Here is a 143,057-nt window from a genome sequence, read left to right as displayed (position 1 = left end):
TACTTAGTATGACTTGTGTAGACACATTTATATTTTCACATTAGTCATCAATATCTCCCAATCTGCCAATTTATCAAACCTCAAAGACTTTTGTTCTCTCTGTCTACCACAGGTGGAGCCAGGGCCTAGATAGATGATCAACTCACCACACAAGCCTGGAATACAGATTTGTGGCCATACAAAGAGGGAACATTGAGTACAACATGGAATAAAACATCCAGGTAATAATATCTTTATAATATCAATCTAAGCAGTTTTTTTGGTAATGTATTAGAAGTCCGTTTTTTTTTTTTACCTTTATTTAACTAGGCAAGTCAGTCATGAACAAATTTTTATTTACAAAGACGGTCTCCCGGGGAACAGCAGGTTAACTGCCTTGTTCAGGGACAAAACGACAGATTTTTACCTTGTCAGCTCGGGATTCGATCCAGCAACCTTTCGGTTACTGGCCCAAAGCTCTAAACACTAGGTTACCTGCCATTTTATGATGGGTACTAATTTTGAATTGTACAATATCAGCAATCAACCAATTCACACAGACAGTCCATTCACCATTGTCTATGTCATCATGAATTACATTGATGTAAAATTGATGTAAAAACATTTATCCTGCCAGGCTCCATATGGTTCACATGACACCCACCAAACATCCCAATTAAACATTTACCTAATTCAATCTCAGTTGAACAACTGTCTAATTTTATCAGTGTAGCAACATTACAGTACACATGCTGTACATCCACTGCTGACATCATGATGTCATGGGGTCAAACGCATCAACTGTGAGCTCCCTCAATGCATTAGACAAAGAGATTAGACAGAGCCAAGAAAGCAGTATGCAACTTTTGTCAAAGTAACACAAAGTAAATGTAGTACCTGCACCATCAAAGTGGTGAGGTTGACTTCAGTATTTAAATCACGTAAGATAAGTTCATTAGCTCTATTCATTACCAATTAAATATAACATCTTAAAAAAATGTAAGCCAAAATATAATTCCACCATCTTTAGATGACACTACTGATTCTGTATGAGGAAATATGAGTTGGTTGTGACAGGGGCAAGGGAGGAGAAAGGGGAACGGTTACATGCTGGGATGGGCTCGTGGGGGGGTAGGTGTGAGATTATTCAAATCAGAGACAAAATAAAAACCTCCAAGCTTGGACAACAACGCCCTCCATTGGCCAACCGGAGCATATTTCCCTCCATACTGACACCCTCCATGTAAGCCCAGTGACCACATAGAGATGACCTCTACATACATATTTGACCTCCTGCTTGTCTCCTCTCTGCTTGGATGGAGACTCCTGGATGCTGACCAGACTGTTGGAGTAGGGTCGCCCAGGAACGAGAGAGACCCTCTTTTCTGTGGATGAATAAAAGTCATTCCATGAGACACAAGAGGTAAATAATGGACCTCTGAAACAATCAGTTTTTTAAAAGTTTTTTTTTTACAAACTGAGCTTTGATTAAATGCCACATTTGGCCCCTGCTGTGTGTTGGTCTCTTAAGCCCAGGTCCCAGTGATGTGGCAGGGTATCAGTGTGGTGAGTGGGGCCATGGTTCCCCCAGACCACAGGAGGTTGGTGGCACATTCATTTGTATTTATTTTTTATTTAACCTTTATTTAACTAGGCAAGTCAGTTAAGAACAAATTCTTATTTACAATGACGGCCTAGGTACAGTGGGTTAGCTGCCTTGTTCAGGGGCAGAACGACAGATTTTTATCTTGTCAGCTAGCAACCTTTTGGTTACTGGGCCAACGTGCTAACCACTAGGCTACCTTCCGCCCTAATGGTAATGGCTGGAGTGGAATGGTATCAAATACATCAAACACATGTTTTCCATGCATTTATGCCATTCCCTTTGCTCTGTTCCGGCCATTATTATGAGCCATCCTCCCCTCAGCAGCCTTCACTGCCCCAGGCCCAGCGGTGATCAGCAAGGCCCAGCAGAGCTCCATCTGCTCTGGGTAACACCAGTGGCCCCTACCAGGGAGAGCAAGGGGTGGGGGTCACGGATGAGTAACTATGACAAGGTTGAGAGAGTCCTGGTCTGACATTACAGTACACCACCTCCTCTCTGCACTTCATCCTTCATCACCCCTCTCCCAGCAGTAGAGACCCCCTGCCCACCAGTACATGCACTTGAGTCCCACTCCGGGCACAGACTCCCCACTGAGTGACAGCAACAGGCCAGCAATGGCCACACACACACACTTACACACACACACAAACAAGCACGCATTACATGCACTCACGTGCACACACACACACACACACACATGCATGTACACACATGCACATTTACTTTGAAGAGAGGCATTCACTGTACAGTCTCCAGCCAGACGTGAGAAACAACACTAGTTTCCTTCCAGGGCTGCTGCTGTTTCTAATGCTCCATCAATCTAATGTTCCAAAGGGCAACTCTCTTAATGTTCCCCATCACAATGACAAAGGAAGATGTTACTAGAGGCATTTATTCTTCAATACGAACTCATACACAAAAACACACCATCTGCATGTATATCAATAAACAATTAAACATTTTATAAAATCGGCAAATCTGTGCAAAATGACAAAGTATTCATTATTAGACCTTTGGTAACGGTGACACTAAATAGGTTTTCTAAATTTAAGATGGATATAAATAACAAGCTCATCTATTTTAATATAATCATAAGATAAACGTAAGATAAAATAGTGCATATGTGGAGTCTGCAGAATGTGTCACTATGAAGCACACAAAATTATTGATTTGCATATAAACATACAGTAAAAAAACACACTAACCTTTGAGATGGTGGATACCTGCTCTATGGCAGGTAGTAGGCCAGAGAATGCCCTTTGGGTCTCCAGGGCTTGTTTCCACCAGCTGCCCAGCTTACAGTGACCCAGCCTATCCTCTGGGGTGCATCTGAAGCATGCTGCCTCCTCCTTGTGCAAGGCCTTCTCCCCTCCAGGTAACCTGTCTCTGGGGCTGAGGAGGTGCTGAGCTGGGGGATTGCGGCTGGAGTTCCTGCGGGACAGAGGGACTCCAGGGACCTGTAGCTGTCTGGAGCGTACAGACCTCCGACGGGGGATGAGCAGAGAGGAGTCCTGGAGAGAGAAGGGCCGGATATTCCTCCCAGAGCCCCCACTGTCCAGTTCCCCCTCCAGGGTAGAGCCTCTCTCTGTACTTGGGCCACTGGGCCCTGCACTTCCCAGCTCCTCCAGAGAACAAAAGGTCTGGTGGAGCTCAGAGAGCAGGTCCTGGGTGGTCTCAGTGAGGGCACAGGATGTCAGGATCTCTGGTTGCTCCACTGCATCCTGGGAGTCCTGACAGAAACATTCTATTGCTTCCTCAAGCTGTGGAGGGTCAGACACCCTCTCAACAAACACAGAAACCCAGCTGGCCAATACTGTAGGTGGTCTGCATAGTATGTACAGTATGTATGTAATTGGACAGTAGCGGTCTGTCACCTGTAAGGGCTCCAGCTCCAAGGAGCAGAGAGATGAAGCAACAGCAGCCCCAGAGAAGGGGGAGGTCTGGGGGAGGAGGTTCTCTGATTTGTCCCCTCCAGGAATGACGCTCCACACCTCAGTCACATGAATGATTTCCTCAGTCACTTCCTTGTAGTAGTCAATGTAATCTGGATGATCATGAACAAAAGTAATTTAGTTAAAGGGCCAACTATTTAAATATCTCTCAGTTAAGTCATACAGCAGATATAGTGAAAACACAGCCACAACACTGAGAGTGTAGTAACATTTGAAACACACCATAGTCAGGTGTCAGGAAGTTGTGACTCTCCACTTAGATCGCAGAAACAGAGGGCACTGATTGGTTGTCCTCATTACTATACAACTGAGGATGGAGGTTTAGTCTACGCAGACTATGTCTGACAAACAAATGATCACATAAAGAACACGTCCTTATCTTACTGTACTTTATAACACAATGCTGGCCACAGAAAATAGTGCAACATTGGACTAATCAGTCTGTTGAAATTATAAAGTAAACATAGCCATTGTGTAAATGTAAGGATTGAGAGGGGTCACCTTCTGTCTAATGTTACATCTACAGGGGGAACTGCCTCCTCTTCCACAATTACGAGGTTGTCTCCTGGTATCACAGGTCATGATCTCCTCTACTCCCCCCAATGGAAACACACACTTTCAACAACTCAGAAAACCAGAAAATGTTATGTTGGGGTAATATTCAACAACTCAGAAAACCAGAAAATGTTATGTTGGGGTAATATTCAACAACTCAGAAAACCAGAAAATGTTATGTTGGGGTAATATTCAACAACTCAGAAAACCAGAAAATGTTATGTTGGGGTAATATTCAACAACTCAGAAAACCAGAAAATGTTGGGGTAATATTCAACAACTCAGAAAACCAGAAAATGTTATGTTGGGGTAATATTCAACAACTCAGAAAACCAGAAAATGTTATGTTGGGGTAATATTCAACAACTCAGAAAACCAGAAAATGTTATTTTGGGGTAATATTCAACAACTTTATTTCAAAAAGAGTTGACAACTTAAATCTTGAGTATCATACAGCTCCAGTCAGTGCATCTGAACTCACACTCAGTGGAGAATGCCATTACAACTCTCCTTCCGTGGCCTCCAACTGCTCTTAAACGCAAGTAAAACTAAATGCATGCTACTCTGGATGGCTCTGACTTAGAATACGTGGATAACTACAAATACCTAGGTGTCTGGTTAGACTGTAAACTCTCCTTCCAGACTCACAGTAAGCATCTCTAATCCAAAATTAAATCTAGAATTGGCTTCCTATATCGCAACAAAGCATCCTTCACTCATGCTGCTAAACATACCCTCGTAAAACTGACCATCCTACCGATCCTCGACTTCGGCGATGTCATCTATAAAATAGCTTCCAACACTCTACTCAACAAATGCAGTCTATCACAGTGCCATCCGCTTTGTCACCAAAGCCCCAGACACAACCCACCATTGCGACCTGTACGCTCTTGTTGGTTGGCCCTCGCTTCATACTCGTCGCCAAACCCACTGGCTACAGGTTATCTACAAGTCTCTGCTAGGTAAAGCCCCGCCTTATCTCAGCTCACTGGTCACCATAGCAGCACCCACTCGTAGCATGCGCTCCAGCAGGTATATCTCACTGGTCACCCCCAAAGCCAATTCCTACTTTGGTTGTCTTTCCTTCCAGTTCTCTGCTGCCAATGACTGGAACGAACTGCAAAAATCTCTGAAGCTGGAGACTCATATCTCCCTCACTAGCTTTAAGCACCAGCTGTCAGAGCAGCTCACAGATCACTGCACCTGTATATAGCCCATCTGTAAACAGCCCATCTATCTACCTACCTCATCCCCATACAGTATTTATCTTGCTCCTTTGCACCCCAGCATCTCTACTTGCACATTCATCTTCTGCACATCTACCATTCCAATGTTTAATTTCTATATTGTAATTACTTCGCCACCATGGCCAATTTATTGCCTTAACTCCCTTATCTTACCTCATTTGCACTCACTGTATATAGACTTTTTGTTTTCTTTTGTTCTACTGTATTATTGACTGTATGTTTTGTTTATTCTATGTGTAACTCTGTGTTGTTGTATGTGTTGAATTGCTATGCTTTATCTTGGCCAGGTCGCAGTTGCTAATGAGACCTGGTTCTCAACTAGCCTACCTGGTTAAATAAAGGTGAAAAAAATAAACATTCCTGGTGTCTTTACTCAGGCTGTTGAATGAGACAGGGTCTGTGGCGCCCTCTAGTGTCAGGGCAGCCTGGGTGGAGTATGTCTGCTGGGAGGGATGGGCTGTCATCCTGCCTGCTGTGACACCATCCTCCAGGGAGGAGATCTGCTGCAGCATCACTGTGCTTAATAAGGGATGCCCCATCTCAGCGGGAGCAGAGAGGAGGCAGCGCTGAAAGAGAACATAGATTCAGAGCTCTCCTTGGATGGGGATTGTGCCGGAGTCCAGTGTTTCTCCTGCATTGAGACAAAGAAATTCATTATTTTAATAACCATCAAAATATAGCCATCAAAATATAGTGGTATAACCATCATTGCCCAAGTATTATACCGCAGCACGCTCACTCTCATACAGAGCCACAGTAGTAAAGTACCTCAGCTATAAGAGGCGGATCGTCATTAGGTGGCTCTGTGTCTCCCTGCTCTCCCAGCCTGTCAGTCATCATATCCACTGGAGAGGGGCTAGGGAGGAGGTACCTCAGGGCCTGGGTGGTCAGACTCAGCTTCCGACAGCTCCTTTTCCTCTCTTGTTGGTAGGCCATGCCGCCTCCACACAGTGATATTGGGTATAGCTTTATAACAACATTTGCAGGGTCATGTTTTATTATTATAATAATTTTTTTAATTCACCTTGATTTAACCAGGTAGGCTAGTTGGAAAAAGTTCTCATTTACAACTGCGAACTGGTCAAGATAAAGCAAATCAGTGCAACACAAACAACAACACAGACTTACACATGGAATAAACAAACATACCGTCGATAATACAGTAGAAAAAAGTACATATACAGTGTGTGCAAATGAGGTAAAATACGGGAGGTAAGACAATCAAATAGGCCATAGTGGCGAGGTAAATACGATATAGCAATTAAACCCTGGAGTGATAGATGTGCAGAAGATGAATGTGCAAGTAAAGATACTGGGGTGCAAAGGAGCAAAAATAAATAAATAAATACCGTATGGGGATGAGGTAGTTGGATGGGCTATTTACAGGTCCAATGATCTGTGAGCTGCTCTGACAGCTGATGCTTGATGTTAGTGAGGGAGATAAGAGTCTCCAGCTTCAGCGATTTTTGCAGTTCGTTCCAGTCGTTGGCAGCAGAGAACTGGAAGGAAAGGCGGCCAAAGGAAGAATTGGCTTTGGGGGTGACCAGTGAAATATACCTGCTGGAGTGCATGTTGCGGGTGGGAAATGCTATGGTAACCAGTGAACTGAGATAAGGCGGGGCTTTACCTAGCAAAAACTTGTAGATGACCTGGAGCCAGTGGGTTTGGCGATGAATATGAAGCGAGGGCCAGCCAACGAGAGCGTACAGGTCGCAGTGGTGGGTAGTATATGGGGCTTTGGTGACAAAATGGAAGGCACTGTGATAGACTGCATCCAATTTTCTGAGTAGAGTGTTGGAGGCTATTTTGTAAATGACATCGCCGAAGTCGAAGATCGGTAGGATGGTCAGTTTTACGAGGGTATGTTTGGCAGCATGAGTGAAGGATGCTTTGTTGCGAAATAGGAAGCCGATTCTAGATTTAATTTTGGATTGGAGATGCTTGGTGTGAGTCTGGAAGGAGAGTTTACAGTCTAACCAGACACCTAGGTATTTTGTAGTCCACATATTCTATGTCAGAACCGTTCAGGTTAGTGATGCTGGACGGGCGGGCAGGTCCGAGCAGCGATCGGTTGAAGAGCATGCATTTAGTTTTACTTGCATTTAAGAGCAGTTGGAGGACACAGAAGGAGAGTTGTATGGCATTGAAGCTCGTCTGGAGGTTAGTTAGCACAGCGTCCAAAGAAGGGCCAGAAGTATACAGAATGGTGTCGTCTGCGTAGAGGTGGATCAGAGAATCACCAGCAGCAAGAGCGACATCATTGATGTATACAGAGAAGAGAGTCGGCCCGAGAACCCTGTGGCACCCCCATAGAGACTGCCAGAGGTCCGGACAACAGGCCCTCCGATTTGACACACTGAATTCTGTCTGAGAAGTAGTTGGTGAAGTCATTCACCAGTTGGTTGGTGAAGTTGGTGAAGTCATTTGAGAAACCAAGGCTGTTGAATCTGCCGACAAGAATGTGTTGATTGACAGAGTCGAAAGCCTTGGCCAGGTCGATGAATATGGCTGCACAGTATCATCTCTTATCGATGGCAGTTATGATATTGTTTAGGACCTTGAGCATGGCTGAGGTGCACGCATGACCAGCTCGGAAGCCAGATTGCATAGCGGAGAAGGTACGGTTGGATTCGAAATGGTCGGTGATATGTTTGTTAACTTGGCTTTCGAAGACCTTAGAAAGGTAGGGTAGGATAGATATAGGTCTGTAGCAGTTTGGGTCTAGAGTGTCTCCCCCTTTGAAGAGGGGGATGACCGCAGCAACTTTCCAATCTTTGGGGATCTCAGACAATACGAAAGAGAGGTTGAACAGGCTAGTAATAAGGGTTGCAACAATTTCGGCAGATAATTTTAGAAAGAGACGGTCCAGATTGTCTAGCCCGGCTGATTTGTAGGGGTCCAGATTTTGCAGCTCTTTCAGAACATCAGCTATCTGGATTTGGGTGAAGGAGAAATGGGGGAAACTTGGGTGAGTTGCTGTGGGGGGTGCAGGGCAGTGACCGGGGTAGGAGTAGCCAGGTGGAAAGCATGGCCAGCCGTAGAAAAATGCTTATTGAAATTCTCAATTATCGTGGATTTATTGGTGGTGACTGTGTTTTCTAGCCTCAATGCAGTGGACAGCTGGGAGGAGGTGCTCTTATTCTCCATGGACTTTGCAGTGTCCCAGGACTTCTTTGAGTTTGTGCTACAGGATACAAATTTATGTTAGCATTTGCTTTCCTAACTGCCTGTGTATATTGGTTCCTAACTTCCCTGAAAAGTTGCATATCACGGGGGCTATTTGATGCTAATACAGTACACCACCAGTTGTTTTTGTGCTGGTTCAGTCAGGTCTGGACTGAACCAAGGGTTATATCTATTCCTGGTTATATCTATTCTACATTTTTGAATGGGGCATGCTTATTTAAGATGGTGAGGAAGGCACTTTTAAAGAATACCCAGGCAGCCTCTACTGATTGGATGAGGTCAATATCCTTCCAGGATACCTGGGCCAGGTCGATTAGAAAGGCCTGCTCGCTGAAGTGTTTTAGGGAGCGTTTGACAGTGATGAGGGGTAGTGGTTTGACCGCAGACTCATTACGAATGCAGGCAATGAGGCAGTGATCACTGAGATCCTGGTTGAAGACACCAGTGGTGTATTTAGAGTGCAAGTTGGTTAGGATAATATCTATGAGGGTGCCCATGTTTACGGGTTTGGGGTTGTACCTGGTAAGTTCATTGATAATTTGTGTGAGATTGAGGGCATCAAGCTTAGATTGTAGGATGGCCGGGGTGTTAAGCATGTCCCAGGTAAGGTCACCTAGCAGCCTGAGCTCTGAAGATAGATGGGGGGCAATCAATTCACATATGGTGTCCAGGGCACAGCTGGGGGCAGAGGGTGGTCTATAGCAAGTGGCAACAGTGAGAGACTTGTTTCTGGAAAGGTGGATTTTTAGAAATAGAAGCTCGAATTGTTTGGGCACAGACCTGGATAGTATGACAGAACTCTGTAAGCCATCAAAATATAGTGGTATAGTTAGTGTGACGACCCTCCCACTCTGTCTGCCGTATTCTCTCTTTGTTCTTGTTTCCTTATTAGGATGCCGGTGGGCGGAGTTGGGAGGGTCGTCAGCAACATGGGAAACACCTGGGCCAGGTGTGTCCCAGGATAAATAGACCTCTTCCACATTCATGGAGGAGACTCTCTCCATGCAGACACCTTTATAGATTGTATTGTGGTTCTTGGTGGCCTTTTGTTTGTTTGCTTTGGCACCTTTCAACACCCTGCATTATCACATTCATGCATGCAAAACACTCACTTACACTACTGATTACACACCATTGTATATTATACTTAGTTATTTATTTAATAAATATATATTTTGTTACTCCTTATCTCCACGTTGTCTCCCTTTTGTTACGGGCTTTGAGCCGGTTTGTGACATTAGGGATGGAAATTTAAGGGGTTTTGGTGGTCTTCCTAAGCCAGGATTCAGACACGGCTAGAACATCCGGGTTGGCAGAGTGTGCTAAGGCAGTGAATAAAACAAACTTGTGGCGGAGGCTTCTAATGTTAACATACATGAAAGCAAGGCTTTTACGGTTACAGAAGTCAACAAAGAGAGCGCCTGGGGAACGGGAGTGGAGCTAGGCACTGCTGGGCCTGGATTAACCTCTACATCACCAGAGGAACAGAGGAGGAGGAGGATAAGGGTACGGCTAAAGGCTATAAGAACTGGTTGTCTAGTACGTTCAGAACAGAGAGTAAAAGGAGCAGGTTTCTGGGCGCGATAGAATAGATTCAAGGCATAATGTATAGTTATTGACTGTACCTCACTGTAGGCTGGAGTTGTCTGAGTTCAATCATAAATTCCCTGAGTCTGATCCAATCCTCTGGAGAGAGAGTGTTGCTGTTCTGAGACTGATACTGCAGGGCAGAGAACGGACGAATAGGAACCCCTGCAATTCCCAACATTTCAATGACTTTCAGAATACATGATAGTGATGATATTTCTGAAATCAGTATCAGTCACAATCACTGATCTGTACCTGGCTCTTTCACTGCCATAGGGATCCCTGTGGTCCACCAACGCTGAGGAAGCCCCTCTATTCCACACTGACTCTCAGTCTCTTCCGACTGATTAGTACAGTGGCCTACATCCTAATAAAGATAGTTTTTCAATAGAAAATGACTGACATAAACACACTGCATGTACTGTATATGCCTATATGTATTTACATCTGTTATACAGTGCCTTGCGAAAGTATTCGGCCCCCTTGAACTTTGCGACCTTTTGCCACATTTCAGGCTTCAAACATAAAGATATAAAACTGTATTTTTTTGTGAAGAATCAACAACAAGTGGGACACAATCATGAAGTGGAACGACATTTATTGGATATTTCAAACTTTTTTAACAAATCAAAAACTGAAAAATTGTGCGTGCAAAATTATTCAGCCCCTTTACTTTCAGTGCAGCAAACTCTCTCCAGAAGTTCAGTGAGGATCTCTGAATGATCCAATGTTGACCTAAATGACTAATTTTTAATGATGATAAATACAATCCACCTGTGTGTAATCAAGTATGCATCCTTACCAGGGTACTTGGGCAGGAGTCCGATGATGCCCCACCACTGTACTGACCGACCCAGCCAGATGTGTTGCTTCAGAGCTCTGCGTTCCCGATTCCAGCAGTCCTGCCTCACTGCTGAGGAGCCACAGTCGACCCTGCAGACCACACATGGGATCACCAAACCTATACACACACGGAGGAGAGACAGCCACCAATTAATCAGAAAACAGCTCTCTTTGTAGTGTCCCCATATTGTTACACCCATCTGCAAAGCTGTCATCAAGGCAAAGGGTAGCTACTTTGAAGAATCTCCAATATAAAATATATTTTGATTTGTTCCACACTTTTTTGGTTACTACATGATTCGATGTGTGTTATTTCATAGTTTTGATGGCTTCACTATTATTCTACATTGTAGAAAATAGTCAAAATAAAGAAAAACTCTTGAATGAGTAGGTGTGTCCAAACTTTGGACTGGTACTGTACATTTATACATCACTTTACAGAAAGGAAGACCAACGTTATGGATATGGCTTTAAGAACGTAGTTAACTTGCAGTGCCGTAAAGCCTAGAGGGCTACTATTCATGCCTATGATATCCACCATCAGATCTAAGTACAGCAGACACAGCGAAGTAATAGCCCATTTTACCACATAACTAATATGTGATCAGAAGCTGTAGTCTCTAGCACTTACCTGCCACAGTATCCGTGCTCCCCTTCCACTCAGGGATCAGACCATCCCTCTCCCTGTGGATGTGCTGACTTGACTAACGTGTGTCCACAGTAGAACTCTCCTCTTACACAAGCTCCTTTGGGCCATGATAATCAAGTAATCTCAATCTCACTCGAGATCGCATTGGCTGATTGGCTGCGTGGATGTGTATGGACGTGTGCGTGAGAGACAGAGAGAGTGACAGGAATAGGAGAGCGTGTGTGTGAGGGGAGGAGTAGGTGAAAATGCTTTGTTGCAAATGCAATTACACCATGAGGATAAAGGAGATTGTATTAAGGTATTTGGAGCTTTTGATTGTCAGTGTTAAGCGATTCTTGGCCCATTTCCTTTCCCCTCTGAAGCGTACATAGTGTCACCAAAGCACTGACTAGTGGGTAGCAGAAATGTTGTTACCTGATCACATTAAGGCATATTATCAAACAACCTGACACATGTTCAGTGTTTGCTTATGAGCTTAATATAGTCCTCTTTGATATTGTGGGAATAACACTTGTCATCACAAACTTATGTGTTGCCGTACTTGGCCTCAACCTGTTTCAGGGATGGAGTCTCACAGACCCAGAAGAGGGCTCACTGGACACAATACTAGAAGCACACACATACATACATACAGACATACACACCCCTGTAAACCCCTACTTTTCTTACCTTTGTTTCATCTCTGTCACTATATGAGTTCACAAGTGACCTTGTTTCCTTTGCTTCAGTGAAGCTTCCATTTAAAAGAAAGAATAGCAGAGCACAGTTTAGTGTAAATGGAATAGGCTATTCATACTTTAGTAATTTAGTCTTTGAGAAAAGAAATGTATTTGTCCATTCATTCAATATCAGCCCCTCTGTCAAACACACGCACACACGCACACACATACACACGCACACACATACACACGACCCTTGGCCAATAACTCTTTGTGGTGCTGCAGTCAGATTTGCAGGTGGCAGAAGGTACATCCAAATCCTACAGGCCTGATTAGAGGGGATTATTAGGAGGGTCAGGGGGCTTGGCCAGCGGACTCACTCTGATGCTGCTGCGGGCGGGTGTCTGTCTACTCCTTCTGTGCCACTACGGCTCGCCTCTCTCCAGGCCAAGTCTTAGGATGCCTGTCAGTGAAGAACAAAACAAACCCTTAAACAGAGATGGGAGCCAGATCAGACGGACACTGTGAATGCTGCTGAGATAAGGTAGGTCCCACTGAATGCTGCTGTTTAATGATTTTTTTTGTTCAATTTTATAGTCGATTCAATTTCTAGTTTATTCCATTCTATTTCTTCAGATTAATTTCTTAGCAAAGTATTGTGTTAATAGTGGGTTCAGCAGAGGTGACAGTCCAGAGGTGTGCATTATCCAATTTGGTAATTTTTTATATTTGTGTAACAGCTACTGTATGATAAAATGTTCCTGCAGTGATTCAGATATTCATGACTATGTTTGATCATACCGTGTGGTGCAGGGCTGCCAACACTTATAAACAGGAGACCCCTAGTCAAGAAATGTAATATAAATCACTGAGCTAAGCTGCTTATGTGAGGGTGTGCAGAAACCTTCCATCTACAACCCTGGCCCCTCCCTTTATCCATCCACAGCCCATTATGCCTCTTACTCCTTCCCCTATCCTCTCCCCCATCCAGCATCCTACCAGGACATTGGATAAAACTAAACAAACATATTTAAGATGGCCGTGCTGAAAGTGAAATTCACCAAGACCAACAGGGACAAGCTTGCCCAGGTGCTGTGGATCCTCAACTGGGTTTCCGTGGTGACGGGGTTGATTCTGTTTAGCCTGGGGCTCTTCCTAAAGGTGGAGATCAACAAGCGCTGGGAGCTTATGGCAGAAAGGGACCTCCACTACGTCCCCAACATGCTCATTGCCACAGGCCTCATCGCCTGTGGCATAAATTTCCTGGGCGGGAAGATCTGCTACGACTGTGCGGACACCACTAAGTTCCTGCGCTGGAAGCTGCTGATGCTGCCCTACGTCATCTGCACCTTCTTCTTCACCTTCTGCATCCTGGTGGGGGCACTCATGTGCTACGGCATGCGCGGGGAGCTAGAGGAGGCTCTGGACCTGGGTCTGCGGGACGCCATGCGCTATTATAAGGACACGGACACACCAGGCCGCTGCTTCCTGAAGCGCACTGTGGACCTGCTGCAGATTCAGTTCCAGTGCTGCGGCAACTTCGGCTTCAGAGACTGGTTCCAGATCCAGTGGATCAGCAACCGCTACCTGGACATGTCCTGCAGGGAGGTTGTGGCGTAAGTACAGACTAGAATAGTGATACCCTACCTGCCAGATCAGACACAGAGCTCAGCTCCGTGCCCATGTATACTATGACCTTAAGGTTCTTGAATTTGAGGCTCTAGATGCCCCAAGTGATGCCGTCTATCTCGGTCTCTCCCTTTTCCCCTCTCCCCGTCTCTAGCCGGCTGAGGAGCAACGTGGAAGGGAAATACCTGATGGACGGGGTTCCCTTCAGCTGCTGTAACATTAACTCACCACGGCCCTGCATCCAGCACCAGATCACCAACAGCTCAGCCCACTTCAACTATGAATACCAGACAGAGGAGCTCAACTTGTGGAAGAAGGGCTGCCGCCAGGCCCTGCTGGAGTACTACACACACATCATGCAGTCCATTGGCCTCACCGTCCTCATCATCTGGCTGTTTGAGGTAGGCATAGGTGTGTTCTTACAAACAGACTGATGTGGTTTGAATATAAGTAAAACATGGTGCCTGAGACTTACCTGACATACACCAAACCCATTATTTAGACTCAGCAAACCACTAATTATAAAGAACTCAATCTACATTGCAGTATTCTGTCTGACACCTTGTCCTTGCAGTTCAGGGCTTCTGGTCCACCTCCCATGCACGTTATCCTCCCTTAGAGTGATACATATAATTGTTCATTCACTTTGCATGCTCCCTAATCCCACACCAAATCTCTTTTGTGACATTGGCTCCGGGTTATCCATGCTCAGCTTTGTGTGTGGACTCACCCTTTGTCCTCTACTGGGTCACATGGAGCTGTCCCAAAATACACATCCCAAACCTACAGCTACTTCTGGGACCCACATATTTTACTCTGGTCCACTATAAATGATAAACAAAAGTTACAGTCATCAGTATATTACATGGTCTAGGGATTCCCTCAGTAATGTTTGTGTGTTGTTGTAGCTGTCGGTGCTGACGGGGGTGCGTTACCTCCAGACATCCCTGGAGAACGTGCTGAGACAGGGGGACCCAGACTCAGAGTCCGACGGCTGGCTCCTGGAGAACAGCTTTGTGGAGACAGCCAGATCCAACTTCAATATCATAAAGAGCTTGGGGAAGTGCAACCAGATTGACACAGCCAACAACGGCGACCCCAACATCGATGTCCCCTCCACAGCCTACTATGGACCAGACAACCTGCCCCCAAAACAGATTCCTGTGGCCAGTTGACACCTGCTCAGACACCTTATATAGCCCACTCCACAGAGCCCTCAAAAGGTGAGGGACCAGGCAATACACATCAAAAGTTTGTCTAAAGAACAGGAACTGCCTCGGGCAATAAAAGCTTGCCTGAAAGAAACATGGAATTGAGGCAGAATAGGACAACGTGGCAAACCGAGCAATGGTTGTAAAAGGGAGGACTGCCATTACAGGGGGATTGGGTGAGGTGATATGACAGTATGCAAATGTTTTTGCAAAATTGAGACAACCCATAGCAGATTGGTACAGAACACGATTATAATAGATAACATGGAAATGGATAGCAGAGATTGTTTAGCAAGAGCATATGAAACAGAATCAATGCGTCTTCGATTCTATGCCATCATCACCTTGTTACCTTTTCATATACCCATAATCAAATTCATTTAAAAAGGAGTGAAAGCCAAACTGTGTTATTCCGCCTTCAACTTGTGAACCCTTCATTGACAATCGCCTACAGAAATACCTTTAGGTCAAACATTTAATTATTTCAAGAGAGCCAGAGACTTGTTAACTGAAATAGCACAGACATAAAATAAAACAAAACAAACAGTCAGTCACTTCAAGTTCCTAACTACATTTAAATGTGCCTCAGCCTGAATGTAATGATAAGGACATTGGTCGAAATGAAAATATGCAGACCTTTTCCCACTAATTGGGACAAGCGTGTAGAAAAATATGGCAATTAAATGTGTGCCGAGTCTTGATAAAATACCCAGTTAGGCTTTTACAAATATTCACTCTAGTTTTCTACAGCTATAGACCAATGCAACTCAGCATGTCTTACTCATTATAACCAAGCCTTCAAGAAATGTTACAAATATGTCAACAGGGGAAGGATGCATGTGAGTTAGAGGGGTTTGTGGGATAGACATTGCCTACAGATGGAAATCCTAAAAGGGAAAGAGTAAATAAGCTTATAAATACAAAATCATTTTGGAACATATACAGTTACCAAGATTTTGCTGATAGTTGCTAGTTGGTTTTGTTCAGTACAAGATAAACAATGACTGGTAAGACACATTCTGTAGGAGAAATGTGAAGACCAAGCACACAAGTGTTGGCACACATTTTCCTACTGTACTCAAAAAATGAAACACCATGTCTTTATTTTCTTTCCATGACATGTGATGAACCTGTGCAGCAAGTCTGTATGCATAGTAGTGACAACCAAGATTGAGATTTCTAAGCAATAGCAGAATTGAGCTAAGGACCCCCACTGCCTCTGATTACCCCTAATCTGTGTCTGAATGGGATTTCACATTTACCACTCACCTCCAATCAATCAGCGGACACACACAGTCTATTACGGGCACAGAGCCAGAGCCACACCAGACTACTTAAGGCTCAGTTTCAACTACTGAGCACGACAGATACGACACTACCAATCAACACAATATGCGATCTTGGATGAGGTATGAAAGAGGCTGCCTTATTTCAGTCTTTAAGCAGAACTATATAGGTTCTGTGCCTGGTCCCTCACTGTGGAATGAAACAGTGAGAGGGAAGTCATATTAGCAAGTCTGATTTATTAGACAGCACAGGTGCTGAGCAACAATCAACAGTATTATAGCTGCTGCATAAATACTTACAACAGTCAAGCGCTGCCAGGAAGAGTAGTTATTAGAGCTTAGTAGTAAAGTGGGTATTATACATGTAGGTAATTCTTGCAGGAAACAGTTAAGGGCACTGCATAATAGGAAAATGGGAGTTGATATCATTGTGCAAGTCAATGACCTGACATATGACGTGATGGTGTTGATAAGATATAATTACTTTCAAGTTATATATATTTTTTGTGATCGACTCTCCTTTCAGACACTGAAGAGTAAGCATAAACTGATGAACAATCACAGCATTTCTGGTCTTATTCCCAGTCAGACACAGAGGGCACAATAACTCATCATCTAGACAATAGCGTCTTTATTCAGACAGCCTTGTTATCATACAATGTCAAGCAACGCAAATTAGGAAAAATAAAACCATACAATATATGCACAAAATGTAATTTTCCTGAAAAGTTTGATGTACAAATAAACTGTATTATTATAGCGATGAGTCTTTTTCATGTACCCTCCCATAAAATGTACATCCTTGTCTTAAACACACTAATGTAGTAGTAGTGATGTCCTCTTATTTACTTGTTAGATTAGTTATGTGTAAAGAAAGCATCTAATGACTGTATTAGGTTGGCAAAATAGGGAATTTCAGCCAAAATAAAAGTATTATGCACACCAAGGGCAAATGTTCAAAAGTACTCAGATTACAAGCACCACAGTAAAAAAGTGAAATTTCTCATGATATACTTTTGCATTTGACCAGTACAGACATTTCTTGTATATCTATACATACATTATCTTTTCATATAATTGAACCAGGATGATGGTGACTAACATGAAGAGGGAGTATGAGGTCTCTGTCACACACAAGAATACGAACTGGACATCCTTTAACACCTCAGGTCCTATCAAGGTCCAATGCAGACATTATCTCATTATATAATCATTTTGTGTAACAATGAATTACCTTTCTGTGATTGTTTCCAATTGAAATGGTCAAAAAGAAACAAAAATAGCTTATTTGCAAAGAGCAGTTTCTCAAGCAAGAATTGTATTAAGACTGTCTGGGATTAGTCTATGGGGAAGGGAATACTGAAAACTAGCCGTTATTGGCAGTGTTTTGGAACTCTCTTATTGGTCTATGAGCTAATATACCACCTGTTGATGTCACCAGGCAGGCCAAAACTCTATCCCACCAAAACAGGCTGAAATCTCCAGCTGCATTTTCAAACAACTCTTATATTAAAAGGGCATTAGCATTTTTACAACTTCACAGTTTTATTCCAACCTTCGTGAAAATGCATATAAACAAAGGAAAATCTATTTTTTGACTGCCCCTGGGCCTTTAAATAATATTGCAAAGTTACTATGGGTGTTATGTTCAACAGTAATGAAAACAGAGATGATAGTAGTGTTGTCAGAGAGTACAGTGTGTCACTCAAATAGAGGAGACTGAAAAGGAACACTGACCCTTGTTGGCCAGTCTTCCTCCGGGAATGTGTGAGCACAGTGGACCTCTGAACACAAGCAGTCTGCACCATGGCTGGGGAGCAGGTCTGGACCTCCTGCTCCTGACATAGGATGGAGGACAGCACCTCCCTCTCAGCCGGGGTGGAGCCCCGTTGGAGGCCCCACTACCACACACAACTCTCCTAGCTCCATGGCACAGCTACAGGACAGGGGGAAGAAACATGACAACACACTTATTCACTTTAAACCAACCAGCTAATACATACACTCTGTTCAAAAGTTTGTGGTCACTTAGAAATGTCCTTGTTTTTGAAAGAAAGCAAATATTTTGTCCATTAAAAGAACATCAAATTGATCAGAAATACAGTGTAAAAATCTAATCAAATGTATTTATATAGCCCTTCGTACATCAGCTGATATCTCAAAGTGCTGAACAGAAACCCAGCCTAAAACCCCAAACAGCAAGCAATGCAGGTGTAGAAGCACAGTGGCTAGGAAAAACTCCCTAGAAAGGCCAAAACCTAGGAAGAAACCTAGAGAGGAACCAGGCTATGTGGGGTGGCCAGTCCTCTTCTGGCTGTGCCGGGTGGAGATTATAACAGAACATGGCCAAGATGTTCAAATGTTCATAAATGACCAGCATGGTCCAATAATAATAAGGCAGAACAGTTGAAACTGGAGCAGCAGCACGGCCAGGTGGACTGGGGACAGCAAGGAGTCATCATGTCAAGTAGTCCTGAGGCATAGAGAGAATTAGAGAGAGCACACTTAAATTCACACAGGACACCGAATAGGACAGGAGAAGTACTCCAGATATAACAAACTGACCCTAGCCCCCTGGCACATAAACTACTGCAGCATAAATACTGGAGGCTGAGACAGGAAGGGTCAGTGTAGACATAGTCATTTACAACATTAACAATTGTAGCTGGAAACGGCAGATTTTTTAAAAATGGAACATCTACATAGGTGTACAGAGGCCCATTATCAGCAACCATCACTCCTGTGTTCCAATGGCACATTGTGTTAGCTAATCCAAGTTCATAATTTTAAAAAGGCAAATTGATCATTAGAAAACCCTTTTGCAATTATGTTAGCACTGCTGAAAACTGTTTTTATGATTAAAGAAGCAATAAAACTGGCCTTCTATAGACTAGTTTAGTATCTGGAGCATCAGCATTTGTGGGTTTGATTATTTATTTTAATTTCACCTATATTTAATCAGGTAGGCCAGTTGAGAACAAGTTCTCATTTACAACTCCGACCTGGCCAAGATAAAGCAAAGCAGTGCGACAAAAAAACAACAGCGTTACACATGGAATAAACAAAAGTACAGTCAATAACAATAGAAAAATCTACATAGAGTTTGTACAAATGGATTAAGGAGGTAAGGCAATAAATAGGCCATAGTAGCGAAGTAATTACAATTTAGCAAATTAACACTGGAGTAATAGATGTGAAGGTGATGATGTGCAAGTAGAAATACTGGTGTGCAAAAGAGCAAAAAAAGTAATTAAAAACAATATGGGGATGAGGCAGGTAGTTGGAAGGGCTATATACAGATGGGCTGTGTACAGCTGCAGCGATCAGTGAGCTGCTCAGACAGCTGATGCTTAAAGTTAGTGAGGGAGATATAGGTCTCCAACTTCAGCAATTTTTTCAATTCGTTCCAGTCATTGGCAGCAGAGAACTGGAAGGAAAGGCGGCCAAAGGAGGTGTTCGCTTTGGGGATGACCAGTGAGATATATTTGCTGGAGCGCGTGCTACGGGTGGGTGTTTGGGTGACCAGTGAGCTGAGATAAGGTGGAGCATTACCTAGCAAAGACTTATAGATGACCTGGAGCCAGTGGGTCTGGCGACGAATATGTAGCGAGGGCCAACCGACGAGAGCATACAGGTAGGTCGCAGCGGTGGGTAATATATGGGGTTTTGGTGACAAAGCAGATGGCACTGTGATAGCAAACAAAAAGGCTATTTTGTAAATGACACCCCCAAAGTCGAGGATCAGTAGGATGGTCAGTTTTACGAGGGTATACTTGGCAGCGTGAGTGAAGCTTAATATAATAGGAGTCTGGAAGGAGAGTTTACAGTCTAGCCAGACACAGAGGTATTTTTAGTTGTCCACATATTCTAAATCAGAACCGTCCAGAGTAGTGATGCTTGTCGGGCAGGTGGGTGTGGTCAGCGATCGGTTGAAGATCATGCATTTAGTTTTACTAGTGTTTAAGATCAGTTGGAGGCCATGAAAGGAGTGTTGTATGGCATTGAAGCTCGTTTGGTGGTTTGTTAACAGTGTCCAAAGAAGGGCTAGATGTGTACAGAAGGGTGTTGTCAATTTACCTAGTTAAAAGAAATTCATGTTAGCAGGCAATATTAACTAAATATGCAGGTTTAAAAATATATACTTGATTATTGATTTTAAGAAAGGCATTGATGTTTATGGTACACATTGGTGCAAGGACAGTGCTTTTTTCGCAAATGCGCTTGTTAAATCGTCACCCGTTTGGTAACAGACACACATTGATTATATGCAACACAGGACAAGCTAGATAAACTAGTAATATCAACCATGTGTAGTTAACTAGTGATTATGTTAAGATTGATTGGTTTTTATAAGATAAGTTTAATGCTAGCTAGCAACTTACGTTGGCTCCTTGCTGCACTCGCGTAACAGGTAGTCAGCCTGCCACGTAGTCTCCTCGTGAAGTGCAATGTAATCGACCATAATTGGTGTCTAAAAATGCCGATTACCGATTCTTATGAAAACTTGAAATCGGCCCAAATTAATCGGCCATTCCGATTAATCGGTCGACCCCTGTGGAAAAAACTAAGCAGAGCTCATGCCTTTCAAGCAACTTTTTCAAATCATTAGAGTCTCATCATGCAGCCTTACAATGCATTAAAAATCTAAACATATAGCCCAACGTTTGTAGAACTAAAATTACCTTAATACCTCTAAATTAAGCATATACAGTTGAAGTCGGAAGTTTACATAGATTTAGGTTGGAGTCATTAAAACTCATTTTTCAACCACTCCACAATTTTCTAGTTAACAAACTATAGTTTTGGCAAGTCAGTTAGGACATCTACTTTGTGCATGAAACAAGTAATTTTTCCAATAATTGTTTACAGACAGATTATTTCACTTATAATATCACAATTCCTGTGGGTCAGAAGTTTACATACACTAAGTTGACTGCCTTCAAACAGCTTGGAAAATTCCAGAAAATGATGTCATGGCTTTAGAAGCTTCTGATAGGCTAATTGACATAATTTCAGTCAATTGGGGGTGTACCTGTGGATGTATTTCAAGGCCTACCTTCAAACTCAGTGCCTCTTTGCTTGACATCAGGGTAAAATCAAAAGAAATCTGCCAAGACCTCAGAAAAAAAACATTGTAGACCTCCGCAAATCTGGTTCATCCTTGGGAGCAACTTCCAAAACGCCTGAAGGTACCACATTCATCAGTACAAACAATAGTACGCCAGTATAAACACCATGGGACCACGCAGCCGTCATACCGCTCAGGAAGGAGACGTGTTCTGTCTCCTAGAGATGAACCTACTTTGGTGCAAAAAGTGCAAATCAATCCCAGAACAGCAAAGGACCATGTGAAGATGCAGGAGGAAACAGGTACAAAAGTATCTATATCCACAGTAAAACGAGTCGTATATCGACATAACCTGAAAGGCCACTCAGCAAGGAAGAAGCCACTGCTCCAAAACTGCCATAAAAAGCCAGGCTACGGTTTGCAACTGCACATGGGTACAAAGAAATGTCCTCTGGTCTGATGAAACAAAAATAGAACTGTTTGACCATAATGACCATCGTTATGTTTGGAGGAAAAAGGGGGAGGCTTGCAAGCCGAAGAACAACATCCCAACTGTGAAGCACAACACGCATTATGTTGTGGGGGTGGTGCAATTCACAAAATAGATGGCATCATGAGGGAAAATTATGTGGATATATTGCAGCAACATCTCAAGACATCAGTCAGGAAGTTAAAAGCTTGGTCGCAAATGGCTCTTCATAAATGGACAATGACCCCAAGCATACTTCCAAAGTTGTGGCAAAATGGCTTAAGGACAACAAAGTCAAGTTATTGGAGTGGCCATCACAAAGCCCTGACCACAATCCTATAGAACATTTCTGAAATAGCATGTGCGAGCAAGGAGGCCTACAAACCTGACTCAGTTTCACCAGCTCTGTCAGGAGGAATGGGCCACAATTCACCCAACTTATTGTGGGAACCTTGTGGAAGGCTAACCAAAACATTTTACCCAAGTTAAAACAATTTAAAGGGAATGCTACCAAATACTTATTGAGTGTATGTAAACTTCTGACCCACTGGGAATGTGATGAAATAAATATAAGCTGAAATAAATAATTCTCTCCTATTATTCTGACATTTCACATTCTTAAAATAAAGTGGTGATCCTAACTGACCTAAAACAGGGAATTTTACTAGGATTAAATGTCAGGAATTGTGAAAAACTGAGTTTAAATGTATTTGGCTAAGGTGTATGTAAACTTCTGACTTCAACTGTAGGTACACACCACACAATACTGACTCTTTTCACCTAAGGCAGCATAAAAATATTTTACACACTGAGTGTACAAAACATTAAGGACACCATCCTAATATTGAAGTGCCTCAATTCATCGGGGCAAGGTGTCGACGGCCCATGTTGACTCCAAATGCTTCCCACAGTCATGTCAAGTTGGTTGGATGTCCTTTGGTTGGTGGACCATTCTTGATACACACAGGAAACTGTTGATCTTGAAAAACCCAGCAGCGTTGCCATTTTTGACACAAACCAGTGCGCTTGGCACCTATTTCCATACCCTGTTCAAAGGTACTTAAAATCATCCTCTGAATGGCACACACACACACAATCTGTGTCTCAATTGTCTCAAGGCTTAAAAATCCTCTCCTCCCCTTCATCTATACTGACTGAAATGGATTTAGCAAGTGATATCAATAAGGGATCAGTGTATTTCACGCTCACCAGGCATACACAAACACACCCCGGGAGACTCACACCAGCTAAGTTACATTGGTGCAGAAGCAAACCTCGACATGCACCCACAAAACAACACTCAAGATTCTCAATTGCTGTGTGACAACGTAGCTAACTAGCAACAAGAACATCTTCACTAGCTAGCTGTGTGAACACAATTCAATTACCAGACATACAACTATACATACAAAAGTATGTGGAAACCCCTTCAAATTTGTGGATTCGGCTATTTCAGCCAAACCAGTTGCTGACAGGTGTAGAAAATTGAGCACGTGGCCATGCATTCTCCATAGACAAACATTGACAGTAGAATGACCTTACTTTCAACATGGCACCGTCATAGGAAGCCACCTTTCCAACAAGTCAGTTCGTCATGTTTCGACCTTGCTAGAGTGGCCCCGGTCAACTCTAAGTGCTGCTATTTTGAAGTGGGAACATCTTGGAGCAACAACGGCTCAGCCACAAATTGATAGGCCACACAAGCTCACAGAATGGGACCGCCAAGTGCTGAAGCACGTAAAAATAATTTGTCCTCGGTTGCAACACTCACTACCGAGTTCCAAACCCTCTCTGGAAGCAATGTCAGCACAAGAACAGTTCATCAGGAGCTTCCTGAAATGGATTTCCATGGCCGAGCAACCGCACACAAGCCTAAGATTACCATGCGCAATGCTAAGTGTCGGCTGGACTGGTGTAAAGCTTGCAGCCATTGGACTCTGGAGCAGTGGAAATGCATTCTCTGGAGTGACGAATCACGCTTCACCATCTGGCTGATGGACGAATCTGGGTTTGGAGGATGCCAGGAGAACACTACCTGCCCGAATGCATAGTGTAAACTGTAAAGTTTGATGGAGGAGGAATAATGGTCTGGGGCTGTTTTTCATGGTTGGGGTTAGGCCCCTTAGTTCCAGTGAAGGGAAATCTTACATGTTACCGCATTCAAAGAAATTCTAGATCATTCTGTGCTTCCAACTTTTTGGCAACAGTTTGGGAAAGGCCTTTCCTGTTTCAGCATGATAATGCCCCCATGCACAAAGCAAGGTCCATACAGAAATGGTTTGTTGAGATTGGTGTGGAAGAACTTGACCTCAATCTAACACCTTTGGGATGAATTGGAACGCAGTGCCAAACTTCACTATAGCTCTTGTGGCTGAATGGAAGCACATCCCCGCAGCAATGTTCCAACATCTAGTGGAAAGGCTTCCCAAAAGAGTGGAGGCTGTTATAGCAGCAAAAGGGGGGCCAAATCCATATTAATGCCCATGATTTTGGAATTAGATGTTCCACAAGCCGGTGTCCACATACTTTTGGCCATGTAGTGTATCTTAACTACCTAGCTAATGTGATGCCCACCAAAATAGCTTTCTTGCAACATTAACTCACCTCATTCCCTACAAAAAAATTTGTCATCATTTGCATGCGATCATCATTCTCAAAGCTGCCGTTTACTTCTAAGATCACTTTAGCACCGCCCTAAAAACCCGATTCAAATTCGACACAAACCTTCAAATAGGTATGTAATGACACATTATATAAACTATTTATAGTGTTTTATTTACATTTTAGAGGCGATAAGGTGATAAATTGGACTGATTGAGTGAAGAAAACCAATTTTCCCTAACAAAATCTCTCCTCACTATCACGCATTAGTTTCGCTTCTCCACCCGCCATTTTTTATATTTTTTAACGGGGCTCATTGCCTGCACGAATTATGCAGAAACGGGCAGCGTTTAGGTCATGTAATTGATTCTGTTGGAAAGGGGGGAAATTGTGCTTTACCATGGTATTGACATTACAGTTGATCTGGAAGTATTACGTTTTGGGGGCACTAAAATAAGGGCAATTGTAAGGACCAAGGCGATGTACGAGTTTACGAAAGTTATTAACTAGCAAATGTTGCCAGCAGTTAGCTAGCGAGGGGTGCGTAGAGCGTCCACCAAGTAAAACATCTTTCAAATATCAAGTGAAACCATATCTTCGGTAAATTATAAAATTGAACGAGTCAATTAAATACGCGTGTAATCTATACAAATTACATTTAGCACATAACTATACCATACCTTACTGAGTTTTTAAAATGTTTATTGCCTACTGACATATTCGGTAAAACTGTTGTTGCCAGTGGGACGTCCTGGTTCTGGCGTTCTTTTTGCGACGGTTCTCGACCTAGCCATAAATACTTTTGAGGAGATATGAAATGCCCATGCGCCGTCAGTGGGTCGCGTTGTCCATTTTGGGCGATTCTGGGAGAGATTCTGGGAGAGCTCTCCTTCAAGGAGAGCTCATTTAATGAACAAGAAGTACAACATTACAAATATTCCCGAGATAATTAACGTGTTCGCTGTAATATCGTATAGCATTAGAATCGTGACATTACATAATTTCGAAGAAAATCGGCAAGTTTATCGCCTAATACCCTGACTTTGAGACGGGATTTCGTGACGCAGCATGACAACGTGAACGCGATTGAAAGACAGTCTGCTGAATGGGGCCTTATGTTTTACCAGTCATTGCCTTTCTCCAATATCTCTGACCTCGCCTCAAACTGTTGTATTAAAATAAATGCTAACTATATATAATACACAGGTGTTATGAATTCATCTGATTTTACACTAAGACGTGTCTTGTTATATATTCGTGTTATGTCTGTATCACAAAAATCGATCTAGCGTGTGTAAACAATAACAAACGAATACTGCGAGCTGATTGGCTGTTCCGTCCTGAACCCAGCATGGTCGAAGGCCAGAGTATGATGTTTCGCAGTAAATTTAAACATGGAGTCCATCTTTCATGAACAAGTAAGCTTGTTTGTTTTCTTTCTATTATTAAGTTCACACTGTGCAATCCGCTCTTTTTAAAGTAGCTTGCTAGCTAAATTGCACAAATGTACATCTGAAGTAGCTGGAGGGATTTGCCATATTACTAACTTTACCCAGCTTGCTATTGATAGCTAACCTAACTAGCTGATAAGTTATCTTTGTCCCAGTTTCCAACTTGTCTCAACTTTTCCTAGACCTGGCTAGCTAGTTAACATATTTCGTCAAATGTGAAGATCGTCTACTTTGAACTGGTAATAATGTGCGAATTGTTTGTACGTTAATTAGCCAGCTAAGTAGCTGCTGTTGACTCATTTCCTTGCAGTTCCTGGTACAGGTTTGATTTATGCATTCATTCCTATTTACAGCAAGAGGGCTCCCTGTGTGCTCAGCATTGCCTTAATTAACAACCTTCCGCAAGGCGAGTATTTTACCCCCGTTGACCTATCGTCCATTGCCCATCAAGTGGATGAGGAGGAAAGGATGAGGATGGCCGAGGGTGGTATAGGTAGTGAGGAGTACATAACGTTTTTACAGGTGAAGGAGGGTTCTTGGACTTATGATACATACAGCAGTTTATTAGTGGCTTTTAGAATGTGAGCTAATGCTCTTTATTTGTATGTGTTTGCAGCAACCATCTGGTAACATGGATGACAGTGGTTTCTTTTCTATACAAGTGAGTAACAAAGCCAACTATCATGCATTATAAGTTGAAATATATGAACAATTTATCTGATAATGAATGTATCCTGATCCTCATGGTAACATTATGTAAAAAGAAAGTCACAAACGTTTCCAGGCTGTATCACATCCGGCTGTGATTGGGAGTCCCATAGGGTAGCGCACAATTGACCCAGCGTCGTCCGGGTTTGGCCGGGGTAGGCCGTCATTGTAAATAAGAATTTGTTCTTAACTGACTTGCCTAGTTACATTTTAAAATTCTGCATACAGTGCCTTCGGGGTTACATGATGAATGCTTGAACCAGGGGTGTGGTGTTCAACGTTTAATTCAACGGAAACGGAACTGTACTGAATGACCAGTTGAAGAAAGGTGTGATTATGGTGGCCCAGAGGAAGATTGTGCATAGTGTTCTGCACAGGTTTTGTCATTTAAAATGATCTCACACCCATATTGGGCTCCCAAGTGGTGCAGCAGTCTAAGGCACTGCATCTCAGTGCAAGAGGTGACACTACAGTCCCTGGTTCGAATCCAGTCTGACTCACATCTGATCTGGCTGTGATTGGGAGGCCCATATTGCGGCACACAATTGGCCCAAAAATAGTTTGGGTTTGGCCATCATTGTAAATAACAATTTGTTCTTAACTGACTTGCCTAGTTAAATAAAGGTCAAATTTAAAAATATATATATATTATATATTGATCAAGCCACACCCATCAAATGGGAGCAAACGTACCACAAGGATTTTGAAGAACTGTGCACCGTTTTGGGGAAACGTGTAGTTCAGTAGAAACTGTCACTCAACATAGAAAACACTGAGCCGAACTAAACGCACCCCAAACAGTGGAATTAGTGCAACCAATGAACACATAATAATCATAATATTTGGGATTGAGGGATGAAAAAGTGGAATTATTCAAAATCAGCATATCAAGATTATCTCATGATAACACTATTCTGTGATTTCCCCATCAGGTTATTAGCAATGCGTTATCAGTGTGGGGTTTGGAGCTGACTCTCTTCATCAGTCGAGAGTACCAGAGGCTTATGATAAACCCAATGTAAAAACACACTGGATGTGATACAAATCTTCAAATTCCTACCTTGAAATTTTATTAATTTATTGGTTGGTTTATATCCTCTTGGCACATCAATTGAATTAATGTCCTCATGTTTCAGAAATGTAGTTGCATATAAATGCCTTTTCAAGGAGCATTGGTTTACAATACGAAAACTTGGGCAACAGGTATAAGTGATACTTGTGATAAAAATGAAAATAAATACACTTTTATCATTTATAATTGATTTCACTTCAGACATCTGGGACAGATGATATAGCCTCCTGATTTAACCCTATTTGGCAGTGGTTTAATCTGAATTCGTTATTGACTGGACCAGAGCTGATATCAGACACATACCTAGCCCTCTTCCTTGCACAGTTACAGCAAGAAGGTAAAACAACCTGACATGTGATTTTCCTTGTTTATATTCTTGTGCTGTTGATTTCTCAGATTTGCTAGTTGGTCAAAGAAGGCCTGTCTTCTTGTAGGGTATTCCATATTTGTGATCCGTGGAAATCTCCCAGGGTGTGACGCAGAGCAGATACTGGGGATCATGAAGGTGCAGCAGCAAGAGAGACCAAAGCTGATTGGAGAGAATGAGGCTCAGTCGAGTAGTGGCATGGGGTAAGAGAGAAAGAGTAGGCCTACAGAGAAAGAGTAGGCTCCAGATCACAAATTACCACCATTCCCCCATACTGTCAGATTTTGTAACATCTCAAACTTAAACATCTCAAGTAATTTGTATTTGCTAAGGGGAGAGAATTAACCCCCACAATTATTTAAACTCTGAGTAGCAGGTCATCAGGGCAGGGTAGTGTGCTGGAGACAGGCCCTGGTGTGGAAGAGGGGGTGGTGGAAGAGAATGAGGAGGAGCTGAGGAAGGCCCTGGCCCTGAGTACACAAACATGGAGGTGGAGGATGAAGAGGCTGACCTTCGCAGGGCCATACAGCTCAGCATGCAGGGTAAGGCTATATTGGGTAAGCAACAGTTACAAAATCACCCAGAATATCACACACAAAATAGATTCATGATACATTTCCTGATTTAGACCTGTATATATGAACAGACTGCTAACACAGTCATTATGCAATTTGCATCATGTATGACAATGTGATTTTAAAAAAGTATCTCCACACTAATATCTGTCATTTTGTCTTTGTCTGCCTAGGGCCAGTAATAAGCGATAAGTCAATGTCGAAAAGGGGGCTTGTTGCCAAGACAACATCGTCAGACCAGGCACCAGGGAGTATTGCAGGGGGAGCACCTCAGAGTGAGAAACTCTCAGCCGAGGAACTGCGAAGGAGGAGACAAGCCTACTTTGACAGGTGAGTGCTGTAACCTTTGGAATATTATTCTGTTTGTGTCTATGTGTGCATGGCTGTGTGTGTGTGGTTATAAAAAAGACCTAGACTAGGTCACGCTAACCTGTAAATCCACTCTGTTTACCACGTAGACAGTCCCAACAGCTGGCTCAGCCCACTTCACCTAAACAATCTACAGAAAGCACAGGTAAGGGGGAAATGAGTACATACAGTAATATTTGGAGTACTACCTTATGAATTGCGCTAATAGGTTGAGACTCAAACTCAAAGAGCAAATGCTACCTTCCCTCATCTTTTCCAGAATCCGGGAAGAGTGTCACAGAGGAGGATGCACAAGCCAAACGCAGACAGTAAGATGGAGGGAGGTCCAGCAGAAGCCTACGTTGACTACTAACTGCCTTGGCTGGTACCCTCATCACGGGGAAACCTCATCCCCTCGAACTCTTCCCATGAGCGAACATTATGGTCGGCCAGAAGGTTGACACGGCTCTCTTGGCTAGTTTGCTGACAGGTTGTAGAGAAGAAAATAACAACAATTTTAAAAAGCACTAGTCTCATCTAACACAAGTGACGCTGAGGCCGGGAAGAGGGACGATGCAGTTATTTGAAGCCAGTGATGGCCTTTCTACCACAGCGCCTTCTTTGTCTAACTATTGCAGGTTGGGGGGGTTTATTCCTACACATGTTATCTTCCTCTGGGAGGGGTCTTAATGGAGCCTACTGTGCCGAGGTGTGTGTGGTAGATGGGCACAATGGTGAGGTGTGTTACAGACAGGAAACCAGGAATTACCTAAGATAATCCTCTAGCCTTCAGTATTGGAGTGCAACATGGGACCACTGGTTTGATAAAGACCATCAGAGTCTCTTGTCTTCTTTCACTTGGGTCTTGTAAGAGGTCACCATTTCCCTAACAAAAACGAATAAATGATTGGTACCCAGTAGTGAGGTGAATTCATTATTAGCTGTATTAGTGCATCATGAAAAGATACATGTTATATAAACAGCATTATGTAGTGTGGGTTATTTTAAAGGGCTGACCTGATTTGCCACAGCTATTTTATTAGGCACCCAGGCCACCACCATGGTTCACAAACTGATTTGTTTTTTTGAAGTAGTGTAGATAAACACTTTTAGTAAAATGATCAATGTCGCTAACAATTATGGTGTTTACATGGAATTGTCCTGTTCGGATGTGCCAGTTCAAAGCATGTATTACACATGACCCCCCCCCCCCCCCCCCATTAAAATAGAACTACAGTACAGTAATATCCCATGTAACGTTTGAGATGTGCTCAAAGTTGACTTCTCTGCTAATTCCTTGATTTCAATCTATTCTTGAAATTGTTCTCGTATTTATTAGAGAACAACATTTTTACTACAGTTGTGATGTTTTTTATGATTGCATAATTTTCACTTCTTGACATTCTTCAATAGGCACTAAACAATCAAATGTTTGTTATACTCCACAACACCATGTTATTACATCATGCTCATTCCTTTGCTCTATCTAAAACTTTTCTTTCCAGGAATAAAATTATATTTGCTCCTACTGAAGTCTATGGAATCTTGCTTCATTGATCTATAACCATGGCAAATTGTTTAATCATTTCCACTTTTGAAAGTGGAGACTTTAGTTGTTAAATAAACCAAAATAACATACTTGACCAGTTTGAGTAACCCTAGCCCATAGTTAATAGATAACCCTAAAGGCACACTTGCACTTTGTCTCCCCAAATAGTAAATGGAGGGTTTTGACATATCTTGCTGATACCCAAGCTGAAAGGTAGGTCTGTTATTGAGCAGTATATAACTATTTGTAATAGTATATGTAGGTATATTAGATAAGATATACATTGTTGCTTTAATTGTCGAAATGTGACTCTTATTTGGGAGTTGTGATTTTGAAACCCCTAATTATCAAACAAATTTATTTTGAAATGACTCCATTGAACTTTTTTCTGCCTCAGTTTTCTTTGTGTATGAGTCCTGATACAATGCATTAGTTATTGATTCCAAACCTATCTCTTGCTATTTGCCCATAGTACTATTGCAGGTTGGATCAAATAAGTCACCAAAGAACTATGATGATGAAGGTGGGACTCCTTTTCCTCCTGACCTATGTCTGCACCTTCACCCCTGTCTACCAAACTCAAGAGCGGAGCACCAACATTACAGACCTGACCTACAAGAACATGGACTTTGCCATGAATCTCTACAGAAAGATTGCAGGTTACCATGATAAAAACATATTTTTCTCACCCCTGAGCATATCCACAGCTTTTGCCACCCTCTCCATGGCAGCGCAGGGTCCCACACGAGACCAGATAGTGAAGGGGCTCAACCTGGCCCACCTAGATCGGGAGAACCAGCCAGACATAATTCCAGAACTCTTCCAACACCTCCAAGGGAACATCACACAAGATGGATCATTGAAATTTGACCAGAGCACCGCCCTCTTCGTCCGCCTAACTTTTGAGGTAGAGAGAGACTATAGTGACCAGGTCAAGAAATTCTTCAACGCTGACATCAACAATGTTGACTTTGCAGATAGTAAAGCTAGCGTTGCCCTGATCAATGACTACATAACGAGAAAGACTGGTAACAAAGTCAAGGAGGTGGTCTCTAACTTGGATCCACTCACCCAACTCATGCTCATCAACACCATTTTCTTTCAGGGTGAGCAGCTATGTCATGCATTCTCTGATTTAAGCAGTTCCACCATATCATTTAAAAAACATAACATTTTACTGGTTAGTATGTTTAGTTTAGACTTGGGTCTACCATAATTGTATCCCATCAGTATATCTTATTTAAAGATATACTGATAAAATCTTATTTAAAGATATACTGATGGGATACAATTATGGTAGAGCCATGTTTTAATACATTTAATTTTCAAAGTTGAATTGCATTGCCTAAAATACCACAATAACACATTTTCTTCCCAATAAATATGCTTTGTCATATTTGGAATTTAGGTGAATGGCAAATGCCCTTCAACCCCAATCACACAGAAAATGGACGCTTCTTTATTGACAACTACAACATTGTCCAGGTGCCCATGATGTTTAGAATGGAGGATAAGTTCTACACAATGGATGACATTCCCCTGAAAGCCAAGGTGCTGAAGCTACCTTACCGGGAGGGCGTTTCAATGCTTATTCTGCTACCCAACAAAGGCCTGGATTATACCACAATAGATGACGAGATCACAACTAAGAGATTCCTCAGCTGGATCAAAAACCTGAAAAAAATGTAAATAGAAAAGTCAAGTGTATTTTGTGATGAAACATTGCAAAATTCTATTGGTTTTGTAAGTGGTGTTTTGTGTTTTATGAAAGTTGTCTGTTATTTCACAGGAAACTGGAAGTTCAACTGCCCAAGTTCAAGATGGAGCAATCTTACGCCATGCACAGCATCCTTCCAGATTTGGGCATATCCAGTATCTTCCATGACACCGCTAACCTCACTAGGTTGAGCAAAGACCCAGGCCTGAAGGTGTCAGAGGTCAGTTGAATTAACAGACCTTAACCAATTTCCATCTATATCAATTGAGAAATATATAATTAAATTACACACTGTGGATAAATAACAAATAACATATTATTGCAATGATAATTTGTTTGCAGGTGTTGCACAAGGCAGTGATTGAGGTGGATGAGAAAGGCACCACTGCAGCCGCTGCCACAGAAGGCACCATCACTGGATATGCCTTACCCTCTTCCTTCATCGTCAACCGACCATTCTTCTTTTTTATTTACCATGAGGCCACTAACAGCTTGTTGTTCATGGGCCGAGTGATTGACCCCACCAAAAACTGATTGTAAAGAGTACTATGTATTTGGTGTCTGGAGAGGTGTTGTACATGTTGAGTTTGAGTTTATTTTTATTTTTACAGGGACAGTGCACATTAATCAACATTTCAGTAAAAGTGCCGGTTTTAGCCAACCGGCTAATTTTCAACCGCAGTCCCTGGGCAGGTTATTAAAAACAATTACAATATAGACAATAGCAACATAGAACAAGCAAGACATAGCATACAGACAGAGCAACATAGGACAAGCAAGTAATATGTTCAGTTTGTATGTATTAAAAGGTGAACAGATATTCAACTGGTTTGGTGATCTTCCTAATATACAGACTGTAACCTGAACATTTCAACCCTGCCTGAGTCCTTCAATTAAAGGCATGTATCACATATTATCAAAGAAATTAAGCAAATATGACCAACGTTAGAGTCCAATTAATGTTACATTATAGAAAACCTTTTCATATGTAGTATGTCTGATCTGCATTGTCAATGTCTTCTCCATCACTTCAGACACACATTCCAGCAACACTGCTCTCTGCTCAAGCTGAAAGGTTACTAATAAAGTTTTTCAAACCACGTGATTACAAATGCCATGGCTGCGTCCTCGTGTCATATGTGAGTCCAATCAAGTCGTGTGATTTATCCTTATCGGAGGAAATTTCTGTGAACAGTCAAAGGTTGTTTATTTATTTTTTAATCTGTTTATGCAGCTATATTTCGTGAAACTGTATTGAATATTAATTCATTTGTGGTGCAGAGTGTTTCATGTGGACAGCTATAAAATAGCTAGCTGCCATGCTGATCTATCTAATATGTCAGACTGGCTAGCTAGGTTACACCTTTCAATTACTTATATAGTGAATACTTCCCTTTTTTATTATATTTGTTTTCATCAGCTATAGCGCATACCAGTTAGAATACAGCAATTCAAGGGGTTTTATCTACCAGTAGCTGCTAGTTACAACTGATGCGTTTGTTGTCATCATAGCTAGCTAGTTTGCTAATGGCTAGCTACTTCAGCTACACGCTTTGGTATAAGGACACTTTTTGCAACAATCTAGCCGGCACTTTGTACTGTACTAAGATCAAAATATCTAATTGGAATACACAGAATTATTCATTTTACTGTTGATCATGAATGTAGTCTTAATCATTAACTTTTTAACTTATCTATTCATAGAAAATGAAGCCCAACAGGAGCCAGATGAAAAATATGCGCCCTTTCTCTCGGCCGAAGTCAGCCAAACGGGGAATCCATGTGAAGGGCAGCTGGAAAGCAGTAGAACTGGACCCCAGTCTCTTCTCAGAAGAGGGCATGGGAGGACTGGTATGTTTTGAGGAGCTGACAGACTACCGCCTGATAGACTCTGCCAAGGAAGAAGCTAAAGCAGAAGCTAAAGCAGAAAAAGTTAAAAAGAAGAGAGAAGAAAGAAAAGAAAAGAAAAAAGCTAAGAAAAGAAAGGCTAGTGAGGGAGATAAGGATGGAGGGAAACAGGAGGAGGTATGTGAGGGAGGTAGTGACAAAAATGAAACGTCTGAAAAACCAGCTAGGAAGAAGAATAAAAAGAAAACAACCCAACAAAATGATCCAACCACACAGGATGTGGACAGTAAAGTGAAAAGTGAGGAGGTGAGGGACAAAGTCCAAAACCTTGAAAATGGTTCAGAGAACGTTGTGGTCAAGGAGGAAAAGGAAAAAGCCCCCGAAGAAACTGTCTCACAAGATGCTGTTACGTGTCCTGAGGATGCTCAGCCACAATCAAACAATACAATGACTGATGGCAAAAATAAGAAAAAGAGGAAAAAGAAAAGAAAGGTAGAAAAGCAGACGGTCCCAGAGTCACAGCTAGCGCAGGAGTCACAGACAGAGTTACCCCCTCAAGGCAAAATGTCTAAACTCTCCAAAAAGAAAGCAAAGAATTGGACCAATGCGGCGCGCTCTGGTTCTGACCAAAACTCAGATGTGACAGCGTGGAAGGATCTGTTTGTCCCTGACCAAGTGTTGAAGGCACTGAGCAGTCTAGGGTTCGGATCACCCACGGCCATTCAAGCTCTGGCATTGCCACCTGCTATCAGAGACCATATGGACATTGTTGGGGCCGCCGAGACGGGTAGTGGTAAGACGCTGTCTTTCGGCATCCCCATGATCCATCATATCCTGGAGTGGAAGAAGGGAGTAGATGAAAGTGAGAGGGTGACGGATGGCCAGACTGAGCCAGGAACACAGGTGGAAAGCTTGTACCTGCCGACTGTGGAAGAATCTGTAGAGACAAGTATTTCCATGGACACCAGCAACGAGGTCACTAAGCCAGCTCCAAAGACCAGGGCTGAGTGTGAAGAGGCCTGCACTGAGGAAACCACAGAGCAGGAAGATCCACAAGAGCAGGGTAGTGAAGATATAGCAGAGGAAGACAATGCTGCTGATGACAAAGAAATCATTGAGGAGGGTGACGAAAAAACAATTGAGGAGGAGGATGATGATGATGAAGAAATATATCAGGAGGACGAGGATGAGAGTGACTCTGAAAAGATGGGGTGCGTCAAAGTCATCGAGAATATGGAGTTTGACTTTGACAACACAGCAGAAGAAGATGATACTCTGAAAGTCAGTGAGAAACAGCCATTGTTAGGGTTGGTTCTGTGCCCTACCAGGGAGCTGGCTGTACAGGTGAAACATCACATTGATGCTGTGGCCAAGTTTACTGGTGAGTGCGAAAGGCAGTGAGAAACCACTGATTCATAAAAAAATGTGATAACCCTATTCATGAAGTAGGTGTGGGCTTTCAAGAATCTGATTTGAATGAGATTTCACAAAGTTATTTAAATGAATAGATTCAACTGATGTGTTCCTGTGTGCAGGTATAAAAACAGCAATTGTGGTCGGTGGAATGGCTCAGCAGAAACAGATCAGGATGCTGAAACGGAGACCTGAGATCATCATTGCTACTCCAGGACGCCTGTGGGAGATGATCAAAGAGAGGCATCCACATCTGGTCAACCTAAGGCAGCTAAGGTATATAAAATACAAAATGTCTAGTTTTATGACATTACATGTAGTCCGTACTTGGCAACTAAAAGGTGAATTACCTACACAGCACATACAAGTAAACAGTTAAGAGGTCAGGATGAAGCAGTTTGTTTTGGTAGCGTCAATGTAATCAGTAGTGTGTTTAAATAGTTGGTATAATGCATATTCAATGCAGATGTTTGTTCATATCTGGCCTGGAAAGTACATTTTTTTTGCCTCATACCAGTCATGATTTTAATTTAATTTTTCATAGGTGTCTAGTCATTGACGAAGCAGACCGCATGGTGGAAAGAGGTCATTTTGCTGAGCTGGAAAGTCTGCTGGAGATGCTGAACACTGTCCAGTTCAACCCAAAGAGGCAGACATTTGTGTTCTCCGCCACCCTGACCATGGCCCACAGCTTGCCCACCCGTGTCCTGCAGAAGAAGGGCAAGAAGGTGGACCAGCGAAGCAAGCTGGAGGTCCTTATGGAGAAAGTTGGGATCAGGTCCAAGCCTAAAGTCATTGATCTGACCCGGAAGGAGGCTACAGTCGAGACCCTGACTGAGACACGGATACACTGTGAAAAGGAAGAGAAGGATTTCTTCCTGTACTACTTCCTGCTCCAGTATCCAGGCCGGACTATGGTGTTTGCCAACAGTATTGACTGCATCAAGCGGCTTAACTCTCTGCTGGTCATCCTGGACCGTACTCCACTGCCACTGCATGCCAACATGCACCAGAAGCAGCGCCTAAAGAACCTTGAGAGGTTCGCTGAGAGGGAGAGGTAAGGCATAGAATAATGACATGTATATGCTGCAGGCTAGTTATTATCCATATCGGTTTAGTTATGGATTGGATTAGCCTTGAGTGGGTCAGCAAATTTGTCTCTACCAAAAACTATTTTGACTATAGTACACATTGATGTTTACAGCTGTGTGCTCCTGACAACTGATGTGGCTGCAAGAGGGCTGGACATTCCAAATGTTCAACATGTCATTCATTACCAGGTATGCATTTTGACACCTTTGGTGGCTTCCTGTCATGCTTTGTCTCTGACAGTTATTCCTTAAATTAAGAACATTATTGTGTGTGCCTCAGGTTCCAAGGACATCAGAGACTTATGTCCACCGCAGTGGTAGGACAGCACGAGCCACCAAAGAGGGGCTCAGTTTGCTCCTGGTTGGGCCAGATGACATGATGAACTTCAAGAAAATTTACAGAGCTCTGGGAAAGGATGAGGAGGTTCCAATGTTTCCCATACAGAGCAAGTGCATGGCTGCCATCAAGGTAGACACCTAACCAGACATCTAACCAGGCACCTATATATCACATGATCAATCTGAGCTAGGAGCTGCACATATTTACTTCTCTTTCATAATATGACGTATGGTACAATGTTTTGTCTGCCTTGACAGGAGCGAGTCAACATGGCCAGGAAGATAGAGAAGATTGAGTTCCACAACAGCAGAGAGAAGCAGCACAACTCTTGGTTTAAGCAAGCAGCAGAAGCTCTGGAGGTGGATCTTGATGATGATGTTTTGCTTGGTAAGACTACATAACTCATTTAATTATCTAGGAGTGGGAGGTTGGCTCATGAGAAATCCAGACATTCCATCAATAGATAAGTGACATTTAATTTTTTCAGGGGGGAGGAAGGACGAGGAGGACGACAGGCAGCAACAGAAGATGGTAAAGGGTATGAAGAAGCACCTGAAACACCTGATTTCTCAGCCTGTATTTAAGAATGTGATGAAGACCAAGTACCCCACACAGATGGGTAAGCTCTCCCTGCCCAACATGCCCCTACATGGTTTGGAAACGGCCTTGACCAGTGTCTCCAATCAGAAGAAAAGACAGAAACAAAAGAAAAAGCAGCAGTAGTGTTAATGTGTAGTCTCAATTAGAATGTCTTTTCATAAATGGAAATACAGTGCAATTATTGTAACATTTTCACATAAAATGATTTTAAGAGATATCAGTCTTGTTTTTATTTTTTTGCAACATTCAAGAAAGTGGAAAGGAGTTAACCGCATTTGTTTACTGTACAGTACGTTCAAAGTATTCAGACCCTTTGACTTTCTACACATTTTGTTACGTTACAGCCTTATTCTAAAATTAATCCAATAGTTTTTTTCCCTGTCAATCTACAGACAATGCCTCAATGATAAAGCAGAAACTGGTTTTTAGAAATGTTTGCAAATGTATTAAAAAAACATATCCCATTAACATTAGTATTCAGACCCTTTACTCTGTACTTTGTTGAAGCACCTTTGTCACTGATTACAGAATCTAGTCTTTTGGGGTATGATGCTACAAACTTGGCACACCTGTATTTGAGGAGTTTCTTGCATTCTTCTCTGCAGATCCCCTCAAGCTCTGTCAGGTTGGATAAGGAGCGTTGCTGCACAGCTATTTTCAGATCTCCAGAGATATTTGATGGTGTTCAAATCCGGTCTTTGGCTGGGCCACTCAAGGACATTCAGAGACTTGTCCTGAAGCCACTCCTGGATTGTTTTGGCTGTGTGCTGAGGGTAGTTGTCCTTCTCCCAGGTCAGGTCCTGAGTGCTCTGGAGCAGGTTTTCATCAGATTTCTGTACTTTGCTCTGTTAATCTTTCCCTCAACCCTGGTCTCCCAGTCCCTGCCGCTGAAAAGCATCCCCACAGCATGATGTTGCCACCACCATGCTTCACGGTAGGGATGGTGCCAGGTTTCCTCCAGATGTGATGCTTGGCTTTCAGGCCAAAGAGTTCAATCTTGGTTTCATCAGACCAGAGAATCTTGTTTCTCATGGTCAGAGTCCTTTAGGTGCCTTTCGGCAAACTCCAAGCGGGCTGTCGTGCCTTTTACTGAGCAGTGGCACCTGTTTGGCCACTACCATAAAGGCTTGATATGGTTGTCCTTCTGGAAGGTTCTCCCATTCTCTCCATCCACAGAGGAACTCTGGAGCTCTGTCAAAGTGACCATCGGGTTCCTGGTCACCTCCCTGACCAAGACCCTTTTCCCCCGGTTGCTCAGTTTGGCCGGGCGGCCAGCTCTAGGAAGTCTTGGTGGTTCCAAACATCTTCCATTTAAGAATGATGGAGGCCACTGTGTTCTTGGGGACCTTCATTGCTGCAGACATTTTTTGGTACCCTTCCCCAGATCTGTGCCTCGACACAATCCTGTTTCGACGCTCTACGCACAATTTCTATGACCTCGTGGCTTGGTTTTGTTCTCTGCCATGCACTGTCAAATGTGGGACCTTCTATAGACAGGTGTGTGCCTTTCCAAGTCATGTCCAATCAATTGAATTTATGACAGGTGAACTTGTAGAAACATCTCAAGGATGATCAATTGAAACAGGATGCACCGTGTTTAATTTTGAGTTTCATTGCAAAGTGTCTGAATACTTATTTACATAAGGTACTTATTTTTTTTTTTTTTATATATCTGCAAAAATGTCAACCTGTTTTCGCTGTGTCATTATGGGGTATTGTATGTAGATAAATTATTGAATCAATTTTAGAATAAGCAATGTAACAAAGTGGAAAAAGTCAAGGGGTCTGAATACTTTCCGAATGCAGAATTACAGAACAATACTACAAACTTTTACAAATATTTTTTTTAACTCTTAAAATAAATTATTAACACTAAACTTCCTGTAAACCTGAGATATGTGGAGTCCTTTATCAGGCCCCTCAATGGCAATGATGTGGGTAGAGAATGTCGTAGTGGGCTGTTTTGTAGAGGAGGTGTAGGGAGGGCTGGGTTCCCTCTGGAATGGTGTGGTGGGCCAGACGCTGTCCGTCTCCCCCTCAATGGAAGCAATGTGGATGCTAACGCCTAAGGCCTCCGACAGAGCCAGGATATCTATGTGGTCACACTCCATTGCCATGGTTTCCACTTCCTGGATAAGTCAAGAATGGACATTATGTAAGTATCTACCCATGCAGAAACATGATGTGTGGTCAATACAAATGTTGATGGGTTTGATCACAAATTACAGTTAGCAAAAAAGTAATGTCAGTGAGTGGTCCCTGGCTCCAGAGTGGCACAGCGGTCTAAGGCACTGCATCTGTGCTAGAGGCGTCACTACAGACCCTGGTTTGATTCCAGGCTGTATCACAACCGACTGTGATTGGGAGTCTCATAGTGTGGCGCACAATTGGCCCAGCATCGTTAGGGTTTGGCTGGGGTAGGCCCTCATTGTAAATAAGCATTTGTTCTTAACTGACTTGCCTACTTAAATACCCCATTTACTTTCATTCATTGCACCAACACTAGAGCGCAGCAAAACACTTTCAGACACTAGTTTTGAGTGGCGAGAAGCTCTTTGGGACAAGGTAGAATTGTCCACGGAGAAAATCAGCAGCACCAGGCACACTTCCATAGCATATTAACGAAACAGGAGACGATAGCAATATGGTATTGAGCGCAACTCCTACTTACCTGAGTGCAGTAAACCTTGACTGGGTGCCTCCACAAAGTGGCTGAAGAAGTCTGCATGGTTTTGCAGGTAGGCTAATGTGAGCAGCCTTAGGTATTGCACCATACTGTCAAAGGTAGTTTGCTCATTAAAGAGCTGGAGCAATGTGTCACCATGTTCATCAGCTTCACATTGTTCCAGAACACCTACAAACTAAAAGTTGAACCTGTCTGATAATCAACCCTTGTCATTAATCAACAGGCTTCAGTTACATGAGTCTGGCGGTTATTATTGTGAAGATGCAATATTTGATTTTAGAAAATAGTACCACGGTAGATACATGTACATTTACCATGTTAAGCAAGTATTTGAAAGAGTTCTCATCAATGCCCGCAGCCAATAACTCTGCCTCTTTGTATCACTGTTTCTTGGAATCTGAGAGACATTATGCATATTCCTCCATTATTTTCAAGTGGAAAAGCCACACGCAGGCAAAGGCACATTCTTGGAATCCAAAACATTCTGCAAAACAAATGCACATGGCAAAGGCTATGTGTAGGAAGGAATTGACCTTTGCAAAGCTCTGTCCTTTTGCAACAATGATTCCAGGTGTCCAAAGCATAGGGCTCTGTAAAAGCAATTGCCATCTCCCCTGATTTCCCAGATGTACTTATACTGGCTGAAAATGTCTGCCAAAACTGAAGCGATGTTATTGTTTTTGAATTTGTCAAATTCAAACAAGTAATTTAATTTCACTAGCCGGTCTTCTATTTTATTTAATACCGCTGATTTGACTAACAGTCCATATAATTTATGGTAACACTTTTTTAGTTTCCTTATTAGTGTAATTTCATTACAATTGTTTCAAGATAGCCAAGGCATATCTATCCAATGAAGTCGGATCTCACAGCAGACAAGTAAAGCTTTGTATGTAGGTAGCCTCATTCACGTTATGATCTTTGTCAGCCTTTTGCAATGGCTAGCTAGCTATATGAATAGGCATTACCCAATACTTTGCAGATTCCTCCTCCAGTAGGTATTTCTTCTCTACTTGAAACAAACTGTCGTGCGTCCATCTGTGAAGAACAGTCGTTTGCCAAATTAATAGTCTGTAAATGGTGTACTGACAATAGTAAAAAGTCATGCTTTGTTAATTCCTACGTTCAAAATATTTTGTTGCTAAAAGATAACATTACCATATCTGAGGCGTCTCAAAGAATAGTCATAAGACAAACTAATCAACTTATTTGCTCGCTTTGAAGACAACACGGTGCCACTGACACGGCCCACTACCAAAACCTGCAGGCTCTCCTTCACCGCAGCCAACGTGAGTAAAACATTTAAACGTGTTAACCCTCGTAAGGCTGCTGGCCCAGACGGCATCCCTAGCCGCGTCCTCAGACTAGCTTTGAGAGACTAGTCAAGGATCATATCACCTCCATCCTACCTGACACCCTAGACCCACTACAATTTGCTTATCGCCCCAATAGGTCCACAAACGACGCAATCACACTGCCCTAAATCTGGACAAGAGGAATACCTATGTAAGAATGCTGTTCATCGATTACAGCTCAGCATTTAACACCATAGTACCCTCCAAACTCGTCATTAAGCTTGAGACCCAAGGTCTCGACCCCGCCTTGTGCAACTGGGTCCTGGACTTTCTGACAGGCCGCCCCCCAGGTGGTGAGGGTAGGAAACAACATCTCCACCCCACTGAACCTCAACACTGTGGCCCCATAAGGGAGCGTTCTTAGCCCTCTCCTGTACTCCCTGTTCACCCATGACTGCGTGGCCATGCACGCCTCTAACTCAATCATCAAGTTTGCAGACGACACTACAGTGGTAGGCTGGATTACCAACAACGACGAGACGGCCTACAGGGAGGTGGTGAGGGCCCTGGGAGTGGGGTGTCAGGAAAATAACCTCACACTCAATGTCAACAAAACAAAGGAGATGATCGTGGACTTCAGGAAACAGCAGATGGAGCCCCCCTCTATCCACATTGACGGGACAGTATTGGAGAAGGTGGAAATTTTTAGGTTCCTCTGCGTACACATCACAGACCAACTGAAATGGTCCATCCACACAGACAGCGTGGTGAAGAAGGTGCAACACCGTCTCTTCAACCTCAGGAGGCTGAAGAAATTTGGCTTGTCACCAAAAACTTTTACAGATGCACAATTGAGAGCATCCTGTCGGGCTGTATCACCGCCTGGTACGGCAACTGCTCAGCCCACAACCTTAAGGCTCTCCAGAGGGTAGTGAGGTCTGCACAACGAATCACCGGAGGCAAACTACCTGCCCTCCAGGTCACCTACACCACCCGATGTCACAGGAAGGCTAAAAAGATGAATGACAACAACCACCCGAGCCACTGCCTGTTCACCCCGCTATCATCCAGAAGGCGAGGTCGGTACAGGTGCATCAAAGTTGGGACCGAGAGACTGAAAAACAGCTTCTATCTCAAGGCCATCCGACTGTTAAACAGCCATCACTAACATTGAGTGGCTGCTGCCAACATTACTGACTCAAATCTCTAGCCACTTTAATAAATAAAAAAATGGATGTTATAAAATGTATCACTAGTCACTTTAAACAATGTTTACATACCCTACACTACTCGTCTTATATGTATATACTGTACTCTATACCATCTACTGCATCTTGCCTATGGCATTCGGCCATCACTCATCCATATACAGTGGGGAGAACAAGTATTTGATACACTGCCGGTGTTGCTACTTATAAAGCATGTAGAGGTCTGTAATTTCTATCATAGGTACACTTCAACTGTGAGAGACGGAATCTAAAACAAAATGTAAAGAATCACATTGTATGATTTTTAAGTAATTAATTAGCATTTTATTATTATTTTCTGGATTTTTGTTTTAGATTCCATCTCTCACAGTTGAAGTGTACCTATGATATAAATTACAGACCTCTACATGCTTTGTAAGTAGGAAACACTGCTGATTTTGCAGGTTATCAAATAGTTGTTCCCCCCCACTGTATATATATATATTTTTACATTTATCCATTATTTTACCAGGTAAGTTGACTGAGAACACGTTCTCATTTGCAGCAACGACTTGGGGAATAGTTACAGGGGACAGGAGGGGGGATGAATTAGCCAATTGTAAACTGGGGATTATTAGGTGACCATGATGGTTTGAGGGCCAGATTGGTCATTTAGCCAGGACACCAGGGTTAACACCCCTACGATGCGTGCCATGGGATCTTTAATGACCTCAGAAAGTCAGGACACCCTTTAACGTCCCATCTGAAAGACATCAGTGTCCTGGGGCATTGGGATATTTTTTTTAGACCAGAGGAAAGAGTGTCTCCTACTGGCCCTCCAACACCACTTCCAGCAGCATCTGGTCTCCCATCCAGGGACTGACCATGACCAACCCTGCTTAGCTTCAGAAGCAACCCAGCAGTGGTATGCAGGGTGGTATGCTGCATAACTACATATTCTTATTCATTCCTTTACACTTGCGTTTATAAGGTAGTTGTTGTGAAATTGTCCGATTTACTTGTTAGTTATTACTGCATGGTCGGAACTAGAAGCACAAGCATTTCGCTACTCTCGCATTAACATCTGCTAACCATGTGTATGTGACCAATCAAACTTGATTTGATTTTTAATTTTGTCTGTCCGCCTTCATAAAGACTAGGTTAGCATGCTACTAAGATAAACATGGCTAACTAAGTAGAAACACATATTTCCACAAATTGTCATCCTGTCTCACAAGGCTAAGCGCGTGGCAAAATACAACTGTTGTACGCAATAAAAAGTGGAATGAAATGTAACATCGAAAGACATAATAGATTAAATGTTCGAGCAACAGTACCAACCACAACAACCGGATATTTAGAACTGCCACGTGCTTTGTGTTTAAAGGGACAGTACATTGACAGACAAAAGGGTTAACATTAGTTACCAGTATCTTTGGGACATTGATTATTTCTGTTCAAGGAACCTCCCCGAAATATCCATAAATGGGCCTAGCTTTGTCTGTGTAGGCCTACTATTGTAGTATTTCCAAACTTTGGTAGATTACAACCACCATAGGAACTTCCCTCAACTTGGTAAATGTTTTGCAATTTAACTCCACAATCTTCCTATTTAAAAAAACAACAGCCACAACCCATCTTCAACTGTTTATATTCATAATATCAAAGAGAACTTGTAATATTCTGAAATAAATCAAGCAAACAAATTAATATTTGAATTCATCCTAACAAATTTAAATCATCAATCTTATATTAGGCTATATGAGAAATGCATGTACAACTTCTTTGGAACTACAACCACAGCAATTTCCTTCGTCAGCAACTTTAACTTATCACCACAAAGAACTATACAATTATAACACTACTACAACAACAAGTTGAAAGTAACTTCTATTGCACTCGCATCCTTTACTGTGTCCGTATGCATGTGCGTGCGTGCACTTACATGGTTGTATTTGTGTGTTTCTCCACAAACTCGCAAAAGGTCTATTTGGCATTGATCAACTAGACAGTCCACTCCTCCCACTGGTCTTGCTGGTGCTCTTCAGTTGTGTTTTACTGTTAATGTTTTTCAGTGATCTTCTGTGCTCTGTGGCACTCGTCAATACGGTGCCTGAGTCTATCAGTCGTGTTGCTCTCATCTCGATGTCTGCCCTCTCCAGAATGTATTCCTGTAAATATGGTAAGTAATATAATAAATTGGTAGTTGCAATCTTGATTGGGGAGACAAGATATGATTACAGTATACAAAATCTGGAATTCAGAAGAAAGAAAAGATTAAATATTCGATATAAACTAAATGTGAGAACAAATGGGGACTAATTTCAAGGTAAATACTAATAACAATGCAATTAGACATTACCTTTACCATATCCATCATCGTCAGCATGTCTATCTCTTCCAGAGGCCCATAGTGCTGTAAGTAGCACTGCTCTGCAAGGTTCTTCACAGCTATCAGCAGGCAACCCACTTCCTCAACCTGACAAGAGAGGTGGAGTGGAGTTTATTATGGTATTATTATTGGTTATTATTGTAAAATGGTGGTGGTGCTCAGACCTGGTCTCTGGACTGGCCTTGGTGCATCATCAGTTTTATCTCAGTCTGGTTGTTCTTCTCCTTGGCTCTGTCCCATTGGGTCTGCAGTTCAGACAGCTCCCTGTTCATCATCTGCCTCCGACGAGGGAAGAGCACACAGTCTAAAGCTTACTACAAGCTCTACAAAGAGACACAATATTATTAAATTTTTTTGTACTTTTTACATTTTACAAACATATACGGAAGTTGGATTATACATTTGAAATGCGTATTTAGAAAAGTGAATAACCAAGCACCCAGGTTTTTTTAAATGCATACATTAAACAATGCCAGAGGCCTTATACAAAACATTCAGAACACCTGCTCTTTCCATGACAGACTGACCAGGTAAATCCAGGTGAAAGCTATGATCCCTTATTGATGCCACTTGTTAAATTCACTTGAATCATATGAAGAGGAGACTGGTTAAAGAAGGATTTTAATCCTTGAGACAATTGAGACATGGATTGTGTACTGTATGTGTGCCATTTAGAGGGTGAATGGGCAAGACAAAAGATTGAAGTGCCTTTGAACGGATATGGTAGTAGGCACCAGGCGCACCGGTTTGTGTCAAGAACTGCAACAGTGCTTGGTTTTTCATGCTCAACAGTTTCCCGTGTGTATCAAGAATGGTCCACCACCCAAAGAACATCCAGTCAACTTGACACAACTGTGGGAAGCATTAGAGTCAACTTGGGCCAGCATACAGTGCCTTGCAAAAGTATTCGGCCCCCTTGAACTTTGCGACCTTTTGCCACATTTCAGGCTTCAAACATAAAGATATAAAACTGTATTTTTTTGTGAAGAATCAACAACAAGTGGGACACAATCATGAAGTGGAATGACATTTATTGGATATTTCAAACTTTTTTAACAAATCAAAAACAGAAAAATTGGGCGTGCAAAATTATTCAGCCCCCTTAAGTTAATACTTTGTAGCGCCACCTTTTGCTGCGATTACAGCTGTAAGTCGCTTGGGGTATGTCTCTATCAGTTTTGCACATTGAGAGACCGAAATTTTTTCCCATTCCTCCTTGCAAAACAGCTCAAGCTCAGTGAGGTTGGATGGAGAGCATTTGTGAACAGCAGTTTTCAGTTCTTTCCACAGATTCTCGATTGGATTCAGGTCTGGACTTTGATTTGGCCATTCTAACACCTGGATATGTTTATTTTTGAACCATTCCATTGTAGATTTTGCTTTATGTTTTGGATCATTGTCTTGTTGGAAGACAAATCTCCGTCCCAGTCTCAGGTCTTTTGCAGACTCCATCAGGTTTTCTTCCAGAATGGTCCTGTATTTGGCTCCATCCATCTTCCCATCAATTTTATGGCTCCATCCATCTTCCCTGTCCCTGCTGAAGAAAAGCAGGCCCAAACCATGATGCTGCCACCACCATGTTTGACAGTGGGGATGGTGTGTTCAGGGTGATGCGCTGTGTTGCTTTTATGCCAAACCTAATGTTTTGCATTGTTGTGAAAAAGTTGCATTTTGGTTTCATCTGACCAGAGCACCTTCTTTGTTTGGTGTGTCTCCCAGGTGGCTTGTGGCAAACTTTAAACAACACTTTTTATGGATATCTTTAAGAAATGGCTTTCTTCTTGCCACTCTTCCATAAAGGCCAGATTTGTGCAATATATGACTGATTGTTGTCCTATGGACAGAGTCTCCCATCTCAGCTGTAGATCTCTGCAGTTCATCCAGAGTGATCATGGGCCTCTTGGCTGCATCTCTGATCAGTATTCTCCTTGTATGAGCTGAAAGTTTAGAGGGACGGCCAGGTCTTGGTAGATTTGCAGTGGTCTGATACTCCTTCCATTTCAATATTATCGCTTGCACAGTGCTCCTTGGGATGTTTAAAGCTTGGGAAATCTTTTTGTATCCAAATCCGGCTTTAAACTTCTTCACAACAGTATCTCGGACCTGCCTGGTGTGTTCCTTGTTCTTCATGATGCTCTCTGCGCTTTTAACGGACCTCTGAGACTATCACAGTGCAGGTGCATTTATACAGAGACTTGCTTACACACAGGTGGATTGTATTTATCATCATTAGTCATTTAGGTCAACATTGGATCATTCAGAGATCCTCACTGAACTTCTGGAGAGAGTTTGCTGCACTGAAAGTAAAGGGGCTGAATAATTTTGCACGCCCAATTTTTCAGTTTTTGATTTGTTAAAAAAGTTTAAAATATCCAATAAATGTCATTCCACTTCATGATTGTGTCCCACTTGCTGTTGATTCTTCACAAAAAAATACAGTTTATCTTTATGTTTGAAGCCTGAAATGTGGCAAAAGGTCGCAAAGTTCAAGGGGGCCGAATACTTTCGCAAGGCACTGTACCTGTAGAACGCTTTCAACACCTTGTAGAGTCCATGCCCTGATGAATTGAGGCTGTTCTAACTCAATATTAGAAAGGCATTCCTATACACTGGTATACTCAGTGTATAGTAAATTAGTGCCTTCCAAAAGTATTCACACCCCTTGAATTTTTCTACATTTTGGTGTGTTACAGGCTGAATTTAAAATGGATTCAATTTAGATTTTTTTTGACACATTTTAGAATTTAAATTAATGATATTTAATAAGCTTATGTATCGACCTCACGGGCTTCGTCAGAGCCGTGAGGTCGACACGTAAGCTTATTAAATATCAGTGATACTATCAAGAGCAGTGTGCGATTTCCTTTTTCCTTCATCTTGTTCAATTGTTGCCATGCACCTGCAAATTAGATTGCTCAGGTGTGCGAGTGCCTTTTGAATTTAAATTAATAAAAAATGAAAAGCTGAAATTTCTTGAGTCAAGTATTCAACCCCTTTGTAATGGCAAGCCTAAATATATTCAGAAGTAAAATTGTGCTTTACTCACATAACCTGTAACAAGTCGCACAGCTGTAATCGCTGTCAAAGGTGCTTCTAAAAAGTATTGACTTGGGTGTGAATACTTCTGTAAATGACATCAATTAATTTGCTAAAATTTCAAAAAACATGTTTTTACTTTGTCATTATGGGGTATTGTGTGTCGATGGGTGAGAAAAAATTTGATTTATTCATTTTAGAAAAAAGCTAGCTCTCTTTGAAAGATAAATAAGAGCGTAGTCTTCAAAAATCTGCATTTGTGTTTTCAACATACACTACACATACAAAAGTTTGAGGACATCCCTTCAAATTAGTGGATTTGGCTATTTCAGTCACACCCGTTGCTGACAGGTGTGTAAAATCGAGCACACAGCCATGCAATCTCCATAGACAAACTTTGGCAGTAGAATGGCCTTACTGAAGAGCTCAGTGACTTCCAACGTGGCACTGTAATAGGATGTCACCAGTCAGTTCATCAAATTTATGCCCTGCTAGAGCTGCCCCAGTAAGTGCTGTTATTGTGAAGTGGAAACGTCTAGGAGAAGCAACGGCTCAGCCGCAAAGTGGTAGGCCACACAAGCTCACAGAATGGAATCACCAAGTGCTGAAGCGCAGTTGCAACACTCACTACCAAGTTCCAAACTTCCTCACGAAGCAACGTCAGCACAAACAATTAGTCGGGAGCTTCAAGAATTGTGTTTCTATTGCCGAGCAGCCACACACAAGCCTAAGTTCACCATGCATCGGCAGGACTGGAGTAAAGCTCGCCGCCATTGGACTTTGGAGCAGTGGAAATGCCTTCTCTGAAGTGATGAATCACCATCTGGTAGTCCAACAGACAAATCTGGGTTTGTCAGATGCCAGGAGATCGCTACCTGCCCCAATGCATATTGACAACTGTAAAGTTTGGTGGGGGATGAATAATGGTCTGGGGCTGTTTTTCATGGTTTGGGCTAGGCTCCTTAGTTCCAGTGAAGGGAAATCTTAACTCTACAGCATACAATGACATTCTAGATGATTATGTGCTTCCAACATTGTGGTAACAGTTTGGGGAAGGCCCTTTCCTGTTTCAGCATGACAATGCCCCACTGCACAAAGCGAGTTCCATACAGACACAGTTTATCGAGATCGGTGTGGAAGAACTTGACAGGCCTGCACAGAGCCATGACCTCAACCCCATCAAACACCTTTGGGATGAATTGGAACACTGCCTGCGAGCCAGCCCTAATCGCCCAACATCAGTTCCCAACTTCACTAAAGTTCTTGTGGCTGAATGGAAGCACGTCCCCGCAACAATGTTCCAACATCTATTAGAAAGCCTTCCCAGAAGAGTGGAGGCTGTTATAGCAGCAAAAGGGGGACCAACTCCATATTAATTCCCATGATTTTGTAATGAGATGTTCGACGAACGAGTGTCCACATACTTTTGGTCGCTTGGGTCCTTGATCTGATCTATAGGCTATATACAATGGGGCAAAACAGTATTTAGTCAGCCACCAATTGTGCAAGTCCTCCCACTTAAAAAGATGAGAGAGGCCTGTAATTTTCATCATAGGTACACTTCAACTATGACAGACAAAATGAGGAAAGAAATCCAGAAAATCACATTATAGGATTTTTAATGAATTTATTTTCCACCATAATTTGGAAATAAATTCATAAAAAATCCTACAATGTGATTTTCTGGATTTTCTTTTCTCATTTTGTCTGTCATAGTTGACAGAGCCGTTGCTTCTCCTAGACGTTTCCACTTCACAATAACAGCACTTACTGGGGCAGCTCTAGCAGGGCATAAATTTGATGAACTGACTGGTGACATCCTATTACAGTGCCACGTTGGAAGTCACTGAGCTCTTCAGTAAGGCCATTCTACTGCCAAAGTTTATTCATCAAAGTAGCCTATTTTGCATTGATTTCCAGTATATAATTTCAGCGACTGTTCAATCTCTGTGATTTGATGCAAACATACCTCTTTCTATGCAGGACATAAAGTGCATTTATTTTTGTAGTTTTACTTAGTGCATTATTGCAAACAGGATACACTTTTAGGAATATTTGTATTCTGTATTTAACCTTTATTTAACTAGTTAAACACTATTATAGTCCATGCAACTTAATATTTGATTTGTTAAGCAAATTTTTACTCCTGAATTTATTTACGCTTTCCATAACAAAGAGGTTGAGCACTTATTGACTCAAGACATTTCAGCTTTTCATTACTAATTAATTTGAACTTTGACATTATGGGGTATTGTGTGACACAATCTGAATTGAATCCATTTCATTTAAGCTTTATTTACTAGGCAAGTCAGTTAAGAACTCTTATTTAAATTGATGGCCAACTCCGGCCAAACCAGATGACGCTGGGCCAATTGTGCGCCGCCCTATGAGACTCCCAATCACGGCCGGTTGTGATACAGCCTGGAATTGAACCAGGGTCTGTAGTGACGCTTCTAACACTGAGATGCAGGGCCTTAGACCGCTGCACCACTCGGGAGCTTTGTAACACAACAAAATCTGGAAATAGTCAAGGGGTATGAATACTTTCTGAAGGCACTGTACATGTATTTCTAACATGCTGACCACACCACTCGCATCGGGTGCACGAGAGTTGCAAAATAAATGTACACCTACATGTTATTCAATCATTGCACCCACACTGCTCGCGTGTGTCAAAGAGTGTCTGCGTAGTCAGGCGCTAAAATAGAACTTGGTTCTATTTGTGACGCTTGATGCGCGGCAAGTCCCACCTCTCCCATCTCCTCATTGTATATACCCTCCTCAGTATATACCCACGTGCCATCTCCTCATTGGTTTTTAGGAACATATACCCACGTGGGTGATTTGAAAGATGAACTGAGGTCCACACTCCAGTCGGTTGTAGTAATGCACCGTAAAGTTAGTTGCCATATAAAGTCCAAAGAAGAAGAAGCTTGAAGGAGGAGAGATTACTAGAAACTAACTCAGCCTACCCTTTTATCTGTGGATTAATTGTTGGAGTAGAGGACCTTGTGCATTTCAGGTAAAATAACAACCCAATGTTTATATCTCAGGACAAATTAGCTAGCAACAGCAAGCTAGTTAACTAAATTGCCATAAATGTTTGCTTATCGACCTGTAATCAAATGAATATAGTTGATTCATAGTTCATTTTGATATTTCAACCTGTGTGTCCTGATCACTTATGGTGTGGGGGGGACAAAATCAACATGCGCGCAATGGCACACGCAAGCTAGCGGGATTATACACTGTACCGGCAAGATAGAACAGCACACACCAGTAAGACGAAGGGGGGCGGTCTGTGCATATTTGTAAACAGCTGGTGCACGAAATCTAAGGAAGTCTCTAAATTTTGCTCGCCTGAAGTAGAGTATATTGTGATATATTGCAGACCACACTACTTGCCTAGAGAGTTTTCAGCTATACTTTTCGTGGCTGTTTATTTACCACCACAGACAGATGCTGGCAATAAGACCGCACTGAGTCAGCTGTATAAGGAAATAAGCAAACAGGAAACCACGGCGCTCCTAGTTGGGCGTGCACGCCCAATTTTTCAGTTTTTGATTTGTTAAAAAAGTTTGAAATATCCAATAAATGTCATTCCACTTCATGATTGTGTCCCACTTGTTGTTGATTCCTCACAAAAAAATACAGTTTTATATCTTTATGTTTGAAGCCTGAAATGTGGCAAAAGGTCGCAAAGTTCAAGGGGGCCGAATACTTTCGCAAGGCACTATAGATAAACTCCAACTTAGATGGGAAAAAGATCTGGGTATTGATCTTGATGAGGATCTATGGAGTGACCTATGCAGGGATGGTGTTACATCCACATTGAACTCCAGATACAGACTGATCCAGTTTAATTTCCTCCATCAGCTCTATATCACCCCATCTAGACTGCACAAGTTCAACCCAGATATCTCCTCCCTATGTTTTAGATGTGGCTCAGATGAAGGAACATTCCTCCATTCCACTTTGCAGTGTTCAAAACTACACGGTTTCTGGCAGGGGGTATGCGATACCATATCCTCAATTCACAGGGTTGCATTCCCTTTAGACCCGGAGGTCTGTCTACTTTACTAACACCAATCTTAGGCAAAGCCATACTATAAAGCTAACAGAAATATTGCTAGCGATTGCCAAGAAATGCATTGCCTTAAAATGGAAATTGGATTCCTCCCTGCCAGTTGCAATGTGGCTATCGGAAGTTAATAGTTGTATCCCTTTGGAGAAAATCACTTACTGCTTGAGGAATAAGTTAAAGACATTTTACAGAATTTGGCAACCTTTTATTGACTATATGGAGAATCTCCCCCCTATCATTGATTGAATCTATATATAATCCCCACATAATGTTTCACACGTAATGTATAATATGTAGCCTACGGCAGGTGATCCAATGTCTCGTTATTTTTTTCTTATTGTATGTTTGTATATATAATTATAATTTTTTTGTTTTTTTTGTTACGCTCGTCTGTTACTGTCACTTTGTCCTATCGTTGTCTAATATCTTTTGTTTGTTTTGAATGTTCTTAATTGGAAAATGCAAAAATAAAATATATTTTTTAAAACACACACAAAAAAACCTGGAATGAAAAGGTGTGTCCAAACGTTTGATTGGTACTGTACGTGAATGTCTGACCAGCTTGTTGGTGTTATGCTCCTGCTTCAGGCTGTCCAGGCTGCGCTGGCCCTGCTCCAGCTCTTCCACCAGCTGGCCCAGGCGCTCCACCAGGTCCTGATGAGTGAGGGACAGGGTATCATGGCGCCGAATGATGGGCATCACCAGGGAATCTGCCCCATACTCCAGGTAATCTGCATTCACAGGCAGGTTAAGAAACAAACATACTTATTGTATTGTACCTCACAACCAACACTGTCATTTTATGTTTATTTGTTGGAGGCAACAATCCAATCCAATAGTTTTCTAGATCTAGGTATTGATTCAACTAAAACAATCAACTAAGAAAAAACAGTATATTCAACTACAAAAAACATGAACTTACTCTCCGGGAGAAAATCTAACATTTTCATCATGTAGTCTTCGTACATTTTATACTTGGTCACCCTGTCCTTTAAATACTGCTGCCTGTAGGGATTGGGAAAAAAAGATATCAGATGAAGAGGGACCAACAAGTATTTGTGCAAGAAATTTCCCAATCCAAAAACCAGCTCCCATTCACCTGGCCTGCAGTTTTTCCAGCTGTTCAGTGAACTCTTCTTTCTCGTTCTGCTTCAGATCGTTCTGCTTCCTTGCTGCCTGGTACTTCTTCAGGGCCCGACGGCGCTTTACCTCATTGTCCTCAACAAACTTCTCAAATTTCTTAGCTCTGTCTTTAGTCTGGGTGAGATCATAAACCCAAAGGAAAGAGTCAAGAGATGACGTACACATAAGCAGGTCAATACTGTATATCTTGGTTCTATGTTAAGCCTATACAGTATCTGTATCATTTCACCTGTCCATGGATTTGAAATGCCTTAGCTCATCGTGAATTGTGTATTATAAACTAGGTGGTTCGAGCCCTAAATGCTGATTGGCTGAAAGCCGTGGTATACCACAGGTATGACAACATTTTATTTTTACTGCTCTTACATTGGTACATTGGTAACCAGTTAATAATAGCAATAAGGTTTGTCTGGGAAGTGTAATATATGGCCAATATATCACAGCTATGGGCTGTGTCCTAGCACTCCGCGTTGTTGTGCAGAAGAACAGCCCTTAGCCGTGGTATATTGGCCATATACCACACCCTCTTGGGACTTATTCCTTAAATGTAACTCACCGCCTGCTGTTTCAGCTCTAGCTCTGCCTTCCTCTGTGCAAGGGCCTGCATGCGGCCTTTGAATTCCTGTCGTTTCTGTGCCAGCTGCCTATCCACTTCATCCACCTCCACCTGCTTCTTCAGGACGAGGGTTCTCTGTAATGTGTTCACTCCTGTCTCCAGGACTCTGCTAGCAGTCTACATGGGAAATCACTAGTCACAAGAATACTTAACATCAAATATATCTACACCAAGACACTGGCCTATGTTTTGTGTTCAAATAAAATCTAATTAGGACTACTTACCTCTGTTATAACAGGTATGTGATTGACATTTTCATCTTCTTGTCTATGTCAGGGAAAATATATAATCCAAACGTTTAATGGCAATGTAGTGCTGAAATTGGTCATCCATTACAACTAAACTTGAGCTGCATAATTGTGCACTATAATTAAAATGCAAATCATGATGCATCCAATTGTCATGGACCTAAAATATGATTATTCAATGCAAGTTTATCAAGACATAATGATTGTGGCCAGAAGGATTAGCAAAACTGAAGGTGAACAGATGGGCTATAATTATCGTGCATAATGCATAAGATTATAAAAGTTGATTGTAACATACCTAGTTTCATCAAATTGCGTTACAAAAATGTTTTTCATTCTATTCTCCACCTTCAGCTTTAGACGAGGATCACCTTTATTTATACAAGGAAGAGTCTCCATATTTTTAGGCGTTGCAACTTTTATTTGAGAAAATAAGTGATCCTTGAGAGTGAACAGAACTCCAATAAGATTATAAAACGCAGCATTTGTTGTGTTCCTGAAAGAATTGTTCCGTGCACACGAACAAGAGAGCAACAAAAGTCTTCCGGATTGGGTGTCCTCCTGAATTTGTGTTACATGTTGCCGAGGAACCAGGGGGAGGGGAGAGGGAATGCGAGGGGATCGTTTCCCGGTTGACATAGCAACTGCCCGGGAGGCGTTCTAATTCACGGATGGAAAGCAACTGAAAGGTATTCCACAAAAGACAGTCGCGTTTATAAATTGTTTTGCCTGACATTGCGAACACATCATAAACTTTGTCTCAATCTAAATAGAATAATTCTTATACATTAGATTTTAAATTCAGTACCTGTCAAAAGTTTGGATGCACCTACTCTAGGCCTTTCTATGGAGTTTTTCCTAGCCACCGTGTTTCTACACCTGCATTGCTTTCTGTTTTGGGGTTTTAGGCTGGGGTTCTGTACAGCACTTTGTGACATTAGCTGATGTAAGAAGGGCTTTAAATAACTGTGATTAAAGTTAACTCTCATTAAAGGGTTTTTCTTTATTCTTACTATTTTCTACATTGTAGAATAATAGTGAAGACATCAAAACTATGAAATAACACATATGTAGTAACCCAAAAATGTTAAACAAATCAAAACATATTTTAGATTCTTCAAAGCAGCCACCCTTTGCTTTGATGACAGCTTTGCACACTCTTGGCATTCCCTCAACCAGCTTCACCTGGAATGCTTTTCCAGCAGTCTTGAAGGAGTTCCCACATGTGCTGAGCACTGCTGCTTTTCCTTCACTCTGCGGTCCAACTCATCCCATGCTTCGTGGTGGGAACCACACATGCAGAAAATCTCCTCCATGCTTCGTGGTGGGAACCACACATGCAGAAAATCTCCTCCATGCTTCGTGGTGGGAACCACACATGCAGAAAATCTCCTCCATGCTTCGTGGTGGGAACCACACATGCAGAAAATCTCCTCCATGCTTCGTGGTGGGAACCACACATGCAGAAAATCTCCTCCATGCTTCGTGGTGGGAACCACGCATGCAGAAATCCGTTCACTTACTCTGCGTCTCACAAAGACACGACGGTTGGACTCATCAGATCAAAAGACAGATTTCCAACGGTCTAATGTCCATTGCTCATGTTTCATGGCCCAAGCAAGTCTCTTCTTCTTATTGGTGTCCTTTAGAAGGGGTTTCTTTGCAGCAATTTGACCATGAAGGACTGATTCACGCAGTCTCCTCTGAACAGTTGATGTGTCTGTTACTTGAACGCTGTGAGGTGCAGTTCACTCTAATGAACTTATCCTCTGCAGCAGAGGTAATTCTGGGTCTTCCTTTCCTGTGGCGGTCCTCATGAGAGTCAATTTCATCATAGGGCTTGATGGTTTTTGTGACTGCACTTGAAGAAACGTTCAAAGTTCTTGACATTTCCGCATTGACTGACCTTCATGTCTTAAACTGTCTTGGACTGTCTTTTCTCTTTGCTTGTTCTTGCCATAGTATGAACTTGGCCTTTTACCAAATAGGGCTATCTTCTGTATACCACCCCTACCTTGTCACAACACAACTGATTGGCTCAAACGCATTAAGAAGGAAAGAAATTCCAGAAATTAACTTTTAACAAGGCACACCTGTTAATTGAAATGCATTCCAGGTGACCTCATGAAGCTGGTTGAGATAATGCCAAGAGTGTGCTAGCTGTCATCAAGGTGGCTACTTTAAAAAATCTCAAATATAAAATGGCTACTTTAAAGAATCTCAAATATAAAATAGATTTTGGTTTTTGTAACACCTTTCTGGTTACTACATGATTCCATATGTGTTATTTCATCGTTTTAATGTCTTCACTATTATTCTACAGTGTAGAAAATAGTAAAAATAAAGAAAAGATAAGATATCCAGCCTCTTGATCGGTGCCAGCATTTTTCTTGATTCTATATTGACTTCAGATAGTTTTCCAGATGAGTTTTCCAGATGAGACCAGGATCTAGTTCATCAACCTAGCCTCAGAGCAATTCATATTATTCTGTATGTAAATCCGAGACACTCCATTTAGTATGATATGTTACATTTTGTATGGTATGTATTAATTTGTGGATGTCCATTACCCATTTCGTATTATATGTTACGAATTTGCAAAACGTACAATATGTTACAAATGTGCCAAATCAAATGTTATTTGTCACATACACATGTTTAGCAGATGTTATTGCGGGTGTAATGAAATGCTTGTGTTTCTAGGTCCAACAGTGCAGTAATATGTAACAATACACATAATCTACGGTAAAATAATGGAATTAAGAACATATACATTTTTGGATGAGCACTGTCAGAGTGGCATAGACTAAGATACAGTAGAATAGTATAGAATACAGTATATACATATGAGATGAGTAATGCAAAATATATAAACATTATTAAAGTGGCCAGTGATTTCAAGTATATGTATATAGGGCAGCAGCCTCTAATGTGCTAGTGATGGCTATATATATATATATATATATATATACACTGCTCAAAAAAATAATGGGAACACTAAAATAACACATCCTAGATCTGAATGAATTAAATATTCTTATTAAATACTTTTTTCTTTACATAGTTGAATGTGCTGACAACAAAATCACACAAAATCAATGGAAATCTAATTTATCAACCCATGGAGGTCTGGATTTGGAGTCACACTCAAAATTAAAGTGGAAAACCACACTACAGGCTGATCCAACTTTGATATAATGTCCTTAAAACAAGTCAAAATGAGGCTCAGTAGTGTGTGTGGCCTCCACGTGCCTGTATGACCTCCCTACAACGCCTGGGCATGCTCCTGATGAGGTGGCGGATGGTCTCCTGAGGGATCTCCTCCCAGACCTGGACTAAAGCATTCGCCAACTCCTGGACAGTCTGTGGTGCAACGTGGCATGGTGGATGGAGCGAGACATGATGTCCCAGATGTGCTCAATTGGATTCAGGTCTGGGGAACGGGCGGGCCAGTCCATAGCATCAATGCCTTCCTCTGCAGGAACTGCTGACACACTCCAGCCACATGAGGTCTAGCATTGTCTTGCATTAGGAGGAACCCAGCATATGGTCTCACAAGGGGTCTGAGGATCTCATCTCAGTACCTAATGGCAGTCAGACTACCTCTGGCGAGCACATGGAGGGCTGTGCGGCCCCCCAAAGAAATGCCACACCACACCATGACTGACCCACCGCCAAACCGGTCATGCTGGAGGATGTTGCAGGCAGCAGAACGTTCTCCACGGCGTCTCCAGACTGTCACGTCTGTCACGTGCTCAGTGTGAACCTGCTTTCATCTGTGAAGAACACAGGGTGCCAGTGGCGAATTTGCCAATCTTGATGTTCTCTGGCAAATGCCAAACGTCCTGCACGTTGTTGGGCTGTAAGCACAACCCCCACCTGTGGACGTCGGGCCCTCATACCACCCTCATGGAGTCTGTTTCTGACCGTTTGAGCAGACACATGCACATTTGTGGCCTGCTGGAGGTCATTTTGCAGGGCTCTGGCAGTGCTCCTCCTGCTCCTTCTTGCACAAAGGCGGAGGTAGCGGTCCTGCTGCTGGGTTGTTGCCCTCCTACGGCCTCCTCCACGTCTCCTGATGAACTGGCCTGTCTCCTGGTAGCGCCTCCATGCTCTGGACACTACTCTGACAGACACAGCAAACCTTCTTGCCACAGCTCGCATTGATGTGCCATCCTGGATGAGCTGCACTACCTGAGCCACTTGTGTGGTGTTGTAGACTCCGTCTCATGCTACCACTAGAGTGAAAGCACCGCCAGCATTCAAAAGTGACCAAAACATCAGCCAGGAAGCATAGGAACTGAGAAGTGGTCTGTGGTTATCACTTGCAGAACCACTCCTTTATTGGGGGTGTCTTGCTAATTGCCTATAATTTCCACCTGTTGTCTATTCCATTTGCACAACAGCATGTGAAATTTATTGTCAATCTGTGTTGCTTCCTAAGTGGACAGTTTGATTTCACAGAAGTGTGATTTACTTGGAGTTACATTGTGTTGTGTTTTTTGAGCAGTATGTATGTGTGTATATATAAATATATATTTAATTTTACCTTTAAGTCAGTTAAGAACAAATTCTTATTTTCAATGATGGCCTAGGAACAGTGGGTTAACTGCCTTGTTCAGGGGCAGAATGACAGATTTTTACCTTGTCAGCTCTGGGATTTGATACAGCAACCTTTTGCTTTTTAGTCCAACACTCTATGTACAATATGTTACGAATTTGATAAAAGTATAATATGTTACGAGTTCTAGCTCTAGGTGGCTAATGTTAGCTAGCTGGCTAATGTTAGCTAGGCTAGGGGTTAAGGTTAGGATTCGGGGAAGGGTTAGCTAAAAGGGTTAGGGTTAGATTAGCTAACATGCTAAGTAGTTGCAAAATAGCTAAAAAGTAGATAGTTAAATAGTTAAAGTTGCTAATTACCTAAAATGCTAAGTTGTAAGTGATGAGATTCAAACTCGCAACCTTTGTGTTGCTAGACATTATCATTATATACCCACCCATCTAACCCAAAAAGTTGCTAATTACCTAAAGTGCTAAAGTTGTCCGTGATGAGATTCAAACGGTCAACCTTTTGGGTTGCTGGACATTCGCATTATACACCCATCCATCCCGACCAACCACCTTTCTTTCATTTTTGCTTTAAGTAACTATCTGTCTTATGTAACCATACCAAAGGTATGTTTGGGATTCATGTTAACACAGTAAAGTCTAGTCTATGAGACCAGGCTGAGTTCATTTGACACCAAAAATGAAATATTTTATTACAGCCAAGTCAGTAGGCTACAGTTTCAATTTAACAAAGTATCAACTGAATACCACTTTGGTTTGCAATGGGTAGTTTATAATCTACACCGCAACCATTTCCAACAGTGTCTGTCAACAACTGATGCTCTGCAATTTTCAGAAAATATAATTGAGCAAGTTGCTAAACCTTTTTAAGGAGATTTGTTAATACATCAGAAAGGCAGTAATTATTACGTTTAGAACTTAAAGCCAGGATTTTCTCACTCATCAGAAGTAACCATTATGCTGGTTACAGTGGTGTTGTCATGTTTTAAGATGTAATGGTATGAAATTGAATCTTGACCAGACCAAGACACATTTACTAGACTGTGAAGACTTGACAGTTAGACATGAAATAGCAATCAGTACCAATGAACCCACAGCCTTAACCAGTAGTATTGTCTAATAACAGATATTGGAGATATGCTTTGGGGTGCTCTAGGAATGTTATTATGAGACTGTCAGAGAGAGCTTTGGGAATTCAAAGATGGAGAAATGCAGCATTAACTTCATAATACGTATGTTTATCTATAAATATGTTTTACACTTTGTCTTAAAAATGGTTTTATATACTGGAGCAGGCTTTTTTGTTCCCCAATACATTTTAACATTGCCTTTTTGCAGAGCTAATCTTATTTCTGGATGTTGACTGTTTATTTTCTTATCACTGAGTGATTATCTTATGTGTCAATAAAGTTGTATAGATATCACCAGGGACTGTAATTCAAGCTGTTGTGTGTGTGATTGTAATACTCCTTCATAACCTCTGCCATAGCCATGTAAGCCCTCAAACCAGAGAGGTCTTTAATAAGAGCAGTGGAATCAAGTGGAACCAAACAAAGCTAAACATGCATCACCACTGCTGGGACTACTTGCTCCCTAGTATGGCAGCACAGATAGCTGTTCTCTCTTCCAACAGGAGTGCCTGGCTCTTAGGTTACTCCACATGTGGAAAACCTATGACTGTGTACATTATTTGTTTCAGGATTTAAAATTTTCTGCCTTTGATTTTGCATGCCACCTCTTTCATGAATCAAGGTGATGCAGCTCAATTTTGTTGTGCGCTCTCATTTCGCCCTTCTTATTTCATGACTGCAGGATTTTAAAGGGAAATTCTTAATTCTATGTTTGACTGAGAGGTATATTTTGTTTTATGATGAATTCATTCATGCTTTCAACTTCCATCCAGGTCCCTGTGTTGCAACTCCAGGACCAACACTGGGCTATGAGGACAACAGGGAAGGGCTGGATAACCTAGTTGTTTAGGGCAATATAGTGACCACCAATGTGACCTTCCCAGACAGCCTGTCCATAACACTATGCCAGAGACTAAATATTGAAGATAACGCAGACATATCTAACCATCAGACTCTGCCTACAATCCCCTCATCCATCAAGATGTTAAGGTGAGTCCTTACAAAGAAGATATGTCCTGTATGTATTCTTATTCCCTCTCTTGTCTAATTGAGTCTATTCTGCTATCTCCAACATTCTGCAGGATCAAGTTAGTTTAACTTAATTTTATTTAATATAGTTTCAACCAAGATAATATAAATAAATACCTGAACCCCTATCACTCACTATATGGTGGGATATACAGCAGCCATAGGCATCAAACTCTGAAGAGCATCATGTGGTAACAGGCAATAGGCACTTATACTCATATTGTTATGATTTCCATGCTGTTCAGCGTTTTTGCACAGATGCTATATGGTAAAGAAGCAATAATTTGACATTTTTCCGAATGGAGTTGGGTTAATCATTTTGTTCAAATAACCAGGGCCATTTTTTACATTTGAAAATTCCAGTCAAATTAATATAACACCTATTTTTAATGTACCAAAATATAAAAACACCTGCCTGTTTGCAAATGTCATAATACAAACTAACGGGGTAATGGAGAACAGATGCCCAAAGTATCCTGATGCAATTTGCCTTTATCTTTGGGCGGAGGATGCTGGAGTGCCTTCACATGTCAATTCGGTCCTAAAATAATCTCAGAATGCACCGCTGAGCCCTGGCTATCCTCCCCCCGCTGCTGTCATTGCTCGACCGCTGCTCTGCCGCGTGTCCTCTACAACGCGTGTGGATGCACTAAAATAATGATGAGATTTTTTTATTCTGAGTATCTATCGCAATTTTTTATGATGGGAACAAGAGCAACCCGTCTTTAGGTAAAGTATACAACGATGTTGTTCCCGAGTGGCGCAGCGGTTTAAGGCAATGCATCTCAGTGCTATATCGTCACTAGACCCTGGCTCGATTCCAGGTTGTATCACAACCGGCCGTAATTGGGAGTACCATAGGGCTGCGCACAATTGCCTCAACGTCGTCCGTGCTAGGGTTTGGCGGGTTGGCAGTCATTGTAAATAATAATTTGTTGTTAACTGACTTTCCTAGGTAAATAAAGGTTAAATATAAATATAAAAATGCGTTGATCGGCAACGGCAGAAAGACTTTATGTCAGAGTCAGCTGAGTGAGTATTTTGTTAATTGTGAAGCGCAGGGCAATCCCCGTGGACTGAATTAGTGGGGTCTGTTTCAGTCTATTAAACATTTATATTTTATATAATTATAATATTTATTGATTTACAAGGACCCTACATTATTTTCATTATATCTAAACACTAGAAAATAAAATCACGGACTTGCTTACTCTTTATTTAAAAACATGAACAACTAGATTTATGAGAGAACTCGGTATCACAAACCTGCATCAATTACATTCTGCATTGTCTCCAAGTCATTTGCCTTCCATCTTCATTGTAGAGATGTAGATCCAACAGTGTTTGCCATCCAGAGAGGAGATGCTCAAGCTGTGAAAGAGCTGTCAGTGACTGCACCTGACGAAAGAGAACAAAGAAGGATTAATACCTTTGCATGAGGCTGCATATTGTGGCCAAGCTGAATATATCAAGGCACTGTTGAAAGGTACACATTGAAAGGTAATTCAAGCTGTTGGTAAACATTTTGTTTATGTGTATATTATTTCCCCTCCAGCCCAACCAGGATTAGTTGACAAGCGCACCCTCTAAGAACAGGCTGCTCTCCTCCTGTCATTTTCCGTGCAACAACTGTCATGTGTGCAATGCCTCCCTACAGGCAGGGCCAGATCCTGACATCAGCAGCAAGAACAAAGAGACTCCCCTATACAAAGGTACAGCACCCTACGTGGCTATAGCATGTACGATAATGGCTTTGAGGAATATGTAGTACTGAAGCATGGTGTCTTCTGCCAGTCTGTTCTCTGATGCCTTCTAGCCTGTGAGTGGGAGAACGTGGAATTTTTTTAAATGTATTTTTATTTGACCTTTATTTAACCTTAACAATCACGGGCCTACCCCGGCAAAACCCTGACGACGCTGGGCCAATTGTGCTACGCCCTATGGGACTTCCAATCACGGGCCTACCCCGGCAAAACCCTGACGACGCTGGGCCAATTGTGCTACGCCCTATGGGACTTCCAATCACGGGCCTACCCCGGCAAAACCCTGACGACGCTGGGCCAATTGTGCTACGCCCTATGGGACTTCCAATCACGGGCCTACCCCGGCAAAACCCTGACGACGCTGGGCCAATTGTGCTACGCCCTATGGGACTTCCAATCACGGGCCTACCCCGGCAAAACCCTGACGACGCTGGGCCAATTGTGCTACGCCCTATGGGACTTCCAATCACGGGCCTACCCCGGCAAAACCCTGACGACGCTGGGCCAATTGTGCTACGCCCTATGGGACTTCCAATCACGGGCCTACCCCGGCAAAACCCTGACGACGCTGGGCCAATTGTGCTACGCCCTATGGGACTTCCAATCACGGGCCTACCCCGGCAAAACCCTGACGACGCTGGGCCAATTGTGCTACGCCCTATGGGACTTCCAATCACGGGCCTACCCCGGCAAAACCCTGACGACGCTGGGCCAATTGTGCTACGCCCTATGGGACTTCCAATCACGGGCCTACCCCGGCAAAACCCTGACGACGCTGGGCCAATTGTGCTACGCCCTATGGGACTTCCAATCACGGGCCTACCCCGGCAAAACCCTGACGATGCTGGGCCAATTGTGCTACGCCCTATGGGACTTCCAATCACGGGCCTACCCCGGCAAAACCCTGACGACGCTGGGCCAATTGTGCTACGCCCTATGGGACTTCCAATCACGGTCAGATGTGATTCAGCCTGGATTCAAACCAGGGACTGTAGTGTCGCCTCTTGCACTGAGATGTAGTGCCTTAGACCACTGCGCCACTCGGGAGCCCCAAATGGTGAGCCTCATCCTGTCATTCGGTGCCACAGTGAACCAGAGGTGTAACCGGGGCTGGACAGCCCTCCACGAGGCAGTGTGCAGGGACAACATAGGGATTTGGTATTTTAGGTATTTTATTAGGATCCCCATTAGCTGTTGCAAAAGCAGCAGCTACTCTTCCTGGGGTCCACACAAAACATGACATAATACAGAACATCAATAGACAAGAACAGCTCAAGGACAGAACTACATACATTTTTTTTAAAGGCACACGGAGGCCTACATATCAATTCATACACACAAACTATCTAGGTCAAATAGGGGAGAGGCGTTGTGCCGTGAGGTGTTGCTTTATCTTCTTTTTTTAAACCACGCTTGCTGTTTATTTGAACAATATGAGATGGAAGGAAGTTCCACGCAATAAGGGCTCTATATAATACTGTATTCTTGAATTTGTTCTGGATTTGGGGACAACATGCCTACCACTTTGAAGATGCAAAATATGTTTTATTGTGAAACAAACAAGAAATACGTTTTTTTTTAAATGGAAAACTTGAGCGTGCATAACTATTCACCTCCCCAAAGACAATACTTTGTAGAGCCACCTTTTGCAGCAATTACAGCTGCAAGTCTCTTGGGGTATGTCTCTGTAAGCTTGGCACATCTAGCCACTGAGATTTTTGCCCATTCATCAAGACAAAACTGCTCCAGCTCCTTCAAGTCGGATGGGTTCCACTGGTGTACAGCAATCTTTTAGTCATACCACAGATCCTCAATTGGATTGAGGTCTGGGCTTTGACTAGGCCATTCCAAGACATTTAAATGTTTTCCCTTAAACCACTTGAGTGTTGCTTTAGCAGTATGCTTAGGGTCATTGTCCTGCTGGAATGTGAACCTCCTTCCCAGTCTCAAATCTCTGGAAGACTGAAACAGGCTTCCCTCAAGAATATCCCTGTATTTAGCGCCATCCATCATTCCTTCAATTCTGACCAGTTTCCCAGTCCCTGCTGATGAAAAACATCCCCACGGCATGATGATGCTGCCCCCACCATGCTTCACTGTGGGGATGGTGTTCTCGGGGTGATGAGAGGTGTTAGGTTTGCGCCAGACATAGCATTTTCCTTGATGGCCAAAAAAAATAATTTTAGTCTCATCTGACCAGAGTACCTTCTTCCATATGTTTGGGGAGTTTCCCACACGCCGTTTGGCAAACACCAAACTTGTTTGCTTCTTTCTTTCATTAAGCAATGGCTTTTTCTGGACACTCTTCCGTAAAGCCAAGCTCTGTGGAGTGTACGGCTTAAAGTGGTCCTATGGACAGATACTCCAATCTCTGCTGTGGAGATTTGCAGCTCCTTCAGGGTTATTTTGGTCTCTTTGTTGCCTCTCTGATTAATGCCCTCCTTGCCTGGTCCGTGAGTTTTGGTGGGTTTAATGGTGCTCCATGGGATGTTCAAAGTTTTTAAAATATTTATAACCCAACCCTGATCTATACTTCTCCAAAACTTTGTCCCTGACCTGTTTGGAGAGCTCATTGATCTTCATGGTGCAGCTTGCTTGGTGGTGTCACAGACTCTGGGGCCTTTCAGAACAGGTGTATATATACTCAGATCATGTGACACTTAGATTGCACTCAGGTGGACTTTATTTAGCTAATTATGTGACTTCTGAAGGTAATTGGTTGCACCAGATTTTATTTAGGGGCTTCATAGTAAAGGGGGTGAATACATATGCATGCACCACTTTCATTTATTTTTTAGACATTTTTGTTCACCAATTTGGACTATTTTAAGTAGGTTCATTACATGAAATCCAAATAAAAATCCATTTAAATTACAGGTTGTAATGCAACAAAATAGGAAAAACGCCAAAGGGGATGAATACTTTTGCAAGGCACTGTATATGGTTGAAACATCAGCATACATGGACACACAAAAAAATAGCTGGGCAGGAGCCATCATTAATCCTCCCAATACCTACAGCACTCATAGTAGCAGCCCAGCAAGGACGCGTAGAGGCCATGCGATACCTCATTAGAGAAGGTAGGTTACAGTGTGTGTAATGCTGTAACAGATGACATGGTTGGCCTTATAGTACATATGGCTTTTTACTGTAGTCACACAGACAGGTGATACATTCATTCTTATTAGACTCATTCAGTTTTCTCCAAAGTCACTTTTTCCTCAGGTGCTGACATCAACATGCAGACGTGACGGTGCTTACAGCCCTGTATGAGGCCAGTAAAAATTGCCACAGGGAGATAGTGGAGCTGCAATTCTCTCCCAACACAGATGCCAACAAACCCACCAAGACAGGACTCCTACCTCTACATGTTGCTGCTCCGTATGGACACCATGAGTATGTACGAGTGCACTGTGTTTCTCCTGTCGTGTCTCTTGTATTACTCTTATGTACAGTACTAATGTCCCCTTGTTCCAGTATTGTGTACATGCTTGTCCTAGTCACCAGTCGGGCCAGAGTTCGCCACAACATGATCAGCCCCCTCCACCTGGCTACAGAGCACAACCGGGACATGGCCACAGCCATATTGCTCAAGACAGGTGCCGATGTCAACGCCACACTATCCCACAATCGCTCCCTGCAGTATTCGGATCACTGCATCACAGCACTCTACATTTCCGTTTCCAATGGAAGCACTATTGCTGCCATTCTACTAGCAGCTGTAAGACGGGTTGTGCCAGGACTGTCTCCTTACTGCTGGAGCATGGGGCTGATAACACCAGCATTCCATTCTGTCCTACCACCTTCCCTGGTGCTATCATACTCTGTATGAATAACCTACCTCTTCTCAAGTTTGCTTTTGGTCAATGGCTGTGATATCTGGGCCTACTTCAGATGTGCATATGGTTGCAGCCCACACCCAGCCCAGGACAGCATAGTCATCGACATCAACAGTGTACTGCCTACCAATGACATGCCTCTTTTAACCTGCACATGACTTGTTGCCAGCAAAGAACAGGTAAGGCAAAGTAGGCTCCTATTGTGATCATGATTATTCTGGGAACTTGATAAATAGCCTTTTTGGGGGAGGGGGGCACGATGCTCATTATCTTTTCTTTCTGTTCATTCTTATATCCCTTAGTTTTGTGAGTTGATCTCATCAACTGTGTGTAACTGGGCAGGGCCCATCGTAGACTTACTGCTGGACTACGTTGGTGATGTTCAACTGTGTGCCAGACTCACCGAGCTCCTGGATGGATGACACGAATGGCCCAGCATCAAGACCAAGTCATGTGAGTACATCAATGAACACAGACACACACACACTCAAACAGCTGGGACAATCTAATACAGTGTTTCCTCAGTGTCAGCCCATCCACTGATGCACCTGTGCAGGCTAAGGATCCATGAGCAGATGGTTGTGTCCAGACTCAGGTCTCTGGACAGCCTACCCCTCCCAGAGACTGCTGCAGTACCTCAACCTGACCAGACACAGCTTTGATGACTTCTGCCCTGATGGCAAATAAGGCTTGTCAGTGTTCCTGTGTGTTGTGCCTTATAGTATATTAAGTTACCAGTTTAAAGGATTTTCAAAACTGCATTTATGGGGTAGTGATGATTGTGCAAAATGTGTGTAATGGAGAATATGTGTGTCGTGTGCACGTGGAATGTGTGTGTCGTGTGCACATACAGTGGCTGTGAGCTGCAGGTCTGTGTGGATGGGCTGACGAATGATGATAGATAAAGGCACAGCAGTTGATAGTCTCCTGAAGAAGTGCAGCATAACTGAGCTAAAATTAACTCAAGGTAAGCTTTTAAAATACCTGTCTTTCAGATGTTTAGGCCGAGTTGAACAAAGGGAGACAATCAATATGAGGCTTTATGAAGTGTGCTTGCTTGGATGGAATTTACTTGTTGATATTCAGCACTGATTTTGTAATATGTTTTGAAAGTGTGTTTTCAACAAACCTAGTGTAATGTGTGTATATTATAGTTGAGTTGTTGTTGTAACATATTGTAAATGTCAGTGCTAAAAGGCTATTGAAAAAGGTGTTCGAACCAAAGAAAGAAATCTAAAGATCTACTGTTTATTTAAAAAATAAATGTAATTTCTCCATATCACAAGTATTATTTACAAACAAAAAATATCAAGAAATAATGTGGGGAACTATCTGTCAGTCTGTGTTTTACTTTTTGTTGACAAACACAAGTGAACTACAAGTAATTTTGATAAATTCATTTTAAACCAGTGTATTTAAGAGATATATACACCATGAGCTAATCAACACACCCGTATACCTCTCCTTTAGCATAGATTATCACGACGAATCAAAAAATGGACAACGTCAAATGTCACTCCATTCCTATATCAACATAAATTCCCTTCCATTTTAAAAATTAGAAAGATGAAGTAGTCTACATTTTTCAGTTTGAGACGGTGCTATGATTTTATAATAAATTCCTTAGACGTTATGGAACCCAAGTGGTAAAGGTGCAGGTGTTCCAAGCAGAAATGTTTGGTATGAAATGTAAGACTACTTAAGTGCTTATTTATGACTACTCTTTAAAAAAAGAGAAATGCAAATTTTGAAGAAAAAAAAAACCCGGCATATCGAACTAAACAAATTAATATTTACATCTTCATTATTGCTCAGGCAATTATTAAGCTATGATTATACGTCTGTAATTGTGTTTAAATGAACCCAAACACGTTGAAAATGGATGGCGGGACCGTGGGTTTAGTCGGTATGGGTTTGACCACGACATGCGTGTAGTTCTTATGTCGGTGTGTTATGTCGGGTGTTTCCGTTTCAGCCACTGTGGCTTTCCCCCAGAGTCCCACAGCCGATTGTGGAACAACTATGTGACTCTGAAAGACGTGGTGTCCGTGGTACTGAAACGGACAGAAACCGCACACATTGACGTTATGAGAGGCCACGTCCAGTTTGAGCGGTTCTTTCTCAACAGAGCCACGTCTATTGGAGATAAGCAAGCTCGGTGTTAGTTCCTCGTGAGCTTTTTTTATTTTTTCAACATCGTTGATTCCTATCACACCTTGGCTCTTTTTCCATCCATACTGCAAATAGTCTGTGTTGGTTTGGGCTAATCGGGGTTCCTCCCAAAACGATGCAGGGAGTTGACGTTTCCTCATGGGTACCTGTTCTTGCTTACTGTTATCACTGTCTACAGTTGGGGTTTGAGCCATCCTTGCGTTCTCTACGTCTCGCGCATCCGAACCCCCTTTTTCATTGATGCGCGTCGTGCTCGGATGAATTGTCTCCAATGAATACTCGCTGGACGTGTTCACCACATCTTTGGCGATGCTAGACTCCGTGGACCTGTGTGTGTGGCATCTGGGCATCCGAGCGTATTTCTGAGAAAAACGCTTGAGCTGTTTCTGCAGGTATTTCCTGTGGTCCACAGAGCGCCTGCAAGGGGCTGATTTGTCCAGAGCCGCCTTGATGTCACTGGATGCCAAGTTTACAAAGTTCAGTAACGTTTTCACCTCACTGTCTGTACTTGCCATTTTACAGTGTAAATATTTTAATCCATAGGCCTACCACCAAAAAAGTCCATGCAAATTATATTCTTCTTCATCTTTAAAATCTGAAAAAAATGAATAGCATCATAAGATATAAATATTTAAGAAAAATATTTAGAACTTTATACTCACATTATTTGTAGTTCATAAGGAATACCACAATAATCACACAATTACGCAAAGGGCCTAATAAAACAGGAATTACGCATAGCCTAACAACACGTAGGTTGCAAGTTATCCATTCATAACCACAAATAAAACTTACCATGTCCCCTGTTGAGGATTCTCATTCCTGTCTCTCTCCCAGAAGTAGTCTGAGTGCTTCAACAAGTTGAATGAATATAAACTGCGTGTAGTGTTGGTGCTTTCCTTGAACCAATCAGCGACCTCAGTCCCCTCACAATGCACCCCAATCAGCCTCCGAGCCCCCGGTATTGAATTCTTTGCCATCGCAAATTGTTGTCAAGGAGATCCTCCAAGAAAAGCGGCTAATAGATGCAATATTTTTGCCCGGTCTTCCGCGCGCTCATGGAACACCCTTACAATAGTTTATCCAAACTTCTAAATATGCCCCAAGAACTACCGTGCATGATTAGTCTGACATAGGCTGTTAATGGTATGGGTATGCTTCATCACTGCGAGACAATTTCAACTGTTGTGATCTAGCCCCCCCCCCCCCCTCCAGAGTGCTGTCAGATGTAGGATTTGGTGGGAGTGGGGAGGGGGATCTAAAGAGCACATATCCATGGAAAGGGGGGTTGAGCGCTCAAGAATCTTGTCTTTCTATTTGCCCCCTCAATCGAGCGACACAAAAGCTGAATTACTCATTCAAACCTCGCGGGACAAAAGGAAAGGAGCTGGATAGCACTCCTGCATTTGTAGTCAAACATTTAGAGACTTAAATCGAGTCGTCATGAAGGAGAAAGAGTTAGACAAAGCCCATAGAATTGCCATCAGTAAACATTTTCCTGTGTCATATTAGTGGGTCTCCATGGCTCCTTCTGGCCCGTGGACAATAGCACAAGTTTGCACACTCGAATACTGTCACCCTGCCAACGGCAACAAGTGCCAAAAACAGGACAATCCCCGGGGAAAGCAAGGGCTCTGCGGGGAAGGTTGCAATAGAGGAGGAAAAGGGGACCTGTGAAATGCAAATTTAGGTCCATCCCCTTATTGAAGAAAAAAAGACTACCTATCGTTCCATTGAACAACCACCTCTTGCATCAGTGTGGCATGAGATGTGAGGCAACCGTTTCCGCATGACCATAACCACAATACCGCTCTGCTGCCATCAGCCCTGACTGCAGAACATTTCATATTCATATTTTCTGACTTCTCAGAGTCAAATTAAAAGTTAATATATTGTAATGTTTGCACCTGCAATGTCTCTATAGGCATATCATATGTTATGACTAAAACTATACTAACTTGTCATTCCTCTCAGGATGTATAACCTCCATAATGTATCTTGACTAGTCCAGTGCCTGGTATGATGGGGTGATCTCTCATCTACTGCTCAGGCTGTTGGCCCTTGGAGAGGCTACAGGACCCTACTGTCCCCATCTCTTCTTCATTCACCTCTCTGTTCCTCTCAAAGGGCCAATTAACAATTGTGCACCCCTCCCCTGCCCTGTCGCCCTACTCCTGTGCTTCTGAAGTGACTGAGAGAGAGAAAGGGGAAGTATAGTGGCACCAATAAACAATAAATCCCACTATGTGTCCCTGTCCTCATGCCAGTTTGAGTAAGATGGATGGAAGAGAGGTTTGTAAGCCATTTCAGATTGTATGTGATGTGTTATGGGACCCAGGGTAGATTATAGAATAATGAAGTGCTGAACCTCATCAGAAATATGACTGGAAAGGAAGCACTAATCAATTCAAAGTCAATCACTGTAAAACACTGTTGCTCTTATCCTTGTGTAATAACACTTATTTCCGGTACTCTTGTAACTTTGTGTTGCTGTTATTAGACAGATCAGATTGTAATCACACACACACCACAATCAGCATAGTAACCACAACAACCTCCCTGGTTCTTGGTTGCCAATCGGTCACTGAGTTGACAGCACAAGACTCCCCCTTGCCCTCTGATCCCCAGACAGCCCTGCTCTCTGGGTGTTACACCAGCACCCTCATTATCATACGGCACATCCACTTAACACACTCCAGCCTGCATACTTCCACACTCCAGCATCACTAATAAACACTTTACATTTTGACACTTGTACATGTAGTAATGCTGTAATTACTTTAGTATCAACATTATATTAATTTGTTATTTATGTTAATATAATATCCTCACACATATTGCATCATATTATAGTGTTTTTAGTATTTTATTCTCTAACCACTTAACCCCCTAATTGTCATGTGTTGATGCACAAGTATAAATATACAGTATTTGGGTAAATCAGATTATTCTGACATTATCAACTCTGCCACTAGATGGCAATACACCTCTACAGTCTAGAATGCTGTAAGTGCTGTATAAAGCTTTGTTTAAGATAATTACACTGAGGGACCATATTTTTGATATTATTGAACAATATTTAATATCAGTAGTTACTTTGAAATGGTTATAATTACTTAAGAGCAAACCCAGAAACTCCTGAAACCTTTTGTGTTTTTAGTTTATGTTTCCTTTATATCATGTACAGGTTACCCCATTGGGGTTAAAAATGTATTTTACAAGAAGGACTGGTCACAAGATGACAGGTCTTTAGTGGGTATGAGTACTTCATTCTATATTCTGCACTGTGGACTACACTGTATGATGCTGTAATAAGGTAAACAACCAATCTATCTTGATTAGCAAAAGACAGCAAGAGAGTCTTAACCTGAATTCTGTGTGATGTTTGTCTCTATGGAGCGTGTGGATGTGAAGGATGGTGTTGTGGCACTGGCAGGTGTTTTGTGGTTGCTGAAATCAAATTGAGGAAGCAGGGCAGGAAGTGGATGATGTAGAGCTTCTTTCGTGTCTGTTAATCGATGCAGGGATAGACTGGAGTGGAGGATAGAGGAGCAAAACCACTAAACAGCTCCCTCAGGAGAACTCAAACCATCTAGAGAAGACATGTATGCCAACACTTAAGACTTCAGAATCTGAAAAGGTATTTTTACTGCCGTGCCAGTACTCATCAATGTGTAATCAGCTTTAATGCAATCCTCTCTGGATGTGCACATTTGATAGCAGCAAATCTTTGTTTCATACAAGACGGAATGCATTGCGTTGCTGCAGTATACTTGTTGACTGAATTGTCCTTCATCAAAAATAACTTGAATAATTGGATTTGGTGCCAACAGCGTTCTTAAATGCCAGGTCTTGTCCAACTTATCTCATGACAGAGGGGCTGCGAGCTCTGTAATTCATATTGCACTAGTCAGTAGATCCTTAAATGCCAACCCTCCCCTCTGGCCGCCACCTTATAATGAGCAGATTGCTTGTCATATAGGCATGTAACAACAGTGCTTTGACTTGATTATATATATACGAAGAAGGAAATATTGAGTCTGAAATTGGGTGTTAGAAATATTAATTAAATACCACATCAAAAATATATCCCGTTTGTCACTGCAATAGAAAAGTCAATAGAGTTCGATGTGCTGTGTAAATAGTCATACCTTCATTCATGGTCCATAAATTAAAGTCAACATTCATTTATTACCCTCCATACATAGTATTTTCCCCCATCATGTTTAGTTACCACAGGAATGGATAATGATGCGAGGAAAGTAGACTAGACATCACATTAAAGAGTTAATTGACATCAGGCTAGCCAGTGTTTTCCCCTCCAGAGTGTTTAGAGTAGATTTGTCTAATTAGAAGAAGTAATTGACCTTTAGTATGCATCAACCATTTCCACTCTGTGCTGATCATGGAGATATGCGAAGAGGATGAGAATTATATGGAGACAAGCAGGTAAGGAGAGTACAACATTGGCTTGTCCACTGAGGTCGTGAGAGAGACACTGTAAACATGGACTAGACTCAGTGGATAACGGTGTCCTGTTATTTACAGAAGACTGCATGCACATCCAAACTGTTACGCAACTTTCCTCTCTAAATGTTCCTTCAGAAGGGTCGGCAATTGGCCAACCTGGTCTCAGAACAAAACATGTTATACAATGTATGTTACTAAAATCAGTGCAACTCCAGTTAATATATGTTACATTAGGTTACATTACATTGGTCTACCAATGTAATAGCAGTCGTACAATATGATAGGAATTGCAGGACGTATGGTATGTTACGAATTATAATTTGTATGATATGTTGTCTTAATGACTCGCCCTGTAGCATTCGCATCTGTAGCCATGAAATGCTTTGAAAGGTTGGTCATGGCTCACATCAACTATAAAAATAGAGTCACATACTATATATAAACTCCCAGTAATTTATTGGATAAATCACCAAAGTTTCGGCATCGCTGTGCTTTCTTCAGGCTCACATCAAACCCATCATCCCAGACACCCTGGACCCACTCCAATTTGCATATTGCCCCAACAGATCCACAGATGATGCAATCTCTTTTGTAATCCACACTGCCCTCTCCCACCTGGACAAGACGAATACCTATGTGATAATGCTGTTCATTGACTATAGCTCAGCGTTCAACACCATAGTGCCCTCCAAACTCATCACTAAACTCAGGACCCTGGGACTGAACACCTCCCTCTGCAACTGGAGTTACTTTGAAAATGTTATAATTACTTAAGAGCAAACCCAGAAACTCCTGAAACCGTTTGTCTTTTTAGTTTCTGTTTCCTTTATATCATGTACAGGTTACCCCAGGTGGTGAGGGCAGGCAATAACACATCTGCCATGTTGAACCTCAACACAGGGGCCCCTCAGGGGTGCATGCTTAGTCCCCTCCTGTACTCCCTGTTCAACCACAACTGCATTGCCGCAAGCAGCAATGGTGAGGGGACTAAGCATGATGGTGGTTGGCCTGATTATCAACGACGATGAGACAACTTATAAGGGAGGAGGTCAGTGACAACAACCTATCCCTCAACATCAGCAAGACAAAGGAGCTGATCGTGGACTACAGGAGACGGAGGGCCGAGCACACCCATATCCACATTTTATTGGTGCTGTAGTGGGGCGGGTTGAGAGATTCAAGTTCCTCTGTGTCCACATCACTAAGGAATTATCATGGTCCACACACACCAACACAGTCACGAAGAAGGCATGACAACACCTCTTCCCCCTCAGGAAGCTGAAAAGTTATAGACTGTTCTCTCTGTTACTGCACGGCAAAACCTGATACTTTTACTCTCTTTTCCGAACGTACTAGACGACCAGTTCTTATAGCCTTTAGCCGTACCCTTATCCTACTCCTCCTCTGTTTCTCTGGTGATGTAGAGGTTCATCCAGGCAGCCTGCAGTGCCAGCTCCACTCCCATTCCCCAGGCGCTCTCATTTGTTGACTTCTGTAACCGTAAAAGCTTTGGTTTCATGCATGTTAAGCTGGGGGTAGTATTGAGTAGTTTGGATGAATAAGGTCCCTAGAGTACACTGCCTGCTACTCAGGCACAGTTGCAAATATATGCATATTATTAGTAGATTTGGATAGAAAACACTCTGAACTTTCAAAATCTGTTTGAATGATGTCTGTGAGTATAACAGAACTCATGGCAGGCAAAAACCTGAGAAAAAATCCAACCAGGAAGTGGGAAATCTGAGGTTTGTAGTTTTTCAACTCTTTGCCTATCGAATATACAGTGTCTATGGGGTCAAATTGCACTTCCTAAGGCTTCCACTAGATGTCAACAGTCTTTAGAACCTTGTTTGATGCTTCTACTGTGAAGGAGGGGGGAATGGCAGCTGAATGAGTCAGTGGTCTGTCAGAGTGGCATGAGCTGGTCACGCACGTTGACGTGAGAGTTAGCTTGCGTTCCATTGCATTTCTGAAGACAAAGGAATTCTCCGGTTGGAACATTATTGAAGATTTATGTTAAAAACATCCTAAAGATTGATTCTATACTTCGTTTGACATGTTTCTACGAACTGTAACTGAACTTTTTGACTTTTTGTCTGGCCTGCGCGTCATAAATTTGGTTTACTGGGCTAAACGGGCGAACATAAATGAGGTATTTGGACATAAATGATGGACTTTATCGAACAAATCAAACATTTATTGTGGAACTGGGATTCCTGAGAGTGCATTCTGATGAAGATCATGAAAGGTAAGTGAATATTTATAATGTTATTTCTGACTTCTGTTGACTCCACAACATGACGGATATCTGTATGGCTAGATTAGTTGTCTGAGCGCTGTACTCAGATTATTGCATGGTGTGCTTTTTCGGTAAAGCTTTTTTGAAATCTGACACAGCGGTTGCATTAAGGAGAAGTGTATAATCTATAATTCCATGCATAATAGTTATATCTTTTATCAATGTTTATTATGAGTATTTCTGTAAATTGATATGGCTCTCTGCAAAATCACTGGATGTTTTGTAACTACTCCAATGTAAACTGAGATTTTTGTATATGAACTTTATCTAACAAAACATACATGTATTGTGTAACATGAAGTCCTATGAGTGTCATCTGATGAAGATCATCAAAGGTTAGTGATTCATTTTATCTCTATTTCTGCTTTTTGTGACTCCTCTCTTTGGCTGGAATTTTTTTTGTGTTTTTCTGTGACTAGGTGCAGACCTAACATAATCGTTTGGACAGATAAACTGGACAGATAAACTGGCTAGCCTGTTTATTACATTATAATCGTAAAGCCTTTTTGATGTCAGACACTGTGGTGGGATTAACAACCAGTTTATCTTTAAAATGTTGTAAAATACTTGTATGTTTGAGGAATTTTAATTATGAGATTTCTGATGTTTTGAATTAACATTAGAAGCCTCCTCCCTAAGTTTGTTTTATTCACTGCTTTGGCGCACTCTGCCAACCCAGATGTCCTAGCCATGTCTGAATCCTGGTTTAGGAAGACCACCAAAAACCCTGACATTTACATCCCCAACTATAACATTTTCCTACAAGATAGAACTGCCAAAGGGGGCGGAGTTGCAATCTACTGCAGAGTTAGACTGCAGAGTTGTGTCTTATTATCCAGGTCTGTGCCCAAACAATTTGAGCTTCTACTTTTAAAAATCCACCTTTCCAGAAACAAGTCTCTCACCGTTGCTGCTTGCTATAGACCACCTTCTGCCCCCAGCTGTGTCCTGGACACCATATGTGAATTGATTGCCCCCCATCTATCTTCTGAGCTTGTGCTGTTAGGTGACCTAAACTGGGACATGCTTAACACCCCGGCCATCCTACAATCTAAGCTTGATGCCCTCAATCTCATGCAAATGATCAATGAACCTACCAGGTACAACCCCAAATCCGTAAACACGGCCACCTTCATAGATATCATCCTAACCAATATGCCCTCCAAATATACCTCTGCTGTCTTCAACCAGGATCTCAGCGATCACTGCCTCATTTTCTGCATTCGTAATGGGTCTGCGGTAAAACAACCACCCCTCATCACTGTCAAACGCTTCCTAAAACACTTCAGCGAGCAAGCCTTTCTAATCGACCTGGCCCGGGTATCCTGGAAGGATATTGACCTCATTCCGTCAGTAGAGGGTGCCTGGTTATTCTTTAAATGTGCTTTCCTCACCATTTTAAATAAGCATGCCCCGTTCAATAAATGTAGAACCAGGAATGAATATAGCCCTTGGTTCACTCCAGACCTGACTGCCCTCGACCAGCACAACAACATCTTGTGGCATTAGCATTAGCATCAAATAGCCCCCGCGATATGCAACTTTTCAGGGAAGTTAGGAACCAATATACACAGGCAGTTAGGAAAGCAAAGGCTATTCAAACAGAAATGTACATCCTGTAGCACAAACTACAAAAGGTTCTGGGACACTGTAAAGTCCATGGAGAATAAGAGCACCTCCTCCCAGCTGCCCACTGCATTGAGGCTAGGAAACACTGTCACCACGATAAATCCATGATAATTGAGAACTTCAATAAGCATTTTTCTACGGCTGGCCATGCTTTCCACCTTGCTACCCCTACCCCGATCAACAGCCCTCCACTCCCCACAGCAACTTGCCCAAGCCTCCCCATTTCTCCTTCACCCAAATCCAGATAGTTGATGTTCTGAAAGAGCTGCAAAATCTGGACCCCTACAAATCAGCCGGGCTAGACAATCTGGACCCTTTCTTTCTAAAATTATCCGCCGATATTGTTGCAACCCCTATTACTAGCCTTTTCAACCTCTCTTTCGTATCGTCTGAGATCCCCAAAGATTGGAAAGCCGCTGCGGTCATCCCCTCTTCAAAGGGGGAGACACTCTAGACTAAAACTGCTACAGACCTATATCTATCCTACCCTGCCTTTCTAAGGTCTCCGAAAGCCAAGTTAACAAACAGATCACTGACCATTTCGAATCCCACCGACCTTCTCCGCTTCGCAAACATGATTTCCGAGCTGGTCATGGGTGCACCTCAGCCACGCTCAAGGTCGTAAACAATATCATAACCACCATCAATAAGAGACGATACTGTGCAGCTGTATTCATCAACCTGGTCAAGGCTTTTGACTCTGTCAAACACCACATTCTTATCGGCAGACTCAACAGCCTTGGTTTCTCGCCTGGTTCACCAACTACTTCCCAGATAGAGTTCAGTGTGTCAAATAGGAGGGCCTGTTGTCTGGACCTCTGGCAGTCTCTATGGGGGTGCCACAGGGTTCAATACTCGGGCTGACTCTTTTCTCTGTATATATCAATGATGTCTCTCTTGCTGCTGGTGATTCTCTGATCCACCTCTACGCAGACGACACCATTCTGTATACTTCTGGTCCTTCTTTGGACACTGTGTTAACTAACCTCCAGATGAGCTTTAATGCCATACAACTCTCCTTCCGTGGCCTCCAACTGCTCTTAAATGCAAGTAAAACTAAATGCATGCTCTTCAACCGATCGCTGCCCACACCTGCCCGCCCGTTCAGCATCACTACCCTGGACTGTTCTGACTCAAAATATGTGGACAACTACAAATACCTAGGTGTCTGGTTAGACTGTAAACTCTCCTTCCAGACTCACATTAAGCATATCCAATGCAAAATTAAATCTAGAATTGGCTTCCTATTTCGCAACAAAGCACCCTTCACTCATGCTGCCAAACATACCCTCGTAAAACTGACTATCCTTCCGATCTTTGACTTCGGCGATGTCATTTACAAAATAGCCTCCAACACTCTACTCAGCAAATTGGATGCAGTCTATCACAGTGCCATCCGTTTTGTCACCAAAGCCCCATATACTACCCACCACTGTCACCTGTATGCTCTCGTTGGCTGGCCCTCGCTTCATATTCATCGCCAAACCCACTGGCTCCAGGTAATCTATAAGTCTTTGCTAGGTAAAGCCCCGCCTAATCTCAGCTCACTGGTCACCATAGCAGCACCCACCCATAGCACGCGCTCCAGCAGGTATATTTCCCCCAAAGCCAATTCCTCCTTTGGCCGCCTTTCCTTCCAGTTCTCTGCTGCCAATGACTGGAACGAACTGCAAAAATCACTGAAGCTGGAGACTCATGTCTCCCTCACTAACTTTAAGCACCAGCTGTCAGAGCAGCTCACAGATCACTGCACCTGTACATAGCCCATTTGTAAATAGCCCATCCAACTATCTCATCCCCATACTGTTATTTTCCTCCTTTGCACCCCAGTATCTCTACTTCCACACTCATCTTCTGCACATGTATCACTCCAGTGTTTAATTGCTATATTGTAATTATTTCACCACTATGGCCTATTTTATTGCCTTACCTCTCTTATCCTACCTAATTTGCACACACTGTATATAGACTTATTCTATTGTATCATTGACTGTATGTTTGTTTATTCCATGTGTAAATCTGTATTGTTGTTTGTGTTGCACTGCTTTGCTTTATCTTGGCCAGGTCGCAGTTGTAAATGAGAACTTGTTCTCAACTAGCCTACCTGGTTAAATAAAGGTGGAAAAAAAGTGATACCGGTGCACCTACAGGACAACGAACAGCTTCTACCCCCAAGCCATAAGACTGCTAAATAGTCACCCAAATAGCTGCCCAGACATTGACCCTTTTTGCACTAACTCTTTTGACTCATCACATATGCTGCTGCTACTGTTTATTACATTATCTGTCCAGGTTGCCTCATCACTTTATCCCTAACATATGTACATATCTACCTCAATTACCTCGTATCCCTATAAATCGACATGGTACTGGTACTCTGCCGTATATAGCCTAGTTATCATTACTCCATGTGTATTTATTCCTCCTGTAATTACTTATCTATTATTTCTCTTTTTTCTCTCTCTGCATTATTAGGAATGACCGTAAGCATTTCACTGTTAGTCTACACCTGTTCTTTACAAAGCATGTTACCAATACAATTTGATTTTGATTGAATCCGTACAATATGTTACGAATTTGCAATACATATGATGTGTTATGAATTTTAAAAAATTGTGGCTAACATTAGCTAGGTGGCTAGGTTGCTAATGCTAACATTAGTTAGGTCGCTAACACTAGCTGGGTTAGGGTTTAAAGTTAGGCTAAAGATTAGTTTAAATAACCTACTGTTTTATCGAACGTAACTAAACGGGTCAAATAATGTAACCTAACATAATGTCACATACTAAATGGAGTGTCACGGATTTTAGTAACATATAATTCGTCTTGCATTCTGGACATTTCGACCTACATGTCTCAGTAAACGTCTCTTGTCTGTTTAACTTTTCCTACGGTTCGTGCGATTCGAGAACAGCCTACTTGCAGTAAAATATGACTGCGCTGGAAGGAAGGGCACTCCACTGGATGTGCGATGGTACGGTGAGGCTCCCCGCCTAATCTATAGTCTTTAGGCAGAGGGATGCATCGTTTTAACCCTTTGCTCTGCTCTCCAGAGTTGCACATATTTGTAAATAGCCTTTAAGTAATATTTAGTAAATAAGTTGAGGAAATGTGTAAAGGGGCTGCAGCTATTTTGGGGAGTTGTATTGGACAATAAGTGTAAGGATATTTCTTCATCGTTTGCTTCAACTTCGGATGGCTTGAGTATTTGCACACATGCATGTTGACAAGCAAGAATGTAAGGTAGCCTATGGCCGGTCTACCGTTCTCACATCACACGGAGTAAGGGAGCATCGTTTGGATTCGCAGCGCTGGACATCGAACTATAGCGCCGTGATTCGGAGTACGTTTGAGTGCCCAGAGAAATAACTTTATATATTGGGATTGCTTGGTCACCTGCGTTCCTTGTCAGTCATATGCCACCGACAACGTAAATTCAACAGCAAAATGAATATGGCATAAACTAATTCTGGAGACGCCAGTCACAGATATCGCCGCCGACTTGGATAGGGTGAATGAGAATTTCCCAAACGGTCAAATCCTATGCATACCGTGCTTGTTTACTCGCTACACTATCTAGTGTCTTCGAGAAGAGCGCAGGAGGAATGCTGGTCCAAGATCTAATACCATTTACTTTAAGTTTTTGGCCTCTTCTCTTCGGTCATTGCATTCTCTCGTTGGTTTTACTCTCATGCCAGGTAGGTATGGTGTTCGTGCGCGCCGACACGCTCTTGTCATTTTACACATGGCGAGTTATTACACTAAGTGGAGCTGTACTGTGTTTTTGATAATACTGGCTATTGATCCTGGTTGAGTGAACTGCTTGTCACCTTTAAACAAATATTTTAACGTAATATTAACGTAACGTAAAATCAATTATATACATTTTTAAACACACAATGCCATGTTTATTGAGGTGCCTGGTTCCTTTCTGCACCCTCACACTATTGCATCAACTATGATACGTTTTTAGTGGTAAGCAGCTGTAATCCCCAGTCAATTGTTGCAATGTTTTCATGTGAAGTAGGCTATTGGTGATTGGAACACACACACACACACACACACACACACACACACACACACACACACAGGCAGGCAGAACACGACAGACTCCTGGAAAGTAGCACAGAGTGAGCTATAGATTCCCATCTGGAATATTATGTTGAGGATGAGTATTCTAACCCCTGGCCCGTGATACTGCCTACAGAGAGCAGTGAGCCGCTATGCAGGCGCGGGATGTTGCCAGGGTTCATGTGTAATATGATTTGCTCGAGTTTCCAAGTCCACCCACACACACTCCTCAGGGGCAGCCTGCTGCCCACTCTGTTGGTGGGTGGTTTCTCTGAGGGAGAGGGTTGCAGCCGTAGACATGATACCATCCTTTATGTCTATGAATGCAGCTTCTGGGGAAGCAATATAGTAGAGGGATAGGATCTTGGGCACTATTGTTTCCAAACCACAAACCATGATGATCTAGTTTGCTGATGCCCAAGCACTAATGGTCCAGGTCATTATATACACTGATACAAGTACTCGGGGAATATTGCAGCAGGTAGGCTATGCTACAGTATATTAACATTCTAAGCTCTCATCTCTCGCTCCTTTTTTACTGATAAAAAAGCAGATTTATTCTGAAATATGCCTTTTGGGGGTGGATAATGAAAGTTAATTTTGAATGCATAATGAATAGTCAAACTATTTCTCTCTTTTCTGTCTCGCTCGCTCTCTCTCTCTCGCTCTCTCTGTCTGTCTCTCTCTGTCTCTGTCCATAAGGGTGAACTCCAGAGGTCATGCTCGCAGACTGTAACTGAGAAAGTGAGCGAACACTGCCAGCTGGCATGTCAGTGTAGAAGCTACCCTCCCCTTCCTCCCCCGCCTCCTCCCCCACCTCCCCCACGGCTACTGTTGGCCACAGGTAAGGTTCAACACTCCTGCTCACACCACATCAACCAGCCTCTGCTGTCTCACTCTCCTGTCTCACTGTCACCTGTTTCACTCACAACTGTCTCATTACCAGTGCCTGTATCTACCTAAACCGTTTCACTTTAAATGTCTTGCTAGCACTTTGCAGTACAGTGGCCTTATACCAGAGCATCAATAGTGGAATAAAGTATGTCTCCTCTCAGAAAAGAGCCAGGGGCTTAGGGGGAGGAGAATTTAAAACCAGGTAGTGGAAGAGTGTGTTGTGTGTGATGTAGAAAGGCTTTTATGAGAAGACTACGAGTGCGTGATAGAGCCGGCAGAATGTTGACAGCTGAACAAAGGGATAATTTATGCTTAGCTTGACCTTGGGGAGTTCCTAGTTTCATGTGAAATCTCTGCCTGCTGGGCTGCCAGGCTCAGTGGTTGGTTTTCCCCTGGAGGGACCCCCTGATTTAAAAAGCAGATGAGTTAATTCAATTAGGGGTTTGATACAGAGAAGGGGACTAATGAACTATCACGGCAGTCCCGTCGAGCCGGGGGCACTGGGTGTGCTTGCATGCGTGTGTCTGTTGTCACGCAGTTTTCTTTCCATACTAGTCTCCATGTCTCCTTCAACATACTTCAGTGCTTAATTAATGATGAGATATGTATCCAATCTGAAACTGTGACATTCCTGTCATTGACAAAGTAGTTGTATTAACTATATGAATCAGTGTATGACATTGCGATGGTGGAAAGGAGGATAGTTTGTTAATATGACAGTTGATATGATTTGTATGTTGTCATGAATACTGTAATGAGAAGCTATGAAATATGGGACAGGCATTGCTTGTGCAGTCATCCCAGGTCAAAACTGAGACTGTTAAAAATCAGTCAGCCAGAAGACTTCATGCTGAGAGTAAGGAGGAGCACTCTTTCAACAAATGCTCGACAGACAGCAGTGGAAAGGGTTCAATCAGCTTAAATGATTTCCTCTGTTTGGTCAACTCAGATTTGGTCAACTCAACTCAGCCTCTTTTCATCCTGCATCACCACGTGAGGCATCTATGAATATATACATAGGGCTTTCATTGACCACTGTGTCTCTAACTTACCTGACCTATCTACTACCTGTTGATTTATGAGTCCACAATGTCCACCATGAATGCAGGACTCTTCCACTGGGTGTTTTCTGCAAACTTGGTCTACAGTCTAGTTTTGGTTGTGTATCTTCTCACCATATTGTAATTCCCTTTTTCTGAATCTAGAGAGTTATCTACGGTTTGTATGTATGTTGTTCTATTTCTCTGGTTATAGACCTCTGTGTGTGTGACTGCTGTCAAGGCCTCTGCATGGAAGATTCTCAGAATCATTTTATGAGATTCTCTGACTACATTGCAGCATGTCGTTCTGTGTTTGTTATGCGGTTTGACAAGAAGAGAACCATTACAACTGCGAAGAAAAAACTCTTGGCCCCAGCAAAAGAAGTATTCATTTTTAGAGTACATTTTGAAAATAGCAGCTTTTTATAATAGCCTATGGTAGGTTAGAAAGGAGGCACTTATTTATGTTGTTTATGTATTGGGAAGGAGGCACTTATTTATGTTGTTTATGTATTGGGAGGGAGGCACTTATTTATGTTGTTTATGTATTGGGAAGGAGGCACTTATTTATGTTGTTTAAGTATTGGGAGGGAGGCACTTATTTATGTTGTTTATGTATTGGGAGGGAGGCACTTATTTATGTTGTTTATGTATTGGGAGGGAGGCACTTATTTATGTTGTTTATGTATTGGGAGGGAGGCACTTATTTATGTTGTTTATGTATTGGGAGGGAGGCACTTATTTATGTTGTTTATGTATTGGGAGGGAGGCACTTATTTATGTTGTTTATGTATTGGGAGGGAGGCACTTATTTATGTTGTTTATGTATTGGGAAGGAGGCACTTATTTATGTTGTTTAAGTATTGGGAGGGAGGCACTTATTTATGTTGTTTAAGTATTGGGAGGGAGGCACTTATTTATGTTGTTTATGTATTGGGAAGGAGGCACTTATTTATGTTGTTTATGTATTGGGAGGGAGGCACTTATTTATGTTGTTTATGTATTGGGAGGGAGGCACTTATTTATGTTGTTTATGTATTGGGAGGGAGGCAAAACATGTATCATCTGGCCTTAGTGAGAGTTTTCTGAATAAATGAGAGGCGTAAATGATTTAACTGTAATCGTTGCTGCTATAAAATCTGTTTGTTTTGGTATGTGCCAGATGCATAAGGGAGCCGATTGGAGTTTTCAGAAGTTCCAAAATAATACATGAATATGCATGAAGTATGCATGAAAGTGGGACAATGAGAGACTGTATCTACAAAAAGTTTCAAATAAGGGAAATTGGCAGTGTTGAGTAAGAGTCTGTGCTCTAAAAATGGATCAGAAGACCTTTCAAAGGAGAGAGGTTTATCACAAGGAAGTAGATCCTTACCCTTGACTGAATTAAATCTTACAGCCGTTGACAAAATGTAGGATCAAAACCGAAGTTGGGCTCAGAGGAGATTTTACATTCATAGTGACTCATGACGTGGTGTACTGGGGAGAAACGTGCCTTGTCATTTGCTCTGGATAAATATGCAGTGTTGGAATATTCCACAGCATTACTAAGGGTTATGTGTTACCATGGAGTCAATTCCTCCCTCTCGTTCACAACATAACTATACTCCAAATACCTGGGTATGTGATTATTGCATTTCTCTCTGTTACTGGATGGTAGGTAAACCTAGATCAGGGATGGGCAACTTTGATGGAGGTGGGGGCCACAAAAAATCTGAACTCATCATGAGCGGCCGCAGTGGATTGCGGGTCTGTGTACCCACTTCCATACCCACACATGCAGTCAAAGCCAGCCCTGACCTTTTGGGGGCCCTAAGTGAAATTGTGTGACCCAAACATTTTAGTAGCCGCCCTCTTGACAGCAGAGAGAGAAAATATATGTTTTAGAGTTAATTTCCTGCAATCCTAAAAATTTTGCCATGAAGTGGGGAGAAATGTTTGCCGTTCTTAATATGATATCTGTGAGAGTGACTAACAAAATCAATGGGGGCCCTCCGGTCAGTAATTTAACTATGATTACTACAATTTTAGATAGCTGGCTAAACTAACTTAACAATATAAGAAATGTTAGCTGACATGGGTTAATTGAGTGACTGTCGGTGACTGACATAACAAGAGAGAATCTGCTGATGCACTACCAAATATCAAAATTGCACCTTTTGTATTCTAACTCTCAATAGTAAGTTGAGACTGACTGAGTTCCTACAAATGTAAATCAAGTTGCCAATCCCTGATCTAGATTATTATATCCAGAATACAGCCACATTCATACTTAGATATAATAAAATATATCCCCTCTCTGACAGAATGAGACATGCGTATTGCTGGAAACCTCCCTCCTGTCAAAATGAGCAGTATTGTCAGTGTCACATAGTTCAAATCGGTCTCCATGGAGAGAGAGAGAACACTCTTGATACTGTAAGTTGCTAAGCTGCACTGAGTGTAATACAATGTCCCTGGCATGTCTTCTTGAACATGGTTCTACCCTCAGTCAGACATAATGTGACCAGAACATGGTGCTCCTGCAGGTGAAATACATTTGGACACGGAGTGCTCTTGTAATAAAGACTGACTGCATTTTAAATGATTCATGGAGCAGGGTTAGATATCTCTGAGCATTGAACCTTAGAACAGGTGAGCACCACCCTGCTACCCAGATTTAGGAAGCAAATCAGATCTAGAGCTTTATGGTGTAATGGTGTGGTGTAATAATGGTGTAATAACTGAATGCATTCAACTGAAATGTGTCTTCCACACGTAATGGTATAGTAATACAAGGTTTCTGAGAATCAATACATTTTTATTCAGCAAGTTGATTTACAACATGGACAGTGGTTGGGCTGCATTAATGATGAGCTTTCATCATGCTATCTTAAGCTATAATGGCTGTCTATGAAGCAGTTATGATGTAATACATAGAACTAACACAGTATCTAGGCTAAAGCAGTTTGCATGATAACCTAATCTCGATAAGCGGCCAAGTGCTGATGCTGTTGGAATGCTAATGATGTTTGAAAAATGAAACTACTGTGTCTTTTTCTCCCTTTCTCCATCCCCCTCTCTCTCTACCCCCTGTCCTCCTCACTTCTCTTCCCTCCCAGTAGTTGAGTCCCCTCTGCCCCTGTTGAGACCGTGGTGGATGGAGATCTTAGTGCTTGGGACAGTGGGCTGTGCCTCAGCTGTTTTCCTCCTTTCAGCCATGATCATCTGCTACAAGGCCATAAAGAGGTATGTTGGTTAGCTGTCAATGCGATTGGCATGGAAGAGACTGTGGTGACATTCTTATAGCCTACATCCATTCAGAATACACAAAAAAGTATTGGCCAAGGAATTGGCTTTGGGGGTGACCAGTGAAATATACCTTCTGGAGCGCGTGCTACAGGTGGGTAATGCTATGGTGACCAGTGAGCTGAGATAAGGTGGGGCTTTACCTACTTATCGATGACCTGGAGCCAGTGGATTTGGCGACGAATATGAAGCGAAGGCCAGCCAACGAGAGCATACAGGTCACAGTGGGGGGTAGTATATGGGGCTTTGGTGACAAAACGGATGGCACTGTGATAGACTGTATCCAATTTGCTGAGTAGAGTGTTGGAGGCTATTTTGTAAATGACATCGCCGAAGTCAAAGATCGGTAGGATAGTCAGTTTTACGAGGGTATGTTTGGCAGCATGAATGAAGGATGCTTTGATGCGAAATAGGAAGCCTATTCTAGATTTAATTTTGGATTGGAGATGCTTAATGTGAGTTTGGAAGGAGAGTTTACAATCTAACCAGACAACTAGGTATTTGTAGTTGTCCACATATTTTGAGTCAGAACTGTCCAGAGTAGTGATGCTGGACGGGCGGGCAGGTGTGGGCAGCAATCGGTTGAAGAACATGCATTTAGTTTTACTTGCATTTAAGAGCAGTTGGAGGACACAGAAGGAGAGTTGTATGGCATTGAAGCTCTTCTGGAAGTTAGTTAACACAGTGTCCAAAGAAGAGCCAGAAGTATACAGAATGGTGTCGTCTGCGTAGAGGTGGATCAGAGAATCACCGATTTGACACACTGAACTCTGACTGAGAAGTAGTTGGTGAACCAGGCGAGGCAGTCATTTGAGAAACCAAGGCAGTTGAGTCTGCCGATAAGAATGTGGTGATTGACAGAATCGAAAGCCTTGACCAGGTCGATGAATACAGCTGCACAGTATTGTCTCTTATCGATGACGGTTATGATATAATTTAGGACCTTGATTGTGGCTGAGGTGCACCCTTGACCAGCTCGGAAACCAGATTGCATAGCGGAGAAGGTCGATGGGATTCAAAATGGTCAGTGATCTGTTTGTTAACTTGACGTTAAGCATTAAGGAGATAGATTGGCGGTAAGGCCCTGCGATAGACTAGCGTCCTGTCTAGGGGATGTACTTGTACATCAAGTTGCCTCACGCTAGAGAAACAGGAGATAGGAGCAGGAGCCTATGAGCCGTTCCGGCGGGTTCTATTTCTCGGAGTGGGCTGATTTCTCAATTGTGTAATTGTACAGAGCTTTTTAGACTACCAGCTGAATGTGAGCTGACAAGGTACAAATCTGTCGTTCTGCCCCTGAACAGGCAGTTAACCCACTGTTCCCAGGCCGTCATTGAAAATAAGAATTTGTTCTTAACTGACTTGCCTGGTTAAATAAAGGTAAAAAATAAAAAAATAAAAATGTTTGTGAAAGTAAAGGCAAGATGGCTTACCGGAGAAAGCCCATGATCCCTGTCCCTCTCGCCGTAGAGAAGATGTGTACTGTTTCGATTAGTTCATCAAAGGAAAGGCCATGTGGGGTTTTAGCCTGCAGCACAACCAAGACCCAATTCCCTGTCTGATATTCAGGCAGCACAGTGTGTCACACAGGCACCCAGAAACACTCGTTCAGACACATAAACACACACATATACTGTGCAAGGTGCTGGACACAGTCACACATGATAAACACACATAAACACATGCTAACAGACACAGTGTTACTAAAGAACATGAATGTGCGTGAAGAAATGCATACAGACACAGCTGTAGATACGTTTCTGCAGATTATTTGAATACATCGAAATTGTTAATCATAAAGCTGTAAAGAGTGGATGCTACATATGTCTTTCCTCAGGATTATATTTCTACTTTTCTCAAAAGACAAACAGGCAAGGTCAGGCAGTGGAACTAATAGGCGGTTGGCTCAGGAATTCATTATGGCAATTTTCCAGCCCCCTCTGTCGCCAAGGGGCACCTTTTTTAATGCAGCGATGGCAGGAAAGTGTTGTTGCAATATGGGCCGCTGTAGCCTCAAACCCAAGTCATTATTTATGAATTCATTTGCGCAGTCATTCAGTCGCAGGCCACATCTTTTATACATGCAAGCAGGTCGTGTCCTGAAGCTCTGATGGAAGTGGGCTCTGTGACTGCAGAATCTGTGAAACACCAAGCCTCCATCCCATCTGACTGAGTGAGGAGGGAGAAACTCTCTAGGGTCCAGTCTGATTGCCCACATTGAACACTCATTAGTCCTGAGCCAATGAAAAATCAGTCTGAGGAAACTGAGAAAATTAGAAATAGAAAATATTGATTTGAAAATTGTCATTGGCACTATAATCATGCATCCTCTCTGATTGAGTGTGAGAGAGAAACAGCCAGAGAGATGAAAGATACAGGAACAGATACGGATGTTGTTTACCAAAGCTGGGAAACCGCAGTAATTGGATGTCTTTGTCAATAACAATGTGATAGTGGGTTTGTCAGTGAGAAAAGCAGAGCCTGTAATATATAGCCCTTCCGGGCCCCTCAGTGGTCAGGGCTTTCCCAATGAAAATCAGCTGGAGTTTGGCCAAGGCCCCAGCAGCACAGACACTAGAGGAGCGATCTCTGTAAGCCCCGGCCGTCCCTTAGCTCCCGGCCGTCCCCTTTTTTTTTTTTGTCTCATAATCTTATTCCGCCAGTCATCTGCCAGAGCGAATGAGGTTGGACGAAACCCATTCCATTCAATTCAATTAGGTTTGTAGCGTCAGGGGAGCTGCTGTTAGTGAGCAGAGAGAGGAAGATTCAGCCATGCTGTGTGACAGTGCTGTGCTATCCAAACCGCAGACATGATGCTGCAGTCCATGCTGGCACCAATGCAGGGAGTCTAAACACCACAACAAAACAAGATAACATACTAATGAATCTGTTCCGGTTTTTCTCAACTACTTGCTCCTCTGTTATTTCTGTCCAACAAGGAGGACAAATCAGGACAGTTTGTGTTCAGGGTAAATCCACCATAACCATTCAGTTATGGAAAGATTTAATGAGGAAGCTAAATATACTGTATCTGTAATAAATATATTACATAGTAGGTTATCTATTATGGTTTTATGATATTTAATTACCACAACAACTTTCAAAACAGTGAAAGTGAAAACCACTATGTGAGGGGTGAACAGTAGATGGTTCCTCTAATATCCTGATGGGATGAGAATAACTGTACACAGCTCAACACATGTCCCAACCTCAACATTATCCCTTCCCCAAACTTCAAACGGATGTGTGCTGCGATTGCACAGCTTTGATATGAAATATGAATCTGACCTGTGAAGTGTTGTGTAGCCACCTGCCACGTGTCAACAGCATGACATCTATTATTGACGGCCTGGGGAGAGGTCGCTGTGAGGTCCAAACACCCTGCCCTCTACGGTGGCCTTCCTAGAAAAACATTGATCATTGACTAGAGACTAGGTCAGTGCCTTTTGAGAATGTTAAAACACCTCTTTTAGTGGTCTGTGGAGACTGCAGTGGGGAAGTCTGGTGTATCCCATCTCCCCTAGCTACCTCCAATCACGAACACATGCACGCGCACACATACACCCCAGCAGTAGCACATCATGTCCCAGCAGGATGCATTGGTACACTTGGACCCAGAAGTTTCCTCTCCCAGGCAGGTTGTCCCAGAGGGAGAACACAGCATCTGTTTATCAGCAGGGCTGGCGTCTGTCTAGCCATCACCACCACCACCGTCCGGCACTACAGCACACATTTACAGAAAGCACAGGAAGTGCACTGAGTCACTATCACTGTCTCGTGTGATGGGTAACCTAACGGTCACCCCCAGACAGGAAGCTAGTAAGGAAGCTACTGAGTACTCATTAGTGACTATTCAGTTATACTAATGAGTGACTCCAAGTTAAGTGTTTCTAAGTTAAGACTGGAAAGAGAGAATGGGTTCAGAGACATTAACACAGGACATTAACCATGCTCTTTTTACAAGAAGACAGAGCATTTGTGGTTGATGATTTGTTTAGTTTATTTGCACCAACAGAAGTAAGTGATAAACAACAATACATCTTTTTTTTTCTTTTTTTAATACTGTGTGCAGGTACGGTTGGAAGCCCAAGGGCTGAAATATAAAAACCATACCACAAAAAAAACAATATACAATACATAAATGCAAAAATAAAAAAGGTTTGTTGTGGACATAGCATTTGTGGATTAAACTGAGAATGACTGTCTGTCAGGTAAGACTAGCCAGCTGTGGCTTTAAGAAGAGAGGGATGGAGACACTGACCTGAGATGTAGCTTAAGGGTCCCCTGTGCCACTGAAGGCTATGTACAGTATTGAGTGGGATAATGACTGTACTGACTGTATTCAGATCTGTCTCTGGGTTACATAAGCCTGGACAGAGAAGAGCAGCTGAAGGGGTCGGCACAAAAGACACAGTACACTGGACAAATATAATAACCACAAAAGCACTGAGGGATGCATGAGAAGGTCTTGCATTGAAAGATACTGCTTTTCACAGAGCAATTACAGTGGAGGATCATGTGCTTCGGCTTGTTTTTATCCCGAATGTGGCTCGCCACCATCAATGGAGAGTGTGTCTAAATGCCACATCCAACTCTTCTGTTTGATTTGTATCTTGTCTTTCCTTTCATGGCTCTGAGAGTAATGTGACCTTTTAATGTTCAGCTTATTAGAGAACATGGCTGACCAGTGCGTCCAAACACAATAGCCTATGGAATCCAATCTCTCCGTAGGTGAACAGACACAGGCTTTAGTAGAATGATTGATGTTTTTCCTGAAATTGACTAAAGCCCCTTTACTGTCCTGACATAAGTTGTGTCTGTTTGCAGGAAACCACTACGGAAAGAGGAGAACGGGACAAGTCGTGGGGAGTATGCCATGAGTGTACGCAAAAAGAAGGCCATGGGCCCCAACAACACTGTGGTGTAGACTGTCCACTGACAGAAAGAGGAAGTCACATCACCATCATCCCCACTACCCACCCTATCCTACCCAAAACTCCTATTACCTAGAACGCAACAGGGGGTTGACCTGTTAAAAATGCATAAATGCCTTTCCTTCTCTCCTAGCATGTTGCCTGGATGAAAGACAACGTTCAGATAAAGGAGAGTAGCGAGAACCAGAGAGAGAGAAAAACTAAACATGGAAGTGGATTCAGAGAATGAGTAAAAAAGTGAATTGAGGAATAAAGTGAATTGAGAAGTTCTACACCAGATTGTCGACAAGAAGTGTCATTGACAGGGAAATGGTTGACTGCTAATCTGTCAACCTACACAGCTCCACACTTCTTACAGACAACTTCGATGTAGGAACAGACACTGAAGCACTGCGATGGGATAGGAGGTTGTGGAGGACCAGATCAAGAACAAAATGTGCACTCAGTTTTTATGGAAAATGCAACATTCTTTTCTACGGTCGGGCTGTCTCATCTGACCGTTTTTCTTTTTAATTTATTAAAGCAGAATTTGTATTATACTGGCACAGTTGCAGGTTCTTGCTGTGGTTTGAGATGTATAGTGCTCATCTGACTATGCAATTAAAACACACATTTACAGGTCATACCAAGTGGGAAGTAAAACAACAAGATCAAGTCAGTTCCTATGTTCCATACCAACAACACAACAGAACTTGATCTACTTATCTAATTTGTTCATTTATTTATTTGCTGTATTTATTCATTAATTTGTCTGCTTATGTATGTTATTATTGTTTAATTCAGTCAGTTTAATGATTTGAAATGTTTTCTTTTTAGATTTAATTATTTAGTAATCATATCATTCATTTTAATGGTCTGACGCTTCAAGCCCACTTTTAATTTGCTACAGACACTGATGCAGAAAACACATCTGCAAAGAGTTTTGGCGCTCAATTGTTCATCTCTTGCTGTTTGATATGCCTTTCTGTGTTCCCCTGCGACTTCAGCAAATATGATGGGGATTTCTGTGTTCCCCTGCGACTTCAGCGAATATGATGGGGATTTCTGTGTTCCCCTGCGACTTCAGCGAATATGATGGGGATTTCTGTGTTGCGAGTTTGTGAATGTGTGTTTTCTGACCGTGCTTTTAGCAGCTTATTCTACCCCTCAATTCTTTCTCACAAGACTAACATGGTATTCCATTTTGTGCTGTCACATCTCACTGGTTAGACAGTCAGGGGGAGATAGTGGGGGACAATGGGAAGCCCTTTGCCGTGTTCTGATGTGATTTTTACAGTCTTAATTGTTCCACCTCCCAGCAAGGAGAGAACCCATCACTATAGAAACAGTGCACATGATCCCAGGACTGACATGCTGATTGGTGGAGGACGGGATTCCAAACAGAGGCTAATCTGGATATCAAGTTGCAGAGAGGATGGCCTCAAAAAGGGACATGTGACTCAGTGCACTCACACTCGCAGGCATCCCCAACATCCTTCTGCAATAAACAGTCCACAGTTGATTTAAAGCATCACTCAATTATTACGCTGCGTGTTGGCATAGGTGCAGTTAATTTGTATATTAGTGTGTGTTGTGTGCGTGAGAGAGAGCACAATACATGTATGGCTGGCAGTATCTCTGAAAATGTTCCATTACTGTTGAATTTTGTAAACACAGACCTTGCATTGTGAAATGCATAGGAATTAGCATATCTTACCGGTAGTGTACCCAGAAACTGAAGATACGTCACTAATACTGTACATTGAGGGAAATAACCTTGGATGCATGAATGTAAATATTGATATTTAAAAAATATCTGCCTTCTGGACTGTTAATAACATGTACAGTGTAACAGAAAATATGTTTATACATAGTATAAATTAAACAGTGTGCTACCAATTAGAATTAAATCAATGTTTTCATGTTTATGGAGCAAGCCATTCATGTATATTTGGCAATGAAAGTTATTTTAAATTGATGCATTATATACCAAAAGGATACATAGAGTCCTATGTATACATCGATAATGTGCATTCAGTTGATTTAATTGCTGACTTTTTCAGTTGTAAATAAAGGTGAACAGAATGACAGGCCTATGGTCTTATCACATAAGCATCAAAAGGAGAGACAGCATTAGAACATGGTTTTGAATTGAATGGTGTACAGTACAACATTGATAAAGCCAGTGTTTGTTAATGTTTTTTTTGCCTGTACCCATGGTGCCTCTCCTCTCTGTGTCTCAGAGAGCTCTGTGCTGGTCTTCTTCTGGGCTCCCCCTGGGCGCAGGACGTGTTCTCAGTCTGTCTCACACCGTTCATTTTTAATGAACAGCTATCAAACACGGCCATCTCCCTGGGGCTCGGTCATGCAAACAGGATAACTTGTGGGCCACTGGGGTTCTTTTGATGTCAGGGTCTTGGCACGGCCCAATCCCTGTACACAAACTACATTATGTACATAGGACTGGTCAGCCACTTCTGCTCTGCTACCACTCTGGCCATTGTGACACATGGGGGAATGGAGCAGACAGACAAACCCAAATCATACAATCTGGGAACATGTACTCTCCTCATGAATGTTGTCAATAGATAATAGAATTGGGAAAAGCTATGGGCTCTGGTAGGTCATCAAGGAATCAATAAGTCCATATTCTTGAGAATGTTCCTCCTTTAAAAGGGGAGACCCTTAGAAACACAGCCACTTCAGAGGGGGAGAAATCCAGCAGGGTCCAAGCTGAGCCATGTAGAGAGGGAGGGAGGAATGGGAATGAGAGACCATACACTAGTCTGCCTTCTCCTGCTTTAGATGTGCCACTTGATGATAATGCCATGGGACACTCTGGGCAATTTAAACATTCATGCATTGTCCAGCCAGGGCACTCTGAGTTGCTCTGTAATAAAAAGGATCTGACAGGCCTGAAGAGGAAGGCCAGGGATCCTCTCTATCTCAACAAGCTCTGTGTGGCTTTCCCAGATAAAAGACAATGTATTCCAACAGGGTAAATGGGAAAATAATCACCTTGTTATTTGTTTAGCAGCAAATTCGATCCATTCTTGACAGTAATATAGCGATTGTGGTCTTAGATCGTTTCTATCATTACAAGAGTTTAGGCTTCTTATGTGCTATTGACTGATTATGACCAATCAGAGGACACTTGCACTATTGGTTATATATGAGTATATACTTAAGCAATAAGGCATGAGGGGGTGTGGTATATGGCCAATATACCAAGGCTAAGGGATGTTCTTATGTACGACGAAACACAGAGTACCTGGATACAGCCCTTAGCTGTGGTTTATTGGCCATATACCACAAACCCCAGAGGTGCCTTATTGCTATTATAAACTGGTTACCAACGTAATTAGAGCAGTAAAAATAAATGTTTTGTCATACCTGTGGTATACAGTCTGATACGACTGTTAGCCAATCAGCATTCAGGGCTCAAACCACCCAATATTGAATTGTTATTAGACATCCAATGAGTGTTTATGTGTGTCTCTTATTTGTGGCTGTTAGCTCAAGGCTGAACTGTTTGCTGTTGAGCAGTAAACAGGCTACCCTTTATATCAGAGAAAATTCATGCATGTCCATGCTGCTGTGTGTGTCTCAAAGCTGACCTTCGCAATCTAGGGCTGCTTGCTCTGGGGACACTCTCTGCCTGAGAGCCCTTGGTCAGCATTAATTACCCACTAGATCTCCAACTGCCTGCTCATCAGGTCAGTGCTCCCATATGGTCCTCCAGGAGGAGGGAGGCCAGCAGGCAGGCCGGGGCAGGGAGAGTGCTGGGTACCTTTGGGACATTGATTAGATAAGCAGCTGCTAATAAGAGATTCTTTAAAAAAGAGCTGCAAGTTCAAACGATCATGACAGTGGCAACGGCTGGCAGATGCAGCCCCGGTGCAAGGGGATTTGACTTGAGTAAACACACACACACACACACACATAGGAACACTGTTGCAGAGAGGCTATTTGATGAGCCAAGCACAGAAATTGATGGAGTCACCTGTGTGTGTGTGTGTGTGTGTGTGTGTGTGTGTGTGTGTGTGTGTGTGTGTGTGTGTGTGTGTGTGTGTGTGTGTGTGTGTGTGTGTGTGTGTGTGTGTGTGTGTGTGTGTGTGTGTGTGTGTGTGTGTGTGTGTGTGTGTGCGTGTGATATCATCAGACAGCACTCAACGCTGGTGACTCATTTGACACACGCCTCTCATAGAGGATCCCTTTACAAAGTGCAGGCGTAGAGAAGTTATGAAATATGATACATTCTACAGGACTCATCTAATTCTGCCCTGCTTGTTTTCATTTTGTGTCCGACAACCATGGCATTAAATAGCTTTTTAATTCAACTTGAAAATAAAGGGGAAACAATGTAGAGAAAAAAAGTGAGTGAGATCAAGCTTTGATTTAAATATACGGTAGCCCAGCTCTCATGTGGCGTGGCATTCCCTGACAAGTGCCCTTTCCATAATGTCATTAGATTCCACAACAATGCTTTATCACGACAAACCACATTAGACCAGAGGTAACTGTATTTGGTCCATGTCAGTGGAAAATGATGGCTAGGCTCTACAGGGGGCGGTCAACATGGACTAGCTTGTCTTGTTTACCTCCCCTGTTTGGTTTCATCCTGATCGAGTTACAACGCTGCTGCTTTTGTTGCTACTGCAACCCACTTTGTGGCTGATCGATCTGGGCTCTGATGGCGAGAGGCAACCTGTTGGAACTGAGCAGAGGAAGAGGTGAGACAGGAGCCCTAAAGTCTAATTGGATTTACTGATAAGATATATAGTATGATTGCTAATGGTTTCTTCTGAGCTAGGATATGGGTGGTTCCTATACATTCTTTGGGTTTAACAGATCCTCTTGCAGTCATTTAGTTTTCCCATAAACCTTAGGGAAGATATACTGTGGTAGTTACTGTGCAGATGTGCAATCATATCACACTTTGTGCACTTTAACTGACCTCTGTAGAAATGACAGTGACAACAATATTTAGAAAATGTGTCTTGATTTAATTATTTTTATCAGGCTTGCAACCAAGCAACTGAACATATCGATATAGACCATGAGCATCACCAAGTGAACAAGTCTGAGCTTCAGCATTCCTCATCCAGACTATCATCTGCTGCTATATATTCTCTCCGTCTGTTCTGACCTCTGATGCAGCATACAGCATGTTGGACATTTAACCTGCTATCTACAGAACTGTGATCCCCCTACATCTGCACACCTGCCCAACCTGTACTCACCTATCCTTTCATTGCACCAAAGAATAGTATAGATATACAAAGTTTAGAAGGTGCTGAAGATGATTACATCCGAAGCAGTGTCTTAAGACGGTGAGAGTCAGTTTATGCAGGAGTCGACTTCCTGATATTTATGGTCAGGCAGGCAGCAGACAGATGCATGCTGGTCCTGAGGAGGACTGGGTCTTGGAGGATCTCCCACAGTGAGAGGTGGGCAGGTCACATGGGGTAGAACTGTGAGGCAGCCTCGGATGACTGGATTTCCACCTGGGCCATCTTGAACTGTGTGCACTGCAGCCACTTGCGCAGGGCGAAGGGCAGGGCCCCAGCCGCCTGGCCCTGCACACACTGGTGGTTCACTCTGTTCTGGATGGCCTGCAGCCGCAGCTGTAGACCTGCAGACAGGTGCTGCATGGGACAGGGAGAGAGTTTTTTGTTCTGAAGAAAATTTGAGCATCTATATCCATATATAAACATAATACAACTCCTATTTGAATTGCAATTTAACTCTTACCTTTAGGTTAGATTGAATCATGGGCAACCACATAGGTATTAACTGATGGAGAGAAGAGGGGAATTTTGAGTTGAAATAGAAAGCAACATGAAGAGACAAAATAAAATGTCAAATCAAATGTTAGGGGAAATTGTGGGTAAATGCCCCTCTTACCTTCACAAAGATAGTTGAGTTGCATTCTTGTAAAGCCTCCATCAGGCTAATGACATGTAGACACACCATCTCCACCATCTTGGAAAGTTAGAAATAACACATTTGTATTACTGCAAGGGATCAGAACATGATTTATGATCACCCCGCTTCCAAATATTACTCAAAATATATCATGTCAAAGCAGATTCTTAGGTCGGGATTCAATCTGACTGTGTATTTGGACAATGCTTTAAAGGTTATTTCCGATCGGGCTTACATAACAGCAATGTCCTGTCAGACACAACAAGGATCTGTTTGTGCTTTAGCCAACTCCTCTGCCACATTTACAACTACCAAAATCTGGGTAGTAGTTTGCCGAGGTGACAATAGCCTGGCTTTACATTTCATATTCAACTGCACATATCTCCATGCACATCCTATTTCCATCCCACCCCCTCTTGCAGCTGACAGAGAGATAAGCGTGTGGATCTTCCTCACCACTTTGTTGTGGGCCATGAGCTGCAAGATGCTGGGTGTGACGCGGCTCCAGAACTCCAGGCCGGTCAGAATGGCGTTGGAGGAGAACTCTGTCTGATTCTGGTTCTGCAGGGCCGGAGTGGCCGCCGACTGCTCACAGTAAATGGTCCACAGCTGGGCAAACATGAAGGCATGGAACAGGGAGCACATGTGCAGCACTGACGTCTGCAGACAGAGGATGGAAAGAAGAGAGAGGTCAGTGACACTTTGGTCTTTATCTCATCCTAGACTTCAGTCGAGGGAGGACAAATACACATCTGAATACGTTTACGTAGCATTTACTTCAACATTTATGCATATAACATTTAGACATTGTCCAGACCTTGGATTGTTCAGGGAAGCCGATGAGGATGACGATGAGGTGGTCAGCGATGTGTGAGCCAGCGTCCAGGGGGATGGGCATACAGGAGGTGGAGCCCTGGTGCAGGGCATAGTGGGTCAGGGAGCCCAGGAGCAGCCAGGACAGCTGGCGGATGTGGGACACACACTCAATGAACTCCTTAGGTCTAGGGAGAGGACAGAGGTAAAACACTTTTTGAGTATACATTACAGTCTTATTAGACTCCCAATGTATTGTAATGACGTATAGAAGCACTTCTACTGATAGCATTCCACTAAAAACTGCAGAAATCTAACTGGTCAAGTCTGCTATACCATTTGTGACATATAGTTCTATCTTCATGGTTATTAATAGTGAGATCACTGAAAGTGACATCTGTGCTGTGACTGTCTGTGCCTCTCACCCCTGCTGCATGGCGGACGGGGGATGGTAGAGCCAGGGCAGATAACGGATCACTGCCTTGTTGTCACGGTGATTGCCTTTGCTGATCTCCATGGCAGCTACCTGTGCCAGGCCCACTTTCAGGTTCCCTCCGAACGTGTCCTCGTGCAGTGGCTGACAACACGCCTTCATATGGCTCTGGAGAGTGTCACATGATCACAGGATAGGTCACATGACTAGGGCCTGGCAATGACACCACTCTCAAGGTGTGGTGTCTCAGGGAGAGTTGGGATACGCAAACATTTTTCCAATTCACACCTGCGTATAATACACACTTGTACATGTATGAAATAGGACAAATATAAGCACCCACCCGCATGACGAGATGGCTAGAGGTGAGACTTATGGAGGAAACTCACTTTTAGTTTGGTCAGTGTGTGCATATCCGCTATGAAGTCTAGAAGTTCACTGATGTATTGCCTCATGCATTCCATTGCTGCTGTCGTGCACTGAAAAAGACAGAGAGAATAGCGCAACAATCAAAAGGACAATATCTGTATCTCATTTGGTTTCATTAGGTCATCATAAAGGGACCCATAGAACCAATGTAATGTATGATGTACTGTCTTACCCCTGGAAGAGATGAGATCATGTGCTTTGAGAGAACAGTAGACTCTGCTAGCCTCGTACCAATATCTGAACAAACAAACTGACAACATACACGGATGCAGTTAACATAAATAAATATGCAAAGTCATCTTAGGTACTTTGGAGTTAAAGTCTTTTCCACAAGTAGTTTACCTGGACCAGCAGTAGCAGGTTAGTATCGGGTAGAGGAGACTTGAACTTCAGAGCCTGTAGAAGCTCCAGCACCACAATACGAGACATATAGAACTTATCTCGCTCCTGGGCAAACAAAACACACCAAATAGCTCAGGATAGAGGAAATAAGGTAGTGGAGAGAGAATATAGAAAACCACTGTGTACAAATGTTGTAATTCATTTTAGAGGAACCATGTGAGATAAACTCTTAGGCATACTGGGGGAAGAAGGTTTGCCGAGTGGTTGTCTTATTTAATATTACAGGGTTGTGCACTATATCTCTCTGCCTCTCCAGTGCTCATACAGTGTTGCCTGTGTGTACTGGAGTATAAAGGCTGTATGTGTTCTGAATAAAGACAGAGAGACAGAGGAGCTGATTAGCACGGCACCCAGTCTAGATCTCGTCTCTCCCAGAGATCCAGTTCAGATGAGCCTGTCAGCCTGAGAAGCCACTGCTCTCTGTTAAATCATCCACTCAATACAAAGCTCTGCCTGCTGCCTGTTTACCAACTAGACTGTCATCCTCTCTCTCTCTCTCTAGTATACTTATGGCATAGCATACAGTAATTACCTTATTATCACCTTATTATACATGTTGGTAGTGGTACATATTGGTTCATACACTACACTACAAAAGTATGTGGACACCTGCTTGTTGAACATCTCACTCCAAAATCATGGGCATTCTGGGAAGGCATTCCACTAGATGTTGGAACATTGCTGCGGGGACTTCCTTCCATTCAGCCACAAGAGCATTAGTGAGGTCAGGCACGGCAGGTAGCCTAGTGGTTAGAGCAATGGACTAGTAACCGGAAGGTTGCAAGATCGAATCCCTGAGCTGACAAGGTAAAAATCTGTTGTTCTGCCCCTGAACAAGGCAGTAAACCCACTGTTCCTAGACCATCATTGAAAATAAGGTAAAAAAATAAATAAAATGTTGGGCGATTAGATCTGGCTTGCAGTTGGCTTAACAATTAATCCCAAAGGTGTTAGATGGGGTTAAGGTCAGGGCTCTGTACAGGCCAGTAAAGTTATTCTACACTGATCTAGACAAACCATTTCTGTATGGACCTCGCTTTGTGCACATTGTCATGCTGAAACAGGAAACCCATTTCATGAAGCTCCCGATGAACAGTAGTTGTGTTGACGTTGTTTCCAGAGACAGTTTGGAACTCGGTAGTGAGTGTTGCAACCTAGGACAGAAGATCTTTACACGGTATACGCATCAGCACTTGGCGGTCCCATTCTGAGAGCTTGTGCTTGCTCCGAGACGTTTCCACTTCACAAAAATTAGCACTTACATTTGACCGGGGAAGCTCTTGCAGGGCAGAAATTTGATGAACTGATTTGCTGGAAAGGTGGCAACCTGTGATGGTGCCATGTTGAAAGTCACTGAGCTCTTCAGTAAGGCCATTCTACTGCCATTGTTTGTCTATGGAGATTGCATGTGGTGTCCACATACTTTTGTATATATAGTGTATATTACAAAATAAATTATTGCCTTCTCATTAGCATGAAACCCCAATACATACAGTACAGTTGATTTGGGGTCACATTTGTTCAAATGTTAAATGTATAGTGCATTAGTGATAAACATAACTTCCCAAACATTCATACGTCTACAATAACCCAATGAAAAATCCTCCTTAAACTTGTATATGAGAAAGCTCACCTCATAAGACTAACTGCACAGGAAACAGTTAAATAGACATTATCAGTCATGTTGACTTGCATATTGAGAAACGGATGTTATATAGCAGGGATTTAAAAGGCTAGAGGAAATCAATAGAGCTGGAGACATAAAGCATGGCGCTGTGACAGCAGTAGCAGGGGGAGGATCCATCATTCCTGCAGCAGGAGACAGCCAATGCCTCAGCTCTAACAGAGGGAGGCTTGCCCTCAGATACACACCATACATCCTCAGCCCTGAGCCCAAATTAATCATGTAAATCAATACTGGCTGATTGCCTACTTAATCATCTGTGACACACAGCCACCTTGCTGTCTAGCGGGAGAGGCTGGGGATAAGTATTACAACCAAGAACTACTGTATACAAAGGTCTGCAGACATGGTTTTATATTTAACAATGTGGGAAAGTTATATTTCTGTATCGCTTTTCTAATTGGGCCTTTCACATGAGATAAATGCATTGCTACAGATGAAGGATCTTAATTTAAGCCAGTTTGCTACAGCAGGAAAATAATGCTGCAGCAACAGGAAATGTGAATTATTATGTGGATTATAATGTACATTTTTTGTAGGGATTTATACATTTTTCATTAAGGAAAATCGCTGCGACAAATAATTTTACAGTTTTTCTCGATTGCTAAGACACTTTTAATGAAACTGGTGTCCACTTGCTTTCCATCATAACCTAATGAGCACAACAGTTTGATTTTTTGCAAAACAGTCATTTATCATTGCTTTCACACACAATGCAAATGCTAAGCACATTTTTACAAAACAGTAAATACAACTTTCTACAAAATGCGCAAGTTAGTTGAGTAAATCATGTCAAACAAAATTTAAACATTTGGTCAGAGCTGATACAAATTACTCCCATGAATGTGAAACCTCTTCTGCACAATTCTTTGCACAATTGTTCAATCAGCAATCAGTCCTTATTCATACAAAAAAGAGGTCACTTCTGAGTTGCTTATTGTAAAAATAGACCAAGTAAGAGGCCGAGAGCAAGGACAAAGGAGAGGTCGATGGGCCCATAGAGGAAGATAGTGCAGCTCTCAGTTAAAATGGAAAAAGGTCAAATAAAGCAACAAATGTGATCAAATTAAGATCCTACATTTGTACATAATAAAATAAGCTAACCTGTACATATCTTACCTTATTGAAGGCTTTGTAGCAGAGGCCACACAGCTCCACCAGGTAAGAGAGGCTGAACACTCCATACTGGATGACAAAGCTCAGCAGTTTGGAGAAGGGCTCCAGTAAGCTCTGAGGAAGAAGAGGAAGAGAGGGAGTTAAGGGTCAATGCCTGGTGGGTGGGTGAGGGGATCTTACCACACCAGTGGTTTTGTTATTTTTTCTGCTTATTCTAAATGAGTAAGACTTCTGGGTTCAGTCATGCAAATGACAGTCAATGTGAGTGAGCTGTTCACTGACCACTGAACAAGATCTCAAATCAAATCAAAAGGTTATTTGTTGTAGACTTAAACATGCAATTGTTGCTGACGAGCCCTTCCCAATGCTGCAGAGTTAAAAAATGATCATAATAAAAAGAAAAATAGTAACATGAATAATAAAATGCTCAATGGAGCTACAGGCAGTACCAATACCAGATCAATGTGGAAGGATATGAGGTAGATACTATGTGTACATGAATGCAGGGTAAAGTGACTAGGCATCAGGATAGATAATAATAATAATAGTAAAATAAAGAACAGAGGTGTGTGTCGGTATCCGCATGCGTGTTTGTGTTATGTGTCTGTGTGTGTGTGTGTGTGTGTGTGTGTGTGTGTGTGTGTGTGTGTGTGTGTGTGTGTGTGTGTGTGTGTGTGTGTGTGTGTGTGTGTGTGTGTGTGTGTGTGTGTGTGTGTGTGTGTGTGTGTGTGTGTGTGTGTGTGTGTGTGTGTGCGTGCGTGCGTGTGTGTGTGCGTGTGCGTGCCTGCGTGTGTGTGTGTGTGTACGTAATGTTGTGAATGTGTGTGGGTTTAGTGTGTCAGTCTAGTGTGTGTGTATGGTGTGTATATATAGTCTTGTGAGTGTTCATTGAGTAAGTTCAAGATAGTCTGGGTAGCCATTAGTTAACTATTTCGCACTCTTATGGTTTGGTGGTAGAATGTGTTTCGGAGCCTGTTGGTCCGAGAGCCAATGCTCAGGTAACGTTTGCCGGACGGTGGCAGAGTGAATGTAACCAATCAGAATGTAACCAATCATAAGCTGCTCAGGGCCTGGGATAGGGTTACTTATGACACTCAAATGAAGACTGACCTCACCATTTGGTTAGTAGTCCTAATGTATATCAAGCAAACACAGACAGACTCACCCGGGTTGCACTTGTGGTGGGGATCTTCAACAGGCAAATGATGATCCTCAAACTGGAGTCCAGGGGACACTGAGAGAGACGTCATCACATTCTTCATAAGGCTATAGCTCAATATTGATCACAGTTAAAAAAAAAAAATCAATGCAGCCTTTATGCAGAGCGAGGTCCAGTACCTTCAGAGGCAGCACAGAGGGTAGTTTAGTGAGGAAGGTCTGGAACTGATTGCAGATGGTGGTCCACAGGTTGCTGGGGGAGTCCATGGGCAGGGCCTCCATGAAGGTGGCGATGTTCTCCAGGCAGTGCAGCATGGTGCCCCCTGCTGGTAGACTCTTCTTGTTGTTCAGACCCTGAGGACAGTGGCAAAAATGATAACAGGGTTACAATTTATTGCCGTAGAGCCCTTACCAGCTGTAACAATTTTGTTAAAAAATATATTCTAAACATGGTTTGGACTATTGATTGTTATGAGCCATAGGAGTCAATTGAGATAGACTATCATAAGTCCTATTGCTTTAACATTTTAACAGGGTAAGATTGCTAAATAAAACAAACCAAGTTAATAGTGCAGAGTAAATATTGGGAATAACCATGCAGAGGCATGCTCTTCAGCAGTACTCATTATCTGCTTTAGTATCACGCTATCCAAACAGCAGTGTTAGTCTTGTCAATTTATACAAGAGCTCCTCCTACTGGATACATGATGAAAGTGAAGATTTTTCTTGAGACTCAAGACAGAGGGCTCGATTCAATTCAAACTCTGGAAGATGTGTGTTGTTGCACGATTGAAATTTAAAGGTAATTTCCGATAGAGCCGACATATGCAGCATTTACTATGAATGCGAAAAAAATGCTTTTAATGTCAATCGCGTTGTAACGCTGATCTTCTGTGTTAGCGATTGAATCAAATCAAATTGTATTTGTCACATTCGCCGAAAACAACAGGTGTAGACCTTGAAATGCTTACTTACAAGCCCATATCCAACAATGCAGTTTTAAGAAAATAGAGTTAAGAAAATATTGACAAAATAAAATAAAAGTTAAAAATAAAAAGCCCATACACAAACACACACCGCATAGAACCTTCAGCCAAGTGCTGAGCTTTAAGCATTACACTAAGCAGGAAAACATCCCACCTCCAGTAGCTGGTTCAGTGCAGCCACAGAACTCAGTTCATTAAAATCAATCAGGGAAAAGGCCAATGTTCTCAGAAAACCTCCATCTGAAAATGCACAGAAAAGAATGATGGTAAGGATCTAACCATATCCCTCAGAGAGCTGCTCCTAACAGTAGACATGTTGTGGTGTGTATGAGTAGACCTTTAATGTTGCTCTGGAAGAGCTGGGGCAGGATGCCATTGGGGGCCAGCTGATGGAACACACAGCGGAGGAACTGCTTAGCCACACCTGCTGCGTTGCCAGGGATCAGCATGCTACACCAACAGAGACATCAACAGACATAGAACGTCTGCACCTCATGTTGGCATATATTCTCATTTGTGTACAAGAATACAGCCAGTGTCAACAAATCATCAGCATCCACATTACACCTGCGTTTAGCACACACAATATAATAATATACTTAGTATGTCTGGTTGTGATGTGTCATACCTCTCAGCTTGCCCAGAGAAATTAGCACTAGACGCCAGCCTGAAAGACACAAATCTGAATTTAACATTGGAGACATGACAGAGAGTGTGCAAAAATGTTACTGAACAATCAGGTTTGTGTATGTCGAAGTATAATAGGGTTGGTACAGGAGCTGCTGTAGTTGCCAGACCTGCCCACAGACTGCATGATGTCCAGCAGCAGTGGAGCGGCCTGGTCGGGGCTGAGGTGGATGAACATGGAGAGCACCACCACTGCCAGGCCCAGGGTCTCCTCATCATACTCCTCTAGCACCGCACCACAGTCACGACACCTGAGTGACCACACAGTATTATCATTAATAACACTGAATAACCATTCATGTACACAGTGTCTGCGATCCTGAATGACACACCAGTCAGTGTTGGTGGTTGGCGGTAGGTTCTCTCACCTGTCAGTCATTGTGGTGGGCTGGTCATCAATGAACTCCTCAGGGGCTGGCACAAACATACTGACTGTACTGGGGGCAGATAGGAGGCTGGTCTTGGTGGGGCCTGTAGAGATAAACACTAAAATCAGCACAGTCAAACCCAATCATTAAAAATCGGTTTAGATGTTTTTCCCTCTGGAGAGGTGGACCAGAGATAGTTAGCAGTGACTAACCTGTCTCCCAGGTGCTGATATTGTGAGGGGCACTGGACTGGTGCTCCAGCTGTCTCTTCATCAGCTGGCTCATGGTTAGAGCTCCCAATGAGCCTCGCTTTGCCTGACGGTACTGAGCTGGGGGTGCGACAAACACACACCCAAAGAACTGAGCTGGGGGTGCGACAAACACACACCCAAAGAACTGAGCTGCCTGGTACTTTTCCTCTATCGACACTATTTTCATTTCAATGTCTGGTTCACTTAAAGGGCAACTCCATCACTTTCAACCTCATTTTCATTATCTCCAGCACAATGCCAGTGCCAACATATGTAACAACGGTGCATTTCTACCTTGTGCTAGAAACTCATTGCAGGTTTTGAAAATCCCTGTTTTTTACTTTTAATTCTACCCTGTGATGTCACAGAGAATAATTTTTTTAGGATCTTTCTTCTTATATTTTTAACCACTGATCATAGAAATATGCTGTTTCACATGTGACTCTTTTCAGGAAACTAGGCGTGTGTCGCATGTTATTACTTCACTGGAGCACCATTTGAACATACACTTTTTGGGGACAGAAATGCCTTCTGGAACATGTGACCTGTCATGTGCCTTAATAACAAACTTGTATGCCATCTGTAAATACAAATAAAATTGTTAAATTACGAGCCCAGTTGGTTTAGCCATGGGAAAAGTCAGCAGCCTCCCGAGTGGCACAGTGGTCTAAGGCACTGCATCGCAGTGCAAGCTGTGCCACTAGAGATTCTGGGTTCGAGTCCAGGCTCTGTCGCAGCCGGCCGCGACCGGGAGTCCCATGGGACGGCGCACAATTGGTTAGGAAAGGGTTTAGCCGACAGGGATATCCTTGTCTCATCGCGCACTAGTGACTCGCGGGCCGGGCGCAGTGCACGCTCACACGGTCACCAGGTGTACGGTGTTTCCTCTGACACATTGGTGCAGCTGGCTTCTGGGTTGGATGGGCAGAGTGGCTTGGTTGAGTTGTGTTACGGAGGATGCATGGCTCTTGACCTTTGCCTCTCCTGAGTCCGTACGGGAGTTGCAGCGATGAGACAAGACTGTAACTACTACCAATTGGATACCATGAAATTGGGGTGATTTAAAAAAAAAAAAAAAACATGTCAGTAGCTCAACACTGATTGGCTGAGATAATGAAGGGCTGGACATGCTGAGAGATGAGTTTGGATTGGTCTGCATGTAGCACGCTACATGTCTATAATATGAGCTGGTCAGTATGTGTAGGTAATCCTTTCTAACACAGCTTTTTTTTAAAGATATCACGTAGTAGAACTGCATAAGTTCTGCTCTCCAATTTCTGGAGGACCGAGTTTTGAAATCAGTGGAATTAGAGCGTTTGATTGTAAATATGCAGAAGGAGTCGAAAAAAGAACGCACAGAAGGCTGTTGTATAAAACACCTGTCTCTGGATTACATCTTCAAACTAAGGGCAACCATGGCATCCGTGACAGAGAGGGAGAAGCTTCCATCCATATATACGGGTAAGAGAGTCCAGCTAGCTACAGTTTCAGATATTACATGTTTCTAATTTTGTCAGAAAGTCATTTTCATTTCAAGTTAAAGTGTACTGTAGGGTAGTAACGTTATGAGTTGGGATTATGGTTCATTGTTTAGTTAGCTAGCTACATGTCTAAACAAAAGACTCCACTATGCAAATACCTATTTCAATAAAATGTTTATGATGTTACTGCGACATCTGTCGCTGGCAGCTGATAAATTCGCTCTGGCAACCTATGCCAATTTCAGAGTACTTTTGTCTGAGTGTGCCAAAGCACAGAATAACTGACACATTTATGAACGCTCAACACCTGTTGAATATGGCCGGTGTTAGTAAATGTTGGCAAAAAAAATGTAATTAAATTGTAGCCAGCAGCACAGTTGCAGTCACCAACGCTCTGGATAACATAAAAACAGCCTAACTAGCTCTGCAAGGGCGAGTAAAATGGTCAGAGTTCTCTCATTGGTGTCTGGAAGTAGCTAGTCAAAGTCAGCCAGTTAGCTTGGGTGCTTGACTGCTGTTGTTAGGTCAGAACGCTCGGATCAACTCTACCTTTTGTCCAGAGCGTCCTGTCTGCAATCTGAATGCTCCGAGAGCGGAACACTCTGAATTTACGGACTGCCAATTTTTAACACACCCGTAGTATAAACCAGTCTTTAGTCTTGAAATCTTTGGTTGTTTAACACATAGCCTCACATGTGAATCATTAAAGAGATGGGTGGGGCTAAAGCTGTGAACGATGCTGAATGGGTGTAGACAAAGAAGGTACCAAAACATTCAAGGGCCATTTTCTCAAAAGTGGGGTAACAAGTTTACAATAATTACTTTCCCATTGTTCCTCAACTGCAGTGTATGGTATACCATTTTCTAGCTCTGCGTCTCTTCTTTTATCTAATGTAAAAAATAAATAAAAAACATTTCAAATTTTGCAACATAAGACCAAATCGAACCGGTCGGTCACATAATGTAGACACTGGTTTGGTGCTGGAGATGATGAATATGAGGTTGAAAAGTGGTGGAATTGCCCTTTAAAGCAACTGTCAGGAAAATGGGGGGTAGAAGACACTCACAGAGGTAAATATAAAAATGAAATGATTTAATGGCTTAGTTGCGTATATTCATGAATTTATATATAGTCGGTTTGGTAGAATCCTGATCTATTGACCAGAAAAAGAAAATAACCATGAAAAAACTGCACTGGTGTCTTAATAAACAAAAGGCAGAGAAAAACACTACTAAAAAAAAGTATTTTACACCTTTATAAGTCAAGGCCAAATGTCTGAACAGTGTAAAGTTCCTGGTGTAATGACCACACCTGTTTTTTGGGGTGATTTAAACACATGACAATGTGGAAGTATTTGGATCCTACTTGATACTGAAGAGCGGTTGCTTGTTTCTGGGATAGCAGCTTCAAGGGTGGGGGCTGAGGCGGATTCCCGTGGCTTTTCCAGGGTAGACAGAACTTTGTGATCTGCAAGGCAATGTGGGTGAGTGATGGTGCGGAATAGTGGCTGCTTCAGCATCTTAGCCTCCTCCTTACCTCACATGTAGACAACTGGTTAGCGCATGGGATGCTGCAGACACCCAACGCCAATACAAAATGTAGTGTTGAGCTACAAGTAATTAACTGCAAGTATACATTGAGTCCTAGTGAAAGAGCAATCTAAAATGAAGATGTGGTTTATTGATGTACTATTTAGTAAAAAAAATCTTTTTTCATTTAGGCTATTACTAGTTCTTATATGGACAGCTATTTATGGAAAGTGTGTTGCAGTAATTTGAAGGCGCTGTACTGATATTTACTCGGTTTCTCAGACTTTCTTTTACAGTAGGCTTTTCAGAAGTTTACCATGGGTTGGAATGGGAAAAGGGAGAGACAAAGCCACAGGACAGGAAACAGCAATTGTGACCAGTTGACTAAAGATTTGAGGTAGCATGGATATGCGACTAGACAATTTATGTTTTGTTCATGTGGTTCTGCAATTCTAAGCAGACACTTTAGTAGAAAACGTATTTTATCAATCATATCTCATAAGCCCCCTCAAACCTTAGAGATGTCATCACTGAAACACACATACATCCAAAGGCACATTGTGCATGAAGTCAGCATACTTATCTCAGGGGCACATAAAAAGGAAACAGCAGCTGTAAGTCCATGCAGAGGGACCCCTCTCTCTGGACTTAGGCTCCTGTCTCCCCGGACCCTGTTCTCTCTTACCTGTGTCAGTGGGCTGCTCACCCAGCTTGTCCAGGGTGTTGAAGGAGATGTCTAGGTACTCTCTCTGGATGGCGCTCACAGCTATCTTCCTCTGCTTGCGTTGCCGGGGAACTATCTGGATCTTAAACTCTGCCTCGCCGTTCTCATCATCATCGGGTTTAAAGTCACTGTCATCAAGGTCCTCATCATCTTCTTCATAATATTCCTCTTCGTCGTTGTTGTTCCCCTCCAGAGAGGTGAGGGGTTCAACTGTGTCCTCAGGGATGTCCAGGAAGATCATCCTGCCAGAGGGACTGGTCCCCAGACCCACCCCTGCCTTCAAGTCCTCAGGATGCACAAAGTCATCCAGGGAGGTGTCAGGGACAGCAGGGGTCTTCCTCAGCAGGTCCCTCTTCTGTTGTAAGCTGAGAGTCATGGGGCTCTCCAGGCCAGGGTGCTCTGACCGGTCAGGCAGCTCCAGGGAGGTGGTGGGGGTTGCATAGCGTGGCCTCCTCTGTAGAGGCTGTTGGGGGCTTTCTTTTGATGGGGAGTCTGTGGTCCTCTTCTCCTTAGAACAGTCCTCCACGCTCACCTGCACCATGGGGGACAGGCACACGGTGCTTCTGCTGGCAGGGGAGGCAGTGGGCCTGGCAGGGGAGGCAACGGGCTTGGCAGGGGGGGCAGCAGACCTGGCCGGGGAGGCAGGGGGCCTGGCAGGGGAGGCAACGGGCTTGGCAGGGGGGGCAGCAGACCTGGCCGGGGAGGCAGGGGGCCTGGCAGGGGAGGCAACGGGCTTGACAGGGGGGGCAGCAGACCTGGCCGGGGAGGCAGGGGGTCTGGCAGGGGAGGCAACGGGCTTGGCAGGGGGGGCAGCAGACCTGGCAGGGGAGGCAGGGGGCCTGGCAGGGGGGGCAGCAGACCTGGCAGGGGAGGCAGGGGGCCTGGCAGGGGAGGCAGGGGGCCTGGCAGGGGAAGCAGGGGGCCTGGCAGGGGAAGCAGGGGGCCTGGCACTCCCATTCAGCCTGGGGCCCATCCCCATGTTCAGGTCAAACTCCTCGTCACTCTCCACGATCCTCAGTGGTGGTAGGGGCTCAAACACCAGGGAGTCGCTGTCGGACATGGAGAGGATGGAGTGCTTCTCTGGGATTGAAGTGCAGTCGGAGGAGAGGTCAATGAGGTCCTGGTCCTCCTTCTCTGCAGAAGAGCCGCCTGTAAGAGGGGAGTCCAAGTCGGCCTTGTCCTCAAACGTCTCCATGCAGCTGAGGCGCACCTCTGGGATGACAGGCCTGGAGCAGTCTGAGTGGCCCCCCCGGGTTCCTGAACGGTCCTGGTGGTCACTGCCCTCTGCTCGGCCTGAGGAGCCGTCTGACGAGCCCTTCCCATGGCCCCCTGTCCGCCTGGGGTGGGAGGTGGTGGAGGAGGGGGGCCCGGGGGTACCATGCTGCAGGTCACAGCGGTCTATGCAGGACTTGCGTCGGTGCTCGTCCAGGTTGTAGAGGATGGAGTCAGTGTTGGAAATGTCCAAGGACTTCTGCTTGTGCATGGCCTGCAGACGCTTCTTCCTGGTGCTCTCCTCCCTCACACAGTGCAAGATGTTGTCCTGCACTGCACTGGCCTCGCGGTACTCAGACAGCTCAATTTCACCTGACGCAGACAAAGAGAGGATCAAAAGATAGATCATATCTGATTGGGAAAATCTGTGAATGCTCAATTCATGTCAGCGAAGCATTTAAGTTCAATTAATGTAATTGCTGGATAAAATAGGTCATCCTTTGAGACGATTTTCATACTTTTCTGGGCATTCAGCTCTACCGGCTGGTACTTGACAGACTTGCTGCCACCGATTCTTTTCAAACGGGCAAAGAAGGTCTGAGACTCCTTGTTCCCTGCTCCAGTTGGTGTGTCATGAACGTCAGACTCATCAAACACACTGTCCTCCTCTGAAAAAAACACCATACACATTACAGATGTAGGATCTTAATTTCATCAGTCTTTTGTTGCTAACTATTTTCTTGCACTGCAGGAAATGCGGATGAGCTTTGTGATTTACATAAATTCACTGAAAACCCACATTAACACACAGTTATATTAACAGTATTGCTTTTTCATGCAGACTATTTTTTGGCCAGCTAATAACCTAACCACCGATCAAGCAACATTATGGACTACATTTTCAAATCCTGTTGCTGAAGGATTATTTTGCTGCAACAATATAAGTAAAATTAAGATCCTACATCTGTATTTTTGGGCTTTGACGGAGACTTGGATCACCCAAGAGTACACTGCTACTCCAGCTGCTCTCTCTTAATTTCTCTCATAGTCCAAGAGGATCTGGTCATCGTGGTAGGAATCTCCTATTTGGAGATTGAAATTTTTCTCCCTCTCTCACCTGTCCATCTCCTCATTTGAAGTCCACTCAAGCTTAACATTGTTGTCATCTACCGCCTACCAGGTGTCCTTAGAGAGTTCCTCAATGAGCTTGAAACCTTGATAAGCTCATTTCCTGATGATGGCTCACTGCTCTTCGTACTTGACGACTTCAACCTCCTGACATCTGCCTTCAATTCATTTCTTTCCAACTCTCTCTTTCCCCTCCTTGCCTCTTTTGACCTCAGCCTTTCCCAGTGCCCTCCCACTCACAAGACAGACAATATGCTTGACCTCATCTTTCCCAGTGCCCTCCCACTCACAAGGCAGTCAATATGCTTGACCTCATCTTTCTCAGTCCCCTCCCACTCACAAGACAGGCAATATGCTTGACCTCATCTTTCCCAGTGCCCTCCCACTCACAAGGCAGACAATATGCTTGACCTCATCTTTCCCAGTCCCCTCCCACTCACAAGACAGGCAATATGCTTGACCTCATCATTCCCAGTCCCCTCCCACTCACAAGACAGGCAATATGCTTGACCTCATCTTTCCCAGTGCCCTCCCACTCACAAGGCAACCCTCCTCCAGGTCTCTGATCACTACTTTGTTTTCTTTTCTGTCTCCCATTCCTCCAACCCTAGTCACTTAGCCCCTACCCAGATGGTCATGAGCCGTCGCAATCTTCGCTCTCTCTCTCCCACTACTTTCTCCTCTTCTATTCTATCATATCTCCCTTCTGCTAAATCCTTCTCACTCCTGTCTCCTGATTCTGCCTCTTGGACCCTACTCTGCGTGCAGCTGAGCGAAAATTTTAGATAACTAAACTTCCGGAGGATCTATCATCCTTTCACTCCCTCCTCTCTACCTTCTCTTCTGCTGTATCCGCTGCTAAAGACACTTTCTATCACTCTAAATGTTGAGCTTCTGCTTCTGTTGAGCTTCTGCCTCTAACCTTGGAAACTCTTCTCCACCTTCTCCTCCCTCCTTCATCCTCCACCGCCTCCTCCTCCCTCTCTGCAGACAACTTTGTCAACCACTTTGTCAAACACTCCTCATAAACTCAGCCTATTGAGTCCTCTGGTCCCACTCGCACAGAAGTACCCTACGCCTTAATCTTTCTCCCATCTCTCTCCAGATGAAATCCTGCGACTAATGAAGTCCGGCCGCCCGACAACCTGCTCGCTCGACTCCATCCCCTCCTCCCTTCTCCAGACCATCTCTGGAGACCTTATTCCATTCCACACTTCCCTCATCAACTCATCCCTGACCACTGGCTGAATCCCCTCTGACTTCAAAACGTCCCGAGTCCCTACCCTCCTCCTACACTCGACTCCTCTGACGTCAAAAACTACAGACCGGTATCCCTTCTTTTTGTTCTTTCCAAAACACTTGAGCGTTCCGTCTCTGACCATCTCTCTCGCTATCTCTCCCAGAGCGATCTTCTTGATCCTAACTAGTCAGGTTTCAAGACGGGTCCCTCAACCGAAACTGCTTTTCTCTGTGTCACGGAGGCTCTCCACACTGTCAAATCTGACTCTCTCTCCTCTGTTCTCATCCTTCTAGATATATCTGCTGCCTTCGACACTGAACCATTAGATCCTCCTCTCCACCCTCTCAGGGCTGGGCGTCTCAGGCGCTGCACACTCTTGGATTGCATCCTACCTGGCAGGCCGCTCCTACCAGGTGACGTGGAGAGGATCTGTGTCTGCACCATGTACTCTCACTACTGATGCACCACATACTCTCACTACTCTCTATACACCAAGTTACTCGGCGCTGTCATGTCCTCCTTCATGCTCTACAACGTCCAAAGAATACGACCCTACCTCACACAGGAAGAGGCGCGGGTCCTAATCCAGGCACTTGTCATCTCCCGCCTGGACTACTGCAACTCGCTGTTGGCTGGGCTCCCCGTTTGTGCCATCAAACCCCTGCAACTTTTGCAGAACGCAGCAGCGGTTCTCAACCTTCCCAAGTTCTCCCATGTCACTCCGCTCCTCTGCAAAAGCCACTGGCTTCAAGTCAAAGCTTGCATCCACTACACGACCCTGGTATTGCCTACGATGCAACAAGAGGAACTGCCCCTCACTACCTTCAGAGCTCCCGAGTGGACTGCATCTCAGGCACTGCATCTCAGTGTTAGAGGCGTCACTACAGACCCTGGTTTGATTCCAGGCTGTATCACAACCAGCCATGATTGGGAGTCCCATAGGGCAGCGCACAATTGGCCCAGCGTCGTCCGGGTTAGGGTTTGGCCGGTGTAGGCCGTCATTGTAAATAAGAATTTGTTCTTAACTGACTTGCCTAGTTAAATAAAGGTTAAATGCTGAAACCCTACACCCCAATCCAAGCACTCTGTTCTGCTAACTCTGGTCTCTTGGCCCTCCCACCCCTACAGGAGGGCAGCTTCCACTCAGCCTAGTCCAAGCTCTTTGTCGTGGCACCCCAATGGTGGTACCAGCTTTCCCCCTGAAGCTAGGACAGCAAAGTCCTTGCTCATATTTCCGAAAACATTTGTAACTCTACCTCTTCAAAGAGTATCTTAAATAATCCCACAGCACCACCCTCGCATCCACTCCTCACTTTATTGAGGAAAATGTACTTACTGAGACTGTGATATGTGGTTGTATCCCTGAGCTATCTTATGATAAATACACTAACTGCAAGTAGCTCTGGATAAGAGCGTCTGCTAAATGACTCAAATGTAATGTAAATGTAATGTATGTCCAAAACTCTCCATTCTTATTCCTGATCATTTAAAACAAAAGCCTATATTTACAATCCAGGCATGTGATAATCGCTGTTGTCCCCACCTTTCTCTTTCTCGTTGTAGCGGCTGATGTTGGAGTTGTCACTATAGAGGGGTCCAGCAGTGGCATGGGGCCTACAGCTGTGGTACTGGGCATTCAGGGTGTTGATCGTGATGTGGATCAGGTGCAGAACCCCTTTACTCACATCCATATCCCTGTAGGGGTACTGGGACCACACACAGGATTGGTAGAAGTGAAGGGTAAGAGAGTACAAAGCAACGTAATATATATAGATTAGCTGTCCTCAATATTACATTTTCACAATTACAGGTAATCAATTATAGACACACTGCATCTATAAAGTTTACAATGTAAACACATTCACATAGTGGATAAGGTTTCATTATATTCCAACTGTGGGTGGTGTGTACCTTGTAGAGGATGACCAGCAGGGCTTTGAGCCACATCTGTCTGATGTGTGGCTGCAAGGCCCAGAGAGAGCAACGCGGCGGCTGCTGGAAGTAGTGTCTGAGCTGGGGGCAGGTGCAGTACTTCAACACCTGGACCACCAGGGGGAGCAGCTGCTTCCCCAGCCCAATGTTGTAGTCCATCACCTGGAGGAGATATCACATCACACCAGGTTCTTCTTGATGCTTGACAGATTGTCATAATTCACATCATTCAGCAGCAGCAGCACAATACTTCAAACTTTACAGGGGGAAACAATCTGAAAAACTCCCATCTCTCATGAACTCCCAACTGAAGCAGATCTAGATCAACTCTAGATTTACTCAAGGATTGTCTTTAAAACAAATGTTAGAACTAGTACAGCATTAACTCAGAGTCATTTATAGGGTTAATATTATCCTCTAACCTGTGCGATGCCAGCAATGAAAGCATTGAAGCAGGTGGAGGTCCTCATCTTTTGCGGTGCGATCATGAAGCAACCCTCCTGCTGGTCATAGCCCAGCAGCACATACAGATGACGCTTCACCGAGTTGAAGGCCTTGGCACTGCCGATGTCTGCCTCAGCACTGCTCTTGTCTTTGGCCATGAACTTCATGAGTACCATGATGAGCTGGTGCACCGTCTGGTGATCTATCCCAGCATCCTCTGGGAGCAGGTCCCTGATGACCGAGTCATCCTCCATTGAGGGGCTGTGGCCTTGGAGAGGGGCCAAAGCATCAGGGTTAAAAGGCAGGAGGAAGCGTGCTGCCGACATGGGAGCGGATGAAGAGGAGAGGGGCGGTGAAGCAGGGGAACAAAGCTCGGGGGAGGGTACGACAGTCACCTAACTTGGTCTACATTTGGCAGGGTGATTACCTATATGGACGTCACTTTAACATTGTCATGGAATATGTCAAATGCAAACAGAAAATGTGACAAGCTATCAAGATAGCAAGAGTAACGGACTACCCACTGGGCACAGATGTCAGTTCAACGTCTACTCCACATTGGTTCAACGTAATTTCATTGAAATGGCGTGGGAACAACATTAATTCAACCAGTGTATGCCCAGTGGGTATCTATGAATTTTGGATGAAAAGCAATGAATGTCAGTGAAGAGCAAACATTGCTTTTTCTTCAAGTTTCCTGATGCCCATCAACTTTATCAGTAGCCATAAGTTAGTCATATGATGCGATTATGCTGAAGGGAATGTTGATCTGTTTCTATATTTAGATTTGGATTGTTATTTACCTGGCAGGACTTTCTCTATCATATCTCCCAGAGTCGGGGCAGAGTGCTCTTGCCTCGTAAGCCTTAAAGCTAAAAACCACACATGAAGAATGCAATTTAGGAGAATGTTCTTGGGAGGTAGCACAGGACACAAGTCTGAGCTTCCAGATAACCCTATACATCCCAATGTCTCACACCATTCACATAAAGTGATCCTAATATGTATTTGGATGCCGAGACTTTTCCGAGTTATTCTATTAATAATTTCACCTCCACTTGCTTACTCAAGCTCAACAACCACACAGTCTAAAGCCAACAGTAAACCCCCTCTCCCAGAAACTCAGACCGCATCCTGTGCAGGGTCAATGAGGAAATCACAGAGAAGACAAACCTCTTACCTCCAGCAAGATAACAAATCGCTGAGAAAATATGCAATTGAGTGAAACAAACAGGAATAAAGATTTTGTAGGTATACTAACAGAACAGAGAGGTGAATTGATGCCGAGAGAAACAGTAGAAGCATGGGACAGACAAAAGCTGAGACCTACGGACTAGTAGCCTAACCAACCGATGGACACTCACGTAGTCGGTTACACAGAGTCTCTGGGAGGGAGAAGGCTCGCTTGGTTGTGGACGGGCCCTTGATGCTGTCACGGAGGGAACGCACACTCTTCTGGCGGTTCCTGGCAAAGCGCGCCCGTCTGATTTTCCACATCGCTGCATCACTAAGGTTGGCCACGTTGGTACGCACAGCTGTGATGGCTGACAAGGAGAGGCAAGGAAGGAAAGATAAATAACATACATCAACGTGCCGATGTCTCATAACACTTAACACACCTCCACCACACGAACATGAACTGTAATGTTCTGATTTCACAGGTTTATGTTTCCCTACATGCTTGGTTTGTTGTATTGAACATAAGTCATAGTGAAAATTATATTCTGCAGATTATGTAACTGATAAAATCCCCCAGCTGGGCGTACTAGTGGGGAAAGGGAACTCCTTGTTGCAGTCCAGGTGGAGCTGGGCCTCCAGGGAGAGCGTCTCGAAGCGGTTGACAAAGAACTCCCAGCTGAGGGCAGGGACCTCCTGCTTCAGGTGGTGCAGCATCAGCAGCTTGCTGAGGATGATGGGCCGGTCCCTCACCACCGTGTCGAACTGGAAGTCCAGGCACAAACACAAACCCTGCAGACACACAGACACAGACATACAAACACACAGACACACAAACACACAGACAGAGACACACAAACACACAGACACAGACACACAAACACACAGACATACAGAAACAGACACACAAACACACAGCCACAGACATACACAAGTGTTAGCACTGCACTTACATGTTTTTGTGTTATTCATCAATAGAAAATTGTTTGCTGACTTGCTGCGAAGCAATTTGTCCTCCAGGACAAGAAAGACTCCATACACGTTATCAATTGTCACATGAAAAGTGGTTGTATGGCAGTTTAATAGTATTTATCTTGGCCTAGATAGATATCTGTTAATCACCTGTAGTGCTGGGCTCTTGATGGTGTCCAGCAGCAGCCTGGCGCGTGTTGCCACAGCCGGGTTGACATCCTCCACAGAGGCCAGGAAGCTGCAGAAGGCGTGGGCCAGGGAGTACTTCAGCAGGTGGTTCTTCGTCAAAGAACCAATGTCTAGGAACCGACAGAGCACCGCCACCTTCTCCACTTGGAGTTCCCATGACAACACAGACAGGGCACAAGATAACATCTCAGCGCCATGTCACATTTAGTTTGATAGGACACTGCAAAGGATAATGTTAAAAGCAGCATCACTCTAACACTGATGGGTAATGTACAGTGTCACTAGATGGCAGTGTGGTAGTAGAGGGAGTGGAGATAGTATTATTGCAGCCAGATTGCCTGTGGGCCATAGTGATGCTTTGGCACCCAACTGGTATCTTTTTGGGTTGATTTACACTAACAGGTAAATTACCATGTTTCAGAATAGCTAATATGAGGCCATAATTAGATCATTAAAATTCATGATCCTCATCCTACGGTTCACGTGTGTACACAACCTGTAGTCATGACACATCATTTCCCTTAGCAATTGTTCATGGTATTTTGCAATGTTACTTTGCAAGTAATATGCAATAAACATCTGCTTTCTATGCTGTTTGAAGTCAGAGTCTGTTAAATGACTTCATGTGAATTTAACAGACTGCTATTATTATATTATATTCTAATCTGATTTAGTGGGGTTTGGTTAAATGCGGAAGACACAATTTCAGTTGAATGCATTCAGTTGTACAACTGACTAGATATTCCCCTTTCCCTTGATTGGTGCTCTGTGACATTGTCAACAATAAAACTGCAAAAAATGAAATTGAAGATAGATGTTTGTATCTATTCCTATCATCACATTCCTATCATCACATACAGTACCCCCCCCCCCCCACACACACACACACACACATATAAAATTCACCTGCTTCGAAGCGTATCTTCCAGTCCTTGCTGTTAAAGTTGCTGTCCACCAGGTTCCAGAAGATGTCTGCTCCGTGGGAGAGGGAGAGGGCATGCAGGAGCTGGGGCACGGCCAAGGAGGCCAGCTGGCAGAACTCGGACTTCAGCATGGTCCACAGGCTGGAACACACTATGACATTAGACACACACGCATACCTGGCTGCTCTTCACGTATTTGATGATCAAGTTCAACTGACATCAAGACCGTGATCAACGATTTCAGTTTCTGCATGTAGCTACATCTCATGGCTCAAGGCATGTTTAAAGAAAGTACTAGTAGAGATTTCTGTAAAAAAACAAGCTACGTGTGAAACTGCAGGAGGGGCACCATGCGGTGATGGTGACTGCTGACCTGGGAATGAGCATCTTCTCCTGGATGTGGGCCAAGAAATGGGGGTGGTCCTTACGGGCCAGGTACAGACACTCTCCGTGGAGACACAGGATATTCAGACAGTTCAGCATGTTGAACAGGATATCAGGCTCCTCAAACTTAGACATTTCCTACAAAGGGAACAAAATGTACATTTCCTTTGCTCACTCAATCGTTTCTAATGAGGATACAGGATTATTGTCTTTCATTAGGCATCTATTATATTCTATAGACAAGTTATATCTTGACAAGATGACACTGGATAAAGGTGGACTGGCAGGTACCTGCAGAATAGTGTATATTAGCTTGAGAGACACAGGGAGCTGCTGGTAGGAAAACTTCTTATCAGCATTATTCTTCATCGCTGTAAGAGAGAAATGTTTGCTGTAAAAAGAGAGAATTCCCCAGCAGAGGAGAAACTATGCAGTGTTTCCTCTTCATGTTGTACGCAGCCCCTGAACTGTTACAGAGAAGTGTTCATCTCATATGTTTTTCTTCATGTCATAAAATACATTTGGGATTAGATTTTGGTAATGCTGAGGTATTTACACCTACACAACTGAGAATTGTTCTGCTTGTGTTTCATCAGATCTGTATCAGTACACTGAGATATTCTGTACTCAATCCAAAACCCTTCCAACCCAAGCTTTATTTCGCCATGGATACATACGTGGGTTGTCAGGAGAGTAACTTTGACTTGTAGGGTTGTCAGTGTGTGCGCTGGCAGGGTTGTCCGCTTCCTCTGCCCCTTGCTTTGTCCGTTGTTCAGGACCAAACACTTGAGGCAACAGCAATGTGTCCTCCAAGATGTCTGTTGACTCCTGTAGTCAAGACACAATAATGTCTACTGACAACCAAATACAGTAAGAATTACAAACCATTTAAAACAATTGGACCGATTCAGGACATGCTGTTTTTACAGGAGTCTGCTTGTGTGTCTCACCACCAGACGTATCTCCTCCCTGGGGGTGAGTCTCTCCAGGAGCTCACAGCCTAGCTGGTAGCACAAAATGCTGGACTGGCACAGGCTGCACTCCAGAGCCTTCTCATCCTTCTGACAGGTGTGGGAGCCCCCCCACGGGGCCTGGAAGACGTTGTTGATGATGCCCACAATGTCCTTCCCCAGACTGCTTTCCAGACCGAGCATCACACCGTCATCCTGGAGCTCCATCTGAACAAGGACATTGTAGCTGGGTTTATTGTGTCAGTTGCCCTGTCTTTTTTTTCTATTTGCTTTTTATTTTTTAGATTATGCACTTTGAGATGATTCTGTATAATGGAAAGCGCTTTACAAATGGATTAAATTATTATTAGAAGTAAGGAACCACTACAACGTTGTTGAACAGGAGAACCCACAGAAATAGAAAGTGAGACAGAACTCAGCTTGGTGGCTCTGAGGTATTCAATGAGGTATTGTAAAATGTAACAGTACTCTATAATTGAACCCATGTCTGCAGTGTATGGGCTTGCCACCTGTTTGAGGATGAGGTCGAACATGAGAATGAAACAGCCCAGGTTCATGTCATCGTCATCACAGTCCAGGTCCAGGGCACAGTGTCCCGTAGCATGGCCCAGGTTCTTAAAGGGGCTGCAGTGCAGGGGGCTCCGGAATGGGCTCCGGAACGGACTGGGGAACGGGCTCACAGTGTTGTGCGGACCAAGATGGCCTGGATCTGAAACCACGCTTTCCTAGGGACATGACACACACACACACACACAAACACACAAACAGGTATCATCGTTTCATAATTGTACTGTCATGAGATCTACCCTGTGTGTGTGCTGGCAGGGTTGTCCGCTTCAAAGTGTATTCAGGTGTAGAAATATGCTGTGGATAGATGAGCCAAAGGGTTTAACTTTCACAGATAAATCTGAATGATGGCAGAGCTCAATTAAGCCCCTTAAATAGAACTATATTTAGACTTCAGCAGTTACCAGGGCAACACATATGCCTGTGGATGGTTGACAGTAGAGGGTATCCAGCTAGCATATTTGGTTCCTTGGAAGTTGTAGGAACATACTTTTCTGGTTTGCCATTGGTTCTGGGAACGAAGGCAAGTTCCCTGACTGGTAAAACGGAACGTTTTTTAACGTTCTGAGAACAGAAGTGAAAATGTTGCCTGTTCTGGGAGGTACATTTTTAGATTGCAGGGAGGTTCTGAGAATGTTTAACTGCGGTTCCCTGAAAGTTTTCCTGGGAGGTTTGATAGGTTATTTTAAGGTAATTAAATAACGTTCTGAGAACATAATTCAATATGACTATTGATAACACTGCTTGCTTAGGTTAACTGTTTTGACCTCCAATCACAAATAGGACACATGGACATTGATTTGCTTAGTCATTAATCATGCATACACATTTATTTGTTATTGTTGCACGGCGTCAGGGAGATTGAAACCTATGATCTTCTGTTCTCTATCCATGGAATGTAGACATGATTTTTTTTTACTCATACAAAGCTGTTCATTTCAGTCTATTCAAACAGACCCCATTTCAAAGCAAACAAGCACACATGAAGATCAGGTGTGGCCAATTATTGGGTGCGGCCTACACACCTGAACACACTTAACAAGATAGAGGATAGAGAGATAGAGTTTTGTTGATGCTGAGAATGGAATGTGTGTTTTTAAATAACAGTATTAAAATGTTCTTTGAACGTTACTAAGTTTTTCTTGTGTTTTTTTTTTTGTGAAAGTTTTCTTGATGTTCTGAGAACATAACTTTAAATAGAACCATGAGGAAACCTGTAGGAAATGTTATGCTGAAGTATTGAAATTCCCACAAAAGAACATTGTTTCTTAACGTTCTCGGATCTATTTGAGAACATTCCCAATGCCAAACCAGTTGGAGAACGTTCCTAGAACATTACCAAAATATACTTGAACTTTTAGGAAACATTCTGTTAAAGTAATGAAATACCAAGCAAATAATGTTTTTTTGTCAAGTTCCTTAAATGTGCTGCCAAGCAACCAAGCAGCTATCCTGCACAATTCCCAGAAAGTTGTGGAAGGTTGTATGCAAAATAACCATAGGTCAACCACACTCTCACCAAGCTCTAAGAAACAGATGGTTCTCAGAACATTATGTGCTGGCTGGATAAATAGATAACAAGCATTTTCAGATTGTGGATGTAAACTGTATAGTTCCTCAGCTCATTTGTTCTGCTCTTACTGTTTCATTGAGAGAGAGAGAGGAAATTTGAGTGATAATAGCTTATTTCTGTGTAATTTAGGTAGTTTTGCATGGGAGTTGATGACTAGTACTATATCTCACCCTCCGAGCCTCAGTATTTTCACCAGTTAGATCTGAGACTCGAGTCTTTCTCTGATTGGCCAGTTCCTTCACTGAGTTCACCCCGTCAAAGAACATCCCGATCAACAGCTGCAGAGGCACCACAATGTCCAGCTCTGACAACACCTGTGTCCAACCAGACACACACACACATACACCGACAGGTACACAAACACACAAGAGATCATGCAAAGATGCACACCAAACTCACATACAAGACACATTAATGACAACAGGTTTAGGTTAACAGGTTTACACACACACATAAAACACACAAACAGACAACAGAGACATTCAGAGAGGCAAAAGAGAAGACGTATATAAGCAGATAGAAATATATAAGTAGTACTCTACACATATTCCTGTAGTATGTGTGACCTATATGCAGTTGAAGTCGGAAGTTTACATACACCTTAGCCAAATACATTTCAACTCAGTTTTTCACAATTCCTGAAATGTAATCTTAGTAAAAATGCCCTGTCTTAGGTCAGTTAGGATCACCACTTTATTTTGAGAATGTGAAATGTCAGAATAATAGAGAGAATGATTTATTTCAGGTAGCCTTCCACAAGTTTCCCACAATATGTTGGGTGAATTTTGGCCCATTCCTCCTGACAGAGCTGGTGTAACTGAGTCAGGTTTGTAGGCCTCCTTGCTCGCACATGCTTTTTCAGTTCTGCCCACAAATGTTCTATGTTTGTCCTCCAAACATAATGATGGTCATTATGCTAACAGTTCTATTTTTGTTTCATCAGACCAGAGGATATTTCTCCAAAAAGTGCGATCTTTGTTCCCATGTGCAGTTGCAAACCGTAGTCTGGCTTTTTTATGGCGGTTTTGGAGCAGTGTCTTCTTCCCTGCTGAGTGGCCTTTCAGGTTATGTCGATATAGGACTAATTTTACTGTGGATATAGATACTTTTGTACCTGTTTCCTCCAGCATCTTCACAAGGTCCTTTGCTGTTGTTCTGGGATTGATTTGCACTTTTTGCACCAAAGTAGGTTCATCTCTAGGAGACAGAATGCGTCTCCTTCCTGAGCAGTATGACAGCTGCGTGGTCCCATGATGTTTATACTTGCATACTATTGTTTGTACAGATGAACGTGGTACCTTCAGGCGTTTGGAAATTGCTCCCAAGGATGAACCAGACAGGTAGAGGTCTACAATTTTATTTCTGAGGTCTTGGCTGATTTCTTTTGATTTTCCAAGGATGTCAAGCAAAGAGGCACTGAGTTTGAAGGTAGGCCTTGAAATACATCCACAGGTATACCTCCAATTGACTCAAATTATGTCAATTTGCCTATCTGAAACTTCTAAAGCCATGACGTCATTTTCTAGAATTTTCCAAGCTGTTTAAAGGCACAGTCAATTTAGTGTATGTAAACTTCTGACCCACTGGAATTGTGAAACAATCCGTCTGTCAAAAATGGTTGAAAAAGTGTCTTGTGTCATGCACAAAGTAGATGTCCTAACCGACTTGCCAAAACAATAGTTGGTTAACAAGAAATTTGTGGAGTGGTTGAAAAACTAGTTTTAATAACTCCAACCTAAGTGTATGTAAACTTCTGACTTCAACTGTATATATTCAGATTGAATTACTTTGGTGTCTGTTATCACAGTCGTGAAAGAAACCCTTCCATGTATATAGGACAGCAGGCTGTGAGTGCATATGGAATCAAAAGCAAAATCCCTCCTCTCTCACTCTTAGAACTCCAGTCTCATGCTAGCCTTGTGACCCAGTTCCATATTCAGTACAGCCCCTGCCCAGGCACTCACACATCATGACAACCTGTTCATTTCATTTCAACCACACAATATGAAATGGATCCTCATAAAAAGCCACAGGCCTTATACTCACATGCAGCCAGAGCAGAGCCTGCTCCTGCACAGAGGCTGGGTATCCTGAGAACCTGCAGCTAATGAACCCAAACATCTCCTCCATGGAGAAGGGCAGAGGGCACAGCTCAATGTCAAACATCTTGCTGCAGGGGGAGCAGAGGGGTGAGGAGTGAGGGGCCATGCTTTTAAAGTTGAGAATTTGGTATATCCCCTCTCAGGTGTATCACTAGCAGGTGGGACCATGGAAACCATTTTCACTGTGTGTTACACATATCACATATAATTTCACATAACATTCTATTATTTGCACAAGACAGAAAATGATTTGTGCATGATCAGTAACCATAGGACACCATTGAACTAGAGGAGGTGGTACAGTGAACTAGGTGACTTGGAGGAGGTCCAGTATACAGTACCTGAGCACTTCTCTGAACTCCTTGAGCTGCTGGTCAGGCACCTCAGTGCGGATGGCCTCCAGCCACTCTGGCATGAAGCACTCCCATAGCGGCTGGCTGATCACATTGTAGGGGATCAGGCACAGGATCCGGTTCAGCCCCTCTTTCAGCTGGGTCACCGTGCTGCAAGACTTATCCCAGTAACCCCCCACCTGGGGATATGGGTACATAGACACATACACAAGGTCAGGTACAGTATAAGCAAGGGGGATATTCACCAAGAAACACAACCATCACACACTGTCCCACCAGTGTGCATTGTCCCCAGAGAAACATTCCTAACCTCATACTACCCTACACCCAACATCACACCTTTACAACCCCTCACGAACACTTACTGAGCCGCCTTTACCCTCCAACACCCCTTCTCCTTCCCCGCTCCTCCTCACCCTGGCAAACTCCACCGGCTTGGGCAGCAGGCACATCACCATGACGTCGAAGCGCACGTCACACACGGTCTTCAACCACTTGGTGACAAACTGGGGCTTGAGCTTCTCCACCAGGGAGCCCACCTCGTCGTCCATCATGTAGGCTGTGGAGTGGAACCACTGGAACACCATGCTCACCAGCCGCGCCAGGCTCTCAGTGGGCGTGTTCTCACTGGGGGTGCACAGGCTCACCTTCAGGGGTGGGGGCAAGGATGGGGTGTAACATGGTCAGTCAGGGGCTTCCAAGATCGGAGACGGATACGGTTAAAGCATTATAATGTTGCACTATGAAGAGAGTACAGCACAGGCTGGTAATAAGAGCCCAGACAGGTGTGTCAACATCCTAATCTCTCAACTGTGATAGTGAGTAATAGACCAGCGAGCCACGCACCAGGAACCAGATGCCAAACTGACTGAGGAGCCTCTGGTCGTGCTGGTCGTCCTCCTTGTTGTCAAAGTCGATGTTGTCCAGGGAGTGGTGGGAGGCAGACAGGCCCATCTGACGACGCCTGTTCAGCTCAAACTCACGCAGCTCCGCGTGGATCTCTGCCTCCTTCAGTAGACTGATGTTGATAGATGGATGGAGAGAGAGGGGGGATAAAGAGAGAGACAGACAGAAAGACAAGAGGGAGATAGACAGATAGTGATAGAGAGATAACTGTGGTTGTATACAGTGCTACTGTGAAGCATGCGGTTGGTTGCCTGTGTTGTCTGTGATGCTGTGACGCAGCGGTCTAAGGCACTGCATCTCAGTGCAAGAGGCGTCACTACAGACCCTGGTTCGATTCCAGGCTGTATCACAACCAGCTGTGATTGGGAGTCTCATAGGGCGGCGCACAACTGGCCCAGCGTTGTCTGGGTTAGGGTAGGCCGTCATTTTAAATAAGAGTTTGTTCTTAACTGACTTGCCTAGTTAAATAAAGGTTAAATAAAAAAATTAAATGCACCAAATACAAAATAAAAATACCTGATAACAGCCTCCACAGTACACACCAGCTCCTCTGCCCCACACTCGCGGGTGTTGATGGGAGGTGGGGAGGTCTGGTACAGATGGGTCTCCGCCGCAGTCCCCACCTCGCTGCTGTGGTGGTTGACATGGCAACGCTTGCAGTAGCGGACGGGTCGGTTGCCATGGCGCCCGCAGCAACCAGCTGAGAAGCAGGTGACAACTGCCCTCCTGACATGAGAGCTACAGTTCTACAAGACAGAGGGGACAATGAGATAAAACAACTCCTCGTATAATTTATAAACTGAGAAAATATAGGAATCCTAATAAACTGTTTTCACTGTGAAAAAAAGCTATCCTTAAAAGGTCCTTTGCCTCAATGAATTAATTGATGTGTAAACGTCCTAAATTAAAAGAACGAGTGGTGTTCTTTTTGTGTGTGTATGCTAATGAATAGGCTGCCATGGGACAAATAGCATCATTCTTAGATAGAGACTGTACATATGGTGTCTTATTGGTTTCATCTGATCAGCCACTGAAACCTCCGGTCTTTCAAATGAACAGATCCTCTTCCTCTGTTCTCTTCCTGTCTTCCCCCCTCTCTCTCTGTTCTCTTCCTGTCTTCCCCCCTCTCTCTCTGTTCTCTTCCTGTCTTCTCCCCTCTCTCTCTGTTCTCTTCCTGTCTTCTCCCCTCTCTCTCTGTTCTCTTCCTGTCTTCTCCCCTCTCTCTCTCTGTTCTCTTCCTGTCTTCTCCCCTCTCTCTCTCTGTTCTCTTCCTGTCTTCTCCCCTCTCTCTCTCTGTTCTCTTCCTGTCTTCTCCCCTCTCTCTCTGTTCTCTTCCTGTCTTCTCCCCTCTCTCTCTCTGTTCTCTTCCTGTCTTCTCCCCTCTCTCTCTCTGTTCTCTTCCTGTCTTCTCCCCTCTCTCTCTGTTCTCTTCCTGTCTTCTCCCCTCTCTCTCTCTGTTCTCTTCCTGTCTTCTCCCCTCTCTCTCTCTGTTCTCTTCCTGTCTTCTCCCCTCTCTCTCTGTAATCTTTACAAAAACATACAACTGACAATGGTGAAAACCTGGTCAGTGGATACAGTACAGCAAATTGACCGCAAGAAGCCCAAACAGATGCTAAAACATCATCATTTCAAACCTTGCTTACATTTGTATACGATCACATATACTGTATCTCGCTATTATGCATGGGAATCCTTTGGAACAGATTTGGAAAATTCTAATCACTTGGAGCTGATTTACTGGTGTTTTTACAGTCTTCTATGTCCAACAAAAACAAATAAAAAACAACTTTGCTCAGATAACTTGGGGGGCCAAATAAAATCCCCTGCGGGTTGGGGAACACTGCACTACAGTATATCGTATACTGTAACTGCAGAGCACTGTGAAAGCAATCCCTATTCTAGCTGTAACTCTGACAAGCAATCACATCTCAGATAGAACAATGATGTGTGTGCTGATAATGAGAGAGTTGGCGTGGATCCAGGTAAGAGCTTTCTGCAGTGGGACAAAGCCTATTGAAAAGGCTGTGTGAGGATTAAAACTACTGCTGGATGAACTAGATATAGGACAGCTGTTTCCCATGACAACCCTGGGCCGCTCAGCTTAGTCTTTTCTTTTGATTATACTTTTTAAACTCTGCATCGTTGTGAAGGGCTCATAAGCAAGCATTTCACGGTTAAGTCTACACCCGTAACATTTGATTTGATTTGATACACTACCCGACAGATTTGTGTGTCAGTCTCCGTGGGAACCAAGGGGGAACTTTTATGCCTTTGGACTGTGTTCCGGAACAAACATCATGCCCTGCCAGTTCCATTAAGACTGGACCATCCATTAGACAAGTAATGAACAGAGTGTTCGAGTGAATGGACTCTCCAAATGAAAGTGCACGGTCCTTAAACACTTCAGAGATAAATGTGATGGTCTGCTATATGAAATGTCGAAGTGCAAGTTGTAGCTTCTTTGGGCCTCGTTAGCCTGTAGCAGGCTAGCATCGTGTTTCTTTTTCCACCACTTATAATGACTCAAGTGGTTATCTCTCTCCTGTCCTCAAATCAATTACACAGCAGTTTTACTGCTCATGGTTAAATGAACACTGGGTGGATGTTGGCATGAAGGCATGATATTTATACACAACCAGCAATGACATAGCAAGGGAGGCCCAGCCACAGTCCGTGATTATGTACGCAAAGCCATCCAACAGAGAAGTAACAAATACTAGCAAACAATTCTATTCACCGGTCTACTTCACTTGTTGCTGTAATATGAAGAAGAACGGGGTACTCTTGTTTAGCCATGAGTTTTACCACTATGAATATTGCATGAGCTGATGAGAGCACAAACACAAACACATATCAATGCACCAACGTTCATGTCTTACCTTCTTTTGACAAATAGCAGATATCTCAGCTGTAAAAATGAGGCCACAGAGGTATTCAGTATAACATAGACACAGACAATGGGTTCACTCAGCCTAAATAACTCCCCTCTGATTGACTCGATTTTGGGGGTATTGAGGTACGTACATGTGTGCGTGTATGTACTTGTATATGTGTGTGAGAGAGGGAGACAGAGAGAGATGGCAACCTGAACGCTAATACTTGTTTGCTAATACTCACCTTGGGGCAAGAGCACATCAACAAGCCATTCTGAATGGTCTCTGTAAAGGTCACAGGAATATGTAAATCTAATTATAGTTAGCTGAGAATACCTCCGTTGAAAATACACTTCCAGCAAAGGAATTATGCAACCATGGTGATGCTTCTCCCTTGGGATAAAGACCAGAATAATGAAGCAGACAGCAGGTGATGTTTGGAATGGCATCTATGTGGAGAGAAAGAGGTTACAACCACATACCCTGCTATCCTTTGGCTGCACTCCTCACAGATGTATAGAGGAGGGGGCTTGTCTCCCAGTGCAACGGAGAGGGTGGGGTCGATGCACATCTATAGGGCGACAACAGACATTTACTGAATCCAGATGGAATATACAGTAGTTGCAGTGATATCTAGCTTTAGGGGTCATAAGAAGTATATACCACACCTTATTTCTCCACTGCTTGTGCCCTGACACGTGATAACACCTCAAACTCAAATAAATGTATGTGTGTGTGTGTGTGTGTGTATAATGTCCTCTTTACCTGTCTCTGCTGCTGGCTGCATGCATATGGTTCTGTTCAGTTCTTTATGATCTGTGCATGGCCCTGTATTAAGCTACAGTGCTTATGGCCTAGATGCTCAGATGGTGTTCTGTAATTTACTGCTCTCGCTTACAGGCGCCCTATCCTCAGGGGCGGCATGGGGTCATCGCTTCCAATTAGCCCCCCCCACTCCCCCCTCCCCCCACACACACACACCCTCTGCAATCCTGGGTAATTGAAATCCGTCCCTGCCCCTGTTCCCGTCTCTGCTCTACTTGTCTGTTTTTAGCACAGTTGAGCAGAGACAGGCTGAGCATAGCAAACAGGCCTTGAGTCGGGTGGCCACTGATATCATTACCCCACGGAACTACCACAGTGACTCAAGCAATCCCTGGCTCATTTAACGTTGCACTTACAGCAGCAAACACCAAGACACTTTAACACACCATGGCAATCTGGCACATACTGTGTGTATTCACTTTATGTTTGTGTACACAATGGATGTTCTCATTGAATATATCGGTCTTGTATGTGTTTTATATTGGCTACAGTGCACAGCAGTTACTCAGACGTTACCTTGACAGCAGGCTTATTGATGGCATTGTGACACTCAATGTGTTGGCAATGGATGGGGTTCCAGGCTGTGACAGGGGGAAATAGAATAGAGGGAGAGAAGGAAAGGGGAAAAGGTAGTGTGGGAGGAGGGTTAGACTGCTGCAACCTGAGATCTACAGATGTGGGATCTTATTTTGAGACAGTTTGCTACAGCAGGAAAATAATTCTGCTGCAACAGGAAATGTGAATTATTATGTGGATTATAATTAATGGACATTTTTGTTGGGGTTGATACATTTTTCGTAAAAGGAAAATCAAGTCTGAAATTTCAAAGTGGAAATTGCAAACTTCAGAAGCATTTTCCAACCTCAAATACACTATACGTTTTAAATGTCCTGTATGTCCTGTATTGCTGGAATGTTCTCCTGCAACAGGGTGATCAAATAAAAATCCTACACCTGTATTGCATACAAGCACAGCCTGACAGGCAGACCATAAGCAACCTCACCTGTGTATTGCAGTCCACTGTATTCACTGATGGCTCCTGGGGGCTTTAGGTTTGGCCAGTAATGAAAGAGCATCTGCACGGCTGGAGGCTTGACTTGGGATGGTCCATACGATATGACATACAGCAGGTCCTGCCACAGCACAACACAGGCCATAGTGATGAGCTAACGTGTAAGACCGTCACGAAGCTTTTCACTGACACTGTCCATATCTACAGATGTAGGATCTTAATATGAGCAAGTAAATAATCCTGCAGCAACAGAAAATGTAAATGATTATGTGGATTATAATTCATGGACATCACCCTGTTGCAGTTCTCCTTCAAGAGGGTGATCAAATGAAGATCCTACATCTTTATGAGAGAGTTGTTTGGGCATCTAATCTATGTGAATTATGACACATTCCATTTATATACCTTCCACACTTCCTGCTTGTGCTTCATAAGACACTCCAACAACTGACAGTGATATACTGGAAACAAATAGACAAAGATTTAAGTCACATAGGTGGCAGGTACAACACTGTATGAAATCAAAAGACATGCTGTGCGACATGACAGAAAAACTGTGACGTACTGTACTGGTTGGGAATAACCTAAGTTACATGTTTACCTGGGTTGGAAGTGTACTGCATAGCAATCATTAGCATGGAGGAGGCAGAGAGATTGACATATGCTGGGACGCCTCCTTCTCTTCTAGTGGAACCCACTAAAAAAGGGCAGAAAAGAGAAGAAACAACCCAAGCCTCATGAAGTAGTGCTTTACAGTAGGACACCAACCAAACAGTTCCTTTGATATGGTGATGCATTTGATATTTCTGCTAAAAAGATATGACTACTCATATTAAATGATATTTATCCCACTTAATGACTTGTCTTGAATTCAACAGTGTTTTTTTTCTCACATTCATGTAGATTGATGTTTGATACAGAGTGGCTGTACTCACATATAGCCATGGGGAGGAAAGAGGTGCTCAGGTACTCAATGATGTCTTTGTGAAGGAATGGGGGGAATGTAGCTAAAGTGGAGATCATAGTGTAGGGTAAAGTGCTGAGAATATCGTCACTGAGAAAGGGCAGGAGGCAAGTTGTTGTGTAAAATATGGACTGTCCAAGATCTGATGGGAGAAGGGAGAGCCAAAACGCACAAACACAGAGAGACAGAAATTCAATGAAATGTACATATTTTGCAAAGTAAAAATATAGCATTAAAACTTAAAGGAAACGCATAAGTATATAGAATTTGTATAAATCAGATCTGTTCAGATATTTGTGTATTCGAGTATTTTCTTATTTTTTTTATTCTGTGTTTTTGAGTATTTTCAAATACACATCCCAAAACAAGTACTTTTATTTGAGTATTTGAATGGTTATTTGTAAAAATCAAATAGACGACCAACTTGTATTTGAAAGTATTTTCATACTTTATTTCAAATACTATTTTCCAAATTGCTGGGTTAAATGCATGGGAGTATATTTGAGTGTATTTTCCAAATATGTTCCAATATTCAAATACTTCAAATAAATATGTATTTGAATACTTGTCTTGAAATATATTGAAAAGTAATTAAAATACCTGAAAAAGAATTTGAACCCAGGTTTGGTATAAAAACAACAACATCCTGAGAGAGCATTGTGATACTGATGCTTACACTCAGCAAAGGGTAGGGCTTTCCAGTCTAGAAGTTAGGCTTTCATGATTTTAAATTTTTTAAACTAATCAATTAGTCATGAAACACTACTGTTGCAAACATTCTATATACTCAGATATACAGCTGAAGTCAGAAGTTTACAAACATCTTAGCCAAATACATTTCAACTCAGTTTTTCACAATTCCTGACATTTAATCCTCGTAAAAAGTCCCTGTCTTAGGTCAGTTAGGATCAACACTTTATTTTAAGAATGTGAAATATCAGAATAATAGTAGAAAGAAGGATTTATTTCAGCTTTAATTTCTTTCATCACACTCCCAGTGGGTCAGAAGTTTACATACACTCAATTAGTATTTGGTAGCATTGCCTTTAAATTGTTTAACTTGGGTCAAACGTTTCAGGTAGCCTTCCACAATTTGGGTGAATTTTGGCCCATTCCTCCTGACAGAGCTGGTGTAACTGAGTCGGGTTTGTAGGACTCCTTGCTCCCACACGCTTTTTCAGTTCTGCCCACAAATTTTCTATAGGTTTGAGGTCAGGGCTTTGTGATGGACACTCCATTACCTTGACTTTGTTGTCCTTAAGCTATTTTTCCACAAATTTGGAAGTATGCTTGGGGTCATTGTCCATTTGGAAGACCCATGGAACCACGCGACCGTCATACCGCTCAGGAAGGAGATGCGATCTGTCTCCTAGAGATGAACGTGGATTGATGGCAGCATTCGTGCAAAACTGAAAGCATGAACCACTGCTTTTAATCAGGGCAAGGCGAACGGAAACATGACCGAATACAAACAGTGTAGCTATTCCCTACGCAAGGCAATCAAACAAGGAGGACAATACAGTGCCAACGACACAGTCTGCTACCAAAATCTGCAAGCTGTCCTTCACCGCAGTCAACGTGAGTAAAGCATTTACACGTGTTAACCCTCGCAAGGCTGCTGGCCCAGACAGCATCCCTAGCAGTGTCCTCAGAGCATGCGCATACCAGGTGGCTGGTGTGTTTACGGATATATTCAATCAATCCTTATCCCAGTCCGCTGTTCCCACATGCTTCAAGAGGGCCACCATTGTTCCAGTTCCCAAGAAAGCTAAGGTAACTGAGCTAAATGGCTATCGCCCCATAGCACTCACCTCACTCATCATGAAGTGCTTTGAGGATCATATCCCCTCCACGCAACCGGACACCCTAGACCCACTCCAATTTGCTTACCGCCCCAATAGGTCCACAGACGACACAATTGCAATCACACTACACACTGCCCTAACCCATCTGGATAAGTGGAATACCTATGTAAGAATGCTGCTCATCGATTACAGCTCAGCATTTAACACCATAGTACACTCCAAACTCGTCATTAAGCTCGAGACCCTGGGTCTCGACCCCGCCCTGTCCAACTGGGTCCTGGACTTCCTGACGGGCCACCCCCAGGTGGTGAGGGTAGGAAACAACATCTCCACCCTGCTGATCCTCAACACTGGGGCACCACAAGGGTGTGTTATCAGCCCTCTCCTATACTCACTGTTCACCCATGACTGCGTGGCCATGCACGCCTCCAACTCAAACATCAAGTTTGCAGCTGACACTACAGTGGTAGGCTTGATTACCAACAACGACGAGACGGCCTACAGGGAGGAGGTGAGGGCCCTCGGAGTGTGGGGTCAGGAAAATAACCTCACCCTCAATGTCAACAAAACAAAGGAGATGATCATGGACTTCAGGAAACAGCAGAGGGAACAACCCCCTATCCACATTGACGGGACAGTAGTGGAGAAGGTGGAACATTTTAAGTTCCTCGGTGTACACATCACGGACAAACTGAATTGGTCCACCCACGCAGACAGCGTGGTGAAGAAGGCGCAACAGTGCCTCTTCAACCTCAGGATGCTGAAGAAATTCTGCTTGTCACCAAAAACACTTACAAACAGATGCACAACAGATGCACAATCGAGAGCATCCTGTCGGGCTGTATCACCGCCTGGTACGGCAATTGCTCCGCCCACAACCGTAAGGCTCTCCAGACGGTAGTGAGGTCTGCACAACGCATCACCGGGGGCAAACTACCTGCTCTCAAGGACACCTACACCACCCGATGTCACAGGAAGGCCAAAAAGATCATCAAGGACAACAACCACCCGAGCCACTGCCTGTTCACCCCGCTAACCTCCAGAAGGCGAGGTCGGTACAGGTGCATCAAAGCTGGGACCGAGAGACTGAAAAACAGCTTCTATCTCAAGGCCATCAGACTGTTATACAGCCATCACTAACATTGAGTGGCTGCTGCCAACATACTGACTCAACTCCAGCCACTTTAATAATAAAAAATGGGATCTAATAAATGTATCACTAGACACTTTAAACAATGCCACTTAATATGTTTACATACCCTACATTACTCATCTCATATGTATATACTGTACTCTATACCATCTACTGCATATTGCCTATACCGTTCGGCCATCGCTCATCCATATATATTTTTATGTACATATTCTTCTTCATTCCTTTACACTTGTGTGTATAAGGTATTTGTTGTGAAATTGTTAGATTACTTGTTAGATATTACAGCATGGTCGAAACTGGAATCACAAGCATTTCGCTACACTCGCATCAACATCTGCTAACCATGTGTATGTGACAATTTTTTATTTTTTTATTTGACTCTTGTGCGAAAAGTGCAAATCAATCCCAGAACAACAGCAAAGGACCTTGTGAAGATGCTGGAGGAAACAAGTACAAAAGTATCTATATCCACAGTAAAACAAGTCCTATATCGACATAACCTGAAAGGCCGCTCAGCAAGGAAGAAGCCACTGCTCCAAAATCGCCATAACAAAGCCAGACTACGGTTTGCAACTGCACATGGGGACAAAGATCGTACTTTTGGAGAAATGTCATCTGGTCTGATGAAAAAAATAGAACTGTTTGGCCATAATGACCATCATTATGTTTGGAGGAAAAAGGGGGAAGCTTGCAAGCTGAAGAACACCATCCCAACCGTAAAGTATCATGTTGTGAGGCTGCTTTGCTGCAGGAGAGACTGGTGCACTTCACAAAATAGATGGCATCATGAGGGAGGAGAATTATGTGGATATACACAGTACACATCTCAAGTCATCAGTCAGGAAGATAAAGCTTATTCGTAAATGGGTCTTCCAAATGGACAATGACCCCAAACATACTTCCAAAGTTGTAGCAAAATGGCTTAAGGACAACAAAGTCAAGGTAATGGAGTGTCCATCACAAAGCCCTGACCTCAAACCTATAGAAAATTTGTGGGCAGAACTGAAAAGGCGTGTGCGAGCCTACAAACCTGACTCAGCTACACCAGCTCTGTCAGGAGGAATGGGCCAAAATTCACCCAACTTATTGTGGGAAGCTTGTGGAAGGCAACCTGAAACGTTTGACCCAAGTTAAACAATTTAAAGGCAATGCTACCAAATACTAATTGAGTGCATGTAAACTTCTGACCCACTGGGAATGTGATGAAACAATAAAAGCTGAAATAAATGGGGGGGATGGACATGTACAGAGGACACCCTGACTTCACTCACCATGCTGACCGTGCTGCAGCAGGGGCACCAGGTCAAGCAGGGTCACGAGGGTCGCATAGAGCCCCTGATAGTCCAGAGAGGGGTACTCTGAGAGCTGAGCGTCCCGACTCTGCTGCCCCTGCCCCCCGCGGTCTGACGGGGCATCACGCAGAACGCTGTAAAGGAGGGAGCGAGTAACTGTAGGGTTGATGGAACTGACTTGTGGTCTTAGAGATGGGGTGAGTGGGAATGGCACAGGAAAAAGACACATGGTCATGGGCACGGCCAAATTGGATGCTTCCTGGTTCTCCTTCCTGCCTGTGCGGGACAGAATGCTGCTCCGGGGGTGAGGGGGTAGGGGGGGAGGGGGGAACAAGGGAAAAAAGAGACAACAAAGAAACAAAGAAACAGCACATTACATTGAAATGGCACTACAGAGACAGGGTAAATAGAAAAGAACTAACCCAGATAGACTCCACATAGGATGCAGTGTCTGTAATATTTCACTGAAGGCATGGGGAATTGTTCCCTGCTTTATCTGTTCAGTGTCATATAGAATTACTTACATTTTCTATTTCACTTTTTGTACATCTTTGTCTTCTAAAAACAAAAAAATATGAACAGAAACGTTTGCAAAAACTGCAATGACCACTGCATCTCATGCGTATCTGGTGACAAGGAGCAAGAATGTAAAAAATGGCATGTTTTCAGTGGCAACCCCATACTTCTCCAAAGGGGAAACTGCAAATGGTTTTCCCTCTATGGCTGCTATATTCCGATCAGATGGATTCAGCAACCGCCATACAGTGAGGCCAATGGGCCATGATGTTTCTCAGGGAAATATATCCTGTTTTGTGGGGCTGTCGTGAAGGACGGGAGCAACACCACATCGTTTAGGAAAAATACAGAGGTGGCACTTTGGAAACATGCTTCAGCTAGTAATAAATATGTGTGTGAGGTTAGATAAGAATTCCTGGGTCACAACACATGTTTATTGCACCAGAGAAATGTCTGTACACATACATTATGATACTGTGTCAGTATCATCAGGATTAATAATGAGATCCAACAGGCATATGGATTCGAGTCTCTTAAATAATTGTAAGAACTAATCTACGGTAGGGGAGAAACTATAATGACAAAGGAATAGGTTGTTTCAAACGGGATGACCGGTAGCATTATGTTTGTGAGCTAATGTGGAATGGACGTTTGTGTTTTCTGTCCCCTGGCAAGGTGGAAATCTCACCAGAGACGGAGAACGAGTTGGTTGGTTAGTATGTGAGGATTCTAGCGTTGGGGAGGGGGGGAGGGGGGGGAGAGCCCTTCTCTTTCACTAAACATTATGTAAAAGAACTAAGCTTTTCTATCAGTAAAATGATTTGGAGGTACTTAGCATGAGAGCACAGATTACAAAATGCTGATGTATTGTGTTTTTGAAAGGTCATTTATAGAGATAAAGGTATAGCATTTCTAGAGGGGTGTGAGTAAGGAGATTATAGTGCAGAAATACAGAATAGCCTACTATTATAACATTTTACAATACCAACATCATTTCGCACTTTCTTTACTCTGACAATTCCCCTGAAAGTTATACTCCGCAAGAATTTGGTTATGTTGGACAGTTTTAAATACCAGTAACCAAGGTGTAAAAAACGTTAACGTTTTTCTCGGGGAGTTGGAAAGGATAGTCAGTTTAACAATCGGGGGGGGGGGGCAGCTTTACATCTTGTGGAGTATGACTTAATATAACTGAGCCCTTTGCACATATCAAACTGCAGAATTCAATTGACCAAACACACACACACACACACAGAAACGCACACAGACAAACCCACATATAGTACGCAGACTCAGGTTATGCGCACACAGTTAGACACACATCTCAGATTAGATAAAACATCCTACACTTCCAATCAAAGCAACGCTATATTCCAAATGTTTTCTCTAACTGTGGCAACGTGTAGTTGCTCTCAAGCATGAGTGAGCCACTGATTATAAGTAGCATTACTGTAACGAAGCATTAGCTCGGGGATACAATACCGTAATAGCCCCTGTTTTTTGTCTCAAATAGCTAGATGTGAGATTTTTGATTTCCTTTGAGTGTAACTTGTTCATGCCAGATTCAACATTCCATTATACTATGATACATTCCATTATCTGTTTTCAGTGTCAGTTGGTTCCTCACAGTCACTCTAATGAGTGATGGAATTTGGCATGGGGTCAGGGCGACTGTGAATCCATGGCTCATTGATGCAGAGAGCTAGAGAGCATGGCTGGCATGTGTTACTTTCTAGATGACTGGCTGGGAGGAAAATCTGGCAACTATATCATATTTGACTAATTTATGACATGTTACATAACACCCCCTTGGGGTAAACCTCCTTAAATTGAGCCCATGGGTTGCCCCATCCCTTTAAACCCATACCGTCAATGTCTTACACTGATTTCTTTCTATGCTGCAGGATTCATGAAATATTAATTTGGCCGCTCCATCCTCTGTCTGTGCAGGGTTCTTTCTTTTCAGGAACCTGACATATGCTCGTTCCAGTTTTCAAGCCTCAGTGCACCCCAGGCCAATGAAACACAGGTGTCTGTCTGAATGTCTGAGAGTCTACTGAGCAGTGCAGAGTGGTTTCAATGTGGGAGGCATGGCTTGATGTGTGAGTTAGGAGGGAGGAGATTTAGCTCAAGGAAAACATGAGACGAATGTTACAGTATCATACCAGCAGGATTCCCTTCACACCCCAACGATACCGCGCCTCACAGACACAATTGTCATTCGAGTTAACTGCCACAACACAGGCTCGTACAATCACAGCCCACATCATGCTCCATCTGTGCCAAGGACAAATAGGATGCCAGGCTTGTAACAACACACTCACAAGGGCTGCTAGCTCTCTCAGCAAAGTCAGAAAGATCCAGGATACTTTACCAATGTTTGACTTGAAAATAATCTGAATTTGGCCACAGTAAAATGTATTTACAGTACACTATTACTGTATGTCCACTGTGTGATGGAATTAAAGGGATCGTCATAATCCCATAATTTTCATGAAAGTGGAACATGAAAGTTCTGTCTCCCTCATGCACATCCTTTTAGATTACTGTGCCTAATGATGATGATTTCTGTAGCCAATGATCAAAGCACAGCTCATTCTCACAGAGAGCTCTGCTCAAACTCAAAGCCTTAAATGTCACATACTGCTTATGGCCATAATGGCTGCCCTGGCTTCTTGACCTGTTCTGAGGGGACGTGTTGTTCCTTCCCGTCCTCTGTCACAGCACATTGGGGACTTGTCAGACCCAAGGAGCCATAGGACCAGACCTCCCCTAGCCCCTTTGGGAGTGAGACTCCAGGACATCCCATGGACATGTACATCTAGAAAGCTAACACTGAACCTACAGAGGGGTTGAAATTGCCTATTTCTTTTTTTTTCTTTTTTTCTCAAATATAAAACAAACCATACCCGGTATAATCAGCTAGATAACATTATTATTAACATTTATAACCTCCTACTTGCAGACAACATCAACACAATTCAAATCTACCAAAATTGCCATTATTGGCTTGTCTCAATTTGAGCATACTATTCCAAACAGCCATGGCATGATAAGAGGGGGAACATGTTGTTGACTCTATCATGGTGACCACAATACTCGCATCTCGTGCGCAAGCTTTGCAAAAATAAATGTACACATACATGTTATTCAATCATTGCACCCACACTGCTCGCGCGCCTCAGCAAGTGTCTGGCAGGCCAGGCGGTAAAATAGAAATAGGTTCTATTTGTGACGTTCAATGCACTGCAAGTCCGGCCTCTCCCATCTCCTCATTGGTGTTTATGGGCATATATCCACGTGGGTGAATGAAAGATGAACTGACGTCCACACTCCAGTCAGTTGTAGTAATGCACCATAAAGTTGGTTGCCAACCGCTATATAAAGTCCAAAGAATTCAAAAAGAAGCCTGAGGAAGGAGGAGAGATAACGTGAAAGGAATCTGGTATATACTGTTTTATCTGTGGATTAATTGTCGGAGTAGAGGACCTTGTGCATTTCAGGTAAAATAACAACCCAATGTTTCTATCCCAGGACATATTAGCTAGCAACAGCAAGCTAGCTAGCTAAATTGCCATAAATGTTTAATGCTTTTCGACCTGTCCCCAAATTAATATAATTGGTTCAGAGTTTGTTTTGATATTTCAACCTGCGTGTCCTGATCCTGATTGTCATGTCTGGTGTGGGGGTACAAAATCAACATGGCACGATGGCGCATGCACGCGTCCAGTTTGGTCAGATTGTTACAGTGCACTGATGAGATACTGTAGGATCATGGTCCTCATACAGCAACATGAAGCATATGGTATCACAAAGGCAGAGGATGGAGCAAGACAATTCCCTCTCTGAAAATTACCTGAGGGTTTTCCACTAGGATTCTTAAATGATGATGCACACTATAAAGTTACATTGTAGAATACCTTTTCCCATATTTCCACTTCTATCTTTTAATTCCAACTGACTTCCTACCAGCAGTAATCCTGTCTTATTGCTGTGCATGTATTAGAATTAGGCTTAACCCCAGTCACCTCTCCTCTGAAACTAAACACCAAATATTGTTACACTCCTTTACTTCACCTGTGGTTCCAGCGCAGGCTACTTACCTGAGCAGGGTTTGGGAAAAGTATTTCAATGTGTTTGCAATGTCTGTTCCGGAGGGCACGGGGTAAATATTGTGTTGCACGCGGTTGTGATACTCTTGCAAGTATCTTATCTTAGAGGCAACTAAACAAGATAAAGAGCAGAGTGACAAACATATGACATCTGATGAAGCCTTATCACATCAGGGGGGGGGGGGGGGGGGGGGGGCAATGGGTTATGGTTGGTACAGTATAAGCCTGGTCATTGATATGCTGCCCCATAAGCATGGCAAAGGGAGAGGGTCTCTGTGAACCTTCATTGTCTCTCTTTAAGTGGCATTTGTGTTTGTCCAGCTAGGTCACAACCAGCCCTGGAATGGGTCGTTTTGGTGCCATTTTGTGACTCAGAGAGGAATAGTGGTTAGCTTTCGCTGACCTGCAAATGACAAGTCCCAAAAATAACAACAACACCCACAGGCTTTGTTTGTGTGTGTGTGTGTGTGTGTGTGTGTGTGTGTGTGTGTGTGTGTGTGTGTGTGTGTGTGTGTGTGTGTGTGTGTGTGTGTGTGTGTGTGTGTGTGTGTGTGTGTGTGTGTGTGTGTGTGTGTGTGGGTACGTGCGTGCGTGTGTGCGTGTATGTGTAAGTCAATTAGTGTGTTTAGGTTATCTATGTGGGTGTATGAGTGTGTTATTTTTTGCAAATTTCATAGCAATGAATGACTGCATTGCCAAAATAGGCTACCTTCAGACACACTTTGCGAAACCAGAAATGTGAGCAAAGGTGTAACCTCATTCACAGGCTAACTTGCCTACTGGGTGGATGAGATTAGCAAAGGTGCAAAATCTGGACATTTACTGTCTCTAGTTTTTGCCTGACAAAAAACAATTTCAACTGTTGTTTTAAGGGCTAAAATTTGTGAAACTTGTGCAAACTAATGTCCGACCAATTCAGTAATGTCTATGTACTGAAGGAAGGAGAAACAACACAAATCATCTATTGGCTAGAGTTGAAATGGTGATTATTTCCCTTTCTTGCGATGTTTACAATACATAGCCTACATGGGACCATAGATTAGCCTATAGAACATTCTATTTTGCCCCAAACATGGCCAAGTACATTTCAAGTCGATATTGAGCAGGCTTTATACCAAATAAATGTAGATGGGCCTATATTAACTTGTTTCTTCCAGTTATTACTATAGGCCTATTCGAAACCAAGTAACACATGCCTACTTGAGTAATGTTGAGTTCTCCAAGGTGTGTTGACTGACAACAACAACAAACCACCAATTGTTTATTACACTGTGCATTGATTCAGTTGATCATATACAGTGTAACCGCAGTATGCTTATCCACCTGTTTCAGACGCAAATGATGAAGAAAAAAACTCGTCTCATATTATGTCAAGTAAGTAAAAGAACAAGCAAAGCAACCACATTACTGATCGCCAATGCCACCATATTGTTTAGCGGAGCATTTGTCAAATCGACCTTGAAACCAATAACCTACATCTCTTTCTCCGCACCCACCTTTCTTTCAACGTGTCAATCAAAAATGAAAGGTTAATATCTATTATTATGTTTTCCCCATATCGTTGTGTTGACCACCGCCAAAAAATAGCGCATCCCCTACACTAGCCCCTACCTAGAGCCATCATCTGCAGAGCGAGTACGTGTTGCAACCTGCCTTAGCAACCGCGGTTTCATCACCAAGGACAGCTCCCCTCCTTCGCTTTCTTACTAGAAAATTTCACCTAAAAATGGGTGGATTTTAAATAATGGTACTTACATTGCTCTGCTTTCGTAGACATTGTGGAAACACTTCACGAATCCTAAAACAAACACTGTCAAATGTTTTTTCGCCCTACGGTGGTGTTCCCCCTCAGTCTTGGAAAAGTGAATAATCCCCCCTCGCTCACAGGCTCGCTCTGGTTGTACCACTGCTTCCATAAAAAGCATGTTAACAGAAATTGCAATCAATTGCATTGGCCTTGTAAATAATTGAAATGCATGCAGTGGACATTTTTATAATTTGGGAATGTATATGTCATTGTGCTGATAGAAAAGCCAGACCCGAATCAGCACATACCTTTCAAAATGGACTGGTCCGACTCTGACAAATTGTCATTCAAGAAAGTGATATTTAACACCCGACTCAACACGAAGCTGCTAAAGCTCTGTTGAATCAGCTGAGATTCAAAGAGTGAGTTTCAAAGGTGGTGGTATACTTGCTCCTCTTAAACTATAGGCTATATATATCACTATTTTACATAATTTATAATCCAGATGGTTTTCAGAGATTTTGTAACTGTAATTTATAAAGAGCATCAGGGGTAGCATTTTTAAACAATGTATTTTGACAGTATGCACAAAGACCATGTTTAGGAAGGATACTATCAAACTACTACAGGCAATTTGAGAACCGCAGTATGTAGTGGTGAAGGGAAATTGCTTCCTATACAGTGGGGCAAAAAAGTATTTAGTTAGCCACCAATTGTGCATGTTCTCCCACATAAAAAGATGAGAGAGGACTGTAATTATCATCATAGGTGCACTTCAACTATGAGAGACAAAATTAGAAGAAAAAAATCCAGAAAATCACATTGTAGGATTAAAAAAATATATATTAGCAAATTATGGTGGAAAATAAGTATTTGGTCACCTACAAACAAGCAAGATTTCTGGCTCTCACAGACCTGTAACTTCTTCTTTAAGAGGCTCCTCTGTCCTCCACTCGTTACCTGTATTAATGGCACCTGTTTGAACTTGTTATCAGTATAAAAGACACCTGTCCACAACCTCAAACAGTCACACTCCAAACTCCACTATGGCCAAGACCAAAGAGCTGTCAAAGGACACCAGAAACAAAATTGTAGACCTGCACCAGGCTGGGAAGGCTAAATCTGCAATAGGTAAGCAGCTTGGTTTAAAGAAATCAACTGTGGGAGCAATTATTAGGAAATGGAAGACATACAAGACCACTGATAATCTCCCTTGATCTGGGGCTCCACGCAAGATCTCACCCCATGGGGTCAAAATGATCACAAGAACGGTGAGCAAAAATCCCAGAAACAC

General features: G+C 43.1%; 9 protein-coding genes and 1 pseudogene across 13 annotated transcripts; 6 read left to right on the top strand and 4 right to left on the bottom strand.

Moving 5' to 3' along the window:
* Positions 1 to 12,641: 12,641 nt before the first annotated feature.
* On the top strand, positions 12,642 to 17,702 carry LOC109904545 (photoreceptor outer segment membrane glycoprotein 2-like). Its single transcript, XM_020501753.2, has 4 exons — positions 12,642 to 12,807; positions 13,255 to 13,879; positions 14,047 to 14,293; positions 14,801 to 17,702. Exons 2-4 carry the CDS (start codon positions 13,299 to 13,301, stop codon positions 15,065 to 15,067), a joined length of 1,095 nt encoding a protein of 364 aa, XP_020357342.1. The 5' UTR covers positions 12,642 to 12,807; positions 13,255 to 13,298; the 3' UTR covers positions 15,068 to 17,702.
* Positions 17,703 to 25,057: 7,355 nt separating this feature from the next.
* LOC109904546 (ataxin-3) lies at positions 25,058 to 30,576 on the top strand. The gene is given in 13 exon segments (XM_074933754.1): positions 25,058 to 25,945; positions 26,332 to 26,367; positions 26,369 to 26,500; positions 26,595 to 26,639; positions 27,619 to 27,704; positions 27,823 to 27,889; positions 28,008 to 28,095; positions 28,193 to 28,328; positions 28,499 to 28,605; positions 28,608 to 28,667; positions 28,874 to 29,030; positions 29,159 to 29,214; positions 29,329 to 30,576. Coding segments are annotated over 13 exon segments (1,047 nt in total). The 5' UTR covers positions 25,058 to 25,921; the 3' UTR covers positions 29,382 to 30,576.
* A 136-nt stretch (positions 30,577 to 30,712) lies between these two features.
* Positions 30,713 to 33,431, top strand: serpina10b (serpin peptidase inhibitor, clade A (alpha-1 antiproteinase, antitrypsin), member 10b). The gene is made up of 5 exons (XM_020501202.2): positions 30,713 to 30,810; positions 31,070 to 31,703; positions 32,006 to 32,282; positions 32,387 to 32,534; positions 32,657 to 33,431. The coding sequence occupies exons 2-5, from the start codon at positions 31,109 to 31,111 to the stop codon at positions 32,846 to 32,848; spliced, it is 1,212 nt and encodes a 403-aa protein (XP_020356791.1). The 5' UTR covers positions 30,713 to 30,810; positions 31,070 to 31,108; the 3' UTR covers positions 32,849 to 33,431.
* Positions 33,306 to 37,823, top strand: ddx24 (DEAD (Asp-Glu-Ala-Asp) box helicase 24). Of its 2 annotated transcripts, none has more exons than XM_020501203.2 (8): positions 33,306 to 33,453; positions 34,019 to 35,543; positions 35,698 to 35,851; positions 36,120 to 36,632; positions 36,780 to 36,855; positions 36,947 to 37,135; positions 37,264 to 37,393; positions 37,494 to 37,823. In XM_020501203.2, the coding sequence occupies exons 1-8, from the start codon at positions 33,328 to 33,330 to the stop codon at positions 37,727 to 37,729; spliced, it is 2,949 nt and encodes a 982-aa protein (XP_020356792.1). In that variant the 5' UTR covers positions 33,306 to 33,327; the 3' UTR covers positions 37,730 to 37,823. The 2 variants fall into 2 exon arrangements, with proteins under 2 accessions (XP_020356792.1, XP_020356793.1); XM_020501204.2 differs by having other exon boundaries at positions 33,409 to 33,515.
* Positions 37,824 to 39,526: 1,703 nt separating this feature from the next.
* On the bottom strand, positions 39,527 to 41,060 carry LOC109904548 (ubiquitin thioesterase OTUB2). The gene is given in 8 exon segments (XM_020501754.2): positions 39,527 to 39,640; positions 39,643 to 39,735; positions 40,278 to 40,299; positions 40,301 to 40,467; positions 40,607 to 40,664; positions 40,666 to 40,689; positions 40,826 to 40,952; positions 41,054 to 41,060. Coding segments are annotated over 8 exon segments (612 nt in total).
* Positions 41,061 to 44,408: 3,348 nt separating this feature from the next.
* Positions 44,409 to 54,847, bottom strand: ccdc197 (coiled-coil domain containing 197). The gene is made up of 9 exons (XM_020499841.2): positions 54,592 to 54,847; positions 54,270 to 54,312; positions 53,986 to 54,162; positions 53,386 to 53,543; positions 53,209 to 53,291; positions 52,845 to 53,017; positions 45,331 to 45,441; positions 45,137 to 45,253; positions 44,409 to 44,945 (listed from the first exon to the last, which is right to left on the bottom strand). The coding sequence occupies exons 1-9, from the start codon at positions 54,690 to 54,692 to the stop codon at positions 44,775 to 44,777; spliced, it is 1,134 nt and encodes a 377-aa protein (XP_020355430.1). The 5' UTR covers positions 54,693 to 54,847; the 3' UTR covers positions 44,409 to 44,774.
* A 6,432-nt stretch (positions 54,848 to 61,279) lies between these two features.
* Positions 61,280 to 67,892, top strand: LOC109904549 (ankyrin repeat and SOCS box protein 2-like; annotated as a pseudogene).
* Positions 67,858 to 69,939, bottom strand: LOC109904088 (protein FAM181A). Its single transcript, XM_020501205.2, has 2 exons — positions 69,591 to 69,939; positions 67,858 to 69,390 (listed from the first exon to the last, which is right to left on the bottom strand). The coding sequence occupies exon 2, from the start codon at positions 69,308 to 69,310 to the stop codon at positions 68,477 to 68,479; it is 834 nt and encodes a 277-aa protein (XP_020356794.1). The 5' UTR covers positions 69,311 to 69,390; positions 69,591 to 69,939; the 3' UTR covers positions 67,858 to 68,476.
* Positions 69,940 to 79,867: 9,928 nt separating this feature from the next.
* Positions 79,868 to 92,921, top strand: LOC109903195 (proline-rich membrane anchor 1). 2 transcript variants are annotated; one of them, XM_031788141.1, is made up of 4 exons: positions 79,868 to 80,167; positions 81,967 to 82,108; positions 86,303 to 86,426; positions 91,314 to 92,921. In XM_031788141.1, the coding sequence occupies exons 1-4, from the start codon at positions 80,165 to 80,167 to the stop codon at positions 91,411 to 91,413; spliced, it is 369 nt and encodes a 122-aa protein (XP_031644001.1). In that variant the 5' UTR covers positions 79,868 to 80,164; the 3' UTR covers positions 91,414 to 92,921. The 2 variants fall into 2 exon arrangements, with proteins under 2 accessions (XP_031644001.1, XP_020355431.1); XM_020499842.2 differs by having other exon boundaries at positions 79,868 to 80,891.
* A 2,781-nt stretch (positions 92,922 to 95,702) lies between these two features.
* Positions 95,703 to 141,879, bottom strand: unc79 (unc-79 homolog, NALCN channel complex subunit). 3 transcript variants are annotated; one of them, XM_031788138.1, is made up of 51 exons: positions 141,772 to 141,879; positions 140,008 to 140,128; positions 135,368 to 135,681; positions 131,107 to 131,277; positions 130,773 to 130,868; positions 130,577 to 130,632; positions 130,163 to 130,292; positions 129,676 to 129,740; positions 128,817 to 128,905; positions 128,579 to 128,619; positions 128,341 to 128,369; positions 125,978 to 126,207; positions 125,402 to 125,573; positions 124,972 to 125,202; positions 124,544 to 124,734; positions 124,147 to 124,270; positions 122,271 to 122,414; positions 120,470 to 120,685; positions 119,940 to 120,167; positions 119,667 to 119,817; positions 119,281 to 119,360; positions 118,979 to 119,127; positions 118,589 to 118,746; positions 117,644 to 117,825; positions 117,112 to 117,313; positions 116,710 to 116,889; positions 116,149 to 116,217; positions 115,324 to 115,613; positions 114,881 to 115,063; positions 114,513 to 114,675; positions 111,120 to 111,269; positions 109,351 to 110,973; positions 108,502 to 108,603; positions 105,616 to 105,732; positions 105,404 to 105,506; positions 105,146 to 105,286; positions 104,977 to 105,015; positions 104,686 to 104,798; positions 104,503 to 104,588; positions 103,543 to 103,716; positions 103,370 to 103,438; positions 102,208 to 102,318; positions 99,345 to 99,449; positions 99,175 to 99,252; positions 98,963 to 99,052; positions 98,566 to 98,741; positions 98,145 to 98,328; positions 97,784 to 97,987; positions 97,307 to 97,384; positions 97,154 to 97,195; positions 95,703 to 97,047 (listed from the first exon to the last, which is right to left on the bottom strand). In XM_031788138.1, the coding sequence occupies exons 1-51, from the start codon at positions 141,791 to 141,793 to the stop codon at positions 96,859 to 96,861; spliced, it is 8,451 nt and encodes a 2,816-aa protein (XP_031643998.1). In that variant the 5' UTR covers positions 141,794 to 141,879; the 3' UTR covers positions 95,703 to 96,858. The 3 variants fall into 3 exon arrangements, with proteins under 3 accessions (XP_031643998.1, XP_031643999.1, XP_031644000.1); XM_031788140.1 differs by having other exon boundaries at positions 95,704 to 97,047; positions 135,368 to 135,522; XM_031788139.1 differs by lacking the exon at positions 116,149 to 116,217.
* Positions 141,880 to 143,057: the final 1,178 nt, after the last annotated feature.

This window comes from Oncorhynchus kisutch, linkage group LG14 (genome assembly GCF_002021735.2).
Source record: "Oncorhynchus kisutch isolate 150728-3 linkage group LG14, Okis_V2, whole genome shotgun sequence".
NCBI classification, from domain to species: domain Eukaryota; kingdom Metazoa; phylum Chordata; class Actinopteri; order Salmoniformes; family Salmonidae; genus Oncorhynchus; species Oncorhynchus kisutch.
This window is presented reverse-complemented; position numbering and strand designations above follow the sequence as displayed.

Bases quoted from the DNA above. Each gene is read 5' to 3' on its own strand.
- LOC109904545 (XM_020501753.2), top strand. From the start codon at position 13,299: ATGGCCGTGCTGAAAGTGAAATTCACCAAGACCAACAGGGACAAGCTT. The intron at 13,880-14,046 runs GTAAGTACAGAC...CCCCGTCTCTAG, and splicing joins TCCTGCAGGGAGGTTGTGGC to CCGGCTGAGGAGCAACGTGG. The intron at 14,294-14,800 runs GTAGGCATAGGT...GTGTTGTTGTAG, and splicing joins TCATCATCTGGCTGTTTGAG to CTGTCGGTGCTGACGGGGGT.
- serpina10b (XM_020501202.2), top strand. From the start codon at position 31,109: ATGATGATGAAGGTGGGACTCCTTTTCCTCCTGACCTATGTCTGCACC. The intron at 31,704-32,005 runs GTGAGCAGCTAT...TTTGGAATTTAG, and splicing joins CAACACCATTTTCTTTCAGG to GTGAATGGCAAATGCCCTTC. The intron at 32,535-32,656 runs GTCAGTTGAATT...ATTTGTTTGCAG, and splicing joins CAGGCCTGAAGGTGTCAGAG to GTGTTGCACAAGGCAGTGAT.
- ddx24 (XM_020501203.2), top strand. From the start codon at position 33,328: ATGTCTTCTCCATCACTTCAGACACACATTCCAGCAACACTGCTCTCT. The intron at 35,852-36,119 runs GTATATAAAATA...AATTTTTCATAG, and splicing joins GTCAACCTAAGGCAGCTAAG to GTGTCTAGTCATTGACGAAG. The intron at 37,136-37,263 runs GTAGACACCTAA...CTGCCTTGACAG, and splicing joins AGTGCATGGCTGCCATCAAG to GAGCGAGTCAACATGGCCAG.
- ccdc197 (XM_020499841.2), bottom strand. From the start codon at position 54,692: ATGGAGACTCTTCCTTGTATAAATAAAGGTGATCCTCGTCTAAAGCTG. The intron at 53,292-53,385 runs GTGAATGGGAGC...CAATCCCTACAG, and splicing joins CTGGAAAAACTGCAGGCCAG to GCAGCAGTATTTAAAGGACA. The intron at 45,254-45,330 runs GTCTGAGCACCA...CTCTCTTGTCAG, and splicing joins AAGGCCAGTCCAGAGACCAG to GTTGAGGAAGTGGGTTGCCT.
- LOC109904088 (XM_020501205.2), bottom strand. From the start codon at position 69,310: ATGGCAAGTACAGACAGTGAGGTGAAAACGTTACTGAACTTTGTAAAC.
- LOC109903195 (XM_020499842.2), top strand. From the start codon at position 80,709: ATGAGAATTTCCCAAACGGTCAAATCCTATGCATACCGTGCTTGTTTA. The intron at 82,109-86,302 runs GTAAGGTTCAAC...CCCTCCCAGTAG, and splicing joins ACGGCTACTGTTGGCCACAG to TTGAGTCCCCTCTGCCCCTG. The intron at 86,427-91,313 runs GTATGTTGGTTA...GTCTGTTTGCAG, and splicing joins TGCTACAAGGCCATAAAGAG to GAAACCACTACGGAAAGAGG.
- unc79 (XM_031788138.1), bottom strand. From the start codon at position 141,793: ATGTCTACGAAAGCAGAGCAAT. The intron at 116,218-116,709 runs GTGAGTGTCCAT...TGTGGTTTTTAG, and splicing joins GACTCTGTGTAACCGACTAC to CTTTAAGGCTTACGAGGCAA. The intron at 99,253-99,344 runs GTAAACTACTTG...GTATGTTGTCAG, and splicing joins ACCTGCTACTGCTGGTCCAG to TTTGTTTGTTCAGATATTGG.